The following is a 144179-nucleotide window of genomic DNA, read 5'->3' as shown; positions in this document are numbered from 1 at the left end:
GTGTACGTGGAGAAAGTGTTTGCGTAGCAATCGCCGACACAGTGTAACTGAGGCGGAATAAGGTGAACCTGCCCGCATTCGCCGAGGCAGACGGAAAACCGCCTTAAAAACTATCCACAGACTGGCCGGCACACCGGACGTCGACCTTAATCCGCAGGGCTGATTCGTGTCGGGGACCGGCACGCCTTCCCACCCGGAAAGCAATGCGTTAGACCGCACGGCTAACCGGGCGGGCCAATCTGTATTTAGTTGTATGTTAATAACACAGAATACAGTCCAGCTATGGCTGTGAAAGTTTCGTATATACTCTAAACAAACAAGATGTATGTAACACAAATACGTATGTTATGGATCCACGATGGACGTAACGGACCCCGGCAGTATGGAGCAAACGGGCAATGCAGAAGGCGCGTGCAGTCATGTAGCGAATAATGAAAGATATTTTTTGTTGGTTTTAATCCAGTGCATTTCTCTACCATTCCTACCGTCTGATAATGGTGACGGTAAAAGCGCAAATGAGTAACTTTTTAAATGAAGTTTAGTGATGTTATGTTTTTTTTAATGTAATATACTTGCCTGTACAAAAGCCCGTACTTAAATTTTCCCGCCATTATTTACAAGTATACTACAGTTTAATAGTGTCAGATTCCTCTAAGGCATCCTGCGAATGACAATCTTTTTAATCATTTTTATGCCGGTGGTGGTGATTAGCAGCACAGCTGGGTTAGGGGTAATTGTTTACTAAATCGGTGGTATATATATATATATATATATATATATATAGTGTGTGTGTGGACATACTTTGATTTACCACCGTTATTTACAAGTCTACTATAATCCTCTATTATCAGACTCCTCTAAGGCAGTATTATAGTGACATAATTGTCTTTCTTACTTATTATGACATCACACATTAATAATGTAGGACAAATTCCTTACAGTATAATGTAGAGTTGGTATGTAGTTAGAGTTTATTTGCTTAAGTAACGCGCTGTGCAAATTGTTAAACAGCGAAAGTCTGAAGTTTATATGCGTCTTTGGTTGACATTCTTGAAACGTAGGAGAAAATTGGTCGAGACATTTAACAGATTTCTCCAAATTGTATATAGAAATTGGGGGAGGGGGTTGGTCATATTTTGGAGTGCCTACAGAAAATGCCATTGGTGTAAAACAATAGACTGTCATACATTAATAATGCAGGAATGTTTTCCTTACAGTGAAATGTAAACTGGGTTTGTAGCAATAATTTATTTGCTTCCATTGCAGTGTGGTAATTGTTAAACACAAATTGTCCTGATTTACAGCTGTATTTGGTTCACAATCTTGAGAAGTGTGTATTTGGAACATTGAGGGGACAATTGGCTAAAAAAATTGACAAATTACCAAAAAATTATATAGCGATGGGGCGTGGTCATACACCGGAGTGCTTACAAAAAATGCTCATATCTCTTTTGCTAAATTGTAGTAATTAAGATAACAAACTTGCAGGTGGCCATTTATGATCATAAATTAGGTTAATTAATATAATATTTGCCACCAATTTTTAAAGTGGGAATCCATCCTGTTACACAATTCGGTTAGAAGAGTGGCTGGAGGGAACCACTTAACTACAGCTCTTTATTCTGGCTAGAGATAGAGGCTGAACTCTGCTGCTGGAACTTCATGATGATCCTTTCACTACAGTGTACAGACATTGAATAATGATACAAAACTGACCTACAGAGAGAAGGTGAGGGAGAGGGAAGGGAGAGGAGGGACAATTTCCCGTCTATATTAAGTCATCTTATTGGCCTAGCTTAATTGGAGAGGGAGGCTACCTTCAAAGTTGCTCGTACTGGCACACTGAATAGACGACCTCGATTTTCACACCATTTTTAGTTGCACAATTCCCCTAGAGGCATGAACGGTGGAAGGAGAAACCTTATCTTACATCTGATAGCTATAATGTTACATAATGATCCTGAATTTACCACACTCAGTTGCCCGAGTGGCTCAACAGTGTATCAGGTTACATCGTGACCTTGAGATTATATCGTTACCTGGTCCCGCACTTGCATTACCTCCACTACTCAACTTAACCCGAATAGAGTCACTCACAGATTGATGATTATATTATGATTGTGATATTGGTTTCAGGGCACTTGGGCACATGGTTCAAAAATGGTTCAAATGGCTCTGAGCACTATGGGACTTAACTACTGTGGTCATTAGTCCCCTAGAACTTAGAACTACTTAAACCTAACTAACCTAAGGACATCACACACATCCATGCCCGAGGCAGGATTCGAACCTGCGACCGTAGCAGTCGCGCGGCTCCGGACTGCGCGCCTAGAACCGCGAGACCACCGCGGCCGGCTGGGCACATGGTTATCAGCACCCCTGCAGATTACGAACTGGAAGCTTATGAGAATAAACTCTTTCCCCATAAGCTGTCTATTTGGGACAGTGTCCCATGGACAGTCTGACAATGAAAACACAGTGGTCGTTTATCAATAAATTAAAATGTATACCAAAAAAGATGTTCTGGCCGCCAGCAAATGAGTTAAGGTCTTTTACACTGCTTATTTTGTTTCTAATTGTAACACTATTACAAGCAAAAATATTAAGTTTTCAACTCTTTTCTTCAGCGAAAATTCGAAAACTGTATGATAATTAAAATAAATAGATAAATGAAACTAAAATATTAAAATATAGATATATATGAGAGGTTGGCTCACTCCCAACAAAATTGGAGCACGCCGTTATGTGATATGTATTTTCATAAAGATGTATTTTGAATGAGAAAATGTAGAAATGGGTACGCTATCATTTGTAATATAGACAGATTTATTTCAGTAAGATATGCCGGCGGCCAATAGGCACAACAGTATTCCTTAACGCTTTCAATGACCAACTGTCCTACCTAGCATAACAATGAAATACATGTCAATACGTAGGCTTTGGGAATACTAATCACTGAAACTGCTGAATTTATTGTGTTTCTAAGTCATTCGTGAGTTATAGGCCGACGGTTAACTCAAAGACAGTGACAGTGAAACAATTACAATGTATAAAAACAGTAGCACACCTGTTTCTTATTCCATCTCTTACATCGTAAGGAATAAAAACCCTGTTTACAAAGAGAAACTTCGCATCTCTGGAACACAATGTTGCTTCGTTTTTGTTTTTCTTCGGTGCTGTGGTAACCACACCTACACCATGTCCTACAATTAGAAACAATAGCCCCTTTTTAGTAAGGGTAGAGCTAATTAGTTGATCTACTAGTTTAGTTCTAAAATTCAAATGGGTAACAAGTTTTAGATTGCAAAGTTTGACTGTATGTGAATAAAAATGTAGCTGATGAGAGCTGAGGTATTCAGAAATTAATAAAATATGTTCATCCACGAGCATCTTGATCTCCAAGCTACTGATTATGAAGAATGCAGGTGGTCAAACAAATCAGTACCACCCATATATAGGTTGCAGCCTGTTATATTTTTGGGACACTGCACACATTTGCTTTTGCCAATTTTATATCTTCTCAAGACATGACTTTTCTGTAGCATTACGCATGTTGTTGTCCACGTTCACGCGCTTTGACCATCTGCTTTCCATTTTATGGCAGGGCTTAGTGAAGACATTCTTATAGACCTACAAGAAATATTCACGGATGACAGTATGATCCATCTAACTATAAAAATCAACTAAAAGTGAATGTGTAATATGCCTATTACATTCACGTGCCTGCATAAACTGTTTTCATGTTGTTTATTTTCAGTAACCATCCTGTATGTGCACTGCCAGCGGAAATAATTTATATTATCTCAGTGGCAAACATTTTTTCGAGATCATTTGTGAAACAATATTATCTGAAATGTTCATTCTTCAAGAGAAGCAGCAAATCACAGCATATAATTTGTAAAATTGGATATAACTAGCAACTGTATTCACGACAATCAGTTTGTTTATACGTACGGCGCGGAAGAAAAATAGCTATAAATATGCACACACGAAACTTCCGTACTGATTTTGCACTTTAAACTGTAGGAAATGTTACTATGAGTTAAACTTACCGTCGTATTTGTCAGAAGATGAGAAAATTGTAGCCCCACAGGCGACAAATGCTAGCGATGCTCAAAACCATCTCTAAAGACGAGTGCATCAAAGGCCATTGGTAAATATTCGAACCATTACTCACTTGTTCGCTGTTATTTCAAGCCTACCAACATCGCACATGGCATTCGCACTTATTACAGAAACTATTCACTGCATTTACACGCATTATATTTTCCGAAAGACGAAAACCAAATTCGGGAAACCGTTTTTAGCTGTCGTGTTTACATGTTAAGGTTCGAAGCCGAGTTAAATATGGCGTCTGGAAAACAGCTGTTCCAATTTCCAGTTAGTCAACACAATCGCTGTTTCTCCTCACTTAATTTTTAGAAGTAGACCCTCATGCTCATTCACTGCACAAAAGTCACTTCATCCATAACAGCCGAATATTTTGAGAACAAGACGTAACCTGACAACCCAAGTGCACTTCAAAAACGATTATGCGTTTACGTGAGAGTGAAACTCGATTGCGGAATTGGAAACCCGACAACTAGAAGCGGATCTCCAGAATCGATTTTGAAGTGTTTAAATGACCACTCAGAAGCAGTATTGGAAATCGGTTTACGAAATCCGGTTGTGGGAGCCGCATGTAAAAAGGGTGGGTGTGAATATATTAACACAAATAAAGTCGACCGTTTTTAGTAAAGAAGGTAATAAACAGCATTTGAGACAAGCGGTACGTATATTTATCACTGACACTTAAGGGGTTAAAATTCAGCGCACAATAATATGAACTGCATCGCAAATGCTTTAAAATCACGTTTATAAAAGACTGGATTTGCCACTGGTAACATAAGGCGTTGTTACGTTCAGATTGTTGAAGTGTCCATCAACACATCTTCCTAAATTACGTGCTCTGAGGAACTGTTGATTTATTCGTATTCTAAAAAGATTAAAAGATAAGAGGATTCGAACCTGCGACCGTAGCGATCGCGCGGTTCCAGACTGTAGCGCCTAGAACCGCTCGGCCACCCCGGCAGGCTAACAAAAGACTTACTATAGAAGTAGCAAAAGCAAAATCACTTTCTGCACAGTGAATGCGTTACTATCTCCTACAACAATGTTGTTAACGATTATAAATGACTTTATAGGAAGCTGCCATTATGAATAATATGCATGCTTCTCAGCAGGGGTTGCTGAAACGTCATCGCCCAGATGTCGATAGAAGGGATCGTAAAGCAGCCTGCTTCAGATACTAATCGCCTTTTGGAAACACGTTTTCCATTTCCATTTATTGAGCTGAATGGGTAGTTCTATTCTTCCTTTGCAATTACAAAACCGTCACAATTTAACGATGTACTCTCAGCTGTCAAGTTTTCTTCAGAATTTTAGGAGCGTTCATAAAGGGCGATATGCTGAAATACTCGGGAACCTGACCGTCTGTTACGCATACTGCTCACCGCACATCGTTAGAAAACGCTTTATCAATTCGAGGAATAAAATGGCATGCAATCATGAAGCTGATACTGCAAGTGTGAAACCACACAACTGTGGTCTCTCGCGAAAAGTTGCAACACATGAGCGACTGATAAATCTCTGCAATTTCCGTAGCTGCTAAACGATGACCTTTCGTGGTCGAAGTTGGGCTGTTTCGCAATAGTTTCTGTAATGCCACACTATTCACTCTTCCACGATTTTACCTTCTTCGAAGTCACTGCAGCCCCCTAGCGTTGTCTGCATATGGCTAATACATGTTGCGAGTTTTTTTCTCTTTTTAATGCGTGCGGTCAAACCTGTGGAAAAGGTTTCGACATTTTGCTGTGAACGGTACCTCTGCGGTAGAAGCGATACAACACACAACCATTACCTACCAGATTACAAATATGTTGGCTAAACCTAAATGAGATATAAATTACGCCTACTAGACAGAATATGATGTTTCCGGTCCGTGATCTTCACTATTCACGGCATAAAAGGGTCGAAATTTTAAGTGATGCCATGTGTATCAACAATACAGAACAATAGTGAAAAAAACTGTGAAACAAATGAATTCTCGAGAGATCTTATATTAAAAAGTATTATTAACAGACATGTAGGTATATTATACCTACATGTTAACAGACGTCCGTTCGCAGGTTACTTCTGATTTGGTCTGAAATTTCTGATAAGATTCAACGTCTCACTAATGTAAAGTCGTTAGACGTGCGTTGACTCATAACTCATCGTAATGTGGTCTAAAACGGAGGCGGGTTAATGTGCTGATGATCTCCACGTTTATGACGAACCTATTACGGAAATCCCGAAATTAAAATTAGGCTATGTGAGCCATTATTCGCACATAAGAAACATGTTAGTGTGTTTCCGTTAAGACAGCGAGCGGCTCAGTAATTTTTTTTCACGTTAATTCGAACGATATGTGGGAAGAGAAAGCTACTGTCTCCTCTTCCTTCTTCAATTGGATAATCAGAATTGCAGGACACTGGCTCTGTCAACGTTGTCTAAAGTTTCCTCTGAATCTACAAATGCTATTAACGTTTGTTTGTCTTCCTCCATTCTATCTACTACAATAAGTTGCTGGGTCAGTTTGGTCTCGCATGTTCCAACATTTCTCCGGAACCCAAACCGATGTTACCCGAGGTCAGTTTCTACCATTTTTCCATTCTTCTGTAAATACTTCCTGTAAGTATTTTGCAATCATGGAGAGACAGTTCAATACCTACGGTCTCTGGATCGGGAATTGTTACTTCTTTCTCGAGGTCTGACGGTATGGCCTGTCTAATATTTCTTGCATAGAAGGTGGAAGTGTTTTGTCATGGTTGGTTCTCCCAAGCACCTGATTATTTCTTAGGGAATGCCATCTACTGCAATGGACATGGTTCGACTTAGATATTTCATTGCTTTGTCAGATTCTTCTAGAGCATTATATGCCCATCTAATTTTCATTTACTTCCTTTTATCATTGTAAAATACTGACTTCAAATTTGCTTCCCTTATTAATCGCTATGCCCGCAGAGAGACTGAGGCTCACCAATCAGATACGGTGATGTAAAAAGATAAAGCTGCCCTTAATGCGAACGATGGTTTCAACAATACAGCAATGTCAAAACTACTAGACACCTATTGTTACGCCTTTGATTGCGAAATCCGGTTGTGTGACAAACTTCTTATGATCAAATTATAAGAGCCGTACAGTCCAGAAACGGTATGCCTATCAGGCAAACTCACCGTGAGCCCATCGACATACCGGGTTGGAGTAGGTGTTTGGTATACCACCGTGTCCTTGCTGCGTGAAGAAGTCCGTAACTGCCTTTTGCACATCCTCGTACAAGAGGAATCGTCGACTCTTCAAGGCCTGTTTTAAGGGACGGAACGCTTGATGATTGCATGGGGAGAGATCAGGGCTCTAGGGCGGGCGATCGAGTGCCTCCCACTTGAGTTGCGTAACTTCTGCATTATGACATTTGTATTATGGGGACGTTCGTTATCATGACGCAGCTGCACCCCTTGTAACATCTTTCCACAAGGGTGGTGGTCGACAGACATGTTGCTCCATACACATCCTTTATTCTCCGATGGATGTCTATCGGTGTTCGTCCTTCGGCAGCCAAGGAAAGAATAAGAGCACGTTGGTCCTTTTTGGACGCATTTGGTATTAACGTCGCCATAGTTTACAATTCCGCATTTACCGCACACACCTCGGTAAGCCACGAATGCACGAAGAAAACACTAATCCCTCGGCTACACGTCGGTGGTTATAGAGGGTGGTCCATTGATCGTGACCGGGCCAAATATCTCACGAAATAAGCGTCAAACGAAAAAACTACAAAGGACGAAACTTGTCTGGCTTGAAGGGGGAAACCAGATGGCGCTATGGTTGGCCCGCTAGATGGCTCTGCCATAGGTTAAACGGATACCAACTGCGTTTTTTTAAAAAATAGGAACCCCCATTTTTTATTACATATTCTTGTAGTACGTAAAGAAATATGAATGTTTTAGTTGGACCACTTTTTTCGCTTTGTGATAGATGGCGCTGTTATGGTCACAAACATATGGCTCACAATTTTAGACGAAAAGTTGGTAACAGGTAGGTTTTTTAAATTAAAATACAGAACGAAGGTACGTTTGAAAATTTTATTTCGGTTGTTCCAATGTGATACATGTAGCTTTGTCGACTTATCATTTCTGAGAACGCATGCTGTTACAGCGTGATTACCTGTAAATACCACATTAATGCAATAAATGCTCAAAATGATGTCCGTCAACCTCAATGCATTTGGCAATATGTGTAACGACATTCCTCCCAACAGCGAGTAATTCGCGTTCCGTAATGTTCGCACATGCATTAACAATGCGCTGACGCATGTTGTCAGGCGTTGTCGGTGGATCACGATAGCAAATATCGTTCAACTTTCCCCACAGAAAGAAATCCGGGGACGTCAGATCCGGTGAACGTGCGGGCCATGGTATGGTGCTTCGACGACCAATTCACCTGTCATGAAATATGCTATTCAATACCGCTTCAACGGCACGCGAGCTATGTGCCGGACATCCATCATGTTGGAAGTACATCGCCATTCTGTCATGCAGAGGAACATCTTGTAGTAACATCGGTAGAACATTATGTAGGAAATCATCATACATTGCACCATTTAGATTGCCATCTTTAAAATGGGGGCCAATTATCCTTCCTCCCATAATGCAGTACCATACATTAACCCGCGAAAGTCGCCGGTGTCCCACTTGTCGCAGCCATCGTGGATTTTCCGTTGCCAAATTGTGCATATTATGCCGGTTTACGTTACCGCTGTTGGTGAATGACGATTCGTCGCTAAACAGAACGCGTGCAAAAAAAAAAAAAAAAAAAACTGTTATCGTCATGTAATTTCTCTTGTGCCCAGTGGCAGAACTGTACACGACGTTCAAAGTCGTCGCCATGCAAATCCTGCTGCATAGAAATGTGGTACGGGTACAATCGATGTTAATGTAGCATTCTCAACACCGACGTTTTTGAGATTCCCGATTCTCGCGCAATTTATCTGCTACTGATGTGCGGATTAGCCGCGACAGCAGCTAAAACACCTACTTTGGCACCATTATTTGTTGCAGGTCGTGGCTGACGTTTCACCACATATGGCTGAACACTTCCTGTTTCCTTCAATAACGTAACTATCCTGCGAACAGTCCGGACACTTAAATGATGTCGTCCAGGATACCGAGCAGCAGACATAGCACACGCCCGTTGGGCATTTTGATCACAGTAGCCATACATCAACACAATATCGACCTTTTCCACAATTGGTAAACGGTCCATTTTAAAGCGGGTAATATATCACGAAACAAATATCGTCGGCACTGGCGGAATGTTACGTGATACCACGTACTTATACGTTTGTGGCTATTACAGCGCCGTCTATCATAAAGCGAAAACAGTGGTCCAATTAAACATTCATATTTCTTTACGTGCTACACGAATATGTAATAAAAAATGGGTGTTCCTATTTAAATAATGGAGTTGATATCCGTTTGACCTATGGCAGCACCATCTAGCGGGCCAACCATAGCGCCACCTGGTTTCCCCCTTGAAGCTAGACGATTTCGTCCTTTGTAGTTTTTTCGTATGATGCTTATTTCGTGAGATGTTTGGCCCGGTCACTATCAATGGACCACCCTATATACCTGCATCGGCGTCGCGCTTCGTTGCACATATGCTTCGGCAACGCCCTAAAACGGAAATTTTTTGATAGCCCCCTTATATTACTATGCAAAGTGCTGAATGACTGAACTCATATTCAGCACAGAAAGTCTGTGGAAATGACGTCACAGCAGAGTAATGGAAAGAAAACTATATTTTACTTACTGTAACCGCAGACAATGCGCTAAAAGGTTATGGTTCAGACAATTTGAAGTGGCTGTGCTCCTTGCTGTAATCAAAATCAAGCAAAGCAAATGAAAATATCGTAACGAACGCTTAGTTTTTCACGCACCGTCAGGTAGCTTTCAGTATTTCTCGGAGAAACGCGCGGTGTAACAGTACTGTCGCTTTGTGGCAGGCGTTACTCTTTCTCAGAGGCAGTCTCTTCTGCTGGTTATCACACAGTCTCTTTCGTTACGTTCTCTGTACAGTGACATAAAGGCTTTGTCTCAAATATTAGATAAGAACAGCTACTTAGCAGTAAAGAGGAGGGACAGTGGGTTCTTCCAAAGTAACCCCTTTTCTGCTAACCATAGTCGCCCCACGGAGAGGAGAAGGGATGATGGAGAGAGGAAATTTGCGACTTCGTGAAAACTTGGTACGTACTTTTCATTTAATACAGAATTATATCGAATTTCAAGAAATAAGTATCTACGACTCTGCTAAAGTGAAGGCATAACAGTGCAGCGTAATTGAAGCCTCTTGTACATGAGCAACTTTCTTGCGTCGGTTGACAGCACGTGGCAAGCGAGTCTACTGCAGTGCCCCTGACACTTTATTCGTATACCAAGTCACGCCTGTCACATGTGGACGTTTTGTTCACAAGTCAGCACCAAAACTATGAAGGCTGCCTCCAGCACAGTTCTACACCTGAAGAATGAAAGTGAGTTTATGAGAGACCATACTTTTTACGGAAAAATCGAAAGATAATAACAAGACGTAGCAAAAACAACGATATGGAGTTTATAGTGACCAAAGCAAAATTCATAGTGGATGTTCTTGACATACGTCGCATGTTAAATTCTCCACACCTTTGAGAACTAGAAGAATAGAAAAATTCTCGTAGAAACCTGTCAAAACATGTAAAGTTATGTGCACGAGAAAATACACTGCTGACCATTAAAATCGCTACACCACGAAGATACGTGCTATAGACGCGAAATTTAACCGACGAGAAGAATTTGCTGTGATGTGCAAATGAATAGCTTTTCAGAGCATTCACACAAGGTTGGCGCCGGTGACGACACCTACAACGTGCTGACATGAGAAAAGTTTCCAACCGATTTCTCATACACAAACAGCAGTTCACCGGCGTTGCCTGGTGAAACGTTGTTGTGATACCTCGTGTAAGGAGGAGAAACGCTTACCATCACATTTCCGACTTTGATAAAGGTCGGATTGTAGCCTATCGCGATTGCGGTTTATCGTATCGCAACATTGATGCTCGCGTTGGTCGAGATCCAATGACTGTTAGCAGAATATGGAATCGGTGGGAACAGGAGTGTAATACGGAACGCCGTTCTGGATCCCAACGGCCTCGTATCACTAGCAGTCGAGATGACAGGCAACTTATCTGCATGGCTGTAACGGATCGTGCTGCGGTTACCCTTGACGCTGCATCACAGACAGGAGCGTCTGCGATGGTGTACTCAACGACGAAACTGGGTGCACGAATGGGAAAACGTCATCTTTTCGGATGAATCCAGGTTCTCTTTACAGCAACATGAGGGTCGCATCCGTGTATGGCGACATCACGGTGGACGCACATTGGAAGCATGTATTCGTCATCACCATACTGGCGTACCACCCGGCGTGATGGTATGGGATGCCATTGGTTACACGTCTCGGTCACCTCTTGTTCGCATTGAGGGCACATTGAACACTGGACGTTACATTTCAGATGTGTTACGACCCGTGGCTCTACCCTTCATTCGATCCCTGCGAAACCCTACATTTCAGCAGGATAATGCACGACCGCATGTTGCAGGTCCTGTACCGGCCTTTCTGGATACAGAAAATGTTCGACTGCTGCCCTGGCTAGCACATTCTCCAGATCTTTCATCAATTGAAAACGTCTGGTCAATGGTGGCCGAGCAACTGGCTCGTCACAATACGCCAGTCACTACTCCTGATGAACTGTGGTATCGTGTTGAAGCTGCATGGGCAGCTGTACCTGTATACGCTATCCAAGCTCTGTTTGAATCAATGCCCAGGCGTATCAAGGCCGTTATTACGGCCAGAGGTGGTTGTTCTGGGTACTGATTTCTCAGTATCTATGCACCCAAATTGCGTGTAAATGTAATCACATGTCAGTTCTAGTATAATATATTTGTCCAATGAATACCAGTTTATCATCTGCATTTCTTCTTGGTGTAGCAATTTTAATGGCCAGTAGTGTATAAACGGGCGCTGGACGAAAATGTGGGAACACTAAAAACATAACACATTATTATGCCTAACACCAGATAGCAAAACTATTGGCAATCAAAGCAGCTTCAAGTCGTCTCGGAATGGATAAAAACAGGTCCTGTGTGGCTTTCAAGGGAATCTTATACCTTTCTCCCAGCAAAATAGAGGCAAGTTTGGGTAACTATGATGGAGGTGGATAGCGGTCACGCACACTTCTCTCCAAATTATACCTCATACTGCGATCTGGTGACTGTGCTGACCATGGGGTATGCGACATTTGATCCTCAGAAGATGGAAACAATGTGAAATAAGACTCAACCCACCAAATGACCACCTTCTATTTCTCTTTAGTTCAAATTTCACAGCTTCGGCGCCACGATTTCCTGTTGCGGGCATTCGCATCCACGGTAGGCGATTTCGGAATTCCAGCTCGTCATGCAGTTCTCAGCTTGCGGAGCCCCTTTTATGTTGTTTTGGGTCTGACAGAGTTCGCAAGTGCGACATTCAGTTCTGCAGTGACTTTTGCAGCTGTCGTCCTCTAATTTTTCGTCACAATCCTCTTCAACGATCCTCCGTCACCATCTCGCAAGACACACTTTCGTCCGCGTTGTGAGTTAAGGGATGATGTTCTCCAGCTTTCCCTGTATGTGGTAAAAGCCTTCAGTGCGGTGCCTTTTGGTATACCAAACGATTCGGGTACCTTGGTTATGGAAGCAACCACCATAAGAGCACCAACAATTTGCCCACGTTCGAATTCACTTAGGTCTGACATAATACACTCGCAACACACGGAACACTATTCTGACAACTGACACAGCAACGTATTCAAGACACTGCACAGGTGCCGTCTACAGTCAAGTACAACAGCGCAATATGCAGGCTTGGCTAGCACCTGCATTTATGTTCAGGCATCCATTTCTCGTGATATTTCCATATTTTGTCTCTCATCTGTACTTATAGAAACAGCAAACAAAATTTAGAAGGCAATGAACAATGCCTTTTGCTTTATCTTTCGTGTCTTGTCTACTTGTGCCAAACCTGAGAAAAAATGTGAAGCAGCCAGAAGGGAGTAGAGGGTCAATAGGAGAGATGGCGCAAATTGCTGACTCACATCTGTCAGCACATTTTCATCAGTGTCATGTTGCTGAAGGTCATTGTCAACACAAGGCAAGGTCACCCAAAGGACGAGAGTGGAGGGGGAGAAGAGGTGGTCATCCAATGTGAATCGAACTCCCTCCCGCCTCGCTCTCATCCTATAGGAACCATTTGGTGGTAAAAGGATCGTCACGAAGCACTGCTGGCGGAGATTAGTCAGAAAGCAGTAGAAGATTGATTGCAAGTAATTACCCATCAGTTAGTAAAAATATTACGAGGGCAAGTCAAAAATTATCTACACTTTTGCCATAACGTTTGTTACATTGTGCACATTGTCTTCCGTCCTTGCACATGTCATTGTTATACTGTTGTAGTAATTCTGTGACAGTTTTATCTTATTTCGGCCATTGTTCTTCCTTCTGTTGCAGATATGGCATGGCAAGTCCATTAGAAGTGTGCACCAAAGTGGAATAACGGGTGGCGATCCTATCCCTCTGGCTGGAGTGTGTCAAAGGGGCAGACATTCATCGCAGACTATCATCGTAATATGGGAGAAGTGCACTATCATGTAAAACTGCGTTATTCTGGATAGAGAAGTTTAAAAGTGCTCGAACAAGTGTAACGCATGAAGAGGGAGCGGGAAGGCCATCAACCTCCACAACAGATGATATAATTCAGCAAGCTCGAGAGATGGTTCTGGCGAATAGGCGAATCACTGTCGATGAGGCAGCATCCACTTTGAACATCAGTCATAGCTCCGCCCATTACATCATCCACTACGAACTCAGTTTCCATAAGTCTGTGCATGGTGGATACCAAGAACGCTTACTGACGACTGCAAGATCACCAGTGTTAGGGTCTGTCAACGCTTACTCACTCGCTTCTGCAACGAAGTTGATGCATTTTTGAGCAGAATTGTCGCTGCGATGAAACATGGGTGCATCACTACGAGCCTGAGTCAAAGCGCCAGAGTATGCAGTGGAACCACCCTGGATCGCCGACGAGGACAGGGCCATCCGCAGAAAAGGTTATGCTAACGGTGTTTTGGGATTCACAGGGGCCCATACTGGCAGAGTTTATGGAAAAGGAACAACTATCAGCAGTGCGGGATATAGTGAATTGATGGGAAAGGAGCTGAAGCCAGCACTTCACACCAAACAACGAAGTTTTCTGTGGAAGAAACTGTTGTTGTTGCATGACAATGCACCGCCACACATGGCCCGTCACACTATTGAAACCATCAAAAAGATAAAATTTGAGGTATTGGAACACCATCCCTACAGCCCAGATCTTGCTTCAAGTGACTTTCTCTCGTCTGGGCTGCTCAGAGATACTCTGCGTGGTCGCCGATTTATCTCAGATGTAGACGTGCGAAATGCGGTGCAAAAGTGGCTTCATGACCAACAGAAAACCTTGTATTTGGAAGAAATACGTAAGCTCGTTGATCGTTTGGCCAAGTGCATTAGGAAGGAAGGAGATTAAGTAGAAAAATGATGTACGTTGTACACCCCTAGATTCATGTTAATAAACGGTATAATCGAAAGTGTAGATAATTTTTGACTCGTACAATTACTCATTTGCAAATATATTCATTTATACTTACTTTTCGTTTTTTTCATTTTTATTCCAGCAGCACAGCATGCACCAACGGAAGTGCTCGATGTGGGTACTCAAGTCTACAACATACCACCATCTATTCTGTCACAGCAGCAACAGCATCAGTTTTCAGTCGACTTTCCAGATTTACTGGACCTGCTATCATTCAACTATTCTGTATCATCACTGGAACTCCCTAACTCGTCAAGCCTCAGCTAAGTCCCACAAGTGTGCTATTATTCAGCAGTATATACCGTGTGATAGCTAGTGACTCTAAATGCGTGAATGACAGTGACTTTGGAATAGGTATGGAAGTAGAAAACGTTCAACATTTGGTGCTGAAGCGCAGTATACACAGTATGAGTGGAACGATATGTGTAGCATGAGAGAGTATGTAGAGAAGAAAATGATGACAGATTACTATTCGTTTTACACGCATACTGATGTTCATACGTTTGGGTAAAGTTTTCAGTAATTGATATATATGGTGAAGCTGTCCTTAACTTCAGGAGGCATGTACATTTACCTATAGCATTCAAATGTTCTGAATTTGTATGATTTATATGATACAGTAACAACTGCAGTGGATAGGCTAATACGGGACATCCATATATTAGACCTTCATACTATGAGTTTGTACAGTATTTTTGTGTGAGTAGTGTAAATATAGTACAATAAGGACTGTAAACAAACATATGTATTCAACTGGTGACAAAGAACGTAAGTTGTGAGCTTGTAATAATAAATTCTATGGAGGCAGAATTTACGGACGGAAGACCGATGTATACAACTGCATCTGAAGACTAGAACACGATTCAGGCTGAATTCAAAGCGTATAGAAAACACTTATTTGAACAATATTGTAAAAGACTGAATGATTTTGTGATGATGTGTATACAGATTATATGTGTGTGATAAATATAGAATAAAACGAAAATAAATTGTTTTGTTGTTGTAGCACCCTGTGACTCAGTTGCATATAAACATAGCACTGCTAGACAGATGATAGATTTCCAGATTTCCTTTCTTTTTATTTACACCAACATAGAAAAGATGTACATTTGGAAAAATAATCACAGCTGTTTTTCAAATTAATTAGGGACTAGATTCTTTTACAAATAATAATAGAGATATAACAAATGGTTTTTATTGACAATAATATTTTCATGCAGTATATATATATATATATATATATATATATATATATATATATATATATATATTCATTTTTGGATATAAAAAGATGGTTTATATATAGAAATGTTTTTAAAAATAGGATGATCTATGTATACAATATCACAGAGGTGCATTTGTTGTTTTTTCATTAATAACGCTATAAATATTTTTCTGTATTTTTGTTATACAAAGCACTGAAAAAAAATTGTTGTTCTGAGATGTTATGTTGTAATGATTATCGGGTGCATATCTAGATGTGTCGAATTTCTTGGGATTATATCTAATTAATTCATATGGATCAAGCCTTTCCCCCAGTAGATGAAACTATCTACATCCATATAAAGTAACTTCTGCTTAGCAAAGTACTGCTGTACAAACGCGTAGTCTAAACAGTAGATGCTGAGGTTGGGGAGATCCAGAACATACTTATCAATATAGACAGGCTTAGTTAACTCCACTCAAACCTTAATCTTCTCCACAGCAACTAGTCTTTCATTGCCGATTGTAGCCCAGTTTAAATTTGGCCTGGATACGTAATCTCTTGTGCCATAACACCCATCCAAACAAGAAACTAAATTGATTTCACGATGGTTTCTAACATTTTCTATCGTTTTGCCAAAAACTGAATAATTGAAACTCACACTCACCGAGAGCCCTCTGTTCAGCATTAACATCAATGAATTCCTTCAAACCAGGTCACTGATCGAAGGAGATGCCGAGGGTCATTCCAAGAAGTCACATTCCCGACCTGAGACACTGCTAGAGGTTTCTGTAGTGTAGAATGTCAGGACTAGGCGCTCCGAACACAGCGATAAGTCACTGTGCTCGTCATGCAGTTCGGTGGAATATTCCAGGTTTGCCTCCAGGACGTATTCCATACTAGCATTGGCAGCCACATCAAGGATCTTATACTTCAATCCGATGGTTTCATCTTTGTACAGCCATCGGAACCCTCCAAATGGTACTCTTTGTTGCGTAGCATGTTCGTAGACATTACTTGCGTCCAAGTAAAAGATGTAATTTTTATCGTCAGATGGCCTGTAATCCTCCTCAGATTCACCGGCAAAGCCCCCGTGAATCCTTCTTTCAACATCAGTCGTCATTGCGGAGAGCGGTTGTTAAAAATCGCATGTAGTCAGCGTAAGAAATCACTTGTCAGTTCCAAAGTAGTACCAGATATCCAACTACCAAAGTGACTGTGCACAGGGAGTCACACTGGTGGAGCAGCTCTACATAAGCGACACATATCTGTGATCGGTGCTAAGTGACGCTTGAGGTGGTGTGGAGAAAGTCGCCTCTGGACAGTGGCTGACTCGGACTGTGTAATTTCAAGCGATGGGTCACGCTATATCCCGTGCCAGTGCTGTGGAAGCATTTGGCTCCGGCGTACGCCTGGAGCACGTGACCTGCCATCGTGTGTAGTGCCAACAGTGAAGTACGGAGGAGGTAGTATTGCGGTATAGAGGTGTTTTTCGTGGTCAGTGTGTGGTCTCGTTACTGTGCTGAAGAAAACGCTAAATGCGTAATGATGTGAACATATTTTATCGCATTGAGCATGCCGAGTGCAGTGGAGGAACGATTTGGAGACGATGATAGTGTCAGCGTAACATTGCACCCTGACTTTTGTGAGGCAATGGTGTGTAGGCAATAACGGACTGGCCTGCCCATAATCCAGACCTGAAAGCAATGGAATACCTCTAAGATTACTTGTTTTTTCCTGCTTCTAATTACTTTATTTGTCCCATACGCGTTTCGCCTTCTCCTGTTCTAAGGCATCATCAGTGGGATCTACAACGATACAGTTTTGTTAGTTTTAAATTATTAGACAGTTTACTTCACAATTTTTTTGTAAAAAAAGTAATTACTTACGATTTGCTGATCTGCATTTCCACACATCCGGTCTGGAGGTCGCTCTACCATTTTTATCACTGCCATATAATCACATCTTTGTGTTCTCGCCTTCCACACACTGTTCACCATGTTTCTCACTGTTTTTTGTGGTGGACTATTGTTCTTTTGTCACTCGATACAACTATTTCGTCGTACTCTGTTTTTCACAACGTAAATATTGTGTCTCCTTTACCTGTTTCATCTTCTTTGGTATGATTACCTATTTGTTGCCAACCTAACGAAGTATATATTCGACACTAATATCTATTTATGACGCTTATATCGTGTGTGTGTTTGAGTGAGAGAGAGAGGGGCATAGAGCTGACGAGCCTTTTTTTTTACTAGCTAACAGCTAGTACACCCGCCCCCTCCCCCTCCCCCCCCCCAAAAAATAAATAAACTCGTCGGCTCTATCCCCCTCTCTCTCTACTGAATAAATTTATGTGCTTGACCATGTTTCTAAACCATATAGCTGAAGTAAACTAGGTAATTCCCATAATTATCAGTCTGATAGACTGATTATTTGTTGTTGTTTATTTACGGAAGTGCCCAGTATTCACAATTTGTACAGAACCCAGACGGCAGTTATATGAGTCGAGGGGCAGAAAAGGGAAGCCTATCTCCTATGTTATTCTGTCTGTATATTGAGCAAGCAGTAGAGGAAACAAAAGACAAGTTTGGGTTAGCAATTAAAGCCCAGAGAGAAGAAATAAAAACTTTGAGTTTGGCCGACGACATTCTAATTCTGTCAGACACAGCAAAGGACTTTGAAGAGCAATTGAATAGAATGGACAGTATCTTGAAAGGTGTATATAAAATGAACGTCAACAAAATCAAAAAGAATAACAGAATGTAATAGAATTAAATCAGGTGATGCTGAGGGAATTAGATTATGAAATGAGATACTTAAAGCAGTAAATTAGTTTTCTATTTGGGAAGCAAAATAACTGATGATGGTCGAAGTAGGGAGGATATAAAATGTAGACTGGCAATGGCAAGAAATGCGTTCCTGAGGGAGAGAGATTTATGTGTCAGGAAGTCCTTTCTGATAGTATTTGTCTGGCGCGTAGGCATGTAAGGAAGTGAAACATGGACGATAAACAGTTAAGACGTGAAGAGAATAGAAGCTTTCGAAATGTGGTGCTACAGAAGAATGCTGAAGATTAGATGGGTAAATCACATAACTAATGAGGAGTTACTGAATAAAATTGGGGAGAAGAGAAATTTGTCGGGGAGATGCAGAGATCAACTGAAACGCGTATGTTGTGTGGCGGCGATGGCGAGGCATTGCAGAGTCTCTGACCAGAGAGCCATTTATCGTGGCTAGTCTGCGCTTGACCGCGCGAGAGTTGCGAGGGGTACTCTGTCTGTAGTAGTCGTGCAGTACAGTTGCGAGCAGTAGTCGGTGGGCAGTCTGTGAGCAGTGCAGTTGTGTGTGAGGAGTCGGCGGGCGTCGACATGGCACTCTGGTCAAGATTCAGGATGAGGTATATTATTTTTAAATGCGCTCAGCTAATAATGTAAATTAACTGTAACTAATTTGTGCAACAATCGCCCCAATAATAATTTTGGTTTTCAAAGTAATTTTTAACAAAGAATTCTTTAATGAAAGAAATATTCCCTTGATATTCCTTAAAGAAAACCTTCCCTTAAATTCAAAATTTTTGCAATCAATTTCCTCCAAGCTATGGCAAAAATAAATAAGAGCAGATGCAGCTTTACTAAGGTAAGAATTTCAGTTTAATTAATGAACAGGGCCTAAGATCGACATTTCGATCTAATTGAGTTATCATTATCACTGAGATTTTCTTATCACTGAATTGACTTTCATTTTGTGGGGAGCTTACACTAGGGACAGATTGCTAATTTTATTTAATTGTCATTGTCATTAAATTTATTTGTGGGGAGGTTACACAACCTTATATGGTATGTATGTATCACACTTCACAAAATGGACATCGACGACATTCAAGAAATGTTCAAAACAAATCATTAACTTTCACCATGACCACCGAATGAAAAATGGCGCACCACGGTGATTACAAAGGTTCCCACCATTAGGATCGAAGGCGAACGCCTTGGGAGTTACAAATCACACAGGACGTTCAGCTATGCTAGGTACCCACTCTTAGAGTGCGTATAGAATCATATTGGTGTACCGGGGTGATGAGAACTGATGGAATTGACGGCTTGCAACAGAATACGAAACAGTCTATCTTGGAGCTTATCGTGAAACCGCGCATCCTTAAAAAAATTCGAAAGCTGAAATTGTCTAGTGGTTCCAGGTGGTCACACACTTTTCAGGAGGGATAGTTTGCTCTGAAGGAGTATGATTTTTATACGCAAACCGGAAATCAAGCAAAAGCAAGTTATTTTGACCAGCTATTGGCCAAAAGCAGTACTCACACCGTAGTTGTAGTTCCCTGACGCTCATTTGCCGACTTTTGCTTGCTGTAAATATTCCCTTCTGCCCTTGCAAGATCAGGTGCACGAGAAAGAATCGTAGGGGACAGCGTACCTTCAACGTTTCGCAGAACAATAAATAACTTTCCATCCAGTTTATCATCCAGATTTACAGTCGGCATAATTGAATACGAATCCATTAAGGCATTGATGCTAGCTGATCTTGATACGACTCTGTTGGTATCTCTAACTTCCCTTTCAAATCCCAATTGCTCGGTGTTGAAAACAAATCCCTTACTGAATGATGGGATGAGATTTTTTTATCTTATCTACAAATTTTCGGGCCGGTTCCGTAGTTTTCTGTGCATCGTCGTCGTCGCTTTTCTTGAAATTTCGTTACCTTACGTCTTCTAATTCTGTAACATTGTTCGAAGTTGTGCAACTACCCACTGTCTCCCTTGAAATCAGTGTAGTCTACGTCGCGAGGTTTGATGTGCATAACTTAGAAGGTCACTTATATGCACATTCTGTAAATTGTATCGAGCATCCTCGAAACACGCAAACACCAGTTTTTTGTAACAAGTGCGCGTTGTCCTCCCTTGAATATCGGTAGTTTTTCTTATGAATTTGCGCGGTCGTATTGGGACTCATTTGAAATCTGTTCATAGCTGTTTTTTTTTTTATGCTGCGGTTGGTCTACCATTTACGTAATTATGTTTAGGACCCTCTCCTTGTCCTTTAATACGTTTCACTGGAGATGGGGTTTGTGGCTCCCTGTCCGACAAAGAAGGTGGACTACATGGCTCGACACCTGTTTCAGTATCACTTTCACTTGTTGATCACGTATCGTTATCAATGTGATTCTTATGTTCATTGCCCGCACAATCGAGCGTAAACGACACCCCACACTCCGCCGATTCATCTTGCAGTAACGCTGACATTTCATATCCGCTTCTTTCTCGCTCTGCGAAATTCCTTGTGTTTCTATCTGACGAAATGTCAACTTTGGCAACAGTTATTGTAGATATAACGCAATGTATGCTTTGTTTATCGTTGGCATCGCTTTGCTTTTTAGCACCGTTGTGAGTTACTCGTCGACTAAGCAGTTCAACTACGCTCCGTAACCTTATGCTGTGCTGACACGAGGATACCTCCAATCTCGTTCCCTATTGCCATTAGCAGACAATATTGTTGTTGCGTGGTAGACAGTATGTGGGGTGTCGGATGCCGTGAACATTATTGGTCTTTTGCGACTTCGCATTCAAGGTGTTCCCTGTGAGTATTTGGAAAGATAGTAACAAAAAAATGGTTCAAATGGCTCTGAGCAGTATGGGACATCTGAGGTCCCCTAGAACTTAGAATTACTTAAACCTAAATAACCTAAGGACATCACACACATCCATGCCCTAGGCAGGATTCGAATCTGCGACTGTAGTAGTTCCGGACTGAAGCGCCTAGAACCGCTCGGCCACAACGCCTGGCTAGTAACAAAAGCGACCAGAGATGAGGCATACTGTTATATCTTACCAGGAAGAAAAATGACTCATCATAATAATGAATCTGAAATTCATGGTTGGTTACGAGACGGATAATGGCAAATCCACTTCAAGATATAGATAAAAACACAGAATATATCTGTGTTGTTTATTGGTAGGAAGAATGGTAGTGTGGCAACAGATGGTGAGTTGAAATATTCCTCTGCATCTTCTCGTGGTATGAAGACAGTAACTGTGGCACTGAACGCTTTTACACGTGAACTTTCGCTATTGCTTGGTATGTGGTGAACTGTGCCTCAGTGCTCATCATAGATGGGTGCTATGTGGGGAACACGGGTTCGATTCCCGGTACTGCTAGGGAAGGACTGATACAAGGTGCAGTCAGCCTCGTGATGCAAGCGGAGGAGCTGCTTGATACAGCTCCAAGGTCTGGAAAGTCGGAAAAACGATCGCGAGAGCGGCGTACTGACCACGTTGCTCTCCAAACTGAATCCGCATAACCCCTCGTGGCACAGGACGACACGACGGACGGCCAATATTGTTTGAACCTTCAAGGCCTGTACGAGAATCAGTTTCCTTCTTTCCTTTTTAGTACGCGATGATCTCAACTGCCCCAACAAATCACGCATGGGCTTCTGTACTTATGTAACAACGTTTAAACTCAATCGTGATGAAATGAAATGGAGCGGAACTCAAATTACGATCTTAATGGAAATCAAATGAAAGTGGATTGTTTATATAGACAGAAAGTTGGATTGTATATGGACCAAGTATATGTATATACTATTGGCCATTAACATTGCTACACCACTAAGATGACGTGCTACAGACGCGACATTTCACCGACAGGAAGAAGATGCTATGATATGCAAATGATTAGCTTTTCAGAGCATTCACACAAGGTTGGCGCCAGTGGCGACACCTACAACGTGCTGACATGAGAAAAGTTTCCAACCGATTTCTCATACACAAACAGCAGTTCACCGGCGTCGCCTGGTGAAACGTTGTTGTGATGCCTCGTGTATGGAAGAGAAATGCGTACCATCACGTTTCCGACTTTGATAAAGGTCGGATTGTAGCCTATCGCGATTGCGGTTTATCGTATCGCGACATTGCTGCTCGCGTTGGTCGAGATCCAATGACTATTAGCAGAATATGGAATCGGTGGGTTCAGGAGTTTAATACGGAACGACATGCTGGATCCCAACGGCCTCGTATCACTAGCAGTCGAGATGACAGGCATCTTATCCGCATGGCTGTAACGGATCGTGCAGCCACGTCTCGATCCCTGAGTCAACGGATGGAGACGTTTGCAAGACAACAACCATTTGCACGAACAGTTCGACGACGTTTGCAGCAGCATGGACTATCAGCTAGGAGACCATGGCTGCGGTTACCCTTGACGCTGCATCACAGACAGGAGCGCCGTCGATGGGGTGTAATTAACGACGAACCTGGGTGTACAAATGGCAAAATGTCATTTTTTCAGATGAATCCAGGTTCTGTTTACAACATCATGATGGTCGCATCCGTGTTTGGCGACATCACGGTGAACGCACATTGGAAGCGTGTATTCGTCATCGCCATACTGGCGTATCACCCGGCGTGATGGTATGGGGTGCCATTGGTCTCGGTCGCCTCTTGTTTGCATTGACGGCACTTTGAACAGTGGACGTTACATTTCAGATGTGTTACGACCCGTGGCTTTACCCTTCATTCGATCCCTGCGAAACCCTACATTTCAGCAGGATAATGCACGACCGCATGTTGCCGGTCATGTACGGGCTTTTCTGGATACAGAAAATGCTCGACTGCTGCCCTGGCCAGCACATTCTCCAAATCTCTCACCAATTGAAAACGTCTGGTCAATGGTGGCCGAGCAACTGGCTCGTCACAATACGCCAGTCACTACTCTTGATGAACTGTGGTATCGTGTTGAAGCTGCATGGGCAGCTGTACCTGTACACGCCATCCAAGATCTGTTTGACTCAATGCCCAGGCGTATCTAGGCCGCTATTACGGCCAGAGGTGGTTGTTCTGGGTACTGATTTCTCAGGGTCTATGCACCCAAATTGTGTGAAAATACAACCACATGTCAGTTCTAGTATAATATATTTGTCCAATGAATACCCGTTTATCATCTGTATTTTTTCTTGGTGTAGCAGTTTTAATGGCCAGTAGTGTATATATGTAATTCTGTGGATGAAAACTGCAACAAACGGAAAAGTATAGTGGCGGCCGTTATTCAAAAATGAATATCAAATGGCAGATGATGGTGATGATTACATTGATGATAATGACGTAGAACACATATGAAGATAAGTCAGGACTCCCACTGACGTGGCATATCAAGTGTGGTGTCCCGTGGCATGGCTCATGCATGGCAGTGTCTTGGCATACGTGTGACTCATCACCAATAGAAGAGAGACGGCATTAGGAACGCGGCGCCACCTTTCCTTCAGACATGTTATTTTAGGGTGTTCGACAAGTTGCATGAGTACCTACCCCGAAAGATTTCAGTCATTTTACAGAATGAAGAGGAATAGGTTTGATTTATTGTGATGACAGAATGGACTATCCTTTTCCATTGTTAGATGCTCAGTTAATGCAAAATCATTTGTACAGTACCATAGAGACCGGATTGTTGCTACTCATTTGAACACTTTTTGACCCATTTTCGTTGGAAGATACCGCAGCTGTTTTCCTAAATTACACTGTAGGAAATACTGCAACCAGCCACAAGCTTTCTTGAAATCATTTTATTATACCATTACTAGTTTAGAGCCTGAGTCCATCGTCAAATGGTTGCGTTGACTTCTTGCAAGTTTGACATTTGTGTCTCCCTGAAAAGCCCTTCTTTACATAATACAAGACTGAGGTTTGGTTTTCTTTTACGATCCATAATGATACATGAGTAGAACTCAGTTTAGTTCATTGACCAGTATCGATTGTAAAAGAAATCCGAACCTCCGTCTTATAGTGTGTAAAGGAGGGCTTCTCAGAAAGGCACAAATGTAAAACTTGTAAGAAGTCAACGCGACCATGTGACAGTGGGATCAGGCCTGAAACTAGTAATGGTATAATACAATCGCTTCAAGAAAACTTGCGGCTGGTTGCAGTGTTTCCTAAAGCGTAATTTGGTCATTTGAAATCCAGGAAACCAACAGAGACGTGCAAACAATACGATGGAGTCGAGATATCTATTTTGCAGTTTCTGTCTTAGCCCAGGTGGAAGTAATATCTTGTCAGAACAAATATATATAACTCTGTGTCGAAAGGACCTGATATTACACTACATTCAGCAAATTATTAAAAAGTTTCTCAGGCATGTTTTATAGAAAACCACATTGCATGTATTTATTTAGTTCTGTGTCTTCTTTGCATTTCGCAAGTAATTTAAATGAATTTCCATTACCGTACGGGTCTGCGACATTTGACTAGTAATCTGTCCCACTGTGTGTCCTGAGCGTATTGAGCAGTACTGTGATCATGAATAGATGAATATTTCTGCGCAGTTCAAAAAAAAAAAAAAAAAAAAAAAAAGGAAAGAAAGAGAATATTGCGTTCAGGATCGGTCTCATTTTTCTTGGTAAGAGAGAATAGCATAACACAGCAGAAGTGTCAGTAAAGTGTCACTAGAACAGATGTGGGGCGTGCCCGTAGAATACGCAGCATTCACCCGGCAGTGGTGTGGCAGAGTATAAGACTCATATCACTTCAGTCCTGTAGGCGCTGCTCCATTCAGGCTGTGTTTGTTTCAAGTTGCAGACTGCATGCAAGTCTTTCGCCACAACACGCATCACCTCACTTGCCACGCAACTTCGGTGGGCGCCCTGTCTGAAAAATGGTTCAAATGGCTGTAAGTATTATGGGACCTAACATCTGAGATCAGCAGTCCCCTAGACTTAGAACTACTTAAACATAACTAACCTAAGGACATCACACACATCCACGCCCGAGGCAGGATTCGAACTTGCGACCGTAGCAGCAGCGCAGTTCCGGACTGAAGCGCGTAGAATCACTCGGCCACAGCGGCCGGCGCGCTGTCTGATAAAACTAAATTTTGATCTCTGCACTTTTCTGACCTATCAACGGAAAATTGTAAATAGAATCAAGAAAAGTTTTTTCACGTGTCAAACCGACCGCTTAATGCTGCTGCAAACTAACAAATGTACGTTGTTTCAATTCGGGACTTCATAAACACATTACAATAATCCTGATAAACTACTCTGGTGCTGTTTGACGTGTTTTCCCACTCTTAAATAAAAATCAACCATGATCTACCTGCATACAGCTGCAGCAGACAGGACCGCAATGCTTCGCTGTTGAGGATTTTTAAGTGGTATGGGCTATCTTGAATGATTTCAATTTGCTGCACTGGCTGTTCAGTTAGTATTAAACCATCCTTATATTCCACATTGTTCACTACTATGTTGTTTCGCCTGCCTGCATTACTCATAAGGTATTACCTAATTAAAATACAAAGCATAAAGCAACCATTGGTTGTTTAGTTGACACAATAAAAAGACAACTTACAGAATATAATCCTTTAAATGTATATAATTGGGCTTGAGTCAGCCCGTACTCATCGCGTCACACAATTTTGGAAACAGAGCGTGGTGTGCCTCACATACGAGAAAGGTAACATAAATTAAGTAAAGTTAAATATGTTAAGTACACGGAAATACCGTGTCCTTCTTGCTTAGCGATTGTACCGCATGCTGACAGGGCCTGTTGGTTTAGCTCTCTGTCACCATTTTATCCGATCTTGTACTTGATCTTGGTGCAGGCCTGGGATCTTGAGGTATGTGTGCAGGGCGCCAAGTCCCACCATCTCCTCGCTAACTAAAACCAACCTTTGCCACTGTCGTTGGATATAAGAACTTGCCCATAGACGGCTTTCTTTCGTCTTGTCCGCTTTTTGTGCTACTCCATATGACTTACGAACTTCATCATTTGTGACTTGCTCTTCCAGTATTAATCCAAAGTCCACTTGAACATCTTTGCTTCCGTGACGCCACGTCGTTGCTCCACTTCTTTTGTTGAACGGCAACACACAGTACAACTGAACGGATTACAGATCGCTATACTTTCGACATGAGCCTGCTTGGAATCTTTCGGTTCTAGAGTCCATCAGTTACCGAACGCCATTTCATCCGTGTGTTGCTCAGGCGGTTAGAGATTTCTGAGCCGAGAATTCCATCAGCAGCAGTTTTCCGGCTTAGGCACTTACAAGTCCTTATTGTTGGGAGGTCAATCCATCGATCGATTTTGATTGTACGCAGGTCATTCAAACATGTGATGAGACCTACTTGAGCAAGGCTGTTGTTTCAGGCTTGGAATTAACACTACAGGTCAGTCTTATCTTCAGAGGCTAACAGCAAATCATCAGCATAGAGTAACGTCCAGGCTGCGGTTTTCTGCAGACCTCTTGTAACCTTATCCATGACTGTGATAAAGAGGGTCCGCAGCTCGTGGTCGTGCGGTAGCGTTCTCGCTCCCCAGGCCCGGGTTCCCGGGTTCGATTCCCGGCAGGGTCAGGGATTTTCTCTGCCTCGTGATGACTGGGTGTTGTGTGATGTCCTTAGATTAGTTAGGTTTAAGTAGTTCTAAGTTCTAGGGACTGATGACCATAGATGCTAAGTCCCATAGTGCTCAGAGCCATATGAACCTTTGTGATAAAGAGGAGAGGCGAGAATGCAGATCCTTCATGTACTACTACAGAAAGAGCAAAATTGCCTTATAGTCCGGCACCTGGTTGCAGCCGGTTCTTCGGTCCATGGCAGGACAGTCTGACTCATCTTGTTTATTCTTCAGATTTTTAATAAGCAAGCGAGCAACATGGATAGTTTTTATCATCCCACAGCCTTCACGGATCCGCATTGACTGGTGGTAAGACATAATTGCCGGATCCCCTATCGATTATGAGCTCCAAGACGTGTGTGACGGAAGACATACTGGGCTACACTTTTGCTTCCAAATTGGAACTGTTGTACTAGATATAATAAAATATTTAACTACGTAACTGGACATGAGAAATGTAGGAAAAACATCAAACATTACAGAAACAATAGTTACACAAATGCAAGGGAGTACTGAACTGTGCCAATGACATCTCGTGGCTGACTGGATGGATATGCTCTCTCTATAATCTTTGTTAACCACTGACATAGTAGTCTACTCGTTGCCACGCATACATTGTGCTTTCTCACTCATACATCATACTCTCTCAGGCTCGTGATCTGATGTATGCAGTGAGATACAGGGGGCTAATAGGCTGACGTGGACTCCACACATATTTCACAATTTGCCATTTTTCATGTCGAAAAGCCGTTGCTTGAGGCGACAGCAGCGACAAGTGCAAAAGAATCATAGGTCTGACTAGATGTGCAACCCCCATACTTTAAATTTGTAGTCTGATTTTTTTTTTTTTTTTTTTTTTTTTTTTACCCACGTAGCCGTCGAACAGTACCTCAGAAGCGTAAAAATTTGTAACAGCTGCCTACCAATGTTACCACGAAATAGAGATGCCTACGTTTCTCAGATGCTTGCCTTGCGTTTAACTGCCACGAAAAATTACAGAGCAAAGCGTCAGCAGAATTCTGCGAACGGCAGCATTGAGAAGCGACCGCAGCGCCGCGGCTGATGCAAGTGGAACTAGCTAACGGTGACATGAGGTCGCGCTGCGGGCTGCCGCTCAGTTTGGACGCGGAAACAGTGAGGCGAAAACATGGGTTACGTAGCGGCAATCCTCTTGGCTCTCTTCGCAGCGGCCAATGCCCGTGAGTACAAGCTCTTTACGCAGCGTCATGAGCAAAAGTGATAACTAACGACTTTCGGATTAACAATCCAATGTTTCTTTCAGTTATGCCGTGTTCTGTGGTATCAATAGCCTGGCCGAACAAGTTCGAATTTTGATGTTAGTGTTAATTATTTTTGCATATGTCTGCAGCATTACAAACAAATCTAATTACCGCAGTACTTAAATAGAAACTAGAACTCTTTTGGAGAAGTAGTTTTGTTCTTCATATCAATATTTTATTAAAAAATAAAAAGTGACGCACTTGTATTGGTGCTACGGTCCGTACTCAGAAAACGAAATAGCTCATGCTACGGCACGTTATGGGCAACGTTAATACGATTTACATTTAAATTTTTTTAGTGCATTTTACCACATAATTAGTTTCCAGTGAAATGCTTGCGGTGTCCTTACAAAATGTGCCTCTTCAGCATTTGAAAATTCATTGTTAAAGTTCCTAAAGAAGTCCAGGTATCGTCCATAGCCTGCTACAGCTTCTGATCTCAACTACACGTGGAGAAAGGCAAATTCTGAAAGCGTCAGAAAGGTTTTGTAAAATATCTCAAGTCTTTTAGTAAACGATTTCTTTTACGCATACGCCACTGTTGGGGGAACTGTCCCCGGATCAACTGATTTTTATCCTTCTTGCATTTAACTTACTGTACTACGAAATAAGCAAGCTTATAGCATTTTCATCCACTAAATGAACCTGCGACGAAATTAGTACTTTGGTAGTGTGAAAGTAAATAAACCACACGAAAACGTTTTGTACCACTTGCTTGTATGAGAACGGGTGTGTATTTACGATCAAGGGGAAGATGAATGGAAGAACTAACATATGAAATGGAGAAAATAACTTCTGTGAAATAAAAACAAAACAATAACGATAAAAGCAGTCTATTCGAAAGTGCACATCTTTGCAGATCTGTGCTGGATAACATTCAGTTTCGTGTTGCTCCATAAAGTGCATTGTAACACGCCTCCATCTACCTCGGAAATGCTGTTCGCAATGTGATAGAGATGTTCCCACTGAAACCGGTCCTACGGTGGTGCTGTACTGAAGTGTTGAGGATGCTGGTTTATGTTTAGCCCCATTACACAGGTGGCTTTATATAGCGATTTCCTGCACACAAGAGTACTGAGAAAAAGCTTTTAGCGAAAAAAAGGCATACAAGAAATACACAAGCCAAGAGGATAGTGAAATACTTTTTTGACGAGTTAATGTTGTTGTTACTAGTGCTCCTGTGTCAAAGAAACTTTTCATAATCTTAAATTGACCAAACAAAATACTTGACTATATTACGGCTATCTCCTTGGCAGCAAAGTACGACCGAATATTTAGTTAGTTTGGATCTTGCGTGGATCATTTTGCACGATAACTAGTAAGGAAGTATATTACACTTATGGAAGTGTTTCTCTTGATAACTCATACGTGCATGATAGTTTCGTACCGAGCGAAGTGATGTAGTAGTCAGCACACTGGATTCTCATTCCGGAGCGGGAATTTAAATCTCCGTTCAGCCTTTGTAATTCAGGTTATTCATGATTTCCCTATTAAAAGTGAATGTCGGGGTGGTTGATTGGGAAAGAACTTGGCCAATTCCATTCCACATTGTTCCGTTGTTGCGCGACCTTGGCTAGTTGATCCTGGAAATGCTCGAAAAATTGTCTTGCGCCTATATTAGCTCCGTAATTTATTATGCATCTTTTTCAAGGACGTTTCGCCGAAGATATTATAGTACTGCAGGGTCGTACTTCCAATTTCTCAGATAAAGGGCACTATAAATCTTGATATCTGATAGTCTTCGTCTGAATTTTCTTTAGATGTTCATGTAGTTGTTGATTGTGTTGCCACGTCGTGCAAAGACAATCATTAACTACTTTGTCGCAATTTTCAGTAGTATCTGAGACTGGAATAGTTATTAATGAATTAAATTTCCACTTTCACTTAAGTTTCTCTCAGATTACTGATTCTCGAACGTATTTTTTGTAAAGTAAATCACGCAGATCTTTCTCACTAGACATTTCATTATTCGTTCAGAAACTCAGTTGTTATAAGTTTCTAAGACCAGAGATACACTCTAGTAACATTTAGCTGTCGTATTTTGACTTAAGTTTTAACTTTATTAAAGCTTCAGTGAGTATTTTGTTGTTGCATTACTATCACTCCGTCCAGATGAAAAGTCTTCAATAAGAATTCAACACAAGATTACCGGGTAATACTACACTTAATAACGTTTTACTGAATTATCACAGTATACAGTCTAATGCCTCATAAGACTCTACATAATTGACAAATGTGTCTAATCAAGGGTGGACAGAGACGTACTGAACTAAACTCTTAAAACATTTTAGTAGCACGATACACACATATTTTTCTACAATAATAAACACCGGCGTCTTCACATAGCTGGAAGTATCTCCTCATGGCGCATGGCTGTCTTGGTCGCCCGTAAGTCGGTCCGGCGTTTCGAAGTCGACAAAACAGCTCCAGACAACCCCTCTACTGATGTGTGGTACATCGTACAAACATAAAACCAAACACATTTTGTAGCATTTGCGAAGTATGTTCATGTACTAAAAGATTGATAATTTATTGAACACAAGATGGTAAAATACTGTATCGTGTATTGCAATGGCAGCGTAATCTGTAGTGAACCAGCTTCAAAGTTGAACAGTAGAACATGTCCCATTCGGGCTTGTGTTAAATCTCAAATGACCCCGTCGTCAACCATAAGCTACAACGTAACGTTCTTTCATGTCCTATGTATTTTCACACCCACAGTTCACCCAGTGAAAGTAGAACACTACGTTATTTTCAGTATTAATGTGGGTGGGTGGCACGTTTTGTAACGAAGAGTAGGTAACAGTGACTTAAATGACAAGCAGTTACTGAAAGCAGAGATGCAGCACAGAATATGTGTAAACTCCTTTTCCGGCGTTTCAGCCCATGATTGGTCAGGGCCTTGTCGACCACGTGTTCTCCCATCCTCTCCAGCCTTTCAAGTTCCGTACTCTCTGATCAGCCTCTACATCATCCAGCCATCACAGTCTTGGTTTCACCATTGAGCGGCTATCATCTGACTTTGGTGGTAACACCTTTCCTACTAGATGTTTTTACATTCTCTGCACATAACCCAACCAATGTACACCTTCATGCCTTTAGGTCTACGGTGTTTGATGGATTTTTATGAAGTTCATACAGTTCTGCATTGGCCCTAATCCTCCAAGCACCATTCTCATATACGGCCCCATACCCAGGGCGGTCAGAAACAACCTGAAAAGCTTGTAAAGGTGTTCCGGATTAGGGTGCACTGAGAAATAATTATTCAGAAAAAAATTCGGTAAGTTGCGCTGTTTCTGACTTAATTAGATTGAAGTTAGCGCTGAAGAAATTGTGCTCGCAGATTCAAGTGGCCCGCCAGATACATATACTCTGATGTTCTGTAGCGTAGATAATAGCGCACGAGACTGCTCACCCTGTGGTTCCGTTTCGATCCTTGCTAGCGTCCCATGTCCACTTTTTGTATCGCATCTCATTCGGATTCAGGAAACCAAGCGAAACACGCGTTTGGCAACACCGTTTCCAGACTAGTCGTCCTGTATCCTGCGCAGTACTTTGCATTCCCACGCATCCAAGGCATTTCTAACCTGTTGTTGGTACTGCCCACGTTTAGGAGCCACATATAGCGACTGGTTTTTATATTCGTTTTGTAATCTGTCATCTTCAGCTTTCTTGGATTGTGGGAGGATCGCAAAATAAGGAAATTGTAATAGCACGCGTTACCTAGTCTTTATCTCTGTTCGGTACCATATCATCTTCCGTAACTACTCCTCCCAAATATTTAAACTGATTTACTCTTTCAAACCCTTCAAACTGCCCAACGCCTCTCCAACTTGTTTTATTTCTGGTGTTGATCATATATCCTGTTTTTTTTCCATTACTTATGACCAAGCCCAATGCAACAGCTTCGCGTTCCGAATCACATAGTTTTACAACAAATATATTCTACTTCTCCCAAGCCTGGCAATGTCGTCAGCAAATGCCATATTCTGAACTATCCTGCTGAAAATAGTACCACCTGTTTTGCTTCGCAGTTTTCGCATGACAGCCTCCAGAGTCAAGTTCAATAACGTCGGAGATAGAGAAGCTTCTTGTTTGAGTTTTTTTGAAAGATCGGAAAATTTACATACTTGCCATTAGATTTTATTTTGCACTTGGGGTTGATTAGGGTCATCTTCACATGTCTCACGGCTTTGATGGTATACCCACGCTTCTGTAACGCCTTAAAAAGATAGTTTCTGTTGACACCGTCTATGCACCGTCCATAAATGGACGTGACCGTATGCAGGCACAGCCAACCAGATACATCATGTGCTTGTCCAAAGATTTTAAGATCAGGACCACCATATGGCGATTGTCAACTAGAGGCAGAGGATATCAACAAAAATCTGTCAATATGTAGAAAGGGATGGAAAGTACAAAGGTATTCAGCTATCACCAATGAGTGGGAAAGAACAGGATTCGAGAGAAATGGGTAAAGGAATGGGAGAGATTGCCACTGAGGAGGACTGAAGCCCGAAGAGCAGTGGCAACTAATAGAAAGAACAAGACGACAGAAGTCAAATGGGAACTGGCAAACAGAGGAAAACGAAGTGAGTCGTACAATGAAAACTGAGAAAGATACTGAGGAATGAAATACCGCAAAGATGATGCTACATCTACATAATTACTCCGCAATTCACATTTAAGTGCTTGGCAGAGGGTTCATCGAATCACAATCATACTATCTCTACCATTCCACTCCCGAACAGCGCGCGGGAAAAACGAACACCTAAACCTTTCTGTTCGAGCTCCAGCGAAATACACTGGCCGCCAGACAAAATTATGAAGAAATGAGACGGAAAGTAAAAAACATTTGCAGAAAGAAAAAAGCGAGAATTTGAGAAATATTTACTGAAAGACAGCAATGAATGTTGAAGTGAAAAACACGTCAGAAGAGTGTTTACTGGAATAAGAGATAAAACAAGGACGGCAGCCTCGGAAAACGATATGCAGGGATAACAAAGGAAATTTAATTGGAGCGGAAACTAAAATCATAGAAATGTGTGAATAACGTTTTCAAGACCTATTGAAATAAAAGGAAATCGGGAAATTTGAAAGAGAAGCAAGTGGAGCAAACTGGTAGCAATGACGATGGACCAGTGCCGGAAGTGGTGAGTGTAGCCGTTAAGGAGGTGAGGAACTACAGAGCTATGAAAGAAAATATGGTACCAAATGAAATTTTTGAGTACGGGTGGTACAGAAATATTAAACATGCATGAAATGGTTCGGAAAATATGGAGGAAAAAAACAACAAACTGCAACACGTCCATAATTATACCAATACATAAGATGAGCGAAAAACTAAATTGATAATACCATAGAGGAATAGCACTGGAGAATGCTACCTTCAAAATACTTTCTAGGCTACTGAACAAGAAATTACGACCGTATACAGAAGCCACTATTGGGGATACCAGTGCGTCTTCAGTAGGGAAAGAGCAGAAACAGATCAGATGTTTGCACTTAGATTAATAATGGATTGGTTGGTTGATTCGGGGCAGGGAACCACACAGTGAGGTCATTAACCTTATCGGATTAGAGAAGGATGGGGAAAGAAGTCGACCGTGCCCTTTCATCCCGGCATTTACCCGAGCCGATTTAGGGAAATCACGGAAAACCTAAATCGGGATGGCTGGACGCGCGGTTGAACCGCCATCCTCCCGAATGCGGGTCCAGTGTGCTAACCACTACGATTTATAATGGACAACTGTTAGGAGTACACTACAACGAATTGTCACATCCGTTCATATTAACCCCGTCGGTTAAACTACACATCAACACCAAACAACAAAATTAGGTATCTCACGACAGGACATTAAAGGAAAATAAATTGCGAATTTAATGAGATGTGTAATCATGTAGCAGATACTGTCATTGGTAAGCTGAAATGTCTTTGTGTAATGTTCTGAACAATGCACGATTCGGGACGTTGTCCTGTGCGTATGTTGAGTAACATGTGAGTGTTGGGAGCTCTTCGCGTACCGCTATGCTGATGGCTGCCGTGTGACGTGTTGACACAAACAGATTCCGGTCGCGTGTCGCAAGTAGCGGCGAGCAAACAGCTGACAATGATATGCGCAGTGCGCTTGCAGAGAACTGCGAAATACGAACAGATGGACAGCCCAACTGTGAGGCAGGTTGCTGCAGCCAATTAGACCACTTTTAACCAAGAGTATGTTTAGGTGTGGAAGGTTTGTTAAAATCGTAAAAGGCGCGTGACTATTTAGTTTGCGGAAGTGTGAGAAGGAATCATCCTCAGCCTGTTTATCTATTTCGCCTAAAGGATGAAATTTATTTATAACTAAAAGTGCGTTAAGCTAGTGCGAGGGTGGAAAGAATCCAGAGTCTTAACTGGGGCAACAACTTTTTCACACTGTGCTTGGACGACACTAGCCAAATCAAGCATATAGTATTCCGAAAACAGAAGTTTTAACTGAGAACTGAATGTTACAGGTAATACAGAGATTTGAACAGTAAACAATTATCACAATCTTCCATGACGCGATTCAAGCTTGTTACTGATCACGTGCGTATGTATTCTACATTCTTATTAAGTATTGTTAGCAGGATCGGAGTACTTGTGCGGTATGATTTTGACTATGAAATTAGAAAAAAAACCGTGATTGTGCTAAGGCTCAATGGCAAGCATACCTCCAGCACCACGAAATTTCTGAAAAAGGTGCATACGCGGAGAGACCACGTCCATGCTGAATGGTATACGCCGCACAGCGTAGTGTGACTTGCTCAGTACATAGAGGTAAGAAATCTGCGTTGTAAAAAGAAGCGTTGTCACTTACTATTTATGGTTAGTATTTAACGATGTGAATGTTTATAAAGCAAGTACTAAGAAGTTCTTGACACTTATGATTGTGAAAATTAATGTGAAATGTTTCCAGTAAAGCTACAAAACTCGGAATTAGTCTTCCAAAATTTGTTGATGGGGTACACTACACGAATTTCTTCGTGCGTTAATAACCACTCAAAAATTAGACGCGTTCAAATAAACAATACTACAGGGTGTACAACTTTGCTTCCACCGTTTCTTCCCCAACATTTGAGACTTTAATGAAACAAATTGGTTAAACATGTATCATTAAAAGTATTTTCCAACGCTGGCCACTACTTTCTCCCATCTTTAGGGCAGTGTACGAATCCCAAGTCCCCCCTGCGGGTCCGGGGTAAGAATAGGCCCGAGGTATTCCTGCCTGTCGTAAGAGGCGACTAAAAGGAGTTTCAACCATTTCGGCCTTCCGTGTGATGGTTCCTCTTGGGGTTTGACCTCCATTTTTCAAAATTCTACAGAAGTACGAGCCTTTTGGGGGAAGGACGCCTTACGTGGTGTATCACTGGTCCTCAGTGCACTAAGACCTTGGCACTCAGCATTGTAACGGCGTTGTACCCACACCCACTATTCCTCAAATTGGGCCTAAACGCCTGATGGGTTGCACAAGTTACGCCCATAGTGCGTCCCCATCTGCACCTACGAACATGATGGACTTTCCATGGCACCCGAAATCCAGCACGGTAGCCAGCCCGTTGTGGTGGGGTCGTCGTGTACCCTCTAGGTTGTAGCCCCCTGACAACACTGGGGTCGTACTGCCGATACCTGAGCAGCACCCTCCCCACGTCGGCCAAGGAGTAGATGCCCATCTCCTTGGGGCATCAGGACTCCCAGCAACAGTCATCTTGCCAGGTGGCCCTTGCTGAGGCTGGGTGGCGCCCGTGGGGAGAGCCCCTGGTCGGAGTGGGTGGTATCGGGACGGACGTTTTGCAGATGAAGCGTCAACATGTATCAGGTCGATCTGCGGCCGAGTCTTTTAAAAAGAAAGGTACTGTCTCTGGTTCTGGTTCTCCTGCCCTTTCCCCCTTGGCCACTCCCTGGGAGGAAGGACAGGCCCGCCGGCTTGGGGCGAAGTACTTCCCCCACTATTTAGTCTGTTCTCGGACCAATGGGGGGACGTTCGCCACCTCCAAGCCCATTTTCTTTGTCCAGCACATCGAGGATATCTTCGGGGAAATCGAGGCTTTCAGTAAAATGCGTTCAGGGTCTGTTCTTATAAAGACCACCTCCGCCACACAGTCAGCGGCTCTCCAGGCATGCGACCGCCTAGGGGACATCCCAGTGTCCATTGTCCCGCATCTGGCACTGAATAGGACGCAGGGGGTTATTTTTCATTGGGATCTCCCGCTGCAATCTGATGAGGAGCTCAGGGCCAACCTGGAGTGCCGAGGCGTGCATTTCGTCCAGCGAGTCCAGCACGGCCCCAAAGACCGTCGCATGTACACCGGGGCCTTTATCCTCACCTTCGAGGGGGACGTTCTCCCGGAGAAGGTAAAGGTGATGTGCTGCCGGTGTGACGTGCGACCTTACGTCCCGCCTCCTATGCGTTGCTTTCGGTGTTTGCGCTTTGAGCACATGTCGTCACGGTGTGAGGCTGAGCCCCTTTGTGGCGATTGTGGATGTCCTCTTCGTAAGGAACATACATGCACCCCACCACCTTGGTGCATCAATTGTCCTGGCATCCACTCGCCTAGATCTTTAGACTGCCCCGCGTATCAGATGAAGAAGAAGATTCAAGAATTAAAAACTTTGGATCGTCTCTCTTATTCTGAGGCCAGGAAGAAGTATGACCGCCTCCATCCCGTGACGTTGACAACTTCGTTTGCCTCAGTCGTGTCCACTCCTTCCACAGTATCCTCACCCTATCCTGTCCCCCCTCCACCTCCTCACCCCATCCGGGGTCTATGCCTCCGCCTCCCAAATCCCTCCCTTCCAAATCCTCCTCCCTCGCGGCCCCTGTCCCCTCTGCCCCAGGGGCCGCCCTCCTCCCCCTCCGCCGCCTGAGAAGCGATCCTCTTCTCAGGTGTCCATAGGGGAAACGTTCCGGACCCCGGCTTCCGAGGTCCGGCGTTCCAAAACAGATCCCGCGCGTGAGGACCTTCTTCGGGTCCAGCCCACCATCCCCGTGCCTCATCGGACTTCCCAGAAGGCCTCCAAGAAGAAGTCTTTATCCCCCTCTCCACCCCGGCGCGTTTCGTCTGACGCTCCATCCGTGAGTCGCTGCTCCCGGCCGTCCTCAGTTTCGCTGGGACGCTCTGCTGCCAGGCGCTCAGCTGGCCTCTCGTCGGCGAATGATGCCCCTCCTACGCAACCTGGGAAAGCGGCCACAGCTGGCGACGACTCGATGGAAAAGGATCCGCCTCCCGCCGGTTGTAGCGTTGTTCCCTCGAAACCTGGCCCTCCGCGGCCATCAAGGTGACCAGCTCTTCACCCGTTTCATTCCCCCTTTTTTCTGACTAGCGATGGCTTTGTTACGTTGGAACATAATAGGTATTCGATCTAATCGGGAGGAATTACAACTGCTCCCCCACCTGCACTGTCCACTCGTCCTTGGTCTCCAGGAAACCAAGTTGCGCCCAACGGACCATATTGCTTTTCCCCACTATACCTCGGAGTGGTCTGACCTCACCCCTGTGGACGGTATTCCAGCTCATGGTGGGGTCATGTTGCTCGTTCGGGACGATGTCTACTACCATCCCATCCCATTGACCACCCCACTCCAAGCAATAGCTGTCCGTATTACTCTTTCTACCTTTTTCTGTTTGTACCGTCTACACTCCATCGTCATTCACAGTTAGTCGGGCTGACATGATGCACCTGATTGTTCAGCTTCCTCCACCGTTTTTATTGTTTGGCGACTTCAATGCCCATCATCCCCTTTGGGGCTCTCCTGCATCCTGTCAGAGAGGCTCCCTCTTGGCGGATGTCTTCAAACAATCTCAATCTTGTCTGCCTCAATACTGGCGCCCCGACTTTCCTCTTGGACTCTACTCATACCTACTCCCACTTGGACCTCTCTCTCTGTTCTACCACTCTTGCCCGTCAGTTCGAGTGGTATGTCCTTTCTGACACCTATTTGAGCGACCACTTCCCCTGTGTCGTTCGTCTCCTGCACCACACCCCATCCCCACGTCCTTCGAGCTGGAACATACCGAAAGCTGACTGGGGACTTTACTCCTCCCTGGCGACCTTTCTGGAACACGATTTTCTCAGTTGTGACAGTCAGGTCGAATGCCTCACGGCTGTTATCATCAATGCTGCCGAACGTTTCATTCCTCGTACTACCTCTTCTTCACGTCGCGATTCCGTCCCCTGTTGGAATGAGGCTTGTAGAGACGCTATCCGTGCTCGACGACGTGCTTTACACACCTTTCGCCACCATCCTACGTTGGTGAATTGTATTGGATACAAACGACTCCGAGCGCAACGCTGTAGAGTCATCAAAGACAGCAAAAAAGCTTGTTGGGCCTCTTTCACCAGCTCCTTTAACAGTTTTACTCCCTCTTCTGTCGTCTGGGGTGGCCTGCGCCGGCTGTCAGGCATTAAGGCCCACTCGTCGGTACCTGGCCTGACTTCCGGTAATGGGGTCCTTGTTGATCCTGTGGATGTCTCCAACGCCTTCGGCCGCTTTTTCGCGGAGGTTTCAAGCTCCGCCCATTACCACCCTGCCTTCCTTCCCAGGAAATAGGCAGAAGAGGCTCGGCGACCTTCCTTCCACTCGCTGAATCTGGAAAATTATAATGCCCCCTTTACTATGTGGGAACTAGAACGTGCACTTGCACTGTCCTGGTTCTCTGCTCTGGGGCCAGATGCCATTCACGTTCAGATGCTGGCACACCTTTCTCCGGCAGGCAAAAGCTTCCTTCTTCATACCTACAATCGTGTGTGGACCGAAGGTCAAGTCCCCATGCGTTGGCGTGACGCCATCGTTGTTCCTATACCCAAACCCGGGAAGGATAGACACCTTCCTTCTAGTTACCGCCCCATTTCTCTTACAAGCTGTGTCTGTAAGGTGATGGAGCGCATGGTTAACGCTCAGTTAGTTTGGATTCTTGAATCTCGACGGCTACTTACCAATGTTCAATGCGGCTTTCGTCGCCGCCGCTCCGCTGTTGACCACCTTGTGACCTTGTCGACATTCATCATGACCAACTTTTTGCGAAAGCGCCATACGGTAGCCGTGTTCTTCGATTTGGAGAAGGCTTATGATACCTGTTGGCGAGGAGGTATCCTCCGCACTATGCACAGGTGGGGTCTACGCGGTCGCCTGCCCCTTTTTATTGATTCCTTTTTAACAGATCGAAAGTTTAGGGTACGTGTGGGTTCCGTATTGTCCGACGTCTTCCTCTAGGAGAACGGAGTGCCTCAGGGCTCCGTCTTGAGCGTAGCCCTTTTTGCCATAGCGATCAATCCAATTGTGGATTGCATTCCACCTAATGTCTCAGGCTCTCTTTTTGTCGATGACTTCGCGATCTACTGCAGTGCCCAGATAACATGCCTCCTGGAGCGCTGCCTTCAGCGTTGTCTAGACAGCCTATACTCATGGAGTGTGGCAAATGGCTTCCGGTTCTCTGAAGAGAAGACGGTTTGCATCAACTTTTGCCGATATAAAGCGTTCCTTGCGCCATCCTTACATCTCGGTCCCGTTTTTCTCCCGTTCGTGGAAACAACTAAGTTTCTAGGGCTCACACTGGACAGGAAACTTTGTTGGTCTCCGTACGTCTCTTATTTGGCTGCCCGTTGTACACGTTCCCTTAATGTCCTCAGAGTTCTTAGTGGTTCATCTTGGGGAGCGGATCGCACTGTCCTGCTTCGCTTGTATCAGTCCATCGAAGCTGGATTATGGGAGCCTCGTCTACTCGTCTGCTCGGTCATCCCTCTTACGCCGTCTCAACTCCATCCACCATTGGGGGTTACATCTTGCGACCGGAGCATTCTACACTAGTCCCGTCGAGAGTCTTTATGCTGAAGCTGCCGAATTACCATTGACCTACCGGCGCGACGTACTGCTTTGTCGGTATGCCTGCCGGCTGTTGTCAATCCCGACCACCCCTCTTATCAGTCCTTCTTCACCGATTCTCTCGACCGTCAGTATGGGTTGTATGTGTCTGCCCTGCTGCCCCCTGGAGTCCACTATCGTCACCTGCTTCGACAATTGGATTTTGCCCTCCCTACCACCTTCAGAGCGGGTGAGAGCCCGACACCACCTTGGCTCCTGCCTCCAGTTCATATTTATCTCGACCTCAGCTCGCTTCCGAAGGAGGGTACTCCGGCTGCAGTGTATTGCTCACGGTTTGTCGAACTTCGTGCGCGACTTGCCACTCACACCTTTATTTACACTGATGGCTCCAAAACTGACGATGGTGTCGGCTGTGCCTTTGTCGTCTGGGCCATCACTTTTAAATACCGGCTCCTCGACCAGTGTTCCAGCTTTACGGCCGAGCTTTTTGCTCTCTGTCAGGCCGTTCAGTATGCCCGCCGCCACCGCCATTCATCGTATATACTCTGCTCTGATTCACTCAGTGCTCTTCAGAGCCTTGGAGCTGCATATGTGGTCCATCCCTTGGTGCAACGGATCCAGCAGTCCCTCCATTCTTTTGCTGATGATGGCTCTCCTGTCAGCTTTCTGTGGGTTCCCGGCCATGTAGGAGTGCCTGGGAATGAGGCTGCTGATGCTGCAGCCAAGGTTGCAGTCCTCCTGCCTCGGCCAGCCTCTCGTTGTGTCCCGTCATCGGACATTAGTGGGGTTGTTTGTAAGAGGCTTGTGTCATTGTGGTGGGATACTTGGTCATCACTTCAAGGAAGCAAGCTCCGGCAGTAAAACCGTTCCCAACTGCTTGGACAACCTCCTCCCGACCATCTCGGCGAGAAGAGGTCCTTCTGACCAGGTTGCGGATTGGGAATTGCCGGTTTAGCCACCGCTACCTGCTCTCCGGTGACCCAGCCCCGCAGTGCCCTTGTGGTCATGCCTTGACAGTGCGCCATGTTTTATTGTCGTGTCTCCGTTTTAGTCAATCTCGTGTTGTCCTGTCTCTGCCATCTACTTTACAGGATATTTTAGCTGATGACGCTCGAGCAGCTGCTCGTGTTCTTCGTTTTATTACTTTGACTGGCTTGTCCAAAGACATCTAACTCTTTCAATTATTTTATCTGCATCTTCGTAAGAACTTTCTGGTGTCCCCCCCCCCCCCCCCTTGAGTTTTACTAGATTTTATGTGCTCTAACAATTGTGACTGGGCGCTAATGACCTCAGTAGTTGAGCGCCCTTAAACCCCAAACAAAAAAACAAAAAAAAGAATCCCAAGTCGAAAAAAATTGTTAATCTTTTGAAGCGATCCACGAATCGATCCAATTTGTGACTTCTTCATGAGATCGGAAGTGTTGGTCAGCCAGGCCATGAGCCATTGATCTAAATAGGTGATAGTCAGAGGAAACAATGTCTGGAGAATACGGCGGGTGGGGTAGGACTTCCCATTTTAACGTTTACAAGTACGTTTTGACCTTTTTTACAAAGTGAGGTCGAGCGCTGTCGTGCTGCAAAATCACTTTATCGTGCCTCTCACTGTATTGCGGCCGTTTCTTTTAATGCTCTGCTCAAACGCTTTAATTGCGTTCGATAACGAGCACCTGTGATTGTTTCACTTGGTTTTAACACCTCATAATGCACGACGCCGAGCTGGTCCCACCAAATGCAGAGAGCCGTGAATATTCGGTTTGACCGTTGACGTGGAAGCATGGCCGGGATATTCCCATGATTTTTTGCTGTTAGGGTTATCGTAATGAAACCATTTTTCGTCCCCGGTCACAATGCGACGCAGGAATCCCTTCCGTTTTTGCCTCTGAAGCAACTTTTAAAACACACAAACACCATTCAATGTCTCTTGGATTTAGCTCACAATTGACCCAAGTTCCTTCTTTAAGAATCATGGCCATAGCCTTCAGACGTTTTGAAATGGCTTGCTGTGTCACTCTCACTAATCGTGCCATTTCTTCTTGAGGCTGATGCGAGTCGTCACTCAGCAATGTCTCCAATTCTGCATCTTCGAAAACATTCTCTCTTCCACCACTATGCTGGTCTACGACGTTAAAATCACCGTTCTTGAAGCGTTGAAACCACTCAAGACATGTTATTTCACCAATAGCGTCCTCAACACACGTACTTGAGAGCATTCGATGAGACTCGGCCGCTGTTTTCTTCATATTGAAACAAAACAGTAACACCTCGCGAAAATGACGAGAATTAGGCTCGTAGACTAACATTTTCAATCAAGAACAACTTTATGATGCAGACACAAATCGAATAATGTTTGAATGAAGTTATGTTAACCGAGGTCCAAGTTAACTGCCTGACATCTGCGATCTGTTACTTTCGACCGCTACTTCCCGTTGTCGCCACCTATCGGCAAATGGCGGAAGCAAAGTTGTACACCTTGTATGATAAGAAATATCAGAACCACACGCTAATAAAGCGCACTTCACAATTAATTCGTAGCTAATTGCAAATAGTTCAAACTGCTCTGAGCTGACATGTAAAATCCACGATTACTGCAAGGAGGTTATAACTAAAAGTGTCGATATAATTCTTTGTTCGCCTGAAAGTGAAAACTTAAAAGAAAATCATTCTCATAAAGTTGACTAATTGGGTTGTAAAACGTTTTACTTGCCCCGAGGGCTTATTTGGACGGCAAAAACAATACAGCCTGAGAGGCAATTAAAAAGTACATGACAAAGCAACGTTGGAAGCCCAGTCGTGCCATTATTGTGTGAGTAATTCTGCGTCACAAACATACGCAAAGAAAAAATAGCATTGATTTACTCTCCACTCGATCCGTGATTAAATGTACAGAATACCTATGAAATAATGCTCATTTCGCGTCTTATATTCATGGATTTTTTTTCTTTAGTCTTCTGCAGGAACATGATTGAAGGTTCAGCGTTTCAAATGCTAAATGGCAACAGTTGTTGTAAGGTTGCAATCTGTCCCGATATATCGGGACCGTCACCGTTATGGACCTTCTTGCCCCAAAGCCCCGACAAGATCCAATTTTGTCCCGGTAGAGCTCGGCTCAAGGACTGCAGTAACGCCATCTGTTAGTGCAACATGTAAAGCCAGCATCTGTTTTATTTATGACAACAAGTTTATGTTGACAGGCCGTTTCACAGAAGACCTTGCGTGTTGCGTATCCTGTGTAGAAGATGCAAGTACCTTCTAGATCTAGTGCCATCATTCGAGAAAATGCCACACTTCTCCAATAGCAGGGGCTGGAACTAATTTAGAAGCGCCACACGGAAGAGTCGGACAGTTTCCATTTGAATGGCGACCTGATAAGATGATTCTTTCTAAAAGTAATACGAACGGAGATTCCGTGTTAGTAATTTCTGAAGTGGTTGCTGAGAGTATGTAGGGTGTGAAGTGGACAGTGACTTGTACTTCGATGACTAAAGTCTTATTGTCTACTGATTATCGTTTAACAGACTTATCATAGCTTCGAAAATGCCTAAGGATGGAAAGATAGTCTCTTTTCGGATGATTGTGGTCTGTTGTCCAGAGAGGACGTAAGTTCAGAAAGCATTGGGAGGGATTTGTAGCAATATAAGCCACAAACACAACACCACTGTGGAGAGTGATGTCGGCCCCGTGGGCTGATGAAAGAAATAGGCTGCTGCCAGGGACTGTGGAATCACAGTGAGTGTTTTACAAGCTGACTTGCAAAGAGTTTCATAAATACGGAGAAGGGAAAAATGACTTGTTGAAAGACGTAAATTTTTCTGAAAAATATGGTGAAGCAATTACGTCTGCCGCAACAAGTTCCATGTAATTGTGTTCTAAATAAAAAGTAATTAATTAAATAAATTGTTTACTTCATTTCTTCACTCCCATCTGTGTGTCCCAACGGTGTCCCAGCTATATATAGAAACCCTGTCCTTGAGCCAACCGCGACCGGTCATATGAAGACGTATTCTAACGACCGTTATGTCTCCTTCGACGTAGCCAATATCTCACGATTTGTTTATTGACCTTTATCTTGCGGTATAGGCACAGCCACTTGCCACCAGGTATAACAACGTGACAGACAAAAATTGGGTAATAAATCCACTCCTAAAGGAAATTTCCTAACGCTTTTGGAAAATAGCATAAATTTTGCTTTATATTTTAACACGTAAATGCAAAATCGCTAAGTACTTAAGCTATTTCACATGACTGCGTACGCAAAATGTACTCCCTCGAAAAACATTGTGGTTGTTGGTAATTATTAACTAACCATGGGCTTCACCACTTGAAGTTATTTATATAAGAACATGTACGGGCAGGCGTTAGGCCTACCCTAGCAGTCCAAAACGGCTCGGAACTCTATTAATAAAAAAATTAAATTAGGTGGTTGTTTCGTTGCTTAAGGTGTTGTATATGTACTCTCCCCACTAGAGTACAATTTTTTTAATATAGGATGGGCCCCCTCCACGCTCACACCGACGTGGTGACCAAACCAAAAGTTCTACTGTCACCTCCGTATAACATGCTTTCGAATCAGGAGTTACAGAATGCGGGCTGTGATGTTGTCCATGCGTCTGGGTAGGATTACTCATTGACATGGTTCATCAGGAGACAGAAAGTGGACGAAAGCGATCGAAGTGTAGCGGTTTGTAAGGGCAGAGGGGGAAAAAAGTGCCAAGGCAAGCGCCAAGGGAAAAAAAAAAACCTCTGCGACAGTAGGACGGGTAGTAAGGGCAGTAGCGGCTTGCTAGCTGCGACAGTGCATTGCAAGGTGACGTTATGTTAGTGCGAGGTATGGTGCATCGTTACCTTTGTCGCTGTGGGTGCTCATTGTAGATGGGTCAGTCCGGGCGCTACAGCTGGGCCTGCTGCAGAGGCTGCATCCCTGTAACAGTCAGAGGTCGTCATACATTAGTGGCCCATCGGCCACAGATCAGCTCACAGTGTAGGGGGTGCGTGTGGCTGGTTTGTGTGTTGTGTACAGTACGGCTTCCCTACGACTGCCTGTTTTTCGGCGGGTCGAGAATCTGGGGTTGCCAGGAGTAGCTGTGTTGCAGCGGCTTGCCAGTACTGTTATGTTAGCATGCTGTCGGCCATAGATGTTTAGTTCCTTGCTAATAGTGTCTTTGGTCTATTGTTTCCATCTATGGTTGTGGTCGTAGTTCCCCAGGGAAAGAATAAACGGGTTACGCGAGTGTCTCGTGTTTCTGTGCAGTCGTGTGGAAAGTTTCTGGAATACCTGCAAGAGGGTATCTAGCCGACATTCCTGGCGAAGATCCGCGATGCGTGTGTAACGCGAAGCATTGCTTATGATTCTGAGTACTTTGTTCTGTAAGAGTTGCAGACGGCGCAGGCGTGTGGGCGCAGCGTATCCCCAGACGGGAGCAGCATACTTCATCAGAGGTCTAATAAGTGTGGTGTACATGGACCTGGACACCCTCCTACTCAGTGTGCTACGCCTATTAAGAATAGGACAGAGTTGTTTGAGCCTCGCGTTTGCTTTGTTGATCACGTGGTGAATGTGGTCCCACTAGAGTTGTTTCCGGTCCAGCCACAAACGGAGGTATCTGACCTTTTCACGGAAACATATTGGCCGTGCATGTACTGTTATTGGGTTGCAGCGTTGATGTTTGCGCAGTAGTTTCGGTCTTCTAGTGCGCAGAACGGCTTCGTACTTGTCGACGTTTACTTTAACATGCCATTTCACCAATCAAGGCTCTGCCACTCTGAGTGCAGTCTGTAGTCGTTAGTGTTAGACGGTTTCCAATCTTGTACGAGAATGGCAGTGTCATCCGCGTAGATTGCCACCATCGTGTTGCGTGTAGCTGGAAGGTCATTAATGTAGAGGTTAAATAGTATGGACCCTAGGATGCTTCCTTGGGGTACTCCAGCCTGAATACCATGTCGTGTTGATTGATTGCCCTGCACGTCGGTGTTGAAACTCCTGTCCGTGAGATATGAGTGTATGAGACGTACGAACCCTTCTGGGAACCTTGCGTCGCTGAGTTTGCGTATGAGGCCGTTGTGCCACAGACGGTCGAAGGCATTTTCGATTCTAGGAACACTGCCTCAGTTGCTTTGTTTGTGCTGTATCCGTGTTAAGTATTCAACGACGCGGAGGAGTTGTTGTGTTGTCGAGTGGAGAATCCTGAAGTCGAATTGCTCCGGCCTCAGCGTGTCGTTTGTAATGCAGTGCTAAGTGAGTCGTTTTAGTATTACCTTCTCAACTATCTTGCTGAGCGTGCTCATCAGGCTGATGGGTCGGTAATTTTGTAGGAGGGAGTGGTCTTTCTCCGGCCTCCTGAACATTAGGACCTTGGCCGTCTTCCAAAAGGCGGGGAAATGTTGGTGTTTAAGGAAGGATTCGTGATGTGTCAGGAATTCTACTGCTTTATCCGTGAACTCCTGGAGGACACGGTTTTTAATGCCATCGTGACCAGAGGCCTTCCTAGCTGTGATATGCATGATGGCCCATTTGACTTCAGCTGTGCAAGCCTGTCGGATGTCGTTGCGCGATGGTTGGGCCAAGATGCGTGTAACCGCCTGGTCGGTCTCAAGTGTGAATGCTGGGTCTGAGGGTTCCAGGTTCGGAGAGAATGACGCTGCAAGTGTGAGGGCCATCAGTTCCGCTTTTTCGTCCGCACAATATGCCGGTCCGCCGGGCTCTTGTAGCGTGGGTGTGCACAGTTTCTCCTTGGTGAAGTGACTGGTCAGCTGCCACACGCCTGATCGCGTGGTGTCCAGCCCTTCGAGTGTTTGGTTCCATTGTTGTGTTTTGAATGTTTGGATTTTGTCCCGGATTATTCCCTGGAGCCTGTTAATGTGCTGTTTGAAGTGCTTTCGCCAGGTACGCTGCCAGTGTCTCCTGAGGCGGTTCCTCATTGAGATAAGGCCCAGGATTTCCTGGGGCAGGGCTGCACTGTGATGTTGTGGTGTGCGAATTGGTATGGTGTCGGCTATAGCGTCTTGGACGGCGCTAGTGAGGGTTTCGACAGCCTCATCAGTTTGAGGTGTCTCGTTAATCGCGTTGGTAGGTGGGATGCGACCGTCAAGCGTTTCCTTGAACAATGGTAAATTCGCGTGCCTGTAGTCTAACATCCTGCGTACTCGAGTACAATTGCGTACTCGAGTAAAACTCACAGGAAGTGCATATAACCATGTGAAACTGTCAGAGAAGTCCTTCTGCCTGATGATGATCAACTCGCGAATCACATTCGCAATCTCTACGGTCTTGGCGATCCATCAGAGACCCAGTCTGCACTTTGTCTTTCTATGGTAGGTTCTTACTGATAACATAGTCTTGTCAACCGGGACAATTTTTCCCAGAAAAGTGTCCGCGTTTTGCATTTCAATCAAGTCGCGGCAGGCGTGCATAGGCAGTTTTTGTTGAGTGAAGTTGTGCGGGACAAACTTTACACATGCTTTTCTCTTCTTCATTCTGGAGAATGCTTTGAACACTTGATTTACAGATGTTGTTCCATTGCGATTAGTGACACAAATGCTTTGACACACTGCGGTCGCACGTCCACTACTTAACCCTAATGTGCCAACAATTTAAAGGAAATATAATTTTAAAAATTTTCGCAAAATTTGTCTTTATCATAGTAACTAATACCAGAAGCAATTGGAAAAAAGTAAAGTCAATTGTAAGGACGTGGTTTCACTTTGGAACTACCGGGGTGCACAGTTTTCAACCACCTGTCATCCTTGCATATGTTTGAAAGGAATTTCGCATTTTTTCCGAGGCACAGTCCTAACTCTCGAAACTTCCATGAACTCATAGTACCTAAAACAAATTTTAGTCCTAAATAACAAGCAAACAGGGCCGCAAAATTAAGAAATGTGTATCAAAAGTACACAATGTCTAAGTGGCTTCACTTCGAAATTACTCATACTAGTAGCACAAACTGGAAGTTACAAGAACGTACGATATGCTTTCACTGCCAATGTTCTCAATACGACCACTACAAAAAAACATGTCATAATTTCCTAGAATCAGCACAATACATTCGTAGAACCCTCAGTGTGCCACTAGGTGTCTGTTTTGCAGTAACATCGGTAGTTTCAAGCTAAAAGGAATGGTACTTCAAAACAAAAGGAATAAAATGTTTTGAGACTGAAACCACTGGGGGGCTCAAAAGCCGCCTGATCAAAACTGATTGGTCGAATGCACATCTTTTGTTTACAGTAAGTTAGTTAAAGCTGGGTCTGTAGTTACTGCGCTGACGCCACTTATACGTCAAAAATCTGTCTCGTAACATTTTAGGCGAACGGAGGATTCGTAAGTCGAGCAGCGCGGTATTATCGAAGGTTAAACATATTACTTTGCATTTTATTGGTTAAGAAACATTGTCAAGAATGGCTGAGTTCCCCATGAAAGTTGATAATTAACTGAAACGATGATGTTGACTACATTTCAAAGTTTCATTTTAATATGTGTACTATGTCAGTGACAGTTGTGGCTGCTCATACATGCTATAACTTAATTTTATAATCTGTAACATCATTAATTCATTGCATTATTATGAATTAATAAAGGTTTAACAATGCCGATAAATAAATTAAATTTCAGAATAAAATTCAGTTGTCAGTCACACAGTTATTTTTTTCACTTTACCTGTTTCAACAGAATGATCTGTCGTTTTCAGAAGCCTACAATAGCTGGAATATTATAAATCATTCACACAAATGAATGGCAAGATCTAATGATTTATAATATTCCAGACTTTGTAGGCTCCTGAAGATGGCATTAATCTGTTGAAACCGGTAGAGAGAAATAAAAATAATTGTGCAATTGACGACTGAATTTTGTTCCGAAATATATACTATACTTGTTGGGAAAATAACAGCTATGAATAAAATAATAAACATCTCGCAATTATTAAATATTTTACAGTGATTAAAACAGATTTAAAAATATCATAGTTCCCTAGTTTTTCGCAGCTACAAAATATACAATAAAGCTCCAATTATGTTTCAAAGCATTAGTTTAATTATGATGATCAGAAAACGAATAAAGTACTGCACCGAAACCAAATCAAAATATCAAATTAACGGAACAAAGAAGAAAAATATTGCACAAGACGAGTTTCCGGAGAGAAGTGGTGGTTGAACAGTTTAGTGAGATGAGATCAAATAGATTTTTTATGATATTCATCGCCAGAGAGAAAATAATAGAATACAGGGACAAATAGATGCAACGCGTAGCTAAAATATATGAAGCTGGTATACCAAATTTACTTCCGAACTACAGACTAAAAGAAGGAAATCAGAAGGCTGGACAGCTTTATCGATGAGATATGATTTTTGTCATCAAAGCATAGATGCTTTGCTGATGAAAATATATGTATATATTTTGAATGATCATGAAGTTGAAGAAAGTATTGTATTTGCGTTGTTAATGAGCAGAGTTCTATATCTGAAAAGAGGCCTAGGGATGCTAAAGACGCTAACTATTCCGAAGTTTTTCGCTAACAGCATGAGTATCAACAAGAAGTTACTGTAACCCAAATCCCTTTTTCCGATTTTCTAATAATTTTCCAAAAAGATCTGTAGCTTATAAAAACAAATGAGACCGATTGAACAGGTATTAAGACAGAATTTTCCTGCCAATCGACAACGAGAAACTTCAACCACAAAAAGACCTGTTGTGTGCAAATTTGGCTTATTGTAGACCTAAGAGGTTATCAGAGTTCAGAGTTCTTTGTGAGACATTTCTATTTAGACGATTAACAAGTGTGTTTGAGTCGTTGAACAATTGTTCCGAAAAAATCCCTGGTAATTTCACAAAATTTTAAAGCGGTTAATTCCACAGCTCTAAAAATCTGTTAATTACTAATTACTATATCATCATTGATAAACAAATTTTCACAACATACGAACCTCTTTTTATTTATTTATTTAAAAACCAACGGGGAATCAACTGTTTTCCGTCGCCTTTCTCTCCAATGTATTGGTTATTCCCTCAGTCTGTGTAAACGAGCGACTTCATTAGGCACAATCACCTAATAGTCAGGGGTATCCGCTTTCATTGCAACAGCCTAGGACATCGCGAGTTAAGAAAGGTCTGGGGACCATTAAGGCCGGCTATTTGACATTTCTGCAATCATAATGTTGATCATTAGCATTTAAGTGATTGGAACAGTAGTAAATCAAAAAATAAATGTAGGAAAAACTGTATCTTCAGCCACGAAATGCATACAGTGACGTTTCGTTAAACGTATGCCTTCAGATGCAACAATACCTAAATCATGAGTTTGTCGTTTTCCACAGACTAAAGCTTTCATCAGCAAAAGTTTCACTTACTGTATACATTGACGGAAATGGAATTATAGGAAAAGAGCGATCGATTACAAATTTTGTACACAGTTATAAGAAGTACCAGAGCAAATTTTCTGGGAACGTGAAGGTGTGTGTTTTCATGAAATAGTTCAAGCTGCGGCGTACATAAATAGCCACAGATAGAAGTGAAGCGAAAGGAGCAAGCACATCCATCGTACAGAAGAATAGGACTTGCGCTCTGTGCTTCACACGTAATTCTGAAGATAATGGTAGGTGGTACCTGAATGTACCAAGAAATGCTCAATCATTCAACAAAAAAGTACACTGACTGTGAAAATTATAAACTTAAAAATACATAGCACTGATTCTACCTACCACAAGTTAGGTAAGAATAGTTAGTAAATTTTGAGTGCAGCATATATAACATAAATATAGAGAAGACAGAGCAGAATTAAAGACCATTATGGCTTAATTTTAAATCTTATTTCATTCTGACCCACGTCCATTTTCAGGAAGCAGACACTTCTGCGATTCAGTCTGCTGCTGAATTGGGTCAGTGCTAAACTTCATTAGCGGCTGAATGAATTACCAAGTGATCAAAAGTCAGTAACCTCAGATAGTGAGGGTGAAATGGTGGCACCGCAATAAATGGCATGTTATTGATGCGTCTGTACTCAATCTCAGCAATATCTACAGCGAAATTAATGCAGAAAATAGAATGCGCTTAAAAAAATTTACAGTTGCTGTCAGTACAACGTTTGTCGGGGCATCAATGTGTCCGTCTCCACAAAGAAAATATGAGGTAGTGTTAGCCTCTGCATGAGCAGTAAAAAATGTTTTGAAGAGTACCAAAAAAGAAAAAAGAAAAAAGAAATTGAACTATCCCCGTTTTATCTGTAATTCAATGTTTGATTGTCCCTGCGTTAAGCACATAATGCTGACAAAGATTTTACTCCTGGTAAATAAAGTATTAAACTGAGCAATATCTGTGGCCATTTCACTTACATTCTGTGTATTCGTCACATCGTGTTGCTCCTGAACATTTGCACAGTTTATTTAGATTATTCAAATGTGTGTGAATTCCTAAGGGACCAAACTGCTGAGGTCATCGGTCCCTAGTCTTACACACTACTTAAACTAACCTATGCTAAGAAAACACACACACACACACACACACACACACACACACACACACACACACACACACACACACACACACGCCCGAGGGAGGACTCAAACCTCCGGCGGGAGGGGGGCGCGCACTCCGTGACATAGCGCCTCCAACCGCGCGGCCACTCGGCGAGGCTTTAGACTATTCATACTCATTGTTGTGTAACTGCAATGTTGAAATAACTACACGCGTCATTACTGCCGAAAATGTGATGTGGGCTGCTTGTAGTCATGTACACTTCAGGCACATGTAGCGAATGTTAATTCCACTAACGTTGCGTCTTCTATAGATATATCCTTTACACCGAAGAGAAGGCACGGCCGTAGCTCCGTTCATAGCATTCAACTTGATTACAGAGGATCACTACAGATGATTAATATGCTTCTTGGCTGTTAACAATGAGTATTCAAACGTATTTTAGAGATGCCATTACTCTTTTTATTCATACGAGGAATATCCTTGCGGAATGTGTACCACTTGTGCGTATTCAGTGACACTGAATAATGACACAAAACAGAAATAAAACATTGTTAAAATCAGTACTATTAACAACACGCACGTCTCTCTCCATGCACGTTCACCCTCGCACTGTCTAACCACCACTTAGTGTCACGCCGTATTTAAGTATTTATTCTCGAAAGGTGGCCAGTCAGAGGCCAGAAAATGGAATGTTTCTTCGGACGAGCGTGCTCTGGAAAGAAAAACTGGGGACTAGAAACGTATTTTTCAGTCGCTTCGTATCTTTGAACACAAACCAGTGCGCTATCAGAGCGCAATAGTTGTAAAAATGAGGATACTTTGGAAATATAAATATTGTACGAAAGCTTCTAGACCTGTTCCGTATTTATAGATCACATTGTGGGTAACATTGTGGTAATTTAAGATGCAAGGTATATTGTTTACAGCTACTTCATATCATCATAGGTGGTATTGTGTACATCATTCATACTTCCTTAATCTCATTCTTGGATACTCCGTGGCACCGTGCTGGATGGTCTGTGGCGCTCTGTCAAAGTCGCAACATTGGTTATCAGCTTGCTTCCAATTGTGAAACAAGAATTTTCACCTCCAAAGATTTGTCCTAATTTTATATCAAGAGGTCCATACATTTTTTTGGCGAGTTAAAACCAGGCAGAGCCTTCCATGGATTGTTGACACTGACGTTCTGCTATTCGTCCGGTAACTATTTCGTCATGAATTATGTCAGCAGAAGTTGAGGATACTGTATTTAGCAACTGTTGGCATAAGCCAATGTCTACTTTAGACTGACACAGCTGCAGTGGTACTCATGAGTAGTTGATGTCCTCGAACCTGAACTAAGTGCTCAGTGTTTGAAGAGGTCCATTCGTCAATTCCAGGTCTGCTCAACGTTGTAATTTGGTTTGATGAGTTTCTCATCAAGCTTCAGTGACAGGTTCTTGGATTTCAGTCTCTTTTTTTTTCTGGCGGCTGAAGTGCCCATATGAGGGCAAGTGAGTGTTACAGCGACGTTTCTACCATTGTACTCGTATTAGCAGAGTTCTTTTTGTCTTCGGCTGAGGAAGGTGGATGCTTGATAACACTGGCAACCATTTCAGAGGTGTCAATTTGGTGGTCCCTGGTACTGTCCTGGGTGTCAACTTTAGCAGTATGTACACTGTTCATCCACAGAGCACCGTAGTATTGCGCAACTGGGTAGAGCAAGGCAAGGGCTGATGCAACGACATTACGCTTCCCGTATAGTGCATTATTTGACTGAATGTCTCCCAATAGACTAACATCATGTTACAGAATTGGCAAGTCTTAGAATAGTGCCAGTTACCCTAAAATATTACAGTATGGCGTGTGTTTGTTGTAGAGAACAACTGCCCCAACATTGTGACGCGGCGAGGCTGGGGAGCACGTCCGGCGAAGCAAGTGGAGTACATCATCAAGCCAGTGCAGTATGTCGTCATCCAGCACACCGTCTCGCCCATCTGCACCTCCATGAACGCCTGCGCCGAGCGCGTGCGCAGCATCCAGGCGCAGCACCTGACCAACCTCAAGTTCGAGGACATCGGCTACTCGTGAGTACCATTGCAGCTATGCCATTCTAAAGTAGACACCGACTTCCGCCAACATTTGCTAAGCATGATATCTTCAACTCCTTCAGCCATAATTCACGACGAAATGGTATCAAACGACCGCAATTTTTCAGCAAGCGACCACATTGCTATCATAAAGTGTCGAGAACAACCGCTTCAGTTCTCTCCTGCCTATACACCAGTAAAGTCACTTGGCGATGGGAACTGCTGCTAGTTTATTGGATCGTACCTCACGCTACGGCCCATTGGTGCGTGGCTCCTGGACAATCGCTTTGTCAGCGCACCTCATGATGGCAACGTGGTCGCTTTCCGAAATAATGTGGCCGGTGGCCGCTGACTTCGCACTGTTCCCCTGTGAAATATTTCGTCTGTATGACAAGCTATCTAGCGGATTTGATAGACAGCTCTACAGATGTGCTCCATCTTGGCACCTATTTATGCATAAAATGAAGCAAAAAATGAATAAAATGTTGTCCGCTTTATTTGAACGCGCAATGGGTACAAATTCGGTAGAGGCTAATAATTTCATGCATGAAGACAGCTTCAGGCTGGCTACGGTTACACAAAGAATGAACACTGTGATACACCGCAAATCAGTGAATAAAATTAAAGTCCATCGTATTGCCATTAGAAAGTCAGCTGCTATCAAACGCCGAACACAGTCCAACCTCGCAGCATAGTTTATCAACAAGAGGGCAGTAAACGCGCATGTTGTCAGCATGTAGACTGACAAAAGAACCTTGAAACTTTTTTATTTAAATGGTTCTCTGTACTTATATTGCTGAATGACTGAGAAGAAGAAACTTCTACGTTTTTTTATGCTGAAGCTGGTGAGTGAAACTGAGCGTACTTTCTCTTTACTTGTTCTTATCCTGTCAACACTGACCTACAATATCCTGGCGCAACGCAATCTGACTGCTCAAAAAAAAAAAAAAAAAAAAAAAAACCCTTACTCCAAATAATTCAAAAGAATGGCCCTGACTAAAAAGAAGTCCTAACAATAACCTATACATTCCATTAATCACTTACCTCACAAAAATCTTCATTACGCGAACTACTGCAATACAGCGAGTGCCAATACTGCCAGCTAAATAAGATTCCGACTACTAAAGTCACTAACTACTAATAGGCATACGGTTAGCAAAGAAAAGATTTTGTTGCAAACCAAATAATTTTTTTTACCTTAATGATGTCACATCCATTTGAAACACGAATATGAATCGTCATTGACATCCAGTACAAAGGTATATAATCATGAATAATAGACAGTCTCCAAGTCAGATACTTCCAGATTGTTAGCTTACGCTAATACTTCAGACCTCTATCCTTCATCAATATAACTTCTCACATCTGACATCCATCACCGCTGGCTGTTCACCTCGAACTGCCCAACACTACTGGCCATTAACTTCCAACAGAGTCCAACCAGCCATAGTCTCTTACAAAGAAAGAGCAGTCAGAGATCCAAGGCAAAGCGCTACACAGCGCTGCCAATACAGAAGAAGCCCACTTACAACCTTACGGTCTCGGAAATTCAGTTCAGGATGAGACTTCGCAGGTTAGTAGTACACCTCAAGGAGTTATCATAAAAGCTGTAAAGCGCACTAGCCAGTAGATTCAGAGGAAAAGACCTCTAAAGTTTTACGTGCAGCTCGTATGCCAGTCAACATATAGGCTATGGCAGTACAGCAAAATCGCTGTCTCTCTAGCGACTCGCTTGCTGGAGGTTAGATCTTGCTGTCGGGTAACATTTTGTTCCTTTTAATTGTTTTGAAAATTAAAACTTTATTTAAAAGTTAATGACCTAAAATATTATTTTCTAAAGCTGGGAAGCTAACAACGGAACTGACAATCGACGTTCTCAACCGTTGCTTAAAGGCTCACGCAGAAAAAGAAATGAAACATGTTTTGGGTGACACAGTCTTAGTCGCAAAATTCAGGAGACGTACGCTCCAAGAAGACTGAGAAAGATGATTTTCTCGTGCATATCTATAAAAAATAACTAAGAACTTGATCTTACAAACTACCTTAAGCCTTGTCGAGCACTGACGGCGAGTGGAATGTAAAGAACGTAAAACGAATCTTACATCCTCCACCATCCAACCGTGGTAACTCGGGCCCTGCTGGTGTTGACGTAACTGTTCATGCAACTCTGACGACGCCGACAAAAGCAATCAATCAACTTCACGCATCCATTTGACCAGTAGTGGTTATAGACAGGCAATATCTGATCGGATGTTTCCAGACACGTGGTAGTGGACATTCAAATGGCGTGTATCCAACCTTCTCCTTTATGATGGGTTCAATTCTTCTGGAGATACTTTCAGTGAGGTGTCTGAATGTCCGTGGAGGAATGGCAGCCCACTCTTCCTGAAGAGCTGAAACGAGAGAGGGTATCTGTTTGGTGGGTCTGGAATAAAGTCGACATTTGGACTCATTCCAGAGCTGTTCCATTGGGTGCAGGTCCGGATTTTGGGCAAGCCAGTCCATTTCATGGAAATTACAGTCCACAAAGCATTGCCTGTTGCTTTAACAGAGGGCATTGACATGCTGATGTGACCAGTCGTCGTCTCCGAACTGTTCCTCTACTGTACGCAGCACACAATGCTGTAAAATGTGTTCAAACCTTTCTACATGTAGCGTTTCCTTAAGCGCAGAAAGAATACTAAATCCTCTCCACGAGAAACAGCCTCATACCGCAGAAGCACCACATCTGTAGCTCACTGCTAGCACTACAAGTGATGGCAGGTAACATTCTCCAGGCTTTCGCCGAACTGAAACGCTTCCATCGGATTGCCACAGGCCTGAGTCATCACTTCTACTCTTCCACTGTCCAGTGCGCGCCGCTCATTACACCACCTCAAGTGAAGCTTTAGCATTGTCTACAGGAATGGCTTATGACGAGCTCCTCGACCATTGTAGCCCATTTTTTAAAACTCCCTACGCACAGAAATTGTGCTAGATTGGACTGGCGGTGTCGCTTTGGAACACAAGAGGGCTTCCTTCAGTTGATTTCATGCGATTTTCTTATAACCACATTTCGCCACAATGCTCGACGGTCCCTGTCCATAAGCTCATGAGATCTGCTTGGGCTTGATGCAGGTAAGCTTGGCCTCCACGTTTCCACTTCACAATTCCATCACCAACAGTCGACTTGGGCAGCTTTAGTTGATCCATAATGTCCCAGAGAGTTATGTTACTCAGGTAGTATCCAATGAGTAGTTCACGTTAAAGGTCAATGGACACTCCTAATCGACCGATTATGCAGTTACATATGAGAAAAAGTACCATCACAGCTGTATCTTGAGACTGTATTTGTCTCAAACGACTATTTTCGACGGCACATTATCACCATCCCATGTGTGCTAGTAACAAGGAGTCCACACTAAATGCGCCAAGGATATCTAATATTCTTTTGGCAGTGGTGGATCCTGAGAATGGCAACAATGTGCCTCCAAAAATAGTCGTGACACAATAAAAACATTCTCAAGATACAGCTGTGGTGGCACTTTCTCTCATATATATCAGCTGAAGTCCCTCGTCCATGCAGTAGGCTGGATAGACATAGATTCTGCTTCTACTGCTTCGCTACAGACAGCAAAATACTCCCCGGCTCCTGGGACATATAATGGTAAATTACGCAACAATATGGGTGTCCGCATCCATCTGATCAGATATGGTACACTGGTGATTAAGTGATAGGATATGGTTGTTTTCGTCTTAACGGCACTCTCGCGAGCTCTGTTGGAAGTACGGCATTTTTTCATCCCTGCAACTTTTCAGATGAATGGATAGCGTTACATAGCTATCTGTCGAATAAAAATAAATACGTTCTCTTGATCCACTGGAAACAAATTTTATCCTGCATACGAACCAATATCCTGAGAACAAGCTATCTTATGCGTTCTAATCTTCATTTCGGATGTGGTCTTCGAGGTTTTTACAAAAACAAAACAAAAACACTGCAAAATGAGTTGTACAAGAAGTATCTCGAAAAATTACGTTTAAAAATTATTCACTTTTGCGTACATCCACAACAATTACGGAAACAGTTTTTCCCGTTCTGATTTCAGCACTTCAATGAAACAGTTCTGGCAAAATTCTACTGCACCTTGAGGTGGTTATAATCGTTGCCCATGCATTTTTTGTTTGGCACAAAGGACAAACAGAAATCGTTAACCGACAAATTAATGTCTTTCTCCGCCAAATACATTGCGATCAAAAGCATTCGGACATCCCCAAAGACATGTTTTCATATTAGGTGCATTGTGCTGCCACCTACTGCCAGGTACTCCATATCAGTTACTCAGTCGTCATCAGATATCGTGAGAGCAGAATAGGACGCTCCGCGGAACTCACGGACCTCGAACTTGGTCAGGTGTTTAGATGGCGTGGCGGACCACATCAAACCAGTCAGAGCACTGACTAAAAAAAGTCCTAAAGGCATGAAAGTGGCCTAAATTCATCGTCATATCAGTGAAGTGGATGGAGAAAACATAAAAAGTTATGATGTGGTACGGAAAAGGGCGAAAGCGTTTAAAAATGGCCTTACGAATGTGCGTGATAAGGAACGAAGAGGGCGACCTTCATCTACATCTACGTGATTACTCTATTCACAATAAAGTGCCTGGAAGAGGATTCAGTGTACCACCTTCAAGCTGTCTGTCTACCGTTCCACTCTCGAACGGCGCGCGGGAAAAACGAGCTCTTAAATTTTTCTGTGCGAGCCCTGATTTCTCTTATTTTATCGTAATCATCATTTCTCCCTATGTAGGTGGGTGCCAACAGAATGTTTTTGCTATCGGAGGAGAAAGATGGTGATTGAAATTTCATGTGAAGATCCCGTCGCAACGAAAAACGCCTTTGCCACTCCAGTTCACGTATCATGTCTGTGACACTATGTCCCTTATTTCGCGATAATACAAAACGAGCTGCCCTTGTTTGAACTTATTGTCATCCGTCAGTCACACCTGATACGGATCCCACACCGCTCAGCAGTACTCCAGAATAGGGCGGACAAGCGTAGTGTAAGCAGTCTCTTTAGTAGACCTGTTGCACCTTCTAAGTGTTCTGCCAATGAATCGCAGTTTTTCGTCGGCTCTACACACATCATCATCTATGTGATCGTTCCAGTTTAGGGTATTTTTAATTGTAATCCCTAAGTATTTAGTTGAATTTAGAGCCTTCAGATTTGTGAGATTTGTCGCGTAATCGAAATTTAGAGGATTTCTTCTAGTACTCACGTGAATAACTTCACACTTTTCTTTATTCAGGGTCAACTGCCACTTTTTGCACCATACAGATATCTTGTCTAAATCATTTTGCAATTCGTTGGTCATTTGATGAATTTACAAGACGGTAAATGACAGCATCATCTGCAAACAATCTAAGACGGCTACTAAGATTGTCTCCTATGCCGTTAATATAGATCAGGAACAGTAGAGGGCCTATAACACTTCCTTGGGAACGCCGGATATTATTTCTGTTTTACTCGATGACTTTCCGTCTGTTACTACGAACTGTGACCTTTCTGACAGAAAATCAAGAAATCCAGTTGCACAACTAAGGCGATATTCCATAGGCACGCAGTTTGGTTAGAAACTTGTGAGGAACGGTGTCGAAAGAGTTCTGGAAATCTAAAAATATGGAATCAATTTGAAACACCCTGTCGATAGCACTCATTGCTTTGAGTATAAAGAGCTAGCTGAGTTTCACAAGAACGATATTTTCTGAATCCGTGCTGACTACGTGTCAATAAATCGTTTTCTTCGAGGTACTTCATATTGGTCGAATGCAGTATATGTTCCAAAACCCTATTGCAATTCGACGTTAGTGATATGGGCCTATAATTCAACGGGTTACTCCTATTTCCCTTTTTGGTCACTGGTGTGACTTGAGCAATTTTCCAGTCTTTAGGAATGGATCTTTCTGTGAGCGAACGGTTGTATATAATTGCTAAACGTGGAGCTATTGTATCAGCATACTCTGAGAGGAAACTGACTGGTAAACAATGGGGACCGGAAGCCTTGCTTTTATTAAGTGATTGGTTAGAAAAGTCTACTTGTTACATTTTCTACTTGTTATATTTTTATTTCAAAACTGTACTTAAAAACACGACTTGTATAATCTTTCTTCGACTGTTAGGTCCTACGTGCATACTACTATTTCTTAATATATTTAAATATTTTGCAAGCTGGTCTCTCGTGACAGGAAAAAGTGTCAAAATTTTAAAAATATTACTCTTTTGAAAACGTTTCTGCGAGCTATTTAGAAACGAGATATTTCATTTCAGACGTTTTGTAAGGGTCGCTGTATAAACAGTTCTTTCAGTACACTGGGTGTTCCTGGACAACTGGTGAATATCCAGCGAAATGACAGGAACGATCATTCGAAACAAAACAGTCTAGTAATCATATACTCTAAAATGCATACCTTAAGAACAATGAGCACTTCATCAGAAGAAAATATTTGACAGTGGCCATAGCTCGTAAGGTATACATTTTAGAGCCCATGTTTAGGCCTACTAGACTCTTGCTTCAAATGATCGTTCGTGTCATATCCCTGAATATGACCATTTCTCATGGACACCCTGTATGTGAAGTATCAATACACGACTGAGAATAAAATTCATAAATAACTGAGGACATATATAAAAATCAATTATTACTTTTTAACTTCGGAAATCACTTCAGGATGGTTTAAGTACCAAAGAATACAATCAAATGAAACATACTGACTTTGAGTAATAGCAAATATACAGTAGTAGTTGAGTCGACTGCGGCCAGAACAATAACTAATTACTGTATCGGCTATTCCTTATTCATTAACAATGGCACAACAAATTTTGTGTAGCCTTGAGCTGCTCATAGGGGGTGGACTGTCATCGACCGGGTGACATTTGAATATGGCGTCATGAATTTTCCTTGCTGCACAAAGAACAGCCTTCAATGTCGCTTGATTTCAGAGACGTTCGCGCGGCAAAAGAAAACGCTAAAACCCTCAAAGACTTTGTAGTATGAATTAAAAGAATTATTACGATGAAAAATCCTTAACATAAAATGTATCATACGTCGTACGAAAGTATACATCGTGTAGGCAGACAATTCTTCAGTGGTTCTCCACAAAAATTTTTGTCACTACGCCTTATACGGAACTGAAACGCCGAAGCATTTGAAAGGTGGTGCTACGGAAGAGTGTAGAGGAGTAGATAGGTAGATCGATTAACTAATGGGCAGATAGTGAACCGAAGTGGGGAGAAAGAAATTTATGGCTCAATCCGACTACAAGGAGGAGTCAGTCGATAGGACACACATCCTGCAGCATCAGATAATAAATTTGATAATGGAGAGAAGTGTGGGGGAAGGGGACAAAGGTTCAACTACAGTAAGGAGATTAAAATAGAAGTAGGTTGTAGCAGTTATGGAGAGCTAAAGAGGATTGCAAAGGATCCACTAACATGGAGGGCTGCAACAAGTCAATCATTGACTTGAAGATAACAATGACAGTTCGTAAAAACTTAAATGGGCGACAGTGGGTCAATATAACATAATAATTACCCGGCGACCACCAACTAACATTCTAAGGTTCAAGGCGCTTCCGTAACTCATTAGACTTACATCAGTGTGGTTCCAGTGCGGCAGATACCGCGCGGGTAACTGTAAATAAGCGGTTCTCGTCGTGTGCCGTACGCATCCACGTAAGTGAACGCCCACAGCGTTGCGTCTGCAGCAGCGGGAACTCCCGGTTCGGCAGCTGCCTTGACGGCACAAACATCCGGCTCCATTCAGCCTCCTGCAGCTCACTGGCCTAGCCACTTCCTGCTCTTCGTGTAAAAAGTATTTGTGTCTATCTGAGTCGCTTCTGTTGTGCTCTATAAATCTTTTTCTTCTACACCATCCATTGATCTATCTTTCTCTACCCTATGTAATATTTTTAAAGATTCCTCGATGCTGCTGCTGTTGTGACTGTAGTTCCGTAGATATGCACTAAATGATAATTTAGTTCTAGTTTGTTTTTGTGCTCTCTGAATCTGGAGGAGAGAAATCTACCTGTTTGTCCTACTTTGAAAGTTTCACATTCTCCATATTTGATTTTATAGATTCCTGATAGTGCAAATGGTTTTGTTTTGTGGCTGGTGTGTCTGACTGTTGTCCCTACTTTGCTGTTAGTGTGGAACCCGATTCGTACATTTATTTTTACGAAAATTGTAGGTTGTTCAGTCTGATATGGCATCATAATAAAGTAAAGAAATGTATTTTGTTTTTTCTCGGTCTGCTCCTCGTGTTAATGTTATTTTTTATCTCTACTGTCGTTGTTGCTCGGTAATTTAGTGTACATTTTGTCTACCATTTTATTACTACCCTTTATTTGTTGCTACGTGTTTTAGTATTCATAACTCCTCGGTATTAATGCGCCTGAGTGACACGAACTGTTTTGGATTATGATCTTATTAAAGTTTATAAGCTGCTTTGGGCTGATAACGAATATTGCAAAGAAAATTGAAACTTAACTCTGGTTCTCGTTTGGCAGAGTTTATCTGTACAGGAAAACAAAATAAATTTATCATCAATGTGCATACGTCATCCTACTGGTAGTGAGCTTCTTTCGGCTCCAGTTGGGGATGCTGTTCACATGGAACAGACTTGCATAAAAATAAAATGTGGTTTTTGCCAGTTCACAACAAAATATAAAACAAACATTGTTGTGGAATCTTAATTGTGTGCAGTGTTATAAGTAACTCTGGCGTTCTAGAAGATGACTGCTTGAAAACTAAAATATGTGCACAAAGTAGCCACATCAATGGCTGCGGCTACATATAAGTTTATAAGTCCCATTAAAGCTTTCAGTGTGGACACCACTTGTCACTACAGGGGGAAAAACATGCGTGTGCAATTTGCACTTTGGGAAATCTGTTGATTGGCATGCCTATTGTGAGGTTTTGTTTGAGCTGTTTAGCATACCGCCTAAGAAATTATAAGCCTGCCTGATCCCCGGCGTCCTACATGGAAAGGAAGCTCCCCATAAGATCACTCAAATTTTTAGAGAAACAATGCCACGCAACGGATAAAGTCTGAATGAAAACTACTAAGGGTGGCCCAGTTAAGAATGGACATAAGAGTACCACACATCACAGATACATTAATGAAGGGGCTCATCTAACTACCAATGAAACTGGAAGTTCCTATAACAATTTCATTTATCATAAGACATCAAATAAAATTCTTTACCCGCCGAATCGAGCATATAAACATTTAATAAATGGACAATCTTGTAATCATGTACTATAGACTTGGCACAGGTGGATAGGCACATGAAAGCTTAAGGATGTGGTCAGTGACCGCAGAAATGGTTAGTGAAGTGAAGAAAAAGGGTTCAAATGTCTCTGAGCACTATGGGACTTAACAGCTGTGGTCATCACTTCCCTAAACTTAGAACTACTTAAACCTAACTAACCTAAGGACATCACACACGTCCATGCTTGAGGCCGAATTCGAACCCAGCAGTGCGGTTCCGGACTTGAAGCGCCTAGAACCGCTCAGTCACAGCGGCCGGCTCTTGCGAAATCAGACCAATAATAATTTTATAAACAATTTTAACAAGTTCCTACTCTTGGGTTTTTGTCATGGTTAACCAATAACGGTGTGATACAGGAAAGAAGATAAAAAGCTTTCCCACCATATCACAGGCTTCTAACCCCCAGCCAAGCCGAAACGTTTTCATGCAGACACGCACAGGAAAATGTGCCTTCCGCCAAAATAATTACTGTGGGCCAGCTGGAGTCCTTCTCACTGGAATTTAAACGGACATTCCTTCATGGAAATACTGTGAACAATAGGGAGGTCACCTGGCTCTGATATCTTTGTCATCAAAAAGGACCCCTTTCAGCGTCTCATCCAATGCAGTTTTATGGAACGCAGGCTGCCCTCCTACACCTGCTGTGCAGAGATGGGACATCGTAACTTCCTCGTTCTTTACCTGCTCGGTGTTGCTTTAAGTGCTGAATATATTTAACACCTTGGTCCTTTTACGTTAACGTTCCTATCTTGAGGCAGCTAAAGAAAGCACCCAGCACTGCAGAAAAATCAATCCCCTTTACCATGATAAAAAGAAAGGAGAGACAGAGTAATTGACTGTGCACTCATTGGTAGCAGTGAATAATGTTTGCAATTCTTATCCCACGTTAAAGACTAGATTACGACTATTGGTTTGTGCAGATTTAATTATCAAATAGGTTACATGGCAGTTTGGGTATAAACTGCTACGAAACACTATCTATAGGCACCATCAAATTCTATGCGAAAATACAAAACGGATGAGTCGTGTAAATGTTCTGACACTATAAGACGTGTATATTTCAATTGTCAAACCACAATTTATGAAAGATGTCTATATTTTATTAATAGGATTAAGTAGGAATAATTAATATTTGTCATGTTGGAAATAATAGCAGGGAATGTCTGCACCAAAATATTGTTGGCAAGAGAGACCGCAAATTGATATAATTTTAAAAAGGGCGGGAGAGCCGCGTATGGATACATTTTGTAATGGTAGCAGGGATTGTCTGCACCAGAAAGCATTGTTGGCAGGAGAGACCGCACTTAGGCGTTCGTAGGAGTCAGTAGTAAGCGAGATGTGAAGCGAGTTGGTAGCAGGTCTGAAGCGAGAGGTTGAGACGAGCAGTGTGCCCGCCAGCCACCAGCTATGATTTACAAGAGATTATAAACGGATGTACAAAGACATCAGCTAACTATTATCATAAGCGGAACTAATATTATTGAATTATTTTCTTTGCGAAACTCAAGACTACTGAAGGTGTTTGCGCAATGCTAGTTGTAAGATTATTGTAAAAAGTAAGTCCCATTTGAACGTTTGTAAAATCATGTCATTACCAGCAGTAAATATTTGAAGAAACGTTTTCAGAATATAATTAATTTTTGCCAGCAATGTTGCATTACTGATTATAATCCATCCCAAAAACCATCAACGTAAAACTTTGCAAACATTTTATTGTTGTCAAGAAAAAGTGTAACTGTGAATTACGTAACTTCAGACAAATTAATTAAAGAATAACGTCAGCTTTGCTATTAAAGAATGTCAGCTTTGGTAATAAATACAGCCACTTATTATGACAGCCCACCAGCTGTAAATAGTGTATAGTAAACCAAAGTAAGTATATTCATGTCGCAGTTCGATGCAGCAGTCAGATGGCGATCCAGTAACAGTAAAAAAGGTAAGGAACAGTTTTGGGTTATTGCAGATAACGACTGAGGGCCACGACGACGACACATTCTATGTTTCATCGAAATAATCAGAAAATCACTTTTAATAATCAGCAATTAAATTTATATGCGAAGATTGAGAAAGAGAATAAATTTCAAAGGGAAGATTTCATTTGTTATTATTAAGCGAGAGATAGAAATGCTAAGGAAGGAAAGGTTTCATAGGTTATTGTAGAAGGGAAGGTTGAGTAACAAAAGAGACATATAGAGGAGACGGGAAGGTTTCAGCACACCTGTCCACTAGCGTAGCTGTGCCACAGTGCATATTACGCATCGAAACTTGAGACGCTGTAGCCACTGGTACATGTTTTTCTGTACGTCTTAGTTTTTATGCAGTTGTCTTCTGAAAGCCTGGAGGTGCTCGCAAATAACCCTGTACTTCAGTTTTTAATATGCATAACAGCTTTTGCCTCTGTTTGTACAATAGCAGGTGTGGCTCGCCGGCCAGTTGGCGCTTGGTACTGAGAGGTACGGCCGTGTTGCAGGTTCCTGGTGGGAGGCGACGGCAACGTGTACGAGGGCCGAGGCTGGCATAAGCAGGGCGCGCACACGCGCGGCTACAACAAGAACTCCATCGGCATCGCCGTCATCGGCGACTTCACAGGTGAGCCGGCGCGGCGCCTCCAGCTACTGTCTCCCGCTGCACCAAAAAATCAAATGTTCAAATGTGTGTGAAATTTTATGGGACTTAACTGCTAAGGTCATCAGTCCCTAAGCTCACACACTACTTACCCTAAATTATCCTAAGGACAAGCACACACACCCATGCCCGAGGGAGGACTCCAACCTCTGCCGGGACCAGCCGCACAGCCAATGACTGCAGCGCCTCAGACCGCTCGGCTAATCCCGCGCGGCCCCGCTGTACCCTCGACTGCGTTGGTGCCGTGTGTTGACTCGAGGGAACGAACTTCTATGACCTCTGACGTGTTGAACACGGCAAGTGCCATCACTCGCTTCCCCAGAAACCCCGCTCTTTGGAAGAGGAATCAAAATAAACGAGCATGTATCTCGGCTTGTTGGTAGATACTCAACTGTTTCCGAAAAAAAGTCGGTTTTTGAGGCATTTTCGAGGTACTTCATGTGCCCTTTGTCGAGCAATATCGTCAGACTAAGTTGTGGAGATACATAGATTTTTCTTTAAATTTTGCCCATTATTAGGTTTATTTTGCTTTTAATTTTCCCTTTATTATCTTTATTTTTGTTTTTCATTTATAAATGGTTCAAATGGCTCTGACTAGGGAACCTCCCCATTGCACCCCCCTCAACTTTAGTTATAAGTTCGCACAGTGGATAGGCCTTGAAAAACTGAACACAGATCAATCGAGAAAATAGGAAGAAGTTATGTGGAACTATGAAAAAAATAAGCAAAATATACAAACTGAGTAGTTTATGCGCAAGATAGGCAACATCAAGGATAGCGTCAATTCAGGGGCGCCGTGGTCCCGTGGTTAGCGTAGGTAGCTGCGGAACGAGAGGTCCTTGGTTCATATCTCCCCTCGAGTGAAAAGTTTAATTTTTTATTTTGAGACAATTATCAAAGTTCAAGCACTCGCACATAATCATCTTCGCTCTCCAAAATTCCAGGACATGTTGAGATTTGCTTGGACATATGCAGGATTTGACGGTCTACACACGGAAAAATTTGAAAACGTTAAAAACATAAGTTTTGACAGAGCACAGGGAAAACTGTGCGACTGTGAAACTGTTGCATTCATTTGTTGCAGTTTATGTGACACTCTTATGTTTTCATCACTTTTTTGGGAGTGATTATCACATCCACAAGAAAACCTAAATAGGGCAAGGTAGAAGAATCTTTTTACCCATTCGGCAAGTGTGCAAGTTAGGTGGGTCGACAACATATTCCTGTCATGTGACGCACATGCCGTTACCAGTGTCGTATAGAATATATCAGACGTGTTTTCCTGTGGAGGAATCGGTTGACCTATGACCTTGCGAGCGAATGTTTTCGGTTCCCATTGGAGGGGCACGTCCTTTCGTTTACTAATCGCACGATTTTGCGGTGCGGTCACAAAACAGACACTAAACTTATTACAGCGAACAGAAACGTCAATGAACGAACGGACAGATCATAACTTTGCGAAAAAAGGAAAGTAAACTTTACACTCCAGGGAAGACCTCTCGCTCCGCAGCTGCTCACGCTAACCACGAGACCACGGCACTCCTAAATTGACGCTATCCTTGATGTTGCCTATCTTGCGCATGGACTACTGTTTGTATATTTTATTTATTTTTTTCATAGTTCCACACAACGTCTTCCTGCTTTCTCGATTGACATGTGTTCAGTTTTTCAAGGCCTATCCACTGTGCCAACTTATAGCTAAATCTGAGGGGGGTGTGATGGGGAGGGTCCCTTGTGAGCACTATGGGACTTAACATCTGAGGTCATCAGTCCCCTAAAACTTAGAATTACTTAAACCTAACTAACCTAAGGACATCACATATATCCATGCCCGAGGCAGGATCGAACTGCGACTGTAGCAGTCGCGTGGTTCCGGACTGAAGCGCCTAGAACGCACAGCCACACCGGCCGACCTATCATTTATACTGGGTGGTTATAATTAAACTTTCAAACCGCTGTAGAAACTCCACTGGTCAAGATGACTTCAAATTTCAACGGAATATTATTGGAGAAGGGAAGAAACGTACGGCAGAAGAAAAATATAGTTACAAAATGTATCAATAGATGGCGCTGTAACCATCATAATTTAATAGTAGTCGACTACAAAGACAAACGAATTATACAACGATGCGTAAGGTGTAAGTTTGTACGTTTGACGTTAAACTAACTGTACTACTCAATGTGCATGGGTGTACAGGTATCATCCTGTTAGTTACGTAAGCCCATCCACGACTGCAACGTCCCGAGGCTAAAAACCGCATAAAGCATCACTCACATCGGTTTTTAATTGTCGTGCGGCCAGACACCGCATAAAAAGCATCAGTAAAAATGAAATCGGATTATTAATTTCCGGTGACTGGCGCAAAACATGTTAAATATCTTGTCCACAGTTTCCTTCAACAAGATGAAATCGAGAAACAGCATGTTCCACAATTAATCGAACTGTTTCCGGGGTCCGTTCAGAACCTTTTGCGCAATGTGTGCCTTCAATGCAGCTAACTTTGCAATCGGAACACTATATTTCAGATAGCACCACAACCAGAAGTCACACGGATTAAGATCAGGTGATCGGGAGGGCCAGGCTGTAGGGAAATGGCGGCTGATAATTCTAGCAGTTTCGAAATGGCGCTTCAGTAGCTGCTTAACTGGATTTGCAGTGTGCAGAGGTGCGCCATTTTGCATAAAAATGATCCCATCCACAAATCCACGCTGTTGGATAGCTTGGATGACGTGGTTGCGCAAAAGACACTCGTAGCGCTTACCAGTGACGGTAGAGGTAACAGGACCGGAAGCACCTGTCTCTTCGAAAAAATATGGCCCTGTGATAAATGATTCCGTAAACCTACACCACACAGTGACCTTTTCAGGATGAAGTGATACTGGTTATTTTCGAGTGGCTTTTCCGTTGCTCATTCGACAATTCTGTGTATTGCCATATCCTGTCAGATGGAAGTGGGCTTCGTCTGTCCACAAAATCTTCCACGTCCAATCATTGTCCACTTCCATGCGAGCAAGAAATACTAAATCAAAGGTCTCTCTTGCTGGCAGGTCAGCAGGAAGCAACTGGTGCACATGGGTAATTTTGAATGAATAGGAAAAAGCAGGATGTTTCGTAGGATTTTACGCATCGTGGTCACGGGTATGTCCAATGTTCGGGCAATTCTCCGTGCACTACACGTTTCCACACCACCACTCGTCTCCTCCTGCACTGCTGTGGCCACTGCTGAATCAATTCGTTTCCTCCCTCTACCAGGTTTCACACCAAAAGAACCCGTCTTTCCGAATTTCCGAATCATTTTCTCCAGACCCTTGGCAATCATCGGACCAACGCCTTTAATTCAAACCCTTCAGTGTGCGGAACTTCTGCAGAGCGACTTGTGCACAGTCATCATTCTTGTAATACAGCTTTATACGTAGAGCGCGATCCTGCAATGAGACAGTCACGGCTAAAGGAGGAAAAGCCGTGTACCCAGCAAGTAATACCAACTTCAGTGGGTCGTGCCCATGACAGGTGTTTTCATTTAGATATTCTGACACATACAGCGCCGTCTATTGATCAATTTTCACACTATTTTTCTTCTTCTACCATACGGTTTCCCTCTTCTCCGATAATATTCCGTTGCAATTTGACGTCAATCTGACCAGTGGTATTATTTCCACAGCGTTTTGAAAGTAGAATTATAATCACCCAGTGTATCTGTCCGTGGAAGATTGCTGCACTAATGTTTTCCTGTATATACTGACATAACGGTGCCCTTACTCATCTACTAATGATGTCAGATGAATGAATTTAAAAAAAAAATTATTTGAAATTATTTTCGGTGAAATTCCTGTAGTGTATCTTGATTCATAATCAATTGCAAGCAACAGTTTTCAGAAAAGTGGTCCGTTATGCATGGTTTGGCGCGAAATGCTCACCAGTGTTAGACGTTTCGTTCCCGATTGAGATTCGTGCGAGGAAATGTCCCTACGGCAAACCTGCTTTCACGCGATGGTTGTGGTGTTCGGAAAATCTGTGCTTCGAATGTTTCTATGGCCAGTATCATCCACGGAAATGCACCAGACCTTCCTGAAGAATAAACATATGAATAAACTGTAAGAATTAACATACGAAATGATGCAAGGATCAAATAGCCGAGTATAAGAATTTCAAAAGATTGTAGCCCCCAACATACCACGTACAAATATATTGTACAGTAAATGTCTGACACTTACTGTGAAATGCAGTTGTAATTTTACAATTAATATAACGCCCTTGTATCATCTATTTTGATAAGAAACATTCATGTAATAACCTTCTACGGACATGGGTACGTATAACAATAAAAAGGAAATGAAATAAATGAAAATAATCGGTTTTCCAACACTGGTCACTAAATTAGGAATCCACGATGCTGATCACTGGCCCACCCTTTCGCCCGAGGGTATCGCGCTGTATCTATGGATAAGCCGAGAAACGAATAAGCGTATTTTGGCTCCTCTTCCAATGAATGAACTTCCTGGGCGATCGGGTGATGGCACTTGGTGTGTTCTCATGAATGGCGGCGCAGTACTGTCTGCCCCAAGGAAGCGAAATAGGATCGCCAGTGCTTTAATTTCTCGTAAACGATTTGAGAGAGAGGATGAACAACACTACAGGATGCTGAGTATGTGTTGTGTGCAGAAAATTATTCTCGTTGGACGATAGTAACGTATAGCAGAAACACAAAATTTTGATGCAGAGTAAATAATGGCAGCTCTCTTAGAGAGGCACCTAGATGAGAACAGGTACATTAATTATCTGACTAAACGCAGCCGAACACCTATTAGTGGACATTAATGTGGATTGTGTCCACCCTTCACCTTTATGGCGGCTTTAACTCTGCTGGCGACACGTTTAGTGAGTTCATTGAATGTCTGTGGAGGAATGGTAGTCCATTTTTCCTCAAGAGCCGAAAGCAGCGAAGGTTGGATGCTGTGGTCTAAAGTGAAGTCGACATTCGTACTAATCCCAAAGGTGACACATTGGGTTCTGGTCGGGATTCTTCTCAAGCCAGTCTATTTCATGAATGTTATATTCCACAAAGCATTGCTTGTTGCTTTATGGAAGGGTGCACTGACATGCTGATACGAACAATCATCCTCTACGAACTGTTCATCTCCTGTATGCAGTACACAATGCTAGAAACTGTGGTCGTATTTTTACGTATTTAGTGTTTCCTTTCGTTCAATAAGGTGAACACAGGCTAAACACGAAAACATGCCCATACAATAACACCCCACTCTGCAAACTTCAATATTGGCGTTATACATTACGGCAGGTAATTTTCTGAAGGCATTCGCCAGTGTCAAACAGTTCCAACGCATTGCCACAAGGTACAGCCTGATTTATCACTCAGTCAGTCGCTTCCAGCCTTGCAGTGTCCAGTCTCCCTTGTCTTGATTTAGCTATGGTTGTTCCGTGGAACTTCCATTTCACAATTGTATCACAAACAGTCAATGTGGGTAGCTTTAAAAGGGTTGAAATGCCGCTGATGGAACTTTCACTGGGGTGACATCTAATAACTAGTCCAAGTTTGAATTCTCTGAACTCTCCTCGCCTACCCATTCTGGTCTTTCTGCTTTTGTACTGACAACACTATACTCTCCACCTCCTCTTACACTGGCGCCCGTGATGCCTAGTGGCCAGTTCTACATTGATAAGATTAGTATTTTCGCCCCATACTTTGAGAATACGTAACTCTCGATCTCTAGCTCCTAGGACGTGACAATTTTGTGTCATCACTGAGTAACATTTGCTAAAGCAGTAATAGAATTTGCATTTATTTGTGATAGTTAAATCGTTAAAACTATTTGTCTACGACATGTATTTTGAATGCACATTTAGATTTCGATACTGTTAATTAGAGCATCATGCGCGTAATATTACTCATTGTTTCATGCGTCTTTCAAGATCCATGTAAACATTCAGAAGAGAAATGAGGTCCACGGAAGAATTGCTCTAGTGGGGCCGAAACCTATAGATATGTGACGTACGTATACAAACAAATGATTAAAGCTTCGGAAAAACTGAGTGATTTATTCAAGAGTAAGAACTTCATTAACTGAGCAAGTCAATAACGCGGTGGTCCACCTCTGGCCCCTATGTAAACAGTTATTCGGCTTGACGTTGACTGATTGAGCAACTGGAGGTCTTCCTGAGGAATAACATGCCAAACCCTGTGCAATTGGCGCGTTAGATCGTCATAAGCGACAGATGATTGGAGGCCGTGCCCATAATGCTTTGAACGTTCTAACAATACCACCACTTGCAAAGTAAGTTAGAAATCAGATTAATAATGTTGCTCACGCAGCATATGTTCGCTTTATCGGGCAACAACAAAGTTATTGACTGTGGCTGGTATCGTCAGAATGGAAATAATGAAGTCACTGTAAAAGTCATTAATTTTGGCACTTATCTTGAATGGATTCCCACGTAGATTTCGTCGAAGTTGTTATGGCTCATCTGGTTGATTCTAGGGTGACTCCACTTTGACTGCTAGAAGGTCCAGATATGTATTTTAGCATCGGAAAATGTCTGACACGCAGTGAAGTAAGGTTTAAACCTAATTTCAAATTATTTCTCCTAGACTCCTACTTCACTGGCGAATTTGTACGTAATAACCTGGTAATCAGTAGAAAAAGTTTTGTTTTCAAATTCAGTTGCATGAGTAGGAATAAAATGATAATGTTTGTTAATGTGAACACTAATCGTGCATATATATTATGGAAACTGACTCGTTCCATATAATTTCGATAAAAAAGTCGTTCAAATGATCTATGGAATATTTAACTAACTGCGGCACAACTTGACTGAAAGAAGGGATCGGTTGGTAGGACACACTCTGAGGCATGTAAAAATGGTCAGTTTGTGAATGGGCGAAGTGTAGGGACAGGCTCTAGTACAGGAAGCGGGTTCAACAGGATAGTGTGGGCTGGAAAACTGCATCAAACCAGTCTCAGGACCGGAGACAACAACTACTGTGGAAAGGACATTGCTAGGTATTCTTGTTTTATGAGACGCTCTGCATCCTTGAGGATCTTCTCGTAATAAAACTATGGATCAAAAAGAATGTCTAATCTACACTGAATCTCGGCGCTGAGTCACGTGACGAATGGGAAACGTGGTATTTGTCACGGAAGGCTGCGCTGCCAGGCACGCAGCTGCGACCCGTGCCATCAGTAGTAGCGTAACCAGCAGCCGTGGACTGCGAGACGCGAGACACTGTCGCTGCAGCGGGGACTTCACCCGGAGCGGGGTCTGGCTGACCTCAGCGGGAAACACGCCGGCGCGTCAGCGGCCGCTCGTTACAAGGACGCCGCGAGGCCCCTGACCGCTCCGCCGTTAAGGCCGCATCATAGCTACGGGCGCTAATGGCAGTGGCGTACCGCGGCCCTGCCGTCGACGGAACGTTGTGAAGCGACCAGCTACACGAGGACAGTCACCGTGAATAAATCACGCCTTTGACAATGTCTTCTTCAGTATATCTGATCAAAAAGATCCGGACACCTGTTAGTGGACATTGTGGGATGCGTCCACCCCTCGCCTTTTCCACGGTTTGAACTCCGATGGGGACACTTTCACTGAAGTGTCAATGTTTGTGGAGGAACGGCAACCCTCTCTTCCCCAAGGGCCGAAACCACACAATGTAGTGACATTGCACGCTGGGATCTCGACTGAAGTAGTCGTTCTGACTCGTCCCAAAATTGTTCCACTGGGTTCGGGTAGGGACTCTCGGGTAGGCCAGTCCATTTCAGGAATGTTATTTTCAACGAAGCGTTACCTCTCAGCTGCTACTTTGACGCAGTGCTTTGCCACACTGACACAATCATCGTCTGCAAACTGCTCCTTCACTCTATACTGTGCATAATGTTGCAAAATTTATTCATATCCTTACGTATTTAGCGATTTCGTAAGCACAATAAGGGAACCACGCAACAATCTATAACGTTAATCCACCTCCTCCGTTGCCCTGTTGGCCTTATCGGCAGGTGACGTTCTCCAGGCATTCACCAAATCCTAACGCTTCCATTGGATTTCCAAAAGATATTTCGTTATTCATCGCTTGAAATCACTCGTTTAGTCATCCACTGTCAAGTGCCGTCCGCTCTTCACAACACCTCGCTGACTACAGAAATCTGTCGCTTAAGAGGAGCTACTCGGGCATTGTACCTCATTCATTTTAGTCCTCTGCAAGTGGTCTCGCTGTCGCGTTCTCGCTTCCCGAGCACCGGGTCCTGGCTTCGATTCCCAGCGGGGTGAGGGATTTTCACCTGCCTCGAGGTTACTGGGTGTTTGTGTTGCCCTCATCATTTAATCATGGTTCATGAAAGTGGCACGACTGAGCAAAGGTTAGGAGTTTGTACGGGCGCTGATAACCGCGCAGTTGAGCGCCCCACAAACCAATAATCATCATCATTCATTTTAACTCCCTACCCGCCCCATTCATTGCGCTAGCTAAGATGTGGGTAGCGCTTTGGAACTCGCGAGTGATCCCTTCCGCTCATTTCATGCAACTTTTGTCCCACCCCCTGCAACCCTTCAACGCTCATTGGCTCCCCCTGTCCGTCACTTCGAGGTCTCCCTGGTCTGGGTTTATGTCTGGTTATTCCTTTGCATTTACACCTCAGTCACGTCACCGACAGTCAACTTGGGTAGCTTTAGGGTTGACATGTCCCTAGTCGATTTGTTACTCAGGTGACATCCAATGAATACTCCACTTCCGAAGCCGCTGAGCTCTCCGCTGTTACTGCTTCTCTGACAACGCAGTGCTCCCTGCCTCCTTTCGTAGTGGCGGGTCCGTCTCTCCTGACACCTAGTCTCTCCTGACACAGTGTGTTCGGATCCCCGTATGCTTCCATGCAGAGAGTTAATAAGAGATCGCAATTTTTTCATTCCGACGAAACGATGTCACCCAAAGTGTACCTGTATACTCGTTACCTCAAATTTGTTAGAGCCAATGGGTTATTTTCCTACCAACTCTAGTTTTTAGACAGAGGCGCAATCATATTCCAGTCGATTTGAAAACGCAACACTGGCAGGTGCAGAAGCACGCTGGTTTCGGAAGCGTGTCATGTACGTTTTGTCATGTACCACGATTAAGACCAAAGCCATGGGATTCATCCACAGACACTCAAAATATCTCCTCTTACTGCAATATGCAGAGTAAACACCATTTGCTACACATCCCCAAGGAACACAGAAGCCATAGTTACACCAAGCACCATGACCATCGCCACCTTGAAAACTAAAGCTTAACCACAGACTAATGATTCTGCATTTTGCATCATAGCTGTTGTCATCTATTCAGGCACATGAATTACTTACATTTATGCTGTGAAGTGATGATAGTCTGTATCAGATCCTGACGAATCGAGCCATCAATGATTTATGTGCTTGAACATCAACTAAAACGTTCCTGTAATAGCCACGAAGCAAGCCTGACGGTTGGTTTTTCAGAATTTGACGAACTGTCTCGGGATTTCTAGGTCTTCAAAATTAAGTTGTCTTTCACTTCACATTAACATTGATTGCAGTGGATCTGGGCACACCACTACTTGAATTTTCTTTCCAATACTGGTTCTCCCCAAGAACTGCTCTCTCCTTTGACTCATCCTGACATTAACGAACCCTCTGTTGGTGTTACATTCCGTCTGTAAACATCTGCTTTCGAATTACTTTCCCAACCAGCACGTTCAGTAGTTGTCTAACAACGTTACACAACTTGTACTTAGACTTTTCTTCCTAGCTGTATCAAAGTTATTCTATTCCGGAGGCAGAGATCTTTGTTCAAATGCATAATGATGGAAATGGAAATGCCGTGTGGCTAGGGCCTCCCGTCGGGTAGACTGTTCCCCTGGTGCAAGTCTTTGGAATTGACGCCACTTCGGCGACTTGCGTGTCGATGGGGATGAAATGATAAGGACAACACAACACCCAGTCCCTGAGCGGAGAAAATCTCCGACGCAGACGGGATTCGAACTCGGCCCGTTAGGCATGACATTCCGTCGCGCTGACCACTCAGCTACCAGGGACGGACAATAATCAAGATCATCGTATATTTAGACGGTCGGATACATCGTAGGAGAAGCCTTTTTTTTTCTCTCGGCAGCGATTGCTCATAGCCACCACCACCACCACCACCACCACCACCACCACCATCATCATCACCATCTTCTCCAGGTCGCTTCAGAGCCGTATGAGACTTTGGACAGCAAAAATAGTTTTGTTATCCATTTCATAATTTTAGATCAGTGGCTTAGTAATAAGGGGCCAGGTTATGCACGAAAAAGTCCGTTCGGAATCCGTGTTAACCTGTCGGTGACCCTTCAAATGACTGGGCAAGCTAGTTCAAAGAATGGACAAAGGCAACAGCATACCACATACAATAGGACGACGCTTATTAGAGCACTTATATTAGATGTACTATTTGTCGTATGTATCAATAGTGAGGAGAACCCAAGGCTGTGTAACATGTCAGAAAATAGGACTATAAAATATGTACACCGATGAGCCAAAACGATTATGGCCAACTGTTTAATAGTGCGCTGTTCCACTTTTCAAACGCAGTACAACCTATATTCTGCTTTGCATCGTGTCTACAGGTCCTTGAAAGGATTCAAGAAGAATGTGGCAGTAGATGTTACACACAGATCAAGCAGTTCGCGCAGATTACGGGATGGTGGTTTACGGTCACGCAGCTGGCTCCCGATGTGTGTTCCAATGGGCGTAGATCAGACTCATTTGCGGGCCAAGACATCAATGGGAGTTCACTGTAATAGACCCTCAAAACACTGCATCAGATTCTGACACTGCAACACGGAAAGTTATCATGCTGGAAAATGTCATCGCCGCAGGGAGTGTGTTCAAGCATGAAGCTATGCAGGTGGTCCGAAATATGTTCATGTAGTCCACTGCTGTTATGATTCCTTCGATTACCACCACAGATGCCGTGGAAGCCCAACTCATTGTACCGCCATAGCATAATTCTGCCCTTACCGGCCTGCATTTATGGCGCGGTGCATGTTTCGTAAAGCGATTCGCCTGGATGACTGCCTCTGACAGTCATCGACCTGGTATAACAAGAAATGCGATTCATTCGATAGGTGACACGTTTCTATTGGTCCACGGTGGAAACTCAGTTATGCTGTACCCACTGCAATCATAGCTGACGATGTCGTCGGGTCAATAGAGGGACACGTAGGGGTCGCGTGATGTGGAGCTCGATGTTCAACAATGGGTTTGAACAGTGTACTCCGGAACACCTTCACCAGTATTGTACTCTGTCGTCAGATCTGCCACAGATAGCTGCCTATCCTGGATTACACGGTGGGGATCCTCCGACCCGTACGTTTTGTGATGAAACCTTACGGCCTACTAGTGGTTTCACTGTCCTTCAACCACTTTCCATTGGTACTCACGCAATACAGCAGGCGTTCAGCTTCACCGATTTAGAGATTCTCGTTACAAGCCGAAGCGCCACATCAATGTCCCCTTTGTCAAAACCGCTTGCATCAATGGATGTCTGCATTTGCGGCCCGTATCTTCGCTGTAATGACCGCCCATTCGTCTCCCTTCTGCTTGTTTTTTTCCTTACTGGGTCACGTGGCCGCACCACCACCAGGAGGCATTCAATCTCGGAGTGTTCATAATGTTCCGGCTCGTCAATGCGCTTACAAAGAAAAAAAAGATAAGTTGTTGCACCTTCCGCAGGTCCCAGGTGAAATATTCCTCGTGCATGTGGGATACGTCAAGAAATTTTAACCATATTTGCATTTAAAAGGTAACAACGAACTTGCAAAGCATATAAATTTCACAAAGGCGCATGAGATAATTTTTAAAGGAAAGTATGTTTCCAACACTTACGTTACTGCGCTGAACAAGTTCAAAAGTCGATTTTATGTGATACATTATGTGATACACCCCGAGCTGTGCTGTATGCGGCATGGTATAGTCGCTTGCTGGCGTCCGCGGGCCCTCACTTCAAATCCGATCAACACCAAATATTTATTTATTACTTGCCATACCTGGAAGGTTCTCGAACTTTATGTTGTAATGATGCATATTCTCGAATGTTAATGTTTGCATGAATGGTAGCGCCTTCCTTCTGTACATCGTTTTCCGTGATGAAACGTGCTTTCAGTGCGAACAAGGGAACCATACGAACTTCCCCTCACCGTTAGATTCATATTGACAGGGTGTGTAGGACATTACTAGGACTTAAACGTATCAAAACAGGAAGACACAACTCTCAACCGTTTTCGAAAAGATAGTTTCAAAATTGTAAGTGTGCTTATGTACTTTTGAGGACAGCTAGTACTCAGACCGCAGCCGACCGAGTAAATGTTGTTTTATAAGCGCAGGGTCTCTGATTCGAATCGCGCTGTCGGCAGTTTCTTTTTTAATTCTCACGTACTTCTAACAGATTTATTGTGACCGTGCAAATAATCAATATTTGATTATTCATTTATTATTTTCCTAATCTTCATCCTGAAAAAAAGGGAATTGGACGTGAAAAAAGGATAAACAAAAATGTCCGATAAAATCACTATAATCATTTCATTCATATTATTATATCTAAATTTGTAACAAATATAATGTGTAACCTATGCAACACGGCACGAATCTGGATGAGACTGATCGTAGAAACTTGTAGACCAGTTTAAGTATTGCGACACACGGCACATGTAATCAGGCGAATTTTTGCAGGTGCATGCTTTCTTCATTGTTTCTATTATAAAACAGACTTCGTTTACATTCGTACATAGTTCTCGGTCGCCACACATTTTAAGGGCGTATCACGCATGTCGAAGCATATTACAGAATATTGCTACAGACAGCTTACAAAAAATAGCAGTACCGCAAGCGAGATTCAATCGTGCTTATGAACTATGCGCTAACTTGCTCGGCTGCGGGCCCTTGTAGAACACGAACGAAATGGCCTTGCGCAATGTGGCAGGTGGCATGTGTAAGGTAATTTACCCATCAACGCGCATGTGCAGCTGGAATGTGTTGCAGTCATTCAGAGTATTTAGAGTAGCGGAAGTACGGAGACGTGTTTTATTGTTACGTCAACTCGAGTTAAAACAGCGTGTTGTCGAGAGATACATCGTCGTTTAAAGTCTGTTTTGATGACGGTGCTACTGATAGGTCTACTGTAAATCGATGGGAAATAAGTGTGCGGTTGCGAGCTTGGAAAAGCCGTAATTGTTGATGAAATACGCAGCGGACGTCGGATCACTGCGAACTGACGATGAACATCGCAGACCCGTCGACGATCCGATTGAAAATCACCGTTGAAGCATAAAATATCGTATCGCAAACCATACTGAAATACCCAAGGAGCGTTTCTGCTCCATTATTGAATAATAATCTTGCGCCATGAGAACGCTCGTCCACACACCTCGCCCGCAGCTGAAGAGGCTCCTTACTCCCCGATCTTGCGCCTTTCGATTTTTTTTTCTACTACTCAGGAGACTTCAAGGGTAATCATTACGCTGCGGACGTCGAGGTGAAGGCAGCTGTCAAGTCTTGGATTCAAGAACGGTTGGAAGAAATGTTCAGTGACTGAATGATAGAAGAAGAAAGAAAAAGAGAACGTAGTACACGTTGGGAGAAATTTGGGCTTAACGGCGACAATGCGGAAAAATAAATATGATTTTGGAGCTTAAGGATTGTCCTTTTTGTCTGATCTTCATTATGATTTTTGTTCGTGGTCTACAAGCATGTGTGCATTACTTTTCAGCCAAACTTCACGCATAAGCACGGCTAAAATTTTCAAATTCGCTTCTCTCGAAAATGATTAACTATTGCGTCTCCGTTTTTACGCGCATTGAAATCCTAGTCATGCCCCACACACCCTGTCCATATGAATCAAATCGGCGATGGGAAGTTCTTACTGTCCCTAGTAAGTGTTGTGCTTCATTATCGATCCTGCTTTGGTATTTAACTCATGTTTGTGGTTACAGCGTGAAATGTTGTTAACCCTTACATATTATAAATTCCTCCCCCATGAACCATGCACTTAGCCGTACCGTAGGTGCAATCACAACGGCGGGGTATCTGTTGAGAGGCCAGACGAACGTATGGTTCCTGAAGAGGGGCAGCAGCCTTTTCAGTAGTTGCAGGGGCAGCAGTCGGGATAATTGGCTGATGTGGCCATGTAAAACTAACCAAAACGGCTTGCTTTGCTGGTACTGCGAGTGGCTGAAAGCAAGGGGGAAACGAAAACAGTAATTTTTCCCGAGGGCATGCAGCTCTACTATATGGTTAAATGATGATGGCGTCCCGTTGGGTAAAATGTTCTGGAGATAAAGTAGTCACCCATTCGGATCTCAAGGAGATGTCTACTCAAATTATTTAGAAAATTTTAAAAGGAAATGGATAGCTTTACAGCTAGATATTGTGGAAATTAGTGACGTTTGGTGGTCAAGTGAATATAGTGTTATAAATACAAAAATACAAAATGCAGGCTTAGGTTTAACAATGTTTCAGAAAACAGGAATGCTGCCAGGACACCATGAACAGCATAGCGAACGCGTTATTGCAGCCAAGACAGACACGAAGGCCTCACCCACCAAGCAGTACCAGCTTATATGCTAACTAGCTCCGCAGATGAAGAGACTGGAGAGATGTATTAGGAGATAATTCAGATAGTTAACGGAGATGAAAATTTAATATAATTGGTGACTGGAACTAGATAGTAGGAAAAGGAAGAGAAGGAAAAATAGATGTGTGGACTGGAGGAAAGGAATGAAAGAGGAAGCCACCTGGTAGAATATCGCACAGATCACAATTTAACTGTCGCTAACACCTGGTTTAAGAATCGTGTTTAAAGATTGTGTACTTGGAAGAGACCCGAAGGCATCGGAAGGTTTGATTATTTAATGGTAAGGCAGTGATTTCTTCAGAACAAGATCTTAAATTGTAAGATATTTCCAGTTGCATATGTGGTCTCTGACCACAATGTATTGGTTATGATCTGCAGATTTAAACTGAAGAAATTGGAAGAGGGTAGAAAATTGGAGAGGGGACATTGGGAAAGGAATACAGCGGAAGACGAATCGGTAGCTTTGAGATACGAAATAGTGAACACAACAAAGGATCAAATAGGTAAAAAGACTAGCCAAGTAGAAATCTTTGAAAACACAGGAGAGATTGAAATTGACTGATGAAAGGAGAAAATATAAGTGCTCCTTATGAAGCAGGCGAAAGGGAATACAAACGTCTACAAAATGAGATAGACAGGAAATGCAAAATGGCTAAGCAGGAATGCCTGGAGGACAAATGTAACGGTTAAGAAACATGTATCATCAGGGCAAAGACAGATACCGCCTACAGGAAAATTAGAGGCCTGTAGAGAAAAGAGAAGCTGCTGCATGAATATAAGCAGCTCGGGTGGAAAACCAGTACTAGGCAAAGAAGGGAAAGCTAAAAGATGGAAGGAGTATTAAAGGGTATCTACAAGGGGGATAAAATTGAAGGCAATATAATAGAAAGGAAAGAAAACGTAGATGAATATGAAATGGGAGATACGATACTACGAGAAGAATTTAACATTGCACTGAAAGACCTAAGTTGAAATAAGGCCCCTAGAGTAGATGAAATTCTTTCAGAGCTACTGTTTGCGTATGAGAACCAGTCACGACAAAACTCTTCCGTCTGGAGTGCAAGATGTACGAGACAGGAGAAATACCCTCAGACTTCAAGAACAACATAACTCCAATTCCAAGAAAGCAGGTGGTGACCGAACTGTCAGTTTAATAAGTCATGGTTGCTAAATAATAACACGAATTGTTTACAAAAGAATGGAAAGGCTGATAGAAGCCGACATCGTAGAAGATTAGTTTCGATACCGTAGAAATGTAGGAAGACGCGAAGCAATACTGACCCTACGATTTCTCTTAGAAGATCGGGTAAGGCAAGGCAAACCTACGTATATAGAAATTCAGAAGGTAACAGGGATAAAATAAGGGAGCAAAAGTCTATTTATAACTTGTACAGAAACCAGACGCAGTTATGACTGGAGGGGCGTGAAAGGGGAGCAGTGGTTGAGAAGGGAGTGAGGCAGGATTAAAAAAAAAAAATGTTCAAATGTGTGTGAAATCTTATGGGACTTAACGGCTAAGGTCATCAGTCCCTAAGCTTACACATTACTTAACCTAAATTATCCCAAGGACACACACACACACACACACACACACACACACACACACGCCAAAGGGAGGACTCGAACATCCGCCGAGACCAGCCGCACAGTCCGACTGCAGCGCCTAAGACCGCTCGGCTAATCCCGCGCGGCTGAGGCAGGATTGCGTGCTATCTCGATGTTACACAATCTGTACACTGAGCGAGCATTAAAGGAAACCAAAGAAAAATTTGGAGTAGGAATTAAAGTCCAGACTGATTACGTAGTAATTCTGTCAGAGACAGCACAGGACTTGAACCGACCGTTGAACGGATTGACAGGGTTTTGAAAGGAAGTCGAATCAAATCAGAAGATGTTGAGGAAAGTAGATTCGGAAACGAGATACTTAAAGCAGTAGATGAATTTTATTTGGACAGGAAAGTAACCGTCGATGGCCGAAGTAGCGCTTATATAAAACTTAGACCGGCAATGGCAAGAAGAGCGTTTCTGAACATATTTGTATGTAGTGAGCCCTGTATGGGAGCGAAACGTGGATGATAAAGAGTTAAGACATGAAGAGAATAGAAGCTTCTGAAACGTGGTGCTACAGAGAACGAAGAACATTAAACGAGCAGATCACGTAGCTAATGAGCAGGTAGTGAATAGAAATGAGGAGAAAAGAAATTTGTAGCACAAACACAACTTGACTAAAAGAAGGTATCGGTTCATAGGACACATTCTGAGACATCGAGGGATCTCCAGTTTAGTACTGGAGAGAAGAGAGAGAGAGAGAGAGAGAGAGAGAGACACTGTGTGTGTGTGTGTGTGTGTGTGTGTGTGTGTGTGATAAAAATCGTAGAGGGAGACAAATAGATGAATACAGTAAGCAGATTTAGATGCATGGTGGTTGCAGTAGTTAATCGGAGATGGAGGCTTGCACTGGGTAGAGTACCATGGAGAGCTGTATCTTTGGACTGACGACGACGACGACAACCAGCTTGTAAATTATAACCTGCAGGCGCATTTTTATCTGTATGCAATGGGCAATACCACGAACTGCTGCAGGGGTTTTGATACTGTTTTTGGTAATAGACAGACTGAACCGCTAGGAAGGTTCGTCTATATACGTAATTTATTACGGTTACATCAGCCAAGTCTAACGGCCGTAGATTCCTGGATCTACCCGTGCGAAGGTGGGGCGAGTCGGCAGTAAAATCAGTCGATTCTACTAAGAAATTCATCAAAGGATTAGTAGTTGGCCATCAATAAATAAATCCCTTAGATGCCTCTCAAACTTTTGATGGCTGGACACTTTTGTGAATTTATTTCTAGTATTAATTCCATGAACTGAACTGTTAGGCTGCGCGGGTTAGCCGCGCGGTCTGGGGCGCCTTGTCACGGTCCTTGCGGCTCCCCCCGTCGGAGGTTAGAGTCCTCCCTCGGTGTGTGCGGGAGGGGGGGGGGGGATCCATAGCGTAAGTTTAAGTAGTTTGTAGGCTTAGGGACCGATGACCTAAGTAGTTTGGTCCCACAAGAACTTGCTACAAATTTCCAATTTGAACTGCTGGTTTGTAAAAGAGATTATTATTTATGACAAATGCAATTAAGGAATAAATATATTTGGAAGCAGTAGTTAATACTGTAAGTATCCTGAAGACGCTTCTGCACGTCGTTTTGATTTCACAACACAGTGAAGTTCAAACGAGTCTTCGCCCTGATGAGCGCTTCACTTCCTTACCCGTAAATCAATGTAGTTGTAGGTGGAGACAGATGTACAAACAGCAAGTCCCAGACACTACAGACTGCGGGAAAGTGCAAGCGTAGAGTTGCCGTCATAGCTTGTACTGGGTATGGACGGCAGTGGGTGACGCAGCAATCTCCCCTGCTGCCACGTGCACTCCGACGGCTACGTCACGGACACCGTTGTGATATCAGACGAGAGTCCGGCAGTGCGGCAGTGGGCGCTATTGCAAGCGCGGAAGTTCTTGGTAGACGCCGGTAAACGCCGTCGACTGTACTCCACCGCCGCGGTTTCCGACGGGCGCTCTTTATCCGGGAAGTGCATGGCAAGTGGTTAAGGGGAGCCGGAGGTGCCTATGCTGCCCATGTTAAAATCACTAAGTTTGAGGAACATTTATGAATAAACTACCAAATAGAAAAATTTGAATTTTTTTTTACATATAGAGTGGTTTAGTATTGCAGTTATGACAGAGGGATTTTGGAGTATCTTTTCTAGTTTCCTTCCAATTATTTTTTTTATTAATGACCCAAATTTTTTTACAAATAATTTCTTTATAATTAAACTGAAATGAAACTACTGAACATATTGCCAAATGGCTGTGTTACAATGTAAGTTTGACCACTAGGAGTGCTGTATAAAAATTTCATCTCTCTAGCTTGAGTGGATTTTGAGAAAATGTTCCTTATATTCGAAAAATTCTAATTTACGGGAAATGGCTATCAAAGTTTCTCAATACATTCCTGCACTATAGGATGGATTATCAGGGTCTTCTTCTTCATCCTCCAAAAGCTTCCTCTTCTGTCTTCTTTTCTGGCCTGTTGTTCCATCATACTTCATATTCCTTTCTCTTCTTTCTGCTCCTCTTATCCTTTCTCTGTCAATATTTCCTAGTGGTCATACAGTGTTCACCCCAGCTGTAAATCCTAATGCCTTCAGAACTTCACACTGTTCCCTTGGTTGTAGGTTGCTATTGCATCATAAATGCCAAAGTGCAGTGTTTTTATGCTTACAAACACCCTTTCAGGAATCACTTTCCGAATCAAATTGTTTACGCTCTCATTAGGATTCTACGTCTTTCCGTGTAGACATTTGTGTAACAATTCTGGCTGTGCTAAGTCATGAAAAATTGGTTTTATTGTTCCCTCCTGATTCTTGTACATACTGCATATTACCCGCTTTACACAAGAAGTGTAATACTACCAACAACAGGCGCAACACTGAACTAATTCGAAACGGTAAACAGCAAAGAGACGATGTTCCGCGCTCTTATTCATTGTAGTATCGCAACTTGGTATTAGTGTTAATTTTCTTTTCCCTACGTTCTTCTTCTTCTTATATACACGGTTACTAAAACGTGACATCGTAACCAGAACAAAAGTGTACAACAATATTAAATGGAGCAAGATATTCGAAATTCTGAGGAAAATAGGAGTACGCTGTAAGGAAATACGGGTAATATTTGTCACAGAAAACAATGTAGCCAACCCTTGCACACTCGCTGCATGCGTAACATAAGGCGCTGTATGCGCAACAGGCCGAGAAAATCAAAAGCAGTTCGCCAGGAAGTAACGAGAGGGTGTTAGATGCATTCAGCGGCCGCCCATTTCCTCTGCAGGCGTGGGGGAAAATGGTAATAACTCCACTTCTAGGGCGAGTAGAACAATAATTCAAAGTTTACATTAAAGAGGAATGTTCCAATTAATTTTCGGTAGCAAAAAAAATCGTAATTTTTTGGATTTGACCACCTCTGGCTCCCCTTAAGTGCAGCAGCCGGTAGCCAGAAACAGCAAAACCCATTTCCTCTCATAGACGATAGCGCCAACCGCGTGAGCGATTGACTGTGAGGGACGGGTGGAGATGCGACTATCTTCCACGTGCTCACATATTTGTTTTTGTAGGTGAGACGAGTCGTGGAAGACTAAACATAGTTGTCTTAAAGGATGAAACTACCTGTTTCACTAGAGCAACGACATACTTGAGCATAAAGACCATTACATCTACACTCCGCAAGTCATCTCTCTGAGGAAGAGTACTTTGTGTACCAGTTTCACTTCGTGTTTGTCACCTATGGTTTACGGGAAGAAAGTATGCTGTCAAGTCTCCGTGTGAGCTCGATTCTTTCTAATTTTATCTTGGTGGTGTTTTCGCGAGATACAAGTAGGAGAAAGCAATATGTTGGTTGATTCATCTGGGAATGTACATTCCTACATTACCAGGAGACCACACCGTGATTAAGAACCCCTCTCTTGCAGCATCGGCCACGAGTTGGCTGCGGGTTCTCCATGACGCTTTTGCGCTAATTTAACCTGTGCTGCTCTTCTTTAGATTTCTCTATTAATTCTGTCTGGAACGGATCCCAGACTGTCGAACAATATTAAAGTATTCGTTGAACGAGTGTTCATAAAGCGCCCTTTTGTTGGTGGACAAGATTTCATGAGGATTCTTCCAGTGAATCTGTCTGATATCTGAACAACCCGCGGTTACTTTTGTGATCGTTACAATTTAAATCGCTCTGTGAGCAAACACCTAGATATTTTGTGGAAGTACTGCTTCCAGTGATTGTTCTCCAATCGTGTACTCGTGCAGTAAAGGGTTAGTCTGGCCATATATTCGTATTACGTTAAATTTGTCTCTGTTTAGGGTCAATTGCCACTCCCATCACCAAGCGTCTATCTGGTGCAGATCCTTTTGCATTTCGGTACAATTTTGCAGAACGGCGACTTCTCTGTGTACAACAGTATCTGCGAAAATCTCGTGGTACTCCGATGTTATTTACTAGATTGTTTATACACATTGTGAAAAGTCTCTTTGGACATGCCCGAAGTTACTTTTACTTCTGAAGACTTCTCTTCGTTCAAAATGATATGCTGTGTTGTGTTGGTAACACTCTCTTCGATCTGGTCACACAGTTCGTCTGAAAATTCCGTGGCTCGTATTTTGTTGTTCAGGCGGAAGTGCAGACCTGCAGCGAACGTTTTCCGGAAGTCAAGAAACACGGCATGTACGTGAGTGCGGCATCTACTGCCTTCCGGGACTCGTGGACGAACAGAGCGGGCCGGGTTTCACACGATCGTTGTTTTCAGAACTGATACTGGTTCCTACAGAGGAGATTTTTAGTCTCCAGAAATACCACAATATGCTAGCATAAAACGTGTTCCAAAATTCTACAATAGACCGCGGAGGAAATCTCCGACCTGGTCGGGAGTCGAACCCGGATCCGCTGCATGGCCGTCAGACGCGCTGACCACTCAGCCAATGCGCGGGCGAGAGACAGACTGCACTGCTGCTAGGAGGCGGCGAAGTTGTTTCACATATTGTGTGGAATCGAATTGGTACCCCGACATGTCCAATAGCCTTTCCCCTGTTGAGCGATTTTATCTCTTAGTCACTTACTTCGATATACTGTTTTCATTCGTGCAACTGTTTAAAGGAGAAACTACAAGGCGATATTCCTCTGTGAAACAGTTTTCCGAAAAGACGTTTACCATTTCAGCCTTTTCTGCGTCACCCTCTATTTCAACGCTTCGATCCGTTTACTGATTTAACGTGAGACCTAAATTTTTAGAATTTTCTGTCAAGTCGGTAGATAGAATTTTGTTTTAGAATTCGTTCAACGTTTCACGCACAGCGCTGCTTCGGCTAATTTTGGCTTCGTTTAGATTTTTTTGTCTGTGAGGATCGGCTACGTTTAAATTTGCAGTGAAGCTGTCTTTATTTTCGTAGCATTTTCTTAACACTGTTGTCGAATCACAGTGGTCTTTCCAGTCCCGCACAATTTTGTTCGCCACATACTTGTCTAAGTGTACTCTATGATGATCTTCAACTTTGACCATTGAGGCTCAACATTGTCAGCGCTGGAAATCAAATTTCCATGTTGACCTGTCAGGTATTCTGGACCTCTTTCTTGTCACTGTTGCTAAACAGAAATGTTTTTCTGCATTTCTTTGTATTCCTATTTACAGCCGTTTTCAGTTGCATTGTGACGGCCTTATGATCACTAATTCCATATTTTATGCCGAGTCGACAAGTTGGGTTATGTTTGTCACAAGCCGATCAAAGAATGTTATTTTCACGAGTCGGTTCTCTGATTAAATACTCAAAGTAATTATCGGATCACACACTTAGAACAATTCCACTCTATTCTTTATCCCTACCACCCATCCTAAATACACGAGTCTCCCTATCTGTGGCTGGTACAATCTCCACCTAAAATTACAACTTGACTAGGAAATTTACGCGAAATGTTATCAAATTTTCCTCTCATATGTTCCGCCACTACAACTGCTGCTGAGACGAGGGATCTGTAAAAGCGTAAGCACTTTTCACCAGATTTATTTCCACATTCTGAATATGTACTAATCTCACTAGATTTCATCGTATTTCTTATATACACACCTCCACTACCAGCGTTCAGCCTTTCTTTGCGATTTACATCCCGGAGGAAGAGGAGGAGATTAGTGTTTGACGCCCCGTCGACAGCGAAGTCATTAGAGATTAAGCACAAGCTCAGATTAGGGAAGGATGGAGAAGGAAATCAGCCGTGCCCTTTCGAAGGAACCATCCCGGCATTTGCCTGAAGCGATTTAGGGAAATCACGGAAAACCTAAATCAGGATGGCCGGACGCGGTTTTCAACTATTGTCCTCCCGGATGCAAGTCCAGTGTGCTTAACCACTGCTCCGCCTCGCTCGGTGATAGACATTCCAGTCAGAAGTTAGAATTTAACTGCTATTGAAATCTGCTTTCAGCCTGTTTTCTGTCACTAGTACTATGTGGCCATTTTACCGTGTATAAGCGAGACATTTCCTGAGACGCTCCTGCAGTTAACTAATACTATATAAACATTTTCTTTCTCTGATCTGCTATGACCACTGCTACCCTGTCTGGACTCAGTATGCGTCTTATCGAGCCTGGGACTTCTCGATCCTAATAAATTAAATAAATAAAACTCACACATGTGCACGCCTCACGTATTCTGCTACTCTAGTAGCTGTTTCCTATGTAGCGCCCACCTGACATGTTAAGTGGGTTTCCCACATTTCTCCACCTGATAGAGGACGTCGAAAAAATCTGCATCCGGGACAGTCGCAGAATCGTCTGGGCCTCTGGTTAGGCCTTTCATTCTGCTGGAAACCAGAGAACCACCATCGATTGTGGGAACGACGCTGCAAAACGACAGCTCTGCTTCCACCCTGCGCGAGGCTAGCTGTATTCAGCCAATCAGCCAGCTGCTCATAGGAACCGAGGACGGCGTCTGAATCCAGGCGGCGGGCGTCATTCGTGCCGGCATGAGCCACGATTTGCAGCCGGGTCTACCCAGTGCGCTCGGTCGCTGCCTCCACATCTTAGACGACTTATCCCTCCCTCCTTCCCTCCCCTCCCCGTCTCTGTAAGCAAATAATGGTCACTATCGTTTTCCGGCCTACCCGCAATGTCCATGAGGGGCTCCACCGCCGGAGTAACTTTGGAGCTCCCGATGACAAGAAATCGCTTCCTCTGCCTTATCCGCGCATCTCCGGCCACAGTTCCAACAGCAGAGGCACCCTGTGCTGGCTCAGATGCACTTTGAACAGTGGGCAATCCCTCAAGCCTGTTTTTGAGACGTAAGGCGACAACTGTGCGGCCGTTACGCTTTTGTGCTGTACGTGTCCCTTCACGTTTACACTTCACTACAACATCGGATACAGAGGACCTTGGGATGTTTAAGAGTGTGGAAATCTCACATACAGACATGTGACACAAGTGACACCCAATCACCTGACCATGTTCCGTGAGTTCCGCGGAGCGCCCCATTCTGCTCTCTCTCTCTCTCGATGTCTAATGACTACTGAGGCCGCTGACACGGAGTACCTGGCAGCTCAATGCACCTAATATGAAAAACGTATGTTTTTTGGGGTGTCCGTATACTTTTGATCACTTAGTGTATGTTCAGAAAACCATTCATACATTCTTGAGCCCGATGAACTTCTCTGTTGTCTTGATGTGCGTATGTGAATAATGGCGTCTTGCTAGGTGACAGACTCCAAACGTTTATTGTAGGCAGTTCTCATCTGACGGCAGGTTGAGAGAGAGAGAGAGAGAGAGAGAGAGAGAGATGTGTGTATGGTAAACCCCTTTCCTCAAAAATATTTCTCTTCTTCATTCCTCCTGTGTTACCACAGATGAAATGTCACAAGATCTCATTTGTACTAATATTGCAGTACACAGGAAATGCCTATTTGTTTCACCGCCCTGAGTGGAATGCATAAGTTCTAATAAATGTTCACCAACCTGCTGTCTTCTATAGTACGTGTTCCCTGTGCAGAAAACAGCATGTAGGTCGTGAATATGTTACGTTGAGGGTATAAGAAACTTAGCGAGAAACTGTTACTTTAGAAATAATTAAATCTCCAATTGGTTTGTTTATATGGGTTGCCACTCGGTTTTAATCAACAGAATACGAGACTGTACAATTACATTTCACTTTAGAGTCACAAATAATTTCTGTTCTTCAACAAATAAATGAACTGCGTATTTTCTTCATTACAGCTCTCACATGTACAAACTACACATTGTAAGTTAAGTCTTAACTGACACCGCGGCATACGACATGAGACTGCGAACCAACTCTGATATTTACAAACCATAGATTACTAATAGTCTTAACTGACACCGATCGCGGCATAGAACGTGTCTCTCCTCTGACATTGTCGAACCAACTATGATCTTACAGCCGAACCATTTCACCCGCCATGCAAGTTAGGCGCAATTCGAAGATACCGAAGTGCATCGTCTGCCTTTTCATTTACCAGTTATGTATTATTCTGCTGATTATTAATGCTTGTAAAATAATGGAAGCTTATTGAGAGATGCTTTAGTTTCAACTGCAAGCAAATACACTGTTTAGTTTGTCTAATATTAACAGAATAGCCAATCGCGGTGAAGGGCCACGATTTAGGCGGTCTTTCTCACGATACCCGTGCCGAACAAACCATCTGTTATCGGTACCTCATACCACATTACGTCATTTTGTCACTACTGCCTTCTGAAATGCTCTAAAAGCAGCTTCTTGGACCTCAACATGATGGCTGCAAAGCCAGAAATATTACAGCTGTTCTCTCGCTAACAGGATGATACGGAAGTTCATTCACTGCCTGCAGCAATTAGATTTGTAAGCGATTTTGATTCAAAAGCCTTGAAACGCGTCTTCGACTCCAGTGAGGAACTCTTTCCGACCATAATTCTGACGTGTTTCGCTGCCTGCTGGCCGCTTGGTGTGGCCGAACGGTTGTAGGTGCTTCAGTCTGCGCTACGGTCGCAGGTTCGAATCCTGCATCGGGCATGGATGTGTGTGATGTCCTTAGGTTAGTTCGGTTTAAGTAGTTCTAAGTTCTAGGGGACTGATGGCCTCAGATGTTAAGTCCCATAATGCTCAGAGCCATTTGAACCATTTAGTTTCGCGGCCAAGTGGTTTACACCATTGCTGGTAGGCACTCTGAACAGTCTGCCTCAAATCACCAACGGATCCAACAGCTTCACACACCGTATGGCAATGGGCACGGCCAAAAGCAACTGCCCCTTTTTGACATTCTTGTCACGCTCTTACATTCACCCATGTTTACGTAAAATGTCCTTTTGAGACACGAGCACCTCACTTGTTGCTGCTGCCCTGTGCTCATGCATAGCCAGTGCGCGCGCGATTGAGCACACGACTCGAGCACTGCGCCATCAGTAAAGCCTTAACGATCCATCTATGCTTAATTTTTTGTGTGATGATTGAGTATTTACTGGCTCATACCTCATGGTAAACGTAAAATGACTAATAAATTGCGCTAGTTTATTTCCTGCTATTGCCAAGCATTGCACACTGACATGTATTTCTTTATGCTGAAAAGAACTTTCGTTCCTTAAAGGGCTAATCGAGGATTCGTCCTCTACTAATCTAGCATGCAAGAACACAGGGGAAAAAATGTCAGTCACTTAAGAGTGCTCTGGCTGCTTTGGTGCGCTGTAGAGCCGGTCGGTAGTTTGGAATATGCATAACAAGATGGGTCGACTTGGAAACTTGACAGAATTCCAGCAAGGAACCATCATGTTCGGGTATGGCCGTGACCACACCTCAAACTAAGTTCGCCTATCTGTTGTAACACTGTGGACTGTCCAGCGTATTTTAACAGATGGTGTATCGCTCACAGCCATGCAACACTGCCTACGAATAGTAGTGCATATAATTGAGGATGTAGGTTGCAAGTGCTACTCTGAGATGAAAAGGTTGTTATAGGTTCGGAATTCATGGCCGTTCAGGAGTCTGATAACTCAAGAGTTGATACTGTAAATTTCCGTCCAAAAATTGCGAAGGAAGTTTTGTGCAGTGGTCATTTGGAATCGGGTATCTCGCTCTAGGGCAATACCCACAGAGGCCACAAATCTCCACGTCGTAACTGAGCAGAACATTGCAGAAACCAGACAGCAGGTGACTAGAGGCGTGTAGTGCGATCTGCTGACAATGCAAGGTGTCAAGTGCACAGACAGCCCACTGAGGCGTTTGTCCACAGTGGGTGCAAGGTGTAACTAAGGCTGAATGTGGTTCTGTGACGAATGTACTTTGCAAACTGCTCGAAAGATGGTCAGCTTCAGATTATGTTGGGTACTCGAATCTTGGGGCCTTTTGTCCCCGTATCGATGTCACTTCCGGCAGGGCAATCTCCAACTGACCATTTATTCTGACTAAAATCAGCGCTCCGACAGGTTTTTACTCACAGTCGGCACCTTGTCGCGGTCTTCTTTGACCTACATAAGGTGTATGACATAGCTTGGCGCCATCACAATTTAGCTACCCTCTACAACTGGGGCTTTTGTGGTCCCCTTCCGACTTTTATCTGTGAGATTTTATGTCACTGCTCTGCTGGGCTGGAGTTGCCACTTCACTCAGCGCTCCTCAGATTCAGGAGAATGGCATCCCACAGGGTCCTGTGCTAAGTGTTACACTCTTACTCATTGCTATCAATGGGCTTGTGACCTCCGTTGGGCCTCTGGTTACCTCGGCATTGTACATCAACGATTTTTTGCTAAAAATGTAAGCATGTCATTTGGCCTGGACAGACACAGGACGTTGAACAAGAGAAAGAACTCAAATCAGTTGACTAGGCTTGAAATGAATGATGGAAACACAAGATCCTTGAATGAATATAAAAGTATTTAAGAATCTTCCAAAGAAGACAGCTGTTGCCTAAAACCATAAACCAGTATATCAAAATTACATACATTGAAAGAACTTGCTCTATTTTGGAATGTGAAGTAAATGGAAAAATACCATTAATAAATATGTAGTTCCAGTGCTAACTTACACTTCTTATCTCATTAGCTGGACAAAACGGGCCCTGAAATACAGAAGTAAATTTTGTAAGTTGTTCTGTGGGATTTTTAAAACTCTGGTAACAATGCTTCAGGATTCACTAAGGGCTCCATTTACCTACTGTCTAGTCCCTTAATTGAAATACATGTAGGTAGTATGTTCTGCTTCAGAGATGTTGGCAAAGTTTCAGTTGTCAGTGAATTTTTGAGATATTTCTCCTGATACCCTTAGTTTGTTGCTGTTCAAAATATGTTAAGTCCAAAAGAATCACTCCCCAGATTAAGTAGTGCACTAAATCTGTCTTCTCAGTAGTTAAAGATACAGGGTGCTTATAAATGGTGGAAAAATCGAAATTTCTTATGACTTCATTAAATTCTATAGTCTTCCCTGATTATATTGATATATACGTTATAGGGTTTCATATGAAAAATGACTTACATGTACCAAATTTTGAAGTTAGTCATGTATGCTGCCATGCCCCATTATTTCTGATACAGAAAGCAGTATTATTTCGAAAAGAACTGTGAACTTAGTTTTCAGCAAATATATGTGTGTGATACATTGTGTATGTTGGTAACAATGTAGGTGTCTAGTCTCTGTAAATGATTATCTTTGCTAGTATTTACTTTTGTTTCTCTGAAGCAGGTTTTTGATATTTTACTGAATGTTTATTGCCCAAGTACATATCCTGTAGTGTGCAATAAATACGAACTATACCACCATCAATATATTCAATAAAAGGAAATTCTTTGGTAACCAGTTCACAAACAAAGCAAGCCACACTGTTGTAAGTAACCAATGTATCAGTTCTTCAGGGAAGACACTCCCACATGGCACACCTCCTGGTGATTCAAACTTTTGTGTGACAATGACTCTGTTTGTCCACGGATTTGTTGTTTGTTGATGTGGGCATCTTATCTTCTTTGATAAAGTGGAAAAATGTAAACAATGTAATGGTGTAGGCTGTCTCCAAATAACTGAACAACAAAGTAGCAGGAAGGGTTTAGCTTCAAAATTAGTTGTTCTGTTTAGATCTTGCAATAAATCTACCTCGAAAATGACTTGGAACATTCTGCACAATTCACATGATGTGAATTTGAAGTTAGTATATGCAATAGGAAAAGGAAAAAAGGCTACTAATGTTTTGTGGTTTGATGGATCCTCCTCCCAGTAGGTTCAGCAAGTACACAAAAATACTTCTATGTGCCTTGACAGTTGTCTAAAGCATCTATCAAATGAAATGTGCAGTAGAAGAAACTGTAAATATTAGTGGAACCAGCGACATTGCTGTTGCACTTGATGGTACATAACAATGTCGAGGACATCGTTCCAGGAATGGTGTTGTAAGTGCTACTTCTCTGGAGAATGGAAAAGTTGTTGATGTTGAGTGATTATCTAAGTACTGCCACACCTGCCATGGTAGCACTGAAGGACATATTGAACATCTGTGTTCTAAGAATTAAGATGGTTACAGTGGAAGTATGGAGTGTGATGGAGTTCTAGAAATATTTCAGGGGTCATCGCCACTTAGAATGTTAGATATACAAAGTACCTAAGCGATGGGAATCTTAAAGCTTTCAATAAAATTGAGTTCAATGTTTATGTTGATACATTAGTAACAAAACTGGAATAATGTGAACATGAGCAAAAGAGGATGGGTGCTAGACTGAGGAAGCTACAAAGAGAAATGAAAGGAAAGTTGCTATCTGATGGAAAATCTCTGTCTGGCTGAGGCAGATTGACATAAACTGAAATAGATCTTCTTCAGGAGTTACTATGAACTGGTCATTAGATGAACTGCACCTCTGAATGATACAGCAATGAGAAAAGCTGTGTGGGCCACCAACTTTAAATTGTCCACAAAAGACCACCCTGTTCAGACTTTGCCCTAAAGGAGCAGATTATTGGTGTGGTTACCAAAAAGCAACAGAACGTGGTGAAATATGCCATCATAAGCATCCTCTTCCTGAGCCTGTTATGAATTAAATAAAACCAATTTTTAGAGACCTGAGTGACCCTGTTTTGCTTTGTAAATGTCTTCATGGGGGCACTCAGAATACCAATGAAAGTTTCAACCATTGCATATGGGAAAGATTACCCAAGAATGTTTTTGTAGGACTAAATACATTAAATGTTGGTGTAATAGATGCAGTGATGTGTATAAGTGATGGAGTGATAAGAAGGTTGGAAGTCTTGAGAAATTTAGGCATAAATTGTGGCTCTAATATGGAAGGTAAGTTGCTTGCATTTGACTGACAACAGGTGCATGAAGCTGAAAGATTTGCTCTCAAAGTTACCAAAGAAGCAAGAAGTGCTAAAAGGAACGCCAAGAGGAAGCTGGAAGACGAAGAAATTCTGCGGATGAAAGCTGTGTGTCAGGAATGTTCTGAGCCACAGTTTAATTGCACTCTTCATTCACAATTTCCTGCAAGTTGTATTTTTCACAATTCAGGTACAAATACTTTGTAAAGTTTCCAAAGCATTGCTCTTAATTTTTTTCTGTAACTTGTTATAGTCCATGCTTATGTAGTATACCAAAGCATTATTGCAGAATCAACTAAATTATAGAAAAATAACATTTTATTAGGGAAAAATTATAAAAATTAAAATGTAAGATTTGATATTTTTTAGTCTTGTAATATACATAGTAGGTGGAATTAAATAGGTCTAGTACCTCAGCTGTCATTTCATGCATATCTGGTAAAAATAAAGTCTCCTTCAAATGTGTAGCCTAACATTGGATTAAATTGTACCTCAAATTGAGGAAGCATTTTGGAAAAAAAATTGCATCAATTTCTTTGTAGTTTTTTTAATAACACTAAGCAGGTTCAAAAATATTCAAAATACTTCTAACTTGTCTGATGTGTAAGTTATCATACTGAATTGCTCAGTCAGTCATTATCTTAAATGAACCTTCAGGTGTGAGACAATCTTGGCTTTTCATTTGTATCAATCTACAGCACTTAAAATGATACCCATACATTCATAAGCATAGTTGTAAAGCTTGGTCAACATTATTTGGCATACTTTGGTATACATCACTGAACTCCACAGTAGTAATCTTCCATACCCCAAGAATATCCTCTATTTTTGGTAAGATTGAATAACTGAGGTGTGTGTTTTGTTCCAAAACCACAATCTGCCCTTTCTAGCAGAAATGGTGGCACTTTCAGTGACTGATTTCTAAGAAGAATCTTCTTGAATATCTTACACATGTAGAAAAAGACAGTACACATCTGTGTCTCATAGTTTCAGATGGATTATTGCCTGTCCTTCAGAGAGCTGTCACTCAAGATTTTCTTAAAGTTGGGTGTGTGTTTCTGGGCAGTAGCACACTAATCACCTAAGCAAATGATGGGGACTGCCACTAATCTTACCACTTGGCACTAAACTCCCAGAGTGCATTCACAAGCATCAATGCCAGGTGTTATGTACTCTGCATTTGACTTTGGTCTGTGCATGACAATGTGACTGAATCCTCAGCTATGTCTCTCTTGGTCTTTCCAAAGCAGTATATCAAGAAGTGTATGGCTACTGTTGTGACTTTGTGTTGTGGTGTGTTGCAGATACTTTACCACCACGGGCACAACTGGAGGCACTGAAGAAGCTGCTGGAGTGTGGCGTGCAGTTGGGAGAGCTGTCAGAGGACTACAAGCTGTTGGCAGCACGCCAGGTAGTGGCCACACAGAGTCCTGGATTGGCCCTCTACCAGGAACTGCAGACATGGCCTGCCTGGGTTGAGCAGCCCTGAAGCTGCTGGATTGACTTTGATTCCATCTATCTCAGTGCCACACCTGTATATGATGTTTCCAATACATCTGCTGATTGAAAGTTTTATTGGTTATTGGGGAATCTGACGTCTTATAATCCACCTCAAGGAGAAGTTTTTCTCCACTTGGTACAAAAAGCTTTGAGTGATATGTTACTTTATTATCTGAGAAACACAATTAGATGAAATTTGTTACTCTGAGGATATGGAGTTTGGTATGAAAGATAAAACATTGTAAATTATTAATAATTCTTCCTCTTCCCCCCCCCCCCCCCCCATCAACTTCTCTCTCCTTCTTCACATACACACAATGATTCAAATATAAATAACATAAGAAAATGCAGATAATCCACAAAATGTATATCAGATTTATAGAAAAATATTAGAGATATCATCGTTTTTTACCCTTAAGAAAGTAAAAATACAAAATGCTGTAGTCCATAGTAATTTGTAATGGTACAGAATGTTAAAAACTGAATTGATAGGATTTTTCCTAATTTTACTGATTGTAAAAAGTGCAAGCAAAAGTAGAATTAATGTTTTAGTTCTGTCTTACAAACAAAACCATTTTGACTTAAAATTCTTTAAACCTATATATCTAAGGGTAAACTCTAGCACCCAAAAAAAATATACCTTTGAAGGAAAGAAAATAATAATGTGAATTGAATAGAAATGCAGTCCGACAGAACCTATACCTCAGTTATCATTAAAGTGTCAACACCTTTAAAATTTAGTTCTAAACTGGTCCTAATCTTATTAATTGTCAAAAACTCATGACATTAATGAATAATAAACTTCTGGTTATTTCATTATAAGGCCAGTTTGAAATTAATAAAGGTTAAGAGTAATTCAGACTGACCTACTTTACACACTGTTGCAATACATTGGTTCCTAAAAAAAAATATACTGAGAAAATAGAATGTTGTACAAGAAATTATTTAATGTGACAAATTGTGCATACTTGCATATTCACAGTAAATAAAATTTCCAAAAGTAACCCTATCTTCCTTGGTTTTAACTAAGATTGTATTGCACTATATTTCATCAGTTTCATTTTAATTTTGAAAAACTCTGTGAAGATCCTACGCAAAGAAATAGAAGCTAGCAGAAAAGAAATTATGTAATTGACTCTTTAATGTCACAGTTTACCCCACAAGAGATTTAACATGCTCTAGTTAGTTCTTGAAAATTATGTAGTCAAGTATCCAACTTCTAGAGAGTACCAATGTGTGCTTCACTGCTTCTACTGTAATCATTCTTTGTAATATAATCTGTTATATTATTATGATTACGTATTATGATTATGGTGTTTATGTTCTTTCGGATGTTTCAAGAAAATACAAGATTTCCCATAACTTGCTGGTGTGTCTATCTCATCTCTAAGAAATTTCACACAATGATTTCATGATGCAGCTGAACAAAACCTCTTTATTAAGTTCAGGTTGAGGACCTTCTAATTCAAACATAGATGTATTTACTGCAATAGTATATAGTAATCTGTTATTTTGAGTATACTATTTGTTGCAGCATAAATAAATAGGGTGGATATAAACTTATTTACTTCTTAAAAATGAAATATGGGAATAATTTAGTTATTTATATAACATAAAATGGCAAATGAAAAAATAAGATGCTATTAATGTAAGAAAAACTTCACATGGAAAAAAAAAAAATTTGGAAAAAAAGAGGTTGATGCTACATAAAATCCACTTCACTAATTTGCTCTCAGCTATTTAAGTCATTCACATTATATGGCTTCCATCAGCTCTAACATTTTACTATTAGCATGCGAGTTTGTTAAAGCAATTTTTGTTTTTTATTTAGTCAGTTTACCAGTGCATCTTCATCACCTATTGCAATATTATGAGAAGGAAAGTTGCCACTCACCATATAGGAGAAATGTTGAGTCTCAGATAGGCACGACAAAAAGATTTTAACACTTAAAGCTTTCGGCAAGTGGCCTTTGTCAACAAAACACATGCACGTGCACACACATCATCTGCGGCTCTGCATCTCTATCTGGTGACTGGCAACTTTCCTTCTAGTAATATTGTTACATTCCATCCTGGATTTTTCATAACATGTTGCGTCATTCAAGAATAAGTTTTTTCTGTGGAAAAAGTGCTAAAACACACATTCTTGACTGTAGGTCAGGCTTTTTTTTTGGGGGGGGGGGGGGGGGGGAGGAGGAGAGGAGAGTAAAACAAATACAATTTTTAAAAATCACAGTACATCTACATTTACATTTATACTCCCCAAGCCACCCAATGGTGTGTGGCGGAGAGCACTTTACGTGCCACTGTCATTACCTCCCTTTCCTATTCCAGTCGTGTATGGTTCGCGGGAAGAACGACTGTCTGAAAGCCTCCTTGTGCTACTTTCAATGCATATAATTCTGAATCCATTATGTCACCCAAGATTATGAATGAGGTCTGCTCAGATTAATTTCAGCTATTTAGTTAATTGTGTGTTTCACTGATCAATCTCATGGTAACCATTATGATGGGGGATGTGTCAAGTGCATTAGAAATGCATATATTATATCCATAGATTTATTCGTATCCAATACATCAATTGTATAGAAAGATTGTCAGAGATATGATTTTAATATATTTTGAAAACTATTACTGCTGTCTGGCAGACATTTTATTTAATCTGCTAATTTATTGAAAAGTTTTATAGCAGTATATTTTACCTCTTTCAGTGTCAAAGATAGCTTAAGTAGAGGACAGTGTAAGTCTGTCTTTCTTCTGGTGTTATAATCATGAATGTCACTGTTTTTAAACTGATCCATTTTATTGACAACAAATTTCCTGACTGAGTAAATATACTGTGAGGCTGTTGTAAGAATTTCTAACCTTTTGAACAGATGCCTACAAGATGTGCAACTACATGCCCCACTCATTATTCTAACCACTTTCTTTTCTGCAGTGATTACTTTTTGCCTGGGTGTTGAGTTACTCCAAAATATTATTCTGTATGACATCAGAGTGAAAGTAAGCACAGAATGTTAGCTTACTAATTTCTATACAATTAAAACTGGCAATAATTATGATTGCAAAAGTTGCTGAACCTCATTACTTTAGAGATTCAAAATATGAATTTTCCAATTAAGATTCTCATCTATATGTACACCCAAAAACTTAGTACACTCTATCCTGGCTACTGACTTACATTGATGTATTATATTTATTGAAGGAATTATACTCTGTGCAGTAGAAAATTGGTTGTACTGTATTTTTTCAAAGTTCAGAGCAAACGCATTTGCAGAGAACCAATCAATAATTTTTCCAGAGACATTATTTGTATCATATTCTGTTGGAATTTCTTTTACTGGGTTAATAATTATGCTTGTATCATCAGCTAACAGTGTAAGTTTAGCTTCTTGTTCCAGATAAGAAGGGAGATCATTCACATATATCAAGAAGAGAAGGGGCTCATGTTCGAACTCTGTGGAACACACAATCGCAATTTCACCACAGTTAGATGGAGGAGGAAACGTGCTTAAATCACTTAAACCTTATAAAGAAACTTTTTGCTTAATATTCTGTAGATACAACTTAAGCCATTCATATGCTATTCCATTTGTTTAAAGACTCTATTATGTGGGCAGTGAAAATATATATGGCTGTCTCAGTGGAAAAGCATTTTTGAAATCTGAACTGTCATTTATTAAGTATCCTATTACTGTTGAGATCACTAACCAATATTGAGTACATTACTTTCTTGACAATTTTTGAAAATGCTGTAAGCAAGGATACTGGCTGAAATTATTGACGTCTTTGGTGTCCCCTTGTTTGTAGAGTGGCTTGACAATGGCATATTTTAACCTGTCAGGGAAAACACCTAGACTTAGTAATGCATTACATATGTGAGTCAGAACATCAGCTGTAACTACTCCTCATTGTTTTAATATCTTGTTAGACTTGTCATCTACTCCAACAGAACATTTACTTTTCACAGATTTAAAAATTTTCCTTAATTTGCAAGAGGTTGTTAGGTGAAAATTAGTCTGATTAGGATTTCTTGAAACTGACTCTTCCATGGACTGCTTGGCTTTTTCTTTTCGACCATTCTCACCATTTTTTTCACCTACACTTGAGAAATGGTTGTTAAATACATTGGCAACTTGTGTACTGTTGGTTAAGATGGTCTCATTCTCTTTAACAGTGATACTACCTACCCCAGTGGTTACTTTTCCTGTCTCCCTTCTGACAACACTACATACTGATATGATTTTATTGCCAGAGTTGTTAATTTCATCTCTAATATACATATTTCTTGATTGTTTTTGACAACTTTCTCAGTATGTTACAATAATTTTTATAGTGTAAAATTACTTCTGGATCTTTACAAATCTTGATGTCTCATACAGTTTTCTTTTTCTTTCTGAAGACATTGTAGTATCTGTAGTAATCCAAGGTTTATTTGAAAACTGTTTGGTGTTACTTTTAGTAACATTTTTGTGTTCAAAAAGGGATATAAATTCATCAAGATATACGTTGCATTACATATATCTCCCCAATTTACATTTCTTAAACTTTCTCTGAAGTACTCTACAGATACTTGGTTTGCCAGCCTTATGCTTTTACTTAATGGTTTCTGAACTGTACACCATGTTATGTTTTCTTAAGTTAATCAGTTGTGCATCATGGCCTGATAATCTATTTATCACAAGGAAAGCATGTGTTGGTCGTACATCCTCTTGCTGCACAAATACATTATCTAATAGAGGGCAACTGTCTTGAGCTGTACATGTAGGGAAACTGACCACTGATTCTAAGTTATGTGACATTAATGACACTTCTAATTCAATTTTCTTATCAGAATTCCAGGTAGAGATCTATCTTCAGATGAATGACTGATTCTTTGAAGGGGATGATTGTCATTTAGACAATATATAAAGAATAAAAGGAATAAATATGGCATCAAATTGTACATGCCAAATAATCCAGATGGTTTCATAAATACATGTGTGTGTACATGGGGATGCATGGTGGTGATATGCGAGAAAAAGGGCATGCTGAAAAGATAGTATTACATTTGTTGAAAGAGAAGCTGCATGTTGGCCATCACATTTACATGGACAATTTTTACAACAGCTTTGCTTTAGCTAAAGCCCTGTTAAATGCAAAAACACATTGCACCAGGATACTAAGGGTAAATAGAGAAATACCCTAAAGACATGGTATGCGCAACGCTGGGGAAAGCACTATTTCACGATATTTGGACAGCATAATGATCGGCAATTGGAAGGATAGATGAGAGGTGTCCTATATTTCCACAGAATATCCTAATACAATGGGACATGTGCCAAATGCATGACCGCAAAGTGTCTTGAAATTACTGCCGATTATCAAATATAATAGTTGTATGTCTGGGACTGATAGGCAGGACCAGATGTTGTATTATTTATGTGTATCAAAGACTGTCCGTTGGCCAAAGAAACTATTCTTCCATGTAGTTGACAGGCTAATGTCCAATTCATGTTACCTATATAATAAATATTCAGGGCATAAAATGATGTATGATTATGGAATACAAATAATAAAGGGAGTCCTTCCACCAATGGACATTACACAAGATGTGCAAAACAAATATCATAAAGACAAACACATTGTGCAAAAGTAGGACACAACTGAAAGGAAGAAGCAAGTTATGAGAAATTGATGTACAGCATGTGCGGAAAGTGGCAAGCATGCGGGTACACCATACATGTGCATAATGTGTCTAAACAAACCTGGATTATGTTTGAACTGTTGCACAATTACTCATCCACAATGTAATAGGATGTCATATCTTCGTCTGTTCGTGCTTGCTTTGTGAAGTGTTTGTATTTGTTTTATTTGACAGCCAATTAAAATGTTGTTACATCACTTGAAGAAGAAAAAAACAAAACCTTGCAAATTTGTTTGTTATATGGGATTGGGTTTCCATAGCACCACATTGCAGATGAGTCCTGTTTCTTTTTCTCCGTTTGATAAATCTTATGGTGTTTTCAGACACTCATTCTTTCTCAATGGAGTGGATTTATCACTTGTTTGAATCACATTTTATTTCCAGTTTGCAATAAAATCAATAAATCAGAAGCATTGTAGAAGTGTTTGCAATAAATACATATGAAGCATATAAGTGTCAGACAGCATGCAGCATTATTACATGATTGGCATGCAGCTAAAGCGCATTTGTATTCTATATCTAGCACCACCTCTTGCACAGATGTTATGTTCGCTGTCAGTATTATGTACATATGTATGTACACAACATGAACTTACAGGTTTTGCAGGGGTATGATTTCCGCTCTCAGCTCACGTGCGCTTACAAGCGTCCGCCTAGAGCGTTAGTGGTCCGCGCTGGTGACCGTAGTGAACGTGTTAAACAATGGAAAATCCAGGAATTGTAATTTCCATAATTATTATTATTATTATTTCTTTCCTTTCTCAGACATTATGTCTGGTTAAAAACGGAAAGTGACGTGGACCTTGATCAAGCGTGACTTCCTTTTAACTGTACGGTTCGTGTTACATTGCATTTAGGAACTTTCGGGTAATTGAACATGTATCAATAATTACAGGTTTCTGTAGTTGTATATATATATGTTTGGATGTAGCTGTATTGCGTTGATGTACTGGTGGATACTGTATGGTATGGCTCATGTAGTTGATAGTATAATTGGTATAATGTCAACTTTATCCTGATGCCACATGTCCTTGACTTCCTCAGCTGGATGTATTTTTCATTTTTTTCTCCTGTTTTCTTCTGTATATTTGTTGTATTGGGTATGGATATTTCGATTAGTTGTGTTAATTTCTTCTTTTTATTGGTGAGTATGATGTCAGGTTTGTTATGTGGTGTTGTTTTATGTTATAATGGTTCTGTTCCAGTATAATTTGTATTCATCATTCTCCAGTACATTTTGTGGTGCATACTTGTATGTGGGAACGTGTTGTTTTATTAGTTTATGTTGTATGGCAAGTTGTTGATGTATTATTTTTGCAACATTGTCATGTCTTCTGGTGTATTCTGTATTTGCTAGTATTGTACATCCGCTTGTGATGTGATCTACTGATTCTATTTGTTGTTTGCAAAGTCTGCATTTATCTGTTGTGATATTGGGATCTTTAATAATATGCTTGCTGTAATATCTGGTGCTTGTTGTTTGATCCTGTCTTGCAATCATGAATCCTTCCATCTCACTGTATATATTGCCTTTTCTTAGCCATGTGTTGGATGCGTCTTGATCGATGTGTGGCTGTGTTAAATGATACGGGTGCTTGCCATGTAGTGCTATCTTTTTCCAATTTACTTTCTTTGTATCTGTTGATGTTAAGTGATCTCAAGGGTTGTAGAAGTGGTTATGAAATTGCAATGGTGTGGCCGATGTATTTATATGAGTGATTGCTTTGTGTATTTTGCTTGTTTCTGCTCATTCTATAAAGAATTTTCTTAAATTGTTTACCTGTCCATAATGTAGGTTTTTTATGTCGATAAATCCCCTTCCTCCTTCCTTCCTGCTTAATGTGAGTCTTTCTGTTGCTGAATGAATGTATGTGATGTATTCTATATTTGTGGCATTGTGATTGTGTAAGTGTATTGAGTGCTTCTAGGTCTGTGTTACTCCATTTCACTACTCCAAATGAGTAGGTCAATATTGGTATAGCGTAAGTATTTATAGCTTTTGTCTTGTTTCTTGCTGTCAATTCTGTTTTCAGTATTTTTGTTAGTCTTTGTCTATATTTTTCTTTTAGTTCTTCTTTAGTATTTGTATTATCTATTCCTATTTTTTGTCTGTCTCCTAGATATTTATAGGAATCTGTTTTTTCCATCGCTTCTATGCAGTCGCTGTGGTTATCCAATATGTAATCTTCTTGTTTAGTGTTTTTTCCCCTGACTACGCTATTTGTCTTACATTTGTCTGTTCCAAAAGCCATATTTATATCATTGCTGAATACTTCTGTTATCTTTAGTATTTAGTTGAGTTGTTGATTTGTTGCTGCCAGTAGTTTTAGATCATCCATGTATAGCAAATGTGTGATTTTGTGTGGGCATGTTCCAGTAATATTGTATCCATAATTTGTATTATTTAGCATGTTGGATAGTGGGTTCAGAGCAAGGCAGAACCGGAAAGGACTTAATGAGTCTTATTATTATTATTATTATTATTATTATTATTATTATTATTATTATTATTACTACAATCATCATACCTCACTAGTTGCATATGTGGCAGCAACGTCGCTGTTCCTTAGATATCCTTGTGAACTTGTGTACTTGCTCTAGAGTCTAGTATCCCAGTGTATAGACACAGTGTATTTGAGGTGTCATCATAGGAGCTTCTGATAATTTTAAAGCAAGTGTACAGAGCTCATTTTTGATCTCTAATCCTTACTTACAAACCATTATAATGTATTTAAAAGTGTGCTTCCCAATGTGTTACTGTTTATTCATATTTGAGTTGTTCATGCAGTAGCATGTTGAAAGGCCTATGTGCATGAAGTAATTAAACTTATTTGCACGGGCCATATGGCACCAATATATAGGAAGCTGTAGTATATTTCTAAATTCCTCACTGAATATTGTCCCTTGAATATGCTGCATTTGTGAGATAGACATCAACTACCTTAGTATCTACTGGTCTAGGTTTTTCATATTTTCAGTGACACTGTGCCATGGCTCTGGTACAATTGGTACTGCTCTTCTTTGTATATGTTCAATGTCCCCTTTTGGTTGTATATTGTATAGGTAATACGTACTTCAGCAGTAGTCAGTTGTCGGTCATTCACCTGCTTTGTAAGCAATACCCATTTTAGATTCTCAATATGCTATCCAAGAACTAGTGTCAGAGACCTGATTTATTTACTACTGAGTCCAGTAGGACCTTGTTAATGTGGTGTGGCTGGGGATCTGTCAATGCTGGATTATCAGATATAACAGATTATCAAGTTCAGTTCTAAAAACTTGGCTCAAAAAAGTCACAAGCAGAATATATAATTTTCATGGAAGTAACTATTGCATACTAAACGCAACAGGAGATATTACAGTTTAAAAAATTAAAAGCATGTACTAATTTTCTGTAAAAACAAAACTAAATTAAAGATCTAATGCTGTACTGCTCTATTAAATCAGTTTAAGGCTCAAAGTTGTAGCCAGTTCCAATATTTAAAAATAACTTTTTCCATTAATTTGAAAAATCAAGAGCAAGCTAATTAACAAAAATTGTTCCAGAGATTTTGGTGCAGTTCAGTTGAGATCACTGTCTTTAGAAATGGCACAGACATGCTTGTCTGGCATTTATTAAGTGGAATATCTCAGAGTGCTATCTACCACTGATTGTTTAGCAAATTCTTTCTTGGATTGAGCTGTTTCATGACAAAAATTACGTAGTATATTGTAAAACTTTGTAACTTCAGCTATGTGTTGTTGGCTACTCTCAGAAAATTTTACAAAAGTGTTTAAGGCTTCTGAAGCCTCAGCTAAAGAAATGCATGTTCTAGACATTTCTTCTTTGTCACTCTGTTTATGGTGCCTTCTGTGGGTTGAAAACCTTTTGTAATGTCACATTGTCAGTCCTTTCTTCTTTGATAACTGAATTTCTGTCAATGTTGATCCACTTGTCAACTTCTTCTACTGAAAACGTACTCAGTTCATTAGTGGATGCAAAATTGATTGTTTGTACAATTTCAGAGTGATCAGTCGTGGACTCATCAGCATTTAAATCACTCACCATATCAGGTTTTCATCAAACAGCTTATGTGATACTCTTTACCAGGCACTGTGCAATGTAGTGTTTTTCATAGAGGTCCAAGAAATTAAAGCTGTGGGGACAGTGGTGAAAATTCATTGAAACTCTGACACGGTAATCTCATATTAGCAGCTTTTACATTAACATTCCTCTCTACCAGCCCTTAAATTCTGTATGACCCCTTGGTCCAGGGGTTGAATTAGTGACATATCATTGGCAGGAAGTTTGGTATAAAAAATATTACCTGACACAAACTCCAATTCTGGAGGGTAAGCTTGAAACTGTGAAAGATGAGAGCAAACTTAGAATTTGTAGGTAGTTCTGTTTTCTTGAAATTTTCTTTCACAGGTGGAACAAAACTGTGGAAGAACCCATCTGTGAAGAGCTTAGCTTTCATTTATGCATTAGTCTGTGCACCATAAATAACAGAGCTAAAAATATTGGAAAAATTCTGATACATGCTGGACTATCAGATCCACTAGATTATCAAGTGCCAGGTTATCGTGGTCTTACTGTATATGTCACCACATCGTTTTGTATTTCTACAAACTGTTACTCCCAGGTATTCGTACAATTTGACTAACAGATATTGCAGTCTTATGTTGTTATGCTGGCTTTGTCTTTTGAACAGCACAATTTTCATTTAATGGCAAGTTCCCAATCTTTGCATCATTCTGAAATGTTATCAAGATCAATTTCCTTCCAATATCACTCCCGTATAGATAACTGCATCATCTGCAAAATGTCTGATGTTACTGTTTGTTGTTTCTCAGGTCATTAATATACAGTATGAAGAGCAAATACTGGCATACTTCCCAGGAACACACTTGACTTCAAGTGACTTGAAGTTATTTCTACAAGTATCTGTGACTCTTCAATAAAGATGACATGCTGCTTCTTTCTCTCCTGAAGAATCCTTAGTTCAGTATTAAATGTTGTTTGATGCCTTTATGATCATACTTTTGTCAATTGTTACTGTAATACTAAGCTGAATGTTTTTTGGAAAGCATGATACAGTGCACTACTGCATTGATCCTTGGCTGTAAACTTTGAATCTGGTTTCACAAGAAGGATGTTTTTGCAATTTGTGCTGGCCAACATGGAGGAGGTTATTCTGTTAGAGATACCTAATTATGTTTGAGCTCAAAATATGCTCTAAGCTTTTACAGCAGGCAGATATCAATGACATGAAGGTCACTTACACTGCCCTTCTCGTAGAATTGTGTGAGGTGCTTTTTTGCAACAACCGGGTACAGTTATTTGTCCATGGGATCTATGGTTTATTATGATTGAAAGAGAGACTAACTCAACTGTGGTCCCCTAGGTCATTTGAATCATTCTTTCATCGAAATGGTGTGGAATGAATCAGTTTACACAATGTGTAAGCTTGCTAACATTAATGAACACTTAAATTTTTAGTTCTACTCGTGCAACTATACTTATTAAAACTAGATTTAGTACTTATCAGACATGTTATGTTAGTGGGAAAATGATCAGAAATTTTTGTTGCTGCATATTTAACTCCTTTGACCAGTGACAGTTTCAACAATGGGTAACAAAGGTCATTTTTTCCTAGGGGTGTAGGGGTGGACATCACTATTCTTCTAACGGAATTTCATTGGTGAATATAAATGGTCCAGTCACACTGTGATAACTACCTATGTTAGACATCAATGTACAATAATCACTTACAGATTGGGAGCACTGGCTGTGGAGGGTCCCACATATGAAGTGCGTCAGAGATGCAGAAAACAGTGCAGGTATTGTAATGTGGAAACAGCTATTTATTTATCTGATTCCCAAAAAGGGCATGATCATTGGCTTTTGGACCAAGAGTGGAAATGTTTCCAAAAAAGCTAAGTTTAACTGTTCAAATGCTGCCGTGGTTAAAGCTTACTTTTGCATCAGACAGATGGCCATTGGTGTAAACAGTATGAAATGGCTGAGAGCAAACACATTGCAACAGTTGTCAGAAGGGACCAACATGGAGAAGGGAGCATTATGGTCTGGAAAATGGTTTTTGTGGCATTCCCTGAGTGATCTCATCATTTAGGAAGGCACACTGTATCAAAACAAGTATGCATCTACCCTTGGGGACCGTGTCCACCCCTTCATGCTGTTTGTTTTTCCTCATCATGGTGTCTACCAGCAGGACAGTGCAACATGTCACACAGTGTATGTGTTTTGTTTGAAGAGCACAGGGATGAGTTTACTGTACTCTCCTGGACACCAAACTTCCCAGATTTAAATCCAATCAATAATGCATGGCCCAACCTTGATTGGGCTATTTGTGCCTTGGATCCTCTACCAAGAAATGTAGCACACTGTAGTTGACATGGCTCTACATCTACATTGGTACTCCACAAACAACCATACGGTGCATTGTGGATGGTACCCTGTGCCACTACTAGTCATTTTCTTTCCTGATCAACTTGCAAATAGAATGAGAGAGAAAAGACTATCCATATGCGTCCACATGTGCCCTAATTTCTTGTATCTTATTTTCATGGCCCTTACACAAAATGTATGTAGGAAACAACAGGAGAGCTCTGCAATCAACTTCAGATGCCAGTGCCCTAAATTTCCTCAGCAGCATTCCATGAAAGAATGTTACCTTCCCTCCAGGGATTCTCATTTGAGTTCCCAAAACATCTCTATAACACTTTTTTTTTTTTTTTAAACCTAGCAGTAACAAATCTAACAGCCTTCCTCTGAACTGTTTTGATGTCTTCCTTTAATCTCGCTTACTATGGATCCCAAACACTTTAAGCAGCACTCAAGAGTAGGTCACACTAGCATCCTATCTGTGGTCTCCTTTACAGATGGACCACACTTTCCTAGAACTCTCCCAGTGAATTGAAGTCAAAAATTTGTCTTTCCTACCACAATCCTCACATGTCCATTCCATTTAATATTGCTGTAAGACATTATGCCCAGATATTTAAATGACTTTACTGTGTCGAGCAGGACACTGTAAATGCTATATTCAAACATTACAGGTTTTTTTTCTTACTAATCTGTATTAGCTTATTTTTCTACATTTAGAGGCAGCTGCCATTCACCACGCTAACTATAAATTTTGTTTATCATCTTGTACATTCCTACAACTTTGACACCTTATGTACACCACAGCATCATCAGGAAACAAGTGCTGATTGCTGTTCAACAGATCATTTACGTATATAAAGAATAATAGCAGTCCTATCACACTTCACTGGGGCACTCCTGATGATATCCTCATCTGTGACGAACACTCACTATTGAGGACAACATACTGGTTTCTATAACTTATGAAGCCTTCAAGACACTGACATATCTGTGATCCTATTCCATATACTCACACCTTCATTAACAGTCTACAATGGGGCACCATGTCAAATGCTTTTCAGAAATCTAGAAATATGGAATCTGCCTGTTTCCCTTCATCCATGTTTTGAAGTATATCATGTGAGAAAAGGGCACGCTGAGTTTCGCATGAGTGATACTTCCTAAAACCATGCTGATTTCTGGACATAAGCTTTTCAGTCTCAAGAAAATTTGTTATTTATTCTGAGAATATGTTAAAGGATTATGCTGCAAATTGATGTTAGGGCTTCTGGTCTGTAATTTTATGAGTCCATTCTTTTACATCTTTTTGTACACAGGAGTCACCTGCACTTTCTTCCAGTCATTTGAGACTTTGCACTGAGTTAGAGATTCATGATAAATGTGAGCTAAGTAAGAGGCCAATGCGGTAGGGTACTCTTTTTAACAACTGAACTGAGGTTCCATCTGGACCAGGTGACTGATTTGTTTTCAACTTCTTCAGCTGTTTCTCTACACCAGGGACTTTATTACTATGTCATCCATATGGGAGTCTGTCTTGTGGTCAAGCAATGGTACATTTTTATGATTCTCCTGCATGAATGATTTCTTGAATGTGAAATTTAAAACTTTGGCTTTCATTTTACTATTTTCAAGTGCCACACTAGATTGGTTAACAGGAGACTGGATGGAGGCCTTAGACCCATTCAGCAATTTTACATAGGACCAGAATTTTCTCATGTTATCTGCCAGATCTTATGTTAAGGTATGACGGTGGTGGTAGCTGTATGCTTTGCGCATGGATCTTTTCACAGATCCACAAATCTTTGCTAACCTTTGCTTGTTGTCATTTGTGCATTCTGTTTTGACTGAGAGTGCAACAGCCTCTGCTTCCTCAGCATTTTTTCCATATCTTGTTATTAAACCATGGTGGGTCTTTTCCATCCTTAATCCACTTATTAGGCACACAATTCTCCAGACCAATATTTCCAGTCTGCTTAAACTTTGCCCATAACTCCTCCACATCCATCTTACTGGAACCAAGTGATGTTGATTCACTGTCTAAGTGAGATGCTAACAACTGCTTGTCTGCTGTTTCTAGCAGAAACCTCTCCTATCCTTTTTAACTGATTTATTAACCACCACAGTTGCTATAATGACAGTATCACTAATCCTTGTTTCTATACTGACATTGTCAATAAAGTCCAGCCTATTTGTAGCTACAAGGTCTAAGATATTTTAGTTGCTTGTGGGATGCCGAACAACTGCCCAAGACAGCTTTTCAGAAAAAGTCTTCAAAAATACTTTGCCTGACTGTCTATACCTCCTGCAATGAATCCATAGACATTCTAGTCTATACTCAGGAGGTTATTCAGCTCCACCTAGTAAAGCATGAACTGAATATTTACACGCTACTGACTAGAGACATTCTTTGAATGAGTCTAGTCTCCAATATTAGGCATCCCTGTTGATACCTTCCAGAACCTCATTGAACCTCTTCATGCACATCTTGCTGTGGTCCACGATGTAAAAGATAGTTATTCAGGCTTTTGACAGGTGGTCACATTGTGTTGTGATGGTGCAGTTAAAATGCCTCCATGAAAAGGCACCTACGTGATGACCATGGGTGAACACCACATATTATTCTTTCTGCTCACTTTTGTGCAATCAATACTTTCTTCCTGAGTGATGAGCTGCCCATAAAATAATTCCATATGATATTGTTGAGTTGAAATATGCAAGTGTGTCTTGAGAGTGATTTGTTTGTCTCCAAGACTAGCAATTATACAAAGATAAAAAGTAACTAAATGTAATTGTTTGAGAAACTCAGTTATATTCTGTATGGGCTCTGATTAGATTTCCATCAGCCCCTGAATGAACCTCAGGGGCTGATGGAAATCTAATCAGAACCCATACAGAATATTACTGAGTTTTTGCAAATTTTAGCAAATTCAGCCATTTCTCAATAACACTGGCACAAATATCTACTTCACACACCTTCACTGCAGTGCAAGAATTAATCTGGTGCAGTACATCTGTTCTCTTCCTTCATAAAGTAACATTGGAAAATGGGTGTTAAATTTTACTGTATGTGGTGACACAGGAGAACCTTGGCTTTTGATTTGCTGACCTTTATTTTAGTTTACTGTTACAAAAAATTAAAGTTTTTACAGTAATGATCAAAAATAAAAACAAAGTATGGAGTCCCACAAGAGTCAGTTTTAGGACCTGTCCTATTTCTGGAGTTTGTAAATGACTTTGCTATAAAATACATGATGGAACCGGATGACACTAATAGTCTAATTAAATCACACAGGAAAATATGCAGGAAATGGCAACATTGGTTATGCATAGTTTGGCACAGTAGTTCAGGAACAATAAGCTCATCATAATTTCAGAAAAAACTGTGGCAGTTAATTTCAACACCACACAGAACCTCCATTCTGCAATCTTTGTTTCTACCGTTGAAGGAAAAATGTCTAAAATGTGAGTCATAAAAAAAAAAAATTAGGCTTATCTGTTCTTGAGGATTTGGAGTTTGAGAAGCACATTAACAACCTAATTAAAAAGCTAAATAACTGTTGTCCACTTTTAGGATTCTCACTCAAAATACGTTCTGTTCATTGATGTTGACACTATACCATGGTAATACAGAGTCATTACTGATGTATGGAATTATTTAAAATACAGAAAAAGATTACAGAAAAAGATTTTCAGGGTGATAAAGTTAACAGCTTTGCTCAGTCATTCTTGGAAGTAATTGGTACAGTGCAGCATTTCATTTAGTGTTGTGGTGTGGCATTTTCCTCTAAGTACAACTCTCTTCAGTTCATAACAATCACTGTGTCCACACTGTTTACACTTCACTATGGTAGAAAGGACAAGTCTAGTAATTTGTTTGCACAAGAAAACACAGTTTAGCAATCTAGCACCACAAACATCTAAAACCAAATTGGTATGACAGAAGAGAGAGATCAGAATTCGCAACATATATTATTTATTATGCAGTCACATAATGGACAATTACTGTAAATTTGCTATGAAAATTACTCTGCCATACAGAAAGAATTTAAAGATTTAGCTGGGAATGAACGAGAGAAAAATTTTAACGACTGCTGGATGGGACTCGTTGTTTACAACAAGCAGTTAGTGCTGAATTGGCAGGCATGGAGCAGATGAAAAAAACTGGTGATATGAACAGTAAAATTTTGGAAGCAGTACACATTATTCCATTGTCATTTGCAAACAGTTTTTGATGGAAATAAACAAGGAGTATGAAAACTATGTGAATATGATGCTGCAAAATACAGGGTGTATCAGAAAGAATCATCAAATTTGAAAAAAAAGTTACTATTATCTTATCTGAGATATGTGTGTGAGGAATATACTATTGGAAAGAGAAAACTCTTGAGCCTTACATGGTTGCCTTTGGGTAGCAGCAGTGTCCACTTCAGAGCTAGTAAAAATGGTGTTGGGACAACAGAAAATGTTTTGTGTTCTGCATTTTGTGCAGGGCTTGTGAGTAATAACTGCTCAGAATGACTTTCATATTAGGTGTGATGTGCATCCTCCTACAATGCAGAGTGTTAGATGATTGCATGAAAAATTCCGAGAAACAGATTGTTTGTGTAAAGGCAAATTGCTGGGAGGTCCCAGACTGTCTGACACAGACAATGAATGCATCCACCATAATTTCACAAGGAGTCCGCAGAAATCTGTTTGTCGTGCAGCTCAACTGCTCAACATACCCCTGATGTCCATCTGGCATATGTTGAGTTGATGTTCACACATGAAATGATACAAAATTCAGCTACTGCAATCTCTTTGTGAAGATGACAATCAACAACTTTTGGAGTTCTGTAATTTCATTCTTGGAAAGGTGGAGGATGACAGTTTTCTTACATGCTTAGTGTTTAGTGACAAGACAACATTCCATTTAAATGAAAAGGTGAACCATCATAATGTGAGAATATGGGGGTACAGAACAACCACACGATGCTGTACAACATGAGAGTGGCTCTCCAAAATTAAATGTATTTTGTGCAGTTTCATGGGAAAGGTATGTGGTCCATTTTTCTTTGTCAAGAACACTGTTACAGGAATCACATATCTCAAAATGCTTGAGAACATTCTTTTCCCGCAGTGGAGACTGATTCAAATGACTTCATTTACCAACTGGATTGGGCACTGCACCACTGGTTTCTGGAAGTGTGGGAATTTTTAAACCATAGGATTACTGAATGATGGATCAGTCATACTGTACCAAATAATTCAGCCTTACATTACTGGCCCTCAAGGCCACCAGACCTGACTGTATGTGATTATTTCTTGTGGACTGATAAATAAGACTGTTTATGTGCCTCCATCACCAACAACAATGAATTAACTGAGAATGCATAACAGCAGTTGTGGAAGCTGTAACTCAAGACATGCTTGCTGTAGTGTGGGAACAATTTGAATACCACATTGACAATGCCATGCATCTCAAGGAGGGTGTACTGAACACCTATGAAAACCCTCCCAGGGGGCTCACCACTCTTTGGCAGGTTTGTGCTTGGCTGCCATGAGGCTTCAGCCCTGGCAGCATTTTTTCGCTTCTGTGCTGCATGTCTATCCTCTTGCTATTATTTTTCCTCTCCTTTGGGGAACATGTTATTGGGAATCTTACGCATTGTCTGTCACAGATGCAAGAACAGTCTCACCTTTGTCTTTCAGTTCCTCTTCCTTTCTTTGTTTCCCTTCTTCTCTTGTTCCTCCGTTCTGGTGTTTGAGTTTCCTCTTTTTCTTCTTCCTCCCTGTGTGCTCCTGAAGGCTGGCCTATGAATCTGACATGTAACAGATGACTGGGTAACACGTAATTCCCACCCCTGGGTCAACAGGTATGGTTTGCGTGTACACCCTGGTACAAGCCAGACCCAGGGAGGGGTGATTATCTGAGCTGCAACCTTCCGATATTACTGATCGGTCCCTCTGTCAGGTGTTCAGGAGTTGTGGCCTGAGGTGTAAACAATCACCTAACGTGGGTGCGCCCACCTGTGAATGGGGGCCCCCAGTTGGAAGGAGTGTGGCAGTCAGGGGAAATTTTCTCGCAATCAGCTTCTGTGAAATGTAAATGTAATGAGGCTAATGATTCAAAGAACCGTTTCACTGCACCACGGTTCCTTGTGGTCTCAAGTACTGAAGACAGCAATCCTTCATCATGGTAAATCCATTTATTATTCGGAAAGGTGTTGATGCAATTGTCGGTCCTGTGAAATCCTGCTCTCATTTACGGAATGACACATTGCATTTGGAGACTACTGCTGATTCTCAAGCACAACAACTGTTTGCTGCCTTGCTTCTCCATAGCTACCCGGTTTGTGTTGAGGCCCATAGAATTCAGAATTCTTCCTGTGGTGCAATTTACATCAGGCTGCTCGATGGTCTAACCGAGGCCAAAATTCAGTCTTACCTCTCTGATCAAGGTGTCCTAGACATCTGCCATGTTGTAACCACGACTGGAACAGTCATGGGGTGGCCCTGAATGAAAGCACGGCAGGACCAAATGGGAGCAGCCCGCAAACAAACAAGATGGACAAAGGGAAAAGATGGACACACACAACAACAGAAAACAGAGCAAGACACCAAGAACAAAACAATAAGCAACAGGGTCACAAGCAAAAACCTCAGGAGATCAACAATGTACACTAGTATACAGAAATAAGCAAAGTAAGCAAGATGTCCGTAAGCAAGATATCGAGAGACTCACACAAATATCAGACTCCTTCACTGAGTGAGAGGCACGCACTTAAATACATGATAGGGTACGTCGCTATTGGCCACTGGGACCACGTGCTCCACAGTGGCACCCTCACATTATACATAGGCTAGGAGCCCTTGCCTGGTGACCCTCACACACAGTGCACCTGTGGACCAGCCGGTCAACATCGCCATCAATGCTGGGCCAATACTCATGCTGGCGAGCCAAAACTGTCATGTGGGACATATCCCAGTGCCCACGGTGTAACAAACTGAGCACTTGATGCCACAAATCAGAAGGGATGATCACCCGATGGGCATCCGACTCCATGGCCAACAGCACGACATCATCAATCATGGAAAGCCTGTGGGACATGTGGCACCATGGCCTGAAGTCAGTCCGCATCCAATGAGTAATATAGGAGAACCACCTGTGGACTACATGGCACAGAACCTGCCACAACATAGGGTCTCGGCGTGTAGCTGTGGCAATGTGAGCAGCTATAAGAGGCAGACCATCCAGTGCATCCCGGCGGGCAGAATTAATGTGAAAGCAGAGAACCTCCTGTTGGTCAAACACAGGATCGGGGCCTGCTGGGAGATGTGACAAAGCGTATGCATTAGCACGGTGGGTGGTGGGCTTATACTGGATGGTGTAAGTATAATTCCGTAAAAATAATGCCCAGCACTGGAGAAATTGAGCCGTTCACTTAGGAAGATGAGAGTGGGATCCGAAAAGCATAACTAAGGGTTTATGGTCAGTCAGGAGGGTGAACTTTGCCCCAAAGAGAAAGGTGTGAAATTTTTGGACGGTGAACACTATCGCTAGGGCCTCCTTTTCAATCTGGGAGTAGTTCCGTTGTGCTGGGGTCAACGTCTTAGATGCATAAGCGATGGGCTGTTCTGAGCCATCAGCATTCTGACATATGAGGACGGCCCCAATGCCGTATGCTGACGCATCACCCGCCACAACCAAGTGGCGGTCTGGAGAGAATGGAGTAAGGAAAGGGGCGGTCTTCACCACCACCTTTAAATGAAGAAATGCCTGGTCACAGGCAGGAGTCCCATCAAAAGGTACTGCATTGCGATACAAGTGATTGAGGGGTTGAGCAATGGAGGCAGCCTGGGGTAAGAACTTTAAGTAATAAGTAACCTTGCCCAAAATCATCTGGAGTTCAGGTAAGTCCTTGGAACAAGGAAGGGCTTCAATATCCGTGTCATTATGATCCGAAGGGCAAACACCATCTTTACTATGCCAGTGGTTGAAAAAAACAACACTTGTCCAGCCAACAGCGTAAACCTACAAATTGCAGAGTGTGAAATAAGGTGCTGAGGTTTTGCAAATGTTCCTGGTGGGAACACATGGTGACCAAGATGTCATCCAGATAATTCACTCAGGTGGGGATAGGCTGTGTAAACTGTTGCAGGAACCACTGGAAAATGGCCGGCGCCAAAGAGACATGAAATTGAAGGTGCATGTACTTGTATAATCTGAAAGGCGTGTTCATAACAAAGATGTTCTGGGAATCGGCATCCAAGGGCAACTGGTGGTATGCCTCAGCCAGGTTGATCTTTGAAAAGTACTCTTCCCAACAAAGCTTGTCGAGAAGGTCTTCCTGTCAAGGAATGGGGTAAGTGTCTATGAGGGACTGAGCATTGACAGTAGCGCCAAAGTCCCCACACACCTGAAGGGACCCATTGGGTTTCTGTATGACCACCAATGGTGTCGCTCAGGCACTGCATGTCACAGGCTCCAGAATGCCAGCAGACTGAAGCCGCTCAAGTTCCTGCTTGACTGCTGGCCATAAGGGCTCGGGCCCAGAAAAAGCGAGGTTGCACATCCAGCCGAAGTGAGATGTGCACCTGAAAATCTGAAGTGCATCGGAGATCTGTTGCAAACGACGACGCAAAAGCTAAGCACAGATCGTCCAAGTCCTGAAAAGAAACAGCCATGGAAACGACCTTAACTCCATCGGAGATTGAAAAGCCAAACAGTAGAAATGCTCCAGAGCCAAAAATATTCAAAGCTGATGGATGGTCTACAACAAATAGTGTAAGGCACTGGGGAACATGTTTGTGCATTGCCTTGACGGCGAACTGCCCACAAAGGGGAATGGAACCATCACTGTAGGCGACCAAGTGCCAAAAGGGAGGTGACAACTCAGGAGAGCCCAGTCGGGTATATGTCACCATATTACAGGGAGACAGTGGCCCTAGTGTCAACCTGAAAACTGACATCCTCAGTGAAAAGGTGGAGTGTGAGGAAAAGCTTCCATACCAAAGGGTCATCTAGTGGGATGACTGATTGCAGAGCACGTACAGTATCTTGAGACCTAGGAGGGCAGGACTGGAGCGAATCGAGTGACTATGACAAACCAATCGGATGTGGCCCTCCTTGTCTCACAGTGTGCACGTTTTCCAGTGGTGGGGACAATCAGCTTGAGAATGTGTGGTACAGCACTGTGGGCAAGATGGAAATGGGCCGTGCGACTGGTGACGAGGGGTGACCGGAGGTGCCAATGCCATAAAGACGTCGGACAAAAAGGAGTCCCAATGGCGCTGATTGCTGTTGGCTGGGCCATGTTGATGTCGTGAGGGTGGAACCCGCTGTGGCGCATCGATAGCTGCCACTTGCAGCCACGCCATGAGATGCTCGTTAGCCACCTGAGCAATTTCAAATGAGTGGGCAATGCAGAGAATTTCTTCCAAGGAGAGGTTATCGAGTTTCAACATCGCAGTGCGGACCTCAGGATCAGCAGCCAGCCTAACCACCACATCCTGGATCAGGGAGACCATATACGAATACTTACACTGCTGACTGGTGCACGTAAAATTGCACCGATGGCTGAGACCCTACAAGTCAGTGACCCAGGAACAATACGATTCACCAGGCAGTTTATGGTACTTGTGGAACTCCAGCTGAGAGGTGACCACATGGTAGCGTTGTGAATAATAGTTTGTCAGCAAAAGGCATTTCTCAAGGAAAGAGAGAGCCACAGGATCAGACAATGGTGCCAACTTGCATAGAAGAAAGAAAATGTCTGGGGAGGCCCAAGAGAAAAACAACAATTGCTGCAAGGAGTCATCTGTGACTTGAAAAGCCGTGAAATCTTGTTTCAGCCAATGCATGTATGTTTCCCAGTCTTCTTTAGCATCATTAAATGCGGGGGAACGACTGCTGATGTGGGAAAGCATCAGGCACCCGAGGACTCGGAAGCTGTTGTGGTAGAGCGGCCCTTGCATCAACTTTGTCCGTTAGCAACTGCAGCAACTACTGTAAGCTGTCTAACTGGAGGCGCTGCTGCTGCTGCATGAGCTGCTGCTGTTGCTCCAGAAGACAGACCAACTTCACCTCCATGCATGCTAACAACTACAATTGTTTACCTTGTCGCCAAAAATGTAAACGCAACCAGAACGGTCGCAGGGTGGCAGTGAACGAAAGCACAGTGGGACTGAACAGGAGCAGCCCACTAACAAACAAGATGGACAACAGGAAAGGATGGACACACACAGCAACAGATGACCGAGCAAGACACCAAGAACAACAACACGCAAGAAGCAACATGGTCACAAGTGAAAACCTCACGAGATCAACAATGTCCACTAGTACACAGAAATAAGCAAAGTAAACATGATGTCTGTAAGTGAGATATCGAGAGACTCATGCGAATATCAGACTGCCTCACTGAGTGAGAGGCAGGCACTTCAAAACATGATAGAGGACGTTGCTATTGGCCACTGGGGCCACGTGCTCCAAAGTGGCACCCTCACATTATATGTGGGCCAGGAGCGCAAGCAGCCATGACTTACACCATGATGGCTGCAGAGGCCTCTAATGGTAATAGAGGTCCATGCCGTCCGGCGCGGATTCATAACCTGTGGTGCTCGGTACCAGACATCGTGTAATGAAAAAGGTAAATTCCTCCTTAGTGCCCACCCACTTCTCTTTATCTCACCTTTGATAGAGTGGTGCTTGCATCCAAGATCAAAGCAGGCTATGAAATTATCACAGTCCAACTGTACATTCCAAACCCAATGTGCTGCTACCAGTGTCATCATTTCAACCACACTAGAATGGCTTGTTGACATCTAGCCAAATATTTAACCTATGGTAGGGGTGCACAAGAGGGTGATTTTCTGCCTTCTTCTCCCCACTCTCAACTGCAATGGCGGCCATGCCACCTCCTCTTGGGATTGTCCCATGTATCTTGATGAGTGGGCTGTCCAAGAGATCAAGGTAAAGGAAAATGTGCTTTACCCAGTCGCTCGCAAGTTACTGTCTAGTTGCAAACTCCGTGTTCTCCCATCTGGCACCTATAGTTCTGTTCTTGTTACTCCTTGCTCCATGAAGGACATGGCCATGCAGAAATGTGGCCTCAGATTCATCTCTGAGGTTGTTAAATCGCCCAGCGTCAAGATAGCATCACCATGCCCCCATCCAGCTGTGCAACAACATGTAAAACTCCAGACTCAAGGAGCGAGCCATCATCTACACAACCGGTAGGCCGGAAAGGACTGAAAGAGTTCTCCCAGGTAGACTTCCTCTGTCCCTCCAGCCAAACAACACCTGAGTCTTCCTCTAACCAGAAAGGCTCAAAGAAGTCCACCAAAGGCAAACGGTCTTCTCCTTTGCCAACTCGAAGATCCTCTTTGACGATGTCACCTCATGGTACCTTAGCTCAGCCAGCATCTGTATCGTCAGTGCACACCATCTACCGTTGTTCAGCGTTGGACTCCACAGACTGACCGCACAAGCAAGCCAATGCTTCTGTCCCCTTAGTAGCGACCCTACACGGGGTGTCACTCAGCGGCCGCCGAGTTGACCCCCCCCTACATCTGTTCCTCCTCATGACTGCCTCCACTGAAACGTTCGCAGCCTTCGGTCCCACAAAAATGATTTACTGCTGCTTTTAGCAAGACAGCATCCTCTTGTACTCCACCTTCAGGAAACAAAATTGCACCCTCACGACTGCTTTGAGCTTTCACATTACTTACCAATTCGTTTTGACCTTCCCTCTGAGGTCGGAATTCCATCTCAAGGGGGCGTCATGCTGCTCATTAGGGATGACATTCTTCGTCAACCCATCTCCCTGACAGCCGGTCTTCAAGCTGTTGCAGTTCGCCTTTTCCTTTCCTACCTGAACTTTTACCTCTGTACCATTTATGTCCCTCCATCATTCGATGTCACCAGAGGAAACCTCCTCCAGCTTATTGGGCAACTACCTCCCCCATGTTTGCTACTCAATGACTTTAATGTGCATCATCCCCTTTGGGGTTCTCCCAGGACCTGTCAGAGAGGTGCCCTCTTGGCTGAACTTCTTAACCAACTGAACCTCTTTTTTCCTTAACATTGGAGCACCCACACTTTCCTTTCCGACTCCTCACACACCTATTCCCATTTGGACCTATTGCCCATCATCTTGAGTGGTCTGTTCTTTCTGACACCTACTCGAGCGACCATTTCCCATGTAATCTCCATTTTCTGGCTCCTACCTCATCCGCATGCAAGCCCAAATGGCAGCTTACTAAAGCTGACTGGCAGCTTTAGTCCTCCCTGGTGACTTTTGAAGAACAAGATTTCCTGAGTTGTGATGACCAGATGGAATATCTCACAAACGTTATCCATACTGCTGCAGAATATTCCATTTCTTGCACTTCCCCTTTACCACGTTGTGTTCCAGTCGCTTGGTGTACTGAGGTATGCTCCGACACAATTCGTGCATGGAGATGTGCTCTCCACATTTTTAACTGTCATCCTATGATGGCGAACTTTATTTATTATAAACAGATGCATGAAAAGTGTCATTGCGCTCTTTGGGATAGCAAAAGAGCTAGATGGATTTCATTCACTAATTCTTTTAACAGTTCCATCCCTTCCTCTGTCATGTGGGCCAACCTTAATGGCTCTCTGGGACCGAGATCCATTCTCCAATTTCTGGCCTGACAGTAGCAGATAATGTCATCGTGGACCCTGCTGCTATCTCCAGCACATTGGGGCGCCATTTTGCGGAAGTTTTGAACTCTTCCCACTATTACCCTGCCTTCCTCCATTGGAAACAAGAGTGGAGGAGGCTTGGCCGATACTCTTTTCTTCTCCGAATTGTGAGTACTACAATGCCATACAATGCCACCTTTACTATGAGAGAGCTAGATCTTGCTCTTAGTACATCCCAGTCCTCTGCCCCAGGGCCATACAACATCCACATTCAGATGTTGCAGCACCTTTCTCTTGTGGGCAAGCACTTTCTGCTTAACATGTACAACGATGTCTGGGCGGAGGGCACATTTCCCAGATGCTGGTGTGAAGCCATCATCATAGGTGTACCTAAGTCCGGTAATGACAAAAACTTTCCTTGTAACTACCACCCTATCTATCTTACCAGCTGTGTTTGCAAGGCGATGGGATGTATTATTCATGCCCAGCTGGTATGCTGGCTTGAGTCTTGCAATTTACTGACAAATGCACAGTGTGGATTTTGAACATGGCATTCTGCAGCTGACCATCTTGTTACTTTGTCCACCCATGTCATGAATGGTTTTCTGCAGAAATCCCAGACTGTGGCAGTGTTTTTTCGATTTGCAGAAGGCCTGCGACACCTGCTAAAGAACTGGTATCCTCTGTACTCTTTACATGTGGGGCTTCTGCGGCTGCTTACCCTGTTTCCTTGAGACATTTTTAAAACACCAAGTTTTCAAGGTGGGTGTGGGTTCTGCCTTGTCGGACACCTTTATCCAGGAAAATAATGGCCTGTCACCCGCCAGCCATCTCCGGCTCCCTTTTTGTTGATGATTTTGCCATCTATGTAGTTCTCCATGGACCTGCCTTGCTGAGCAGTGTCTTCAGCAATGTCTGGATCATTTTACTCCTGGAGCATCAACAATGGCTTTCACTTTTCTGCTGACAAAACTGTCTGTATGAATTTCTGACAATGAAAATACAAATGATTTATTCTGCCGTTGAGCATATTTACATGAAATTTGTGTCATCAGTGTTTACATAATAATAATAATAATACCTGTGGAGACCTGGGAAAAGAATAGGCCTCTGGTATGTTCTGCCAGTCATAAAAGGCGACGAAAAGAACAAACCACTAATAAGGCTAACCCCCCTGTTAGTGTGATTAGTTGGTTCAGGACAGAACTAATGAAGCCTCGGACAAGCGCTGTCATGGTCGGGGATGACGCTTGAACCCTATGCCCGTCCACAATGGTAACGACACTGCTAGCCACATGGAAAATGATTTAAATCCAAATAGAGGTGTTTTGCAGGATATGCTTCCTGCAACCACTCTAGAAGGAAAACAAAGACAGAGGATGAGAAGGTCAGATGAAGTTAACCGACACCTCATGTTCTCTTATTACCAAGCAACAAACTTAGGAACCAACACAACTGGATACAGATCACAAGTATACACAACATTTATTACCAGATACCCAGAATTAAAATTTTTAACAGAACAACGACTAGCTGATCAGATTTGTGTAGTAATAAAGAATAACAGGATACCCCAGTCAGAATTAGAAAACATCAAACAACAAGTACAACAAATACTGGAACAAAATAATGTGCAATCAGTAGAAGAAAATACAGTAATGGACTCACACATCCCAGAGCAAACAAATAAAGAACAACACCCATCAATTAAACAATCAGAGGAAAACGAAATCTTAAAACTGCCACCAGAACAGGCACAAATAGAACACAAAGTGACACACATGTTAGATATAGAAGAAAAATTTCAGCTGACATATATAGAATACAAAGACACAAATACAGACATTAGACCATTCTTGCATAGACCACCAAATAACACACAAGTCGAAACTACAATAACAACTATCAACACAATCATACACAACAAAATAGACGAAAACACAACTATGGAAGAGTTACAACTACTGGTTTATATAGGAGCACTCACTACACTAAATATACACACTAGGCAGAGATCAGAACCAACCAACACACAGAAGAATCCAACAAAACCAGCATGGCAACACAGGCTACAGATCAGAATAGAAAAACTGAGAAAAGACATCAGACAGCTAACACAATTTATAAGAAACGAAATATCAGACAAAAAACGAAAAAGGTTAGGTAAAATCTCACAACAAGAAGCGATAGTGCAATTAGATGAAAAGAAGCAGAAATTACAAGCATTCAAAACCAAACATTCAACACAAAACAAAAGAAATTTTATCAGACAGTAGATAACACACACATTAAAATAGACAATCCACCAAACATAACAGACACGGAACACTTCTGGAGTAACATATGGTCAAACCCGGTACAACATAACATGCATGCATGGTGGATAAAAGCAGAAACAGACACATACAAGATGATACCACAAATGCCTGAAGTGATAATTTTGCAACATGAAGCCACCCTTGCAATTAATTCGACGCACAATTGGAAAGCCCCTGGAAAAGATAAAATAGCAAATTTCTGGCTAAAGAAGTTCACCTCAACACATTCACATCTAACTAAATTATTTAACATATCTAACAACACATACCGAACGAAAGTGATGGCAGGTCGATAGACACACAAAAAAACACAAACATACACATGAAATTCAAGCTTTCGCAACAAACTGTTGCCTCATCAGGAAAGAGGGAAGGAGAGGGAAAGACGAAAGGATGTGAGTTTTAAGGGAGAGGGTAAGGAGTCATTCCAATCCCGGGAGCAGAAAGACTTACCTTAAGGGGAAAGAAGGGGTATACACTCACACTCACACACACACACACACAAATCCATCCGCACATACACAGACACAAGCAGACATTTGTAAAGGCAAAGAGTTTGGGCAGAGATGTCAGTCGAGGCGGAAGTACAGAGGCAAAGATGTTTTTGAAAGACAGGTGAGGTATGAGCAGCGGAAAATTGAAATTAGCGGAGATTGAGGCCTGGCGGGTAACGAGAAGAGAGGATATACTGAAGGGCAAGTTCCCATCTCCGGAGTTCTGACAGGTTGGTATTAGTGGGAAGTATTCAGATAACCCGGACAGTGTAACACTGTGCCAAGATGTGCTGGCTGTGCACCAAGGCATGTTTAGCCACAGGGTGATCCTCATTACCAACAAACACTCTCTGCCTGTGTCCATTCATGCGAATGGACAGTTTGTTGCTGGTCATTCCCACATAGAAAGCTTCACAGTGTAGGCAGGTCAGTTGGTAAATCACGTGGGTGCTTTCACACGTGGTTCTGCCTTTGATCGTGTACACCTTCCGGGTTACAGGACTGGAGTAGGTGGTGGTGGGAGGGTGCATAGGACAGTTTTTACACCGGGGGCGGTTACAAGGGTAGGAGCCAGGGGGTAGAGAAGGTGGTTTGGGGATCTCATAGGGATGAACTAAGAGGTTACGAAGGTTAGGTGGACGGCAGAAAGACACTCTTGGTGGAGTGGGGAGGATTTCATGAAGGATGGATCTCATTTCAGGGCAGGATTTGAGGAAGTCGTATCCCTGCTGGAGAGCCAAATTCAGAGTCCGATCCAGTCCCGGAAAGAATCCTGTCACAAGTGGGGCGCTTTTGGGGTTCTTATGTGGGAGGTTCTGGGTTTGAGGAGATGAGGAAGTGGTTCTGGTTATTTGCTTCTGTACCAGGTCGGGAGGGTAGTTGTGGGATGCGAAAGCTGCTTTCAGGTTGCTGGTGTAATGGTTCAGGGATTCCGGACTGGAGCAGATTCGTTTGCCACGAAGACTTAGGCTGTAGGGAAGGGACCATTTGATGTGGAATGGGTGGCAGCTGTCATAATGGAGGTACTGTTGCTTGTTGGTGGGTTTGATGTGGACGGTCATGTGAAGCTGGCCATTGGACAGATGGAGGTCAACGTCAAGGAAAGTAGCATGGGATTTGGAGTAGGACCAGGTGAATCTAATGGAACCAAAGGAGTTGAGGTTGGAGAGGAAATTCTGGAGTTCTTCTTCACTGTGAGTCCAGATCATGAAGATTTCATCAATAAATTTGTACCAAACTTTGGGTTGGCAGGCCTGGGTAACCAGGAAGGCTTCCTCTAAGCGACCCATGAATAGGTTGGCGTATGAGGGGGCCATCCTGGTGCCCATGGCTGTTCCCTTTAATTGTTGGTATGTCTGGCCTTCGAAAGTGAAGAAGTTGTGGGTCAGGATGAAGCTGGCTAAGGTAATGAGGAAAGAGGGTTTTGGTAGGGTGGCAGGTGATCGGCGTGAAAGGAAGTGCTCCATCGCAGCGAGGCCCTGGACGTGCGGAATATTTGTGTATAAGGAAATGGCATCAATGGTTACAAGGATGGTTTCCGGGGATAACAGACTGGGTAGGGATTCTAGGTGTTCGAGAAAGTGGTTGGTGTCTTTGATGAAGGATGGGAGACTGCATGTAATGGGTTGAAGGTGTTGATCTACGTAGGCAGAGATACGTTCTGTGGGGGCTTGGTAGCCAGCTACAATGGGACGGCCGGGATGATTGGGTTTGTGAATTTTAGGAAGAAGGTAGAAGGTAGGGGTGTGGGGTCAGGAGGTTGATGGAGTCAGGTGAAAGGTTTTGTAGGGAGCCTAAGGTTCTGAGGATTCCTTGAAGCTCTGCCTGGACATCAGGAATGGGATTACCTTGGCAAACTTTGTATGTAGTGTTGTCTGAAAGCTGATGCAGTCCCACAGCCACATACTCCTGACAATCAAGTACCACAGTTGTGGAACCCTTGTCTGCCGGAAGAATGACAATGGATCGGTCAGCCTTCAGATCACGAATAGCCTGGGGTTCAGCAGTGGTGATGTTGGGAGTAGGATTAAGGTTTTTTAAGAAGGATTGAGAGACAAGGCTGGAAGTCAGAAATTCCTGGAAAGTTTGGATTTTGAGGAAGAGGAGGTGGGTCCCGCTGTGACGGAGGACGGAACTGTTCAAGGCAGGGTTCAATTTGGATAGTGACTTGGGGAGTTGGACCATTAGGAGTAGGATTAGGATCATTTTTCTTCTTGGCAAAATGATATTTCCAGCAGAGAGTACGGGTGCAGGACAGTAAATCTTTGACAAGGGCTGTTTGGTTGAATCTGGGAGTGGGGCTGAAGGTGAGGCCTTTGGATAGGACAGAGGTTTCGGATTGGGAGAGAGGTTCGGAGGAAAGGTTAACTACTGAATTAGGGTGTTGTGGTTCCAGATTGTGTTGATTGGAATTTTGAGGTTTTGGGGGGAGTGGCGCTGGAAGTGGGAGATTGAATAGGTGGGAGAGACTGGGTCTGTGTGCAATGAGAGGAGGTTGAGGTTTGCTTTAAAGGTTGTGAAGGGTGAGTGAGTTGCTTTTCCGGAGGTGGGAAACCAGGAGATTGGATAGTTTTTTGAGGTGGAGGGTGGCATGCTGTTCTAATTTGCGATAGGCCTGTAGGAGGATGCTCTGAACAGCCGATGTGGATGTGCGAGAGGAAAGATTGAGTACTTTTATTAAGGATAGGAGTTGACGGGTGTGTTCATTGGCTGAGTTGATGTGTAGGTGAAGGATTAGGTGGGTGAGGGCAATGGATTGTTCAGTTTGGAACTGGTATAGGGACTGATGGAAAGAAGGATTACAGCCAGAGATGGGAACTTTAAGTGAGAGGCCTTTGGGGGTAATGCCAAATGTCAGACAAGCCTGAGAAAATAAAATATGGGAGTGTAATCTGGCTAGGGCGAAGGAATGTTTGCGGAGGGAATGTAAATAAAACTTAATGGGGTCGTTGTGGGGATGTTGTGAGGGTGACATGGTATTAGAAGGTGGAAAGTGTAACATGTGGCTGAAATGAAAATGAAAAAAAAATTTATGGCGAGAGATAAGGCGAACTAGAAAGCAACTGGAGATCTGGTGTGAGAAAAGGCGAAAAGGTGTTGGTTATAGCTGGGCTTGTTGATCCTGTGGTGAACTTGGGTTGGTAGACAATGATGTGCACAAAGGTTATGTGGTTGTGTTGCTGCCAAACATGTGAAAGGGTGGAGCAATATGGGAAAGTTTCGAAAAAACTGCGTGTAAATGTATTAAAAGGAGTGGTTTTGTGGTGGCAGATTGTGAAAATGAGGCTAACAATTGTCTGACGAAGAAATAATGACGTTAAAACCTGTGGGAATCGGCTAAAAAAGATCAGTGATGTGGGAAAAATGGAAATGGAAAAAAGGCGAAAGTTATTGGAACTAGCCGAAATGGCTGTCTAATAGCTGAAAGGAACTGTTTGTGAACTGGAAATGGTGGATTTTGTAGCAGCAGTATTGTTGAAAGTGGAAGAAAAAAACACAGATGATGTGACTTACTTAACGATAGGCACACAAACGAACACAAACATACACATGAAATTCAAGCTTTCGCAACAAACTGTTGCCTCATCAGGAAAGAGGGAAGGAGAGGCAAAGTTGAAAGGATGTGGGTTTTAAGTGAGAGGGTAAGGAGTCATTCCAATCCTGGGAGCGGAAAGACTTACCTTAGGGGAAAAGAAGGGATATACACTTGCACTCACACACACACACACATCCAACCGCACATACACAGACACAAGCAGACATTTGTAAAGGCAAAGAGTTTGGGCAGAGATGTCAGTCGAGGCGGAAGTACAGAGGCAAAGATGTTGTTGAAAGACAAGTGAGGTATGAGTGGCGGCAAATTGAAATTAGCGGAGATTGAGGCCTGGTGGGTAACGAGAAGAGAGGATATACTGAAGGGCAAGTTCCCATCTCCGGAGTTCTAACAGGTTGGTGTTAGTGGGAAGTATCCAGATAACCCGGACGGTGTAACACTGTGCCAAGATGTGCTGGCCGTGCACCAAGGCATGTTTAGCCACAGGGTGATCCTCATTACCAACAAACACTGTCTGCCTGTGTCCATTCATGCGAATGGACAGTTTGTTGCTGGTCATTCCCACATAGAAAGTTTCACAGTGTAGGCAGGTCAGTTGGTAAATCACGTGGGTGCTTTCACACGTGGCTCTGCCTTTGATCGTGTACACCTTCCGGGTTACAGGACTGGAGTAGGTGGTGGTGGGAGGGTGCATGGGAGAGGTTTTACACTGGGGGCAGTTACAAGGGTAGGAGCCAGAGCGTTGGGGAGGTGGTTTGGGGATCTCATAGGGATGAACTAAGAGGTTACGAAGGTTAGGTGGACGCCGGAATGACACTCTTGGTGGAGTGGGGAGGATTTCATGAAGGATGGATCTCATTTCAGGGCAGGATTTGAGGAAGTCGTATCCCTGCTGGAGAGCCACATTCAGGGTCTGGTCCAGTCCCGGAAAGTATCCTGTCACAAGTGGGGCACTTTTGTGGTTCTTCTGTGGGAGGTTCTGGGTTTGAGGGGATGAGGAAGTGGCTCTGGTTATTTGCTTCTGTACCAGGTCGGGAGGGTAGTTGCGGGATGCAAAAGCTGCTTTCAGGTTGTTGGTGTAATGGTTGAGGGATTCCAGACAGGAGAAGATTCGTTTGCCACGAAGACCTAGGCTGTAGGGAAGGGACTGTTTGATGTGGAATGGGTGGCAGCTGTCAAAATGGAGGTACTGTTGCTTGTTGGTGGGTTTGATGTGGACGGACATGTGAAGCTCGCCACAGAAGAACCCCAAAAGTGCCCCACTTGTGACAGGATACTTTCCGGAACTGGATCAGACTCTGAATGTGGCTCTCCAGCAGGGATACGACTTCCTCAAATCCTGCCCTGAAATGAGATCCATCCTTCATGAAATCCTCCCCACTCCACCAAGAATGTCTTTCCGCTGTCCACCTAACCTTCGTATCCTCTTAGTTCATCCCTATGAGATCCTTAAACCACTTCCCCTACCCTCTGGCTCCTACCCTTGTAACCGCCCCCAGTGTAAAACCTGTCCCATGCACCCTCCCACCACCACCTACTCCAGTCCTGTAACCCGGAAGGTGTACACGATCAAAGGCAGAGCCACATGTGAAAGCACCCACGTGATTTACCAATTGACCTACCTACATTGTGAAGCTTTCTATGTGGGAATGACCAGCAACAAACTGTCCATTCGCATGAATGGACACAGGTAGACAGTGTTTGTTGGTAATGAGGATCACCCTGTGGCTAAACATGCCTTGGTGCACGGCCAGCACATCTTGGCACAGTGTTACACCGTCCGGGTTATCTGGATACTTCCCACTAACACCAACCTGTCAGAACTCTGGAGATGGGAACTTGCCCTTCAGTATATCCTCTCTTCTCGTTACCCGCCAGGCCTCAGTCTCCGCTAATTTCAATTTGCTGCCGCTCATACCTCAGCTGCCTTTCAACAACATCTTTGCCTCTGTACTTCCGCCTCGACTGACATCTCTGCCCAAACTCTTTGCCTTTACAGATGTCTGCTTATGTCTGTGTATGTGCGGATGAATATGTGTGTGTGAGTGCGAGTGTATACCGCTTCTTTCCCCCTAAGGTAAGTATTTCTGCTCCCGGGATTGGAAGGACTCCTTACCCTCTCCCTTAAAACCCACATCCTTTCGTCTTTCCCTCTCCTTCCCTCTTTCCTGATGAGGCAACAGTTTGTTGCGAAAGCTTGAATTTCATGTGTATGTGTATGTTTGTGTTTGTTTGTGTGTCTGTCGACCTGCCAGCACTTTCGTTCAGTAAGTCACATCATCTGTGTTTTTAGATATATTTTTCCACGTGGAATGTTTCCCTCTATTATATTCATATCATTAATTTGAACCCAACAATTACGTTTGTTAGTGTCTCTGTTGCATTTCGAAATCTTTCCTGTCATCTTATTTTCTCTTTCTGTTTTTGCAAGTAGTTTCACTTTGTTTTCACCTTCTCCTCTTTACCGAATCTACCATACAATTTCATCCCGCCCATATATACTCAATAATACGTAACCCACTTCCAAACCATAACCAAAAAGTTTTTTTTCTTCCGCTTTCAACAATACTGCTGCTACAAAATCCACCATTTCCAGTTCACAAACAGTTCCTTTCAGCTATTAAACATCCATTTCGGCTAGTTCCAATAACTTTCGCCTTTTTTCCATTTCCGTTTTTCGCACATCACTGATCTTTTTTAGCCGATTCCCACAGGTTTTAACGTCATTATTTCTTTGTCAGATAATTGTTAGCCTCATTTTCACAATCTGCCACCACAAAATCACTCCATTTAATACATTTACACGCAGTTTTTTCGAAACTTTCCCAAATTGCTCCACCCTTTAACGTGTTTGGCGGCAACACAACCACATAACCTTTGTGCACATCGTGGTCTGCCAACCCAAGTTCACCACAGGATCAACAAGCCCAGCTATAACCAACACCTTTTCGCCTTTTCTCACACCAGATCTCCAGTTGCTTTCTAGTTCGCCTTATCTCTCGCCATATATTTTTATTTTCATTTTCATTTCAGCCACATGTTACACTTTCCACCTTCTAATACCATGTCACCCTCACAACATCCCCACAATGACCCCATTAAGTTTTATTTACATTCCCTCCGCAAACATGCCTTCGCCTTAGCCAGATTACATTCCCATATTTTATTTTCTCAGGCTTGTCTGACATTTGGCATTACCCCCAAAGGCCTCTCACTTAAAGTTCCCATCTCTGGCTGTAATCCTTCTTTCCATCAGTCCCTATACCAGTTCCAAACTGAACAATCCATTGCCCTCACCCACCTAATCCTTCACCTACACATCAGCTCAGCCAATGAACACACCCGTCAACTCCTATCCTTAATAAAAGTCCTCAATCTTTCCTCTCGCACATCCACATCGGCTGTTCAGAGCATCCTCCTACAGGCCTATCGCAAATTAGAACAGCATGCCACCCTCCACCTCAAAAAACTATCCAATCTCCTGGTTTCCCACCTCCGGAAAGGCAACTCACTCACCCTTCACAACCTTTAAAGCAAACCTCAACCTCCTCTCATTGCACACAGACCCAGTCTCTCCCATCTATTCAATCTCCCACTTCCAGCTCCACTCCCCCCAAAACCTCAAAATTCCAATCAACACAATCTAGAACCACAACACCCTAATTCAGTAGTTAACCTTTCCTCCAAACCTCTCTCCCGATCCGAAACCTCTGTCCTATCCAAAGGCCTCACCTTCAGCCCCACTCCCAGATTCAACCAAACAGCCCTTGTCAAAGATTTACTGTCTTACACCCATACTCTCTGCTGGAAATATCACTTTGCCACAAAGAAAAATGATCCTAATCCTACTCCTAATGGCCCAACTCCCCAAGACACTATCCAAATTGAGCCCTGCCTTGAACAGTTCCGTCCTCCGTCACAGCGGGACCCACCTCCTCTTCCTCAAAATCACCCTCTCCAAACTTTCCAGGAATTTCTGACTCCCAGCCTTGTCTCCCAATCCTCCTTAAAAAACCCTAATCCTACTCCCAACATCACCACTGCTGAACCCCAGGCTATTCGTGATCTGAAGGCTGACCGATCCATTGTCATTCTTCCGGCAGACAAGGGTTCCACAACTGTGGTACTTGATTGTCAGGAGTATGTGGCTGTGGGACTGCATCAGCTATCAGACAACACTACATACAAAGTTTGCCAAGGTAATCCCATTCCTGATGTCCAGGCAGAGCTTCAAGGAATCCTCAGAACCTTAGGCCCCCTACAAAACCTTTCACCTGACTCCATCAACCTCCTGATCCCACCGACACCCCGCACCCCTACCTTCTACCTTCTTCCTAAAATTCACAAACCCAATCATCCCGGCCGTCCCATTGTAGCTGGCTACCAAGCCCCCACAGAACGTATCTCTGCCTACGTAGATCAACACCTTCAACCCATTACATGCAGTCTCCCATCCTTCATCAAAGACACCGACCACTTTCTCGAACGCCTGGAATCCCTACCCAGTCTGTTATCCCCGGAAACCATCCTTGTAACCATTGATGCCACTTCCTTATACACAAATATTCCACACATCCAGGGCCTCACTGCGATGGAGCACTTCCTTTCACGCCAATCACCTGCCACCCTACCAAAAACCTCTTTCCTCATTACCTTAGCCAGCTTCATCCTGACCCACAACTTCTTCACTTTCGAAGGCCAGACATACCAACAATTAAAGGGAACAGCCATGGGCACCAGGATGGCCCCCTCGTATGCCAACCTATTTATGGGTCACTTAGGGGAAGCCTTCTTCATTACCCAGGCCAGCCAACCCAAAGTTTGGTACAGATTTATTGATGAAATCTTCATGATTTGGACTCACAGTGAAGAAGAACTCCAGAATTTCCTCTCCAACCTCAACTCCTTTGGTTCCATCAGATTCACCTGGTCCTACTCTAAATCCCATGCCACTTTCCTTGACGTTGACCTCCACCTGTCCAATGGCCAGCTTCACACGTCCGTCCACATCAAACCCACCTACAAGCAACAGTACCTCCATTATGACAGCTGTCACCCATTCCACATCAAATGGTCCGTTCCCTACAGCCTAGGTCTTCATGGCAAATGAATCTGCTCCAGTCCGGAAACCCAGAACCATTACACCAACAACCTGAAAGCAGCTTTTGCATCCCGCAACTACCCTCCCGACCTGGTACAGAAGCAAATAACCAGAGCCACTTCCTCATCCCCTCAAACCCAGAACCTCTCACAGAAGAACCCCAAAAGTGCCCCACTTGTGACAGGATACTTTCTGGGACTGGATCAGACTCTGAATTTGGCTCTCCAGCAGGGATACGACTTCCTCAAATCCTGCTCTGAAATGAGATCCATCCTTCATGAAATCCTCCCCACTCCACCAAGAGTGTCTTTCCGCTGTCCACCTAACCTTCGTAACCTCTTAGTTCATCCCTATGAGATCCCCAAACCACCTTCTCTACCCTCTGGCTCCTACCCTTGTAACCGCCCCTGGTGTAAAACCTGTCCCATGCACCCTCCCATCACCACCTACTCCAGTCCTGTAACCCGGAAGGTGTACACGATCAAAGGCAGAGCCACGTGTGAAAGCACTCACGTGATTTACCAACTGACCTGCCTACACTGTGAAGCTTTCTATGTGGGAATGACCAGCAACAAACTGTCCATTCGCATGAATGGACACAGGCAGACAGTGTTTGTTGGTAATGAGGATCACCATGTGCCTAAACATGCCTTGGTGCACGGCCAGCACATCTTGGCACAGTGTTACACCGTCCGGGTTATCTGGATACTTCCCACTAATACCAACCTGTCAGAACTCCGGAGATGGGAACTTGCCCTTCAGTATATCCTCTCTTCCCGTTACCCACCAGGCCTCAATCTCCGCTAATTTCAATTTGCCGCCACTCATACCTCACCTGTCTTTCAAAAACATCTTTGCCTCTGTACTTCCGCCTCGACTGACATCTCTGCCCAAACTCTTTGTCTTTACAAATCTCTGCTTATGTCTGTGTATATGCGGAGGGATATGTGTGTGTGAGTGCGAGTGTATACCCCTTCTTTCCCCCTAAGGTAAGTATTTCCGCTCCCGGGATTGGAATGACTCCTTACCCTCGCCCTTAAAACCCACATCCGTTCGTCTTTCCCTCTCCTTCCCTCTTTCCTGATGAGGCAACAGTTTGTTGCGAAAGTTTGAATTTCATTTGTATGTTTGTGTTGGTTTGTGTGTCTATCGACCTGGCAGCACTTTCGTTCGGTAAGTCACATCATCTGTGGTTTTAGATATATTTTTCCCACGTGGAATGTTTTCCTCTATTATATTCATATCATTAAATTATTTAGCAGTTACATTACAGACCCATACTCATTCCCTGATACACTCACACATGGAATAACTTCTCTGAAATTTAAAGATCAAGCAGACACAGCAAACCCAGCTAAATATCACCCCATAACATGCCTACCAACAATTTACAAAATATTGACTTCAGTCATTACACAGAAACTAATGACACATACAACACAGAACAAAATTATAAATGAAGAACAAAAATGCTGTTGCAAAGGAGCATGAGGATGTAAAGAGCAACTGATAATAGATGCAGAGGTGACATATCAAGCTAAAACTAAACAAAGGTCACTACACTACGCATACATTGATTACCAAGAAGCTTTTGATAGTGTACTCCACTCATGGTTACTACAAATATTGGAAATATACAAAGTAGAACCTAAATTGATACAGTTCCTAAACACAGCAATGAAAACTTGGAAAACCACACTCAGTATCCAAACAAGTTCAAATAATTTCACATCACAGCCAATAAAGATTAAGTGTGGTATATACCAAGGAGACTCATTAAGTCCTTTCTGGTTCTGCCTTGCTCTGAACCCATTATCCAACATGCTAAATAATACAAATTATGGATACAATATTACTGGAACATACCCACACAAAATCACACATTTGCTATACATGGATGTTCTAAAACTACTGGCAGCCACAAATCATCAACTCAACTAATTACTAAAGATAACAGAAGTATTCAGCAATGATATAAATATGGCTTTTGGAACAGACAAGTGTAAGAAAAAATAGCATAGTCAAGGGAGAAAACACTAAACAAGGAGATTACATATTGGATAACCACAGCGACTGCATAGAAGCGATGGAAAAAACAGATTCCTACAAATATCTAGGATACAGACAAAAAATAGGAATAGATAATACAAATATTGAAGAAGAACTAAAAGAAAAATATAGACAAAGACTAACAAAAAAACTGAAACAGAATTGACAGCAAGAAACAAGACAAAAGCTATAAATACTTATGCTATACCAATATTGACCTGCTCATTTGGAGTAGTGAAATGGAGTAACACAGACCTAGAAGCACTCAATACACTTACACGATCACAATGCCACAAATATAGAATACATCACATACAATCAGCAACAGAAAGATTCACATTAAGCAGAAAGGAAGGAGGAAGGGGATTTATCGACATAAAAAACCTACATTATGGACAGGTAGACAATTTAAGAAAATTCTTTATAGAACGAGAAGAGACTAGCAAAATACACAAAGCAATCACTCATATAAATACATCGGCTACACCTCTGCAATTTCATAACCACTTCTACAACCATTTAGATCACATAAAATCAACAGATACAAAGAAAGTAAATTGGATAACACTACATGGCAAGCACCCGTATCATCTAACACAGCCACACATCGATCAAGAGCATCCAACACATGGCTAAGAAAAGGTAATATATACAGTGAGACGGAAGGATTCATGATTGCAATACAGGATCAAACAATAAACACCAGATATACAGCAAGCACATTATTAAAGATCCCAATATCCCAACAGATAAATGCAGACTTTTTAAACAACAAATAGAAACAGTAGATCACACCACAAGTGGATGTACAATACTAGCAAATACAGAATACCCCAGAAGACATGACAATGTAGCAAAAATAATACATCAACAACTTGCCATAAAACATAAACTAATAAAACAACACATTCCCACATACAAGTATGCACCACAAAATGTACTGGAGAATGATGAATACAAATTATACTGGAACAGAACCATTATAACAGATAAAACAACACCACATAACAAACTTGACATCATACTCACCAATAAAAAGAAGAAATTAACACAACTAATCGAAATATCCATACCCAATACAACAAATATACAGAAGAAAACAGGAGAAAAAATTGAAAAATACATCCAACTGACTGAGGAAGTCAAGGACATGTGGCATCAGGATAAAGTTGACATTATACCAATTGTACTATCAACTACAGGAGTCATACCACGCAATATCCACCAGTAGATCAACGCAATACAGCTACATCCAAACGGATATATACAATTACAGAAATCTGTAATTATTGATACATGTTCAATTACTCGAAAGTTCCTAAGTGCAATATAACATATACTGTAGAGTTAAAAGGAAGTGACAGTTGATGAAAGTCCGTGTCACTTTGCATTTTTAACCAGACTTAACGTCTGAGAAAGTAAAGAAATAATAATAATAATAATAACAATAATAATAATGTAAACTTCAACATAACAAATATTATTAACTACAATATACTAATCCAGGATGGATGCAATACATATTTGTGCAAATGTAAATAACAACAATAAGTTTCCTAATAGATCAATTACAAGATAAATGAAGTACATAGTTCAGTGAATGAATGACAAATAAATAATCAAACAGACAATTAACAATAAGTACATGAAACAGTAATAAAATAGTTGCACAGTGTGGCATACGTATATTTGCAGTTAATTTATAGTTCATTCTCATAAAGAAAGTGGGTCATTTGTCACATACTCAAGGAACTCTTGAGCAGAGTAAATTACTTTACTTTTGATCCTCCTTGAAAGACTACTTTTAAATTTATTTAGTGGCACTGTGTAGGCATTTCCAGGTAATTTGTTGAAGTAGCCAGGACCAAGATATTTGTAGCTGTTATGTGTCTTTGCAAGTCTAGCATATGACATATTAATTGTATGTTATGAACTGTTCTCCTTAAATCAAATTTACTCAGTTTCTCTTTAACAAAGACAAGGCAGTTGTGTGTATACAGGCCAGGCACTGTCATTATATTTAGTTTCTTAAAATAATCTCAACATGACTCATATGGGCTAAGTTCTGCTATGCACCTTATGGCTTTCTTTTGCCATATAAACACTAATTTTGAGCCTACAGAATTGCCCCATAATAGTATTCCATAACTCAGGTGCGAATGGAAGAATGCAAAATACGCATACAACAGAAGTTCTTTACTGACACTGCTCCTCAGCTTGTACAGCAGATATATGGCATGGGCCAATTTGCCACATATCATCCCTGTGTGAGTATCCCAGCTGAGCTTTTGATCTATGTGAAATTCTAATAATTTTACTGTTTTGTTACCATGACTGGGAGCATTCAGATTGAATAAAATAGCTTCAGTTTTACTATCATTCTTCTGCAGTACATTTGCCTAAAACCAAGTAGTTCACCTCTCCATCGCCACTGCCATGCTGTCTTGTGCATTTTCAAGATTTGTATCACATGTGATGAGTGTTGTGTCCTCAGCATATAGTACTGCATCACATGATATAACTGCAGGTAAATCATTTATATAAATAATGAAAAGGAGAGGTCCAAGAACAGATCCTTGAGGTACACCAGTTACAACTTGGAGACATTCTGACATTTGATTATTTACCTTAACTAACTGTTTTCTATTGTCCAAGTATGACTGCATTAGGTTTAAAGCATTCTCTCTCACTCTGTAGTGGTAGAGTTTTTTTATGAGAATATTGTGGGAGACCATATCAAAAGCTTTCCTGAGGTTCAACAATGTAGCATAGATAACATCTTTATTTTCAAAACAATTGTATATCTTTGCTACCATACTCTCAACTGCTTTGACTGGAGGAAGGCTAGATCTGAAACCATAGTGTGAGGAGGTGAGTATATTATTATGTTCAGAATATTGACTCATCTGTTTATGCATGCAGTATTCTATTACTTTTGGTTTTATGGGTATAAGTGATATTGGTTGATGGTTATCTGGTGATGCTATATCTCCTTTCTTATGTACTGATTTAACTACAGACATTTATAAACATTCTGGATAATTACATTCATTTAAAATTTTGTTGATTATTTTAGTCAGTGGCATTTACAATTTGATTTCTTATGTTTAATTTGAGAGACCATAGTAATCCTCTGCTCTAGAATTACTGAGCTTAGCTGTTGATTCATTGACCATCTTCTCAGTTACACAAGTCCAGTGAAAGCTGTCTGTCTGCTTACTATTCATTTCTGGCAGCAGTGCCTCTGCTTTGCTCACATTCTCCATTATGCCGTTATCTTATTGAGGACTGCCAAAATGCGCATTTAGAATATCAGGTGGAATTGGTGTCTGGTATACTTTATCATCACAGTTAGTTTCTGTATTAATAATTTTCCACGCAGCTTTGCATTTATTTGCTGAGTTCAGTATGTATGTATGTATCATTTGCTTTGCACTTAGTTGCCTTGATTTCAGACCTGCAAATCTTTTTCACTTTCATGTACATTTCCTTGTCAGCATTATTGTGCTTGGACCTATCATGATAGACTATCATTATGATTCTTATTCTACTTAGATGTGGGGTGTACCAGCTTTTTAGATTTTGTGGTCTGATGTAACAATTTTGCTTTGATATTTTCTTGCAGTGTTTAGAACAACATGGTTCAAAATTTTCAGTTAGCATTTCTATAAATTTGTTGGTAAATTCATTTGCACCTGCAGTGGTTATTATTTTATCCCATTTTATTAAATTAAATTTACTTATCAACTTGTTTAGCTTTGATTCATTAACTGGTCTTATAATTTTCGTACAGTCTGTGGAAGTTTCAGTTGCTTTAGTGTTAAGCGTGTGTCTGAGCCAAAGTCCCTCATGACCTGAAATTCCTGGCCTGATTATGTTGAATTCTGTTTTGTTTAGATGAAAATTACAAATTATGATATCTAGACATGCTTCCTGTCTTGTGGGTTTGTCATTTACGCAACTGAAGTGAAGGGATCTTAATAATGCAATTGGTTTCTCCCACCATCTTTACATCTTGGGCCTGCTGCCCTTCTTTTAATTGAAACTGTGAAATTCTTGGGGCTCATGCTTAATAGGAAACTCTCTTGGTCCTCTCATGTGTATTACCTGGCAGCCCACTGTATGTGGTTTGTCAGTGTCCTAAGTGTCCTCAGTGGCACTTCCCGGGCTGCTGAACAAACCACCCTCCTCCATTTGTACCGGTTCTTTGTCTGTTCGAAACTCTGCTAGGGGTGCTTTGTTTATGTGTCTGCATGTACATCCCTCTTACGGTGTCTCAACACTATCCACCATCATGGCATCTGTTTGGGCTGGATGCCTTTTACGCTAACCCGGTTGAGAGTCTGTAAGCTGAAGCTGCTGAACTACCACTGTCCTACTACCATGACTTACTCCTCAGCAGGTATGTATGCCGTTTATCTGCCACGCATCCTATGCCTCCTTCTTTGATGATTCCTTTGATTGTCAGTATGGAGTGTGCCCTCTTCTCTGTTACCTCCTGGCATCTGCTTTCAGCACTTGCTGAGGTGGCTTAACTTCACACTACCTGTAACATTCCTGGTGGGTGTGAACCTTTCACCACCTTGGCTTCATGAAGTGGCCCATGTCAATATTGGCCTTCATTTGCTACTTAAGGACACTACTCCAGCCTTCACTTTCATGACCTTCACATGGAACTTTGTACACACTGATGGCTCTCAGATTGACCGTGGGGTCCGGTGTGCCTTCTTCATTGGCACCCGTGTCTTTTGATATCTGCTTCTGGCACCCTGCTCAGTATTTACAGCTGAGCTCTTCACCTTGTATCAGGGCATGGAGTACATCTAGATATCCAGAGACACAGCCTTTTCAATTGCATCCTCCACTCAGACTCACTCAGCGCCCTTCAAAGTCTATGTGCGCTGTACACTGACTGTCCCTTAGTGCAGCGGGTCTAGGAACTCACTTGTTCACTCTTGGTGGAGCCAGTGTGATGTTTCTGTGGGTTCTTGATCATGTTGGTCTGCCAGGAAACAAGGTTGCTGACACTGCTGCCAAAGCTGCAGTTCTCGTACCTCAGCCCACGAGTTCCTATATTCCCTACAACGATCTCTGTGTTGCCTTCTGTCAGGAGGTGGTGTCCCTTTGGCATCGCCAATGGTCCTCCCTTCACAGGAATAATCTCTGGCTTATTAAGCCTCTCACAGTGGCTTGGATATCCTCCTCTTGGCTCTCCCGCTGGGAGGAGGTTATTTTAACTTGGATGCATATTGGGCACTGCCTTTTTAGTGATCATCATTTGCTAAGTGGCGCTTACCCACTACTTTGTACATATTGCGCGCAAGTTTTAACTGTCTGTCTCTTCCTGATGGAATGCCCATTTTCTAACCATTTATGTTCCCTATGTTCCTGTTTAGGTTTGCCGTTTGATTTATCTGCTGATTTAGCAAATGACACAAGGGCTGTCGACCGTGTTTTACTTTTTATCTGCCAAAGTAATATGGCAAAGGCCATTAACTTTTCAGTTTTTGACCTCTGTTTCTGTTTATTGTCCTTTTAGCCCTTTTTACATGTGCCTGTTTTTTGCTGTCTTCCATTATGTCAGTTGGGACTTACGTATAGTCGTTTTTTAACTCCTCTCTGTCTTCGTGTTGTACATTCAGAGCTAGTAAATAATGATTGTAACAAGGAAAATAAAGTAATTTCTTTTTACAGGTTTTAGCCTGAAATATGAAATATGACAAAAATACAAAAATATGATTTTTTTTTTTTTTTTAGAAAAACAGCTCAGACAATATTGACCTGTTTGTTTGAAAATTAGTTCTGGTATTGACTACTTCTGTTGGGGAAAAGTAATGCTAGAGAAAGGTGTCCCTTTACAGTATCCCCTGACAAAATTTGGAAAAAAATGTGTTTACAGTATTTTGTGACTTACTATAAAGTTTGCCAAATGGTGTAGAAAATGATGCCAAAAGATAGAATACAGGTGTATAGAAGTATCTGATACATAAAATATTACAGAAAACATAATTTATACATATATCAGAATATTGCATTCAGATTTTCAGATCTGTGGAACATTCCGCCACAAGACAAATGATACAAAGTCAAAACTACAACATTATAACATTAAACTATAGAAATAAGTGCAGTGACAATGTAAATTGCTAGAATTACAAGTCACAAGTTTACATCTAAAAAAAATCACGCTCCCAAAATCTTTAAAAGAGAAGAGAAAAAATTCAGAGCCTAAGTGTATGACAAGTGAGCCAACTCAAAAAACTCATGATGTTTGGTACAGGCCAGAAGAATACACTCAATCATAAGTAGGAATATAAAACAAAATCAATCAGCCACATAAACCAGAGTATTTAAGGATATGTTGACTCATGAAAGGAGAAAACAGTGGAAAAACTATTAGCTCCTAAGCTTATGTTGTGGGAACTGACCCAAGAATCCAAACCGAGTGCACACTAGCAAAAAATGTGTTGACATAACAAAATAAATACAGTTCATAATTGTATCAATAAGTTCAATCATAAGTAAAGAGTAATTATAGGAAGCATCTAGCCTCCATCAATAGTTGCATGCTCTCCTTTCAGATACAATATTGCAGTGCTCAGGATAAATACAGGTAATCAGAGTCAGTCATAAATAGTTTTGAATGATGACATAATCGAGTAGCTTGAGGATCAAAATCAGTGCATGAAATCTGACTTGTAGTACATCTTGTTATACTGTATATAGTAGTAAATGTCTTTCACACTATTTTCTGATTGTTCACACAAACTAACCTACATACATAGAAGCCTATAAGACTGATTTACAATTAAAAAAATATATATATATACTGATTTTAAGTTACATAATGTATTCAGAAGTTAATCCCTGTAATTGAAAAAAAAAAAAAAAACATACATTTATGTTTGATTAGCACTGTCCATAGCAGTAACTGTTTTTTCTAAACAAATAGATCCATGAATTCTTCATATAGAGCAATTTACAAATTTACAACACAACACTTATGTATTTCACAGATGCTTGAGTACATTACCCAGTGCCTATGATTTCTTGTAAGTCAACTGGACCAGCAAGGGTACAGCCATACAGCAGAGTGGGAGTGGATCCACCAACATATTTAAGTTTCCTCCGTAGATTTCTCATCACATGCTTGAATGTATAGGTATCTTCTTGTCTAGCATTCACGTCAAATCCTAAAACATATTTTGTGTACCAAATATGATATTCAGGACCTTTCTCACGTCACATGGCTTGTGCTTTCCCTATTATATTGCAAAAGCAAGAAGATAGGATTTATGTCAGATAGGATTAGAAAGTGTTCGTGTATGAAACTTTAATAAACAGAGCTAAATGCAATGAAAAAAATGAACTAGTAAGGTGATAAAGCACAAATCTACTACAAAACGTAATTATGTAGTTGTATGAATCTGCAAACATTGTGTGTCACTAATTTAAACTCAGTCAATAGGTAAGATAGAACTTTATAAATCACATGGTCTTACATACTACATTCCTGACCAACAAAATGCAATTATTTAGTCATATGAATCTGCAAACATAGAGTAGCATAGATTTGAACTCAGTCAATAGATAAGACAGAACTTCATAAATCACATCATTTCTGACAAACAAAACACAATTATGTAGTCATATGTATATGCAAACATAGTGTGTCATAAATCCAAAATCAGTCAGCAGATAAGACAGAACTTTAGCAATCACATAATCTTACATACAACATTCCTGTCAAACAAAACACAATTATATAGTTGTATGAATCTGCAAACATAGTGTGTATTTTCTTCCAGACTAGGGATCATTACACATCTATGTTCAAATGTCTTGTCTTCTAAAAGGTGTACAACTTTGCTTCTGCCATGTTTTCCCCAACATTTGAGGCTTTAATGAAACAAATTGGTTACACATGTATCATTCAAAGTATTTTCCATTGCTGGCTACTACTTTCTCCCAACTTTTGGACAATGTATGAATCCTGTGTCAAAAAAATTGTTCATCTTTTGAAGTGATCCACGAATCAATCCAATTTGTGACTTTTTCATGAGATCGGAGGTGTTGGTCAGCCAGGCCATGCGCCATTGATCTAAACAGGTGATAGTCAGAGGGAGCAACATCTGGAGAATATGGTGGGTGGGGTAGGAGTTCCCTACTTCCTTCAGAACTTGTATGTGGGTTTAAATACTTCATACTATTAGCTGGCACAACATTACAGTCATCTGCTACATTAGATTGGTTACACTGGATTAACTTTACCTGTTCTTCAGATGCACGAGTGTCCTCTTTCTCATTACTAACCACACTTACCTCATCATAATGCTCACAATTATCAACTTCATTATCACATAGCTTCACTACTTCACTTGAAATAATCTCGACAAATACCTGATACTCACCCACAGCATTAATCTCACAATTACTTACCTCCATACAACTCTCAACAACATCATTAGCTTCCATATTTTCATCAAAATCAAAACTTTCCTCATCATGGATCCTATCCACAGTCACATTAAGTTCCATCTCTCTCTCTTCACATAACTTTTCATTTTCATTAAATAACTTATTCAAATCAGAGCTGTAATGTTTGTCAGATACTTCAGAATTACATAGATTATCATTCTCTACCCAATTATAAAATTCTGGCACAACTGCAATATCCTCATCTGGCTTGTTCTCAAAAGTAGTTACCTTATTGCTTTCAACATGATTATTTTCTCTTATTGTATCCCAAAATTTCTATCAAAATTTAAAGTATTAATTTGGTGTTGAACATAAGTGTCTGTTATCTGTGGTGTGTATTTGTTTTGTCTTTCACTGGTTTTATTATAATGATAAGTTACATTTCTCCTTCTTCCTCTGTCTGTAAATTCCCAGTTGTTATTGTAGGTCCTATTGTGATTAAATTTTCTCGCCCCAAAACTGCGGACCCTCATTGAGGCGGTCTGGAGTTTTCCTGCCTGTTTTCTCTGTTTGATCT

The 144179-nt window shown here is 42.1% G+C and overlaps 1 protein-coding gene across 1 annotated transcript; it reads left to right on the top strand.

Annotated features, from left to right (window-relative positions):
* Positions 1-28448: 28448 nt before the first annotated feature.
* On the top strand, positions 28449-98309 carry LOC126469209 (peptidoglycan-recognition protein SA-like). The gene is made up of 4 exons (XM_050096614.1): positions 28449-28571; positions 53818-54025; positions 65808-65926; positions 96748-98309. Exons 1-4 carry the CDS (start codon positions 28520-28522, stop codon positions 96930-96932), a joined length of 564 nt encoding a protein of 187 aa, XP_049952571.1. The 5' UTR covers positions 28449-28519; the 3' UTR covers positions 96933-98309.
* The last annotated feature ends 45870 nt before the right edge of the window (positions 98310-144179 follow it).

Source organism: Schistocerca serialis, chromosome 1, assembly GCF_023864345.2.
Source record: "Schistocerca serialis cubense isolate TAMUIC-IGC-003099 chromosome 1, iqSchSeri2.2, whole genome shotgun sequence".
In the NCBI taxonomy this organism is placed as follows: Eukaryota; Metazoa; Arthropoda; class Insecta; order Orthoptera; family Acrididae; genus Schistocerca; species Schistocerca serialis.
This window is presented reverse-complemented; position numbering and strand designations above follow the sequence as displayed.

What these genes read in the sequence shown, in the direction of transcription:
- LOC126469209 (XM_050096614.1), top strand. Translation starts at nt 28,520, where the DNA reads ATGGGTTACGTAGCGGCAATCCTCTTGGCTCTCTTCGCAGCGGCCAAT. An exon ending in TTCGAGGACATCGGCTACTC is followed by an intron (nt 54,026 to 65,807) that starts GTGAGTACCATT and finishes GCCGTGTTGCAG; the next exon opens with GTTCCTGGTGGGAGGCGACG. An exon ending in CGTCATCGGCGACTTCACAG is followed by an intron (nt 65,927 to 96,747) that starts GTGAGCCGGCGC and finishes GGTGTGTTGCAG; the next exon opens with ATACTTTACCACCACGGGCA.